At 40.9% G+C, this 126,303-nt stretch overlaps 1 protein-coding gene across 1 annotated transcript; it reads left to right on the top strand.

The window, feature by feature from the left end:
• Window positions 1-47,144: 47,144 nt before the first annotated feature.
• On the top strand, window positions 47,145-110,030 carry LOC126187724 (BRISC and BRCA1-A complex member 2-like). The gene is made up of 4 exons (XM_049928972.1): window positions 47,145-47,411; window positions 53,901-54,214; window positions 74,361-74,507; window positions 108,463-110,030. The coding sequence occupies exons 1-4, from the start codon at window positions 47,336-47,338 to the stop codon at window positions 109,075-109,077; spliced, it is 1,152 nt and encodes a 383-aa protein (XP_049784929.1). The 5' UTR covers window positions 47,145-47,335; the 3' UTR covers window positions 109,078-110,030.
• Window positions 110,031-126,303: the final 16,273 nt, after the last annotated feature.

Below are 126,303 nucleotides of genomic sequence, written 5' to 3'. Positions count from 1 at the left end.
CAATTTACATGCCTTCCTCTTTGTATTGTAATTGCACTTAACCATAGTGGTGTGTGCAATGCCAACACAACAGTTTGCTTTATCGCTGTGAAAACAGCAACACAACAACTCTGTAAGTGCACACTCTTCACCGTATGATCAGTCTACTCGGCCTTTGTCAGTTGCGGGATGCTTAGCAGCAATGATGCATTCGCTATGGCTGCCCAGATGGAACTGCCTCATCAAGGGTTCAAGGGGCCCCCAAATTTATAGAGCTGCATATAGGACATCGCTGTTCTTCACATGATGCTGATTGCGAGACTATCTCTGACTGGTACCATCATTCTCAATTAAAACTTGTCACTCATATTTGCATTGGTGTGAAGTTAACATCCATGTTTTATCTGACCTAAGAGTTTCTTCTTTTCCTTAAAAATTAATATGGCTTTGTAAATCTTTATAAATGTAACATATGATAATATGTTTCTTTGCTAAAACACTTGACTCACTGAGTTTTATTTCATTTTTTCCATCTTGGAAAACATGTTTAACTATGGCTTCTTTGTCAGTACGACAAAGACAACAGTTCCTTTTGTATTCGGTTAAGTGGGGTGTTAACAGTTAGTTTCTGGTCCATCATATGCCCACAGGCACATGCAATTTTGTATACTACAGTTGTCACTAGTGGATGCTGTAAATCTTTTGCATTTTTTTATCTTTCTGTGAATCTAAAGACCTTTTGAACCCCATACTTGACAAGGACTTTCTCGATGCAATCCATAATCTTGTTAATAAACGAAATTACCCATTTGGCAGCCATTGTTCCTCATTAGTCCTGCTTTCTGTCTTCTCGGGTGAAGTGCTTGATCCATCTCCCTGCTGGAGTAACCATTTCCCTTCAAGCCATTCATAAATGATTAAGATCATTTAGTAAAGAAACTAGCTCACAGATTTTTTAACCAGTCCACCAAAATTTTATGATACTTTCTTTTTTGGTTTGGGTGACACAAGATTCCTTATTGAGATACTGATTGGTATGTGCACCTTTCCTGTACACCTAATGGCCCAAAGTAATGGTCATTCATTTGTTCACTGATGTAGCTAGAAAATTAAGTTTCCATTGCTCTCCTTCTGCATCATAAATTGAATTTTAGGGGTGATATTATTGAGATGTGCCAAGAAGACATCCAACTACTGATCACTGTGTGTCCAAAGGTATCATCCACATAGAGTGTATGCTGCACTCCTCAACAGCTCAGGCTTACACAAGAAGACATTCAGAATGTTATAAGCTAGACCATTGTTGCCACCATTTCTTTATGGTCTCACAAAAATATATAAAGAGAAAAAATATGATGTCCAACACTGAACACAATCAATTCTTGAAAGTATAGTGTAACCAAATATTGGGTAAAGATGCTAAAACCTCTCATAGTTCATTGTCTTCTCCATGTTATAGAGTCAATACAGCTTGTGAACTTGCTCTAGGAATCACAAGAAGATTCCTCATTACTGCATAAGGTTCACTTCTATAAGGACACAATCAAACTGATTCAACATGTGCTGGTAACAAATCTCAAGTCAGCTGTAATAAGAAAAGCCAGCTTTCTGGGATGCATCATCCTTGAGAAACCTTCTGCGACAACTACCATTTGGAGATGTAAAATGTGCTCTTCAGATGATCACTTAGAAAGATAATAATAACAACAACAATAACAATAACCTGGGTGCCTGGCATTTTTATCTATGTAGAGTCACCCAGTGCTAAGACAGCTCCCTCACTGGTGAAACAGTCCTTAAGGAGAGTATTCCTCACAACACATGGTCACAGACAAGCTGGAGTATGTCAAAAATCTATTAAGATTATAGAAGAAAGGCATTTACAGTGCTGAATGAGAGTATGGCCATCAGCACATCAACCGGACGCTGAACTGAATCTCACAGTGCTGTGTGGACCACAAAGTAGCGTTCACTTTGGCCAGACAGATAAACCTGCAGGGGCAGAGGACTTGCGTGACAAGTAGCGCAGTGTTGATGAATTATTCTTCGATTATCAGTCTAGAGCCAATGCCATACTGAAGCAATGTTTCAGTGAGTGTCCCACTCATTTCCTTCAAGCAAATGTTGGGTTCCTGTAGGATGGGACCTTTTATAGCTTGAGCCAGTCTCATGTCTCCAGAAGAGAATGTCTCTGCTTGTAGTGTTGGGGCAGCATTTCTGAACTAAGTTCCACATTGGACATGGCATTAGTCCAAATGCATTAAGAATGCTCCCATCTGGGAGCAGTGTAGGCAATGGACATGCAGCCAAAGGCTGTGGCCAGGTCACAAAATATACCAACATGATAGCTTCTCCTATTTAGCTCTGCCAAGTCATCATTTGTGACATCATATATGGCTTTCCCTGTAAGGAGGAATCCCTTTATGAAACCAATTAAGGACACATTTTCAATTTTTAAAAGATAAGGATCCTGTGTTATGCCATTGGATTTTGGGACTGTCATCAAAGAAATGGTGCAAATATGAGTAAATGAGAATCTTGTCATCTGGGTCACTCCCTGAATTTAGATAATCAGATAATTGTAAAAAGTTTAGCTGAAGGTAACTTCCTAATTTTCCTCTGAATTTACAGAGGTTCTCAATTTTATATTTATACTAGATGTGAGTTTCTTGTTGATCCATCTACCAGATTCATAATTTGTACATTATACAAGGAGACAAAATCTATGTGGATATTATTTTACTGCTCTGTATTGTAGTCATCTAAATCACAGTTCAATTGCAACTGTTTTTATTAGCAACAAATGATATTAAAGAATAAATGTTCAAGGAAGTAAGAATAAAAGTTCCAAGATAATTGAAAAGACTCTTCCATGGTTCTTGGTGATCTAGTTTGTACAGTTTCCTGACTATTCAGCACTTAATAAACTCTAGCTGCGTTGTTCCAGAAGTTAATTCCATAAGACAATAAGGAGAGAAAGTATGCAAAATAAGATTACACGCTGCTGTTCAAATCAACACAATGAGAGATACTCATAAATAAAAGACATACTGAACTTAGCAGTTTGGATAGACTATCTGTGTCTTGGCTCCATTCTAGCTTTCTAACTAGCTGGATTTCCCAGATATTGTAAATGTAAAATTAGAGAGATTAGAGCGCACACGGAGGCTTTCAGACAGTCGTTCTTCCCGCAAACCATACGCGACTGGAACAGGAAAGGGAGGTAACTACAGTGGCACGTAAAGAGCCCTCCGCCACACGCCGTTGGGTGGCTTGCGGAGTATAAATGTAGATGTAGATATTTTGTAGCCAAAGTCTGGAAATAATTAATTTCATTTAGTGCAAATGAAATCTTATACTAATTTTGAATATAAGTGAACAAGCTTTATTAGTAGAATTACATGCGTTTTTGTTGTCTAGGATAATCATTCAGAATATAAAATTGTAATTATTATGTAGAAAGATTTATTTGGGGATAAGTCCTGTTTTGTGTATTTTGTTATTTGTATGAGGAATCTGCATGATCCTCCGTGCCATTACAAGAGAGTTGAAGATGTATATGGAGTCTTGATGGGTAAAGTAGTCAAAGACAGCAGGGAGTCTTCTGCGCCAGCCACGCTGTCAAGGAATACCACTGACCAGAAGTTTATATCAGTAATGTATATCCGTATGTATGGGGGGGGGGGGGGGAGGAAAACTTGCTATTCATTACACAGAAGGCGTCTCTTGTAACAAGATACTAACCATCTAATAGGTGTTGTTTTTTAAAAGTGCAATAAAACCCGTAAAAGATCAGAATCTTCAACAAGCTGGGAGTTCAGAGACTACTCTGAGCTGAAGATCATAAGGAGGTTACATAAAATATAAATGAACCCACACAGACTCCATGTAATTTTACATATTGTGTTTCATTTAGTTTATGACTATTCATGTCACTTTGATAACAGTAAGTCATTTTACTTATTTGGCAGTGCAAAGAAACAGGTTTTCATGAGATTTAAGATTTAAACTTTGAGCCAGTTTTAAGACTGTTCAAGTATCATGAAACCACTTTGCAAAAAGAAGAAGAAGCAGAAGAAATACTGATATTTACAACTACTGCCCTATCTACTCCTAACAAGTTTCTCCAAAGTACTAGAATATCTAATGTATTGACTGTCTCTTGTACAGCATTATCGGGTGATCTGTAAATGTATGTTATGAGACGAATAAAATACAAATACAAAAAATTGTACACTTCCCAACCATCCATAATATTCTTAATAATTAACAGTTTGGTTTCCAGATAGGCCTGTAAAACAGTGTTGCTATGTTCTCATTCATTAATCAAATACTGGAAGCACTAAATGCAATTGCACCATTTCCAGTATTTTGCAACCTATCTAATGACAGTGTACATTGTGCCAAGTATGATTAAATAAACAGATCAATCTGATTGTGTTGACCACTAAATTTTCCTGGGTAAAACCTTGACAGATAGAAAACAGTGCATGTGAATCAACTATGAAAATGGAATTCCAGCTTCTTCAGAATTGGCATGGCAAATTCTGGAGTACCACAAGGACTTTACTGGGTTCCTTGCTATTTCTCATATTCATAAATGATGTTCTACTCTCCACAAGTTTATTCTCTTTGCAGGTGATACATAATGATAATTAATAAACCAAAAATCTTGTGGCAACTACTATTCTTGAATGTACTTGGGCTTACTCATTAACAGCTGTCTAAACTGGTCTTGTCATACTGCTGACATGTCAAATAAACCTAGCTCCAAAACTTTTGTCTTATGGATACCAGCCTCAACTACAGATTAAGATGCAGTCAGAGCAGGATACTTGAGGTACTTGTATTTTCTGTTGTCATTTGGTATTATTTTGTGGGAATTCAGTCACTGGCTATTAAAACCTTTGTTACTCAAAAGGGAACTAACCAGATTACTGACTCGTTCCATGACCTTGGACATTTGCTCCTCAATTTGATCCTGCGGAACTAGACATGTAAATAAAATTAAAAAAAAAAAGATTATGAGGCGTATCTGGAAAGTAAGTAATGTTTCAGAAAAAAATTCATAAAAACATTTTTCTCAAACCAGAGTATATTTTTACATGAAACAGCACTTCTTAAACTGTTTTTCTACATAGTTGCTCTCTCCATAAAAAGATGCTGCCAGTGAAGACAGCCACTGCTGAACACTGTCTCTTGCGTTGTCATTGCTGTTAAAGCACCTTCCTCCAATATCATACTCAAAGTTTAAGAGTTAGTGGTAGTCACAAGGTGCGAGATTGAGGCTGTATGGTGGGTGATCAAACTGCTCCCAACCAAACTGCTGAATAAGGTTTTGAGTGACACCAACAGAATGGGGAACATGCATTGTCATGAAGCAACACAACATCCTGACAGCATTCCAACCTTTTGTTTTGAATTCCATGCTGATGTTTTCTCAGTGTTTCACAGTATTGTACTGCATTGGTGGTTTCAGCTCCGGGAAGGAACTCAAAAAAGCAGAATGCCCTGTCTGTTCCAGAACACAGGGCATGTGATTTTTGTGCTGTCGGTGTTATTTTCAGTTTGTTTTTTTAGAGGATCATCAATGCCTCAACTCCATTGATTCTTGTTTTGATTCTGGAATGATATACAAATCCAAGTTTTATCACCAGCCACAATTTCCACAATTTCATTTAAGAATACTTCGCCTTTGCCACTGTATTGGGTTAGAAATGCCAAAGCACTGCCAAGCCGCTCCATTTTGTGGATACCCATAAGCATTTTTGGAACTTAACAGGAACACAAATTGTGAAAATTTAAGTGATTTGTGATTGTCTCATGCAAAACAGTTTTTGAAAATTGTGAAACTCGCCATAAATCCTTCTTATTGTGCACTGTCTGTTTTCACTTATTTTCTCATTCACGTGCTCAACCAAACCATCACTGACAACAGAAGGTCATCCACTCCATGCTGCTTTATGAACATTGGTTCATCCATCATCTTGCTCACTTTCTCGCCATTCTATCAATCATTACATTTGCACTATAAATATCTACAAGTTGGTGCTGAATTTCAGTTGCCTTAAAATTCTTTGTTCTCAAAAACCATAATACAGAACAAGCTTCACAGTCAGTTGGCTCAGAAATTTTCTTAACCATTTTGAATAATCACTAACAAATGTAAACACTACATAGTCCTGCTGTAATGGTGTTGGTGGGAAGACAGTGAACCAGAGAGATGAATGTGAATGTGTGGAACTGTGAAATTAATGCTGCAGGGATGGTAGAATGAAACGGTACTTACTTTCTGGACATGCCTTTCAAGAAATCTCATCCTGTGGATACAGAACAGGGCAGGACAGTATATCTTCTCTGTGATGTGTTTCATTGATAAGGGCCACTCACTGGTATAGTTAGTATTTGCTGACGGTATGAGAACACTAATCAAATGTAATTGAGGGCACAGATTCATAGTTTTTTAACAATCTCTCAAAGTCAAAGGAAGTATATTTATGTAGATCAATAATGAGAAGAGACCCTGTACAAATCTGTGGGACTCTTACATTTTAAATTCCCCCCTTACATGTTTTCTTTTATTCAGGTGGTGTAAGTAGCATTGTAATTTTCTGTATTCTGTTGCAAAGATAATAATTCTTCTATGGAAAGAATGTCATTAACTTTACAATGTTTCATTTCCCCAGTTAGTATGTTAATTGTTCACAGAATCAAAGGCTATGGCAAGGTCAGAAAATATGCCAACAGGATAACTTCTGTTACTTAGTACTGCAAAGTCTTCATTTGTGACATCATATTGAGGATGTTTATAAGTTAGTTACACAAAAGTAACCTTTAAGTGTGATAAAGGTAAATAATTTACAGAAATATTTGATACAGCACTGAATGCAGTACATCTTCAGGATTTATTTACAAATGTTCATTGTGGCTACCTTTTGTAACATGACAAATAAAAAAACAGACTGTAAATCTTGTTACACGCGCAGCACAAAAAATATTTACCGCAGGTGAGTCCCATGCATGTCTGATTACATGATGTGGTTTCTGCTTATGCCATATCCAAACATTAGGCAAGTTCACTTTACCACAGGTATGGAAGGTGGCTTCATCACTGAACACAATTTTAGTAAGAAAATCATCTTCAGTCGGCATTTTGCTAAATATTTCTACTCAGAACACAGCTAATTTTTCTTTGTTTCTCTGTTTTAAAGCTTGCAATCAGTTCCAATTTGTGGAGTTTGAATGACAGGAATTTCTGTAGTACCTTCGACACTGTAACAGAAGGTATATTCAATTCTAAGGTGACTCATCTCTGTGATTTATCTGAACTACGAATGTAAGACTGCCAAACTTGTTCAATTGCTGTGTCAGAGACTGCTGGCTGGCCCTGACCTGCTGTACTATGTGACACACAGCCAGTTTCAGTAAAATGACTGTACCAATTATCAACAGTTTGTCTGAATTGTCTCTGGACTGTAGTAGCGAATTTGAACTCATAAAATCATAAACGACACTATCCATGTTCTGTACTGTTGTACAGCTCCATGATGACTATTGGAATAGCTCATTTGTGCACGCCATCTAGTGGAGTGGGAACCTTGAGAACTAACAGTGTTAGGTGGGAACAGAGTTTGAAGATATATTGCATTCAGTGCTGTAAATTGTCCCGTAAGTTCCACAATTAAAAGTTTATTTTGTATAACTAATTTATACACACCCTGTATGGCTTTCTCTGTTAGGAATCCCTTACAAGAGCCAAACTGAGAAGTGTTTAATGTGCCTTACCGGCAGCCTTGTTATAAGAACTGCAGGCATTTCCCTACTACAGATGCCTGCATCCTTGCTAGATGTGCGCACTTCATGCAATGATGGACGTGCAATCACAGATCTATTCCTTCATCTGTGTTCATGTGATATCGCATGTATATCTGTCCACTTCATCTGCATATATATGCCACAGCACATCCACCAGCAGGCAGATGGGTCCCTGCTTTGGGCCAAGAATGAGCCGCTACCTGCAATCCTTTGGTCAGAACATTCCTCTGCTCTGTGCCCTTGCCACTGCGGCATGATGTCGGGTGTCTGCCATATCCATGCTGCCACAGCATTGTGCTGGGTGCCAGCCGTCCTTGCCACAGTACTACACCAGATACCAGCTTTGTGGGTGGTGCAGCCTTAGCCTCTTACCTTGGTGATTATGTTGATGCTCCATTTCCACCTCCTGGGCTTCTCTGATCCCTTCCTCTGATGGCCATGAGCTCAATGCTACTCCCTTTGCTCTGGGCCTTCGTTGAGTCATTGCACCAATGGCCGGCCTCCATCGCGCAGGTGATGCACCACAACTGTTAGTGGCAAAGTTTTCCATTTGCATCCCAGTGTTTCATCTGGTGTCTGGACACCACTGCCAACATGTCCTGCCTGGTCACTGCCCTTGTACTCCAGTCAAAGCTATCAGTGCCTCTCATTAATATAATGCCAGCCAGCTCTTAGTCTGGCTGAGCCCGTTGGTGGTGTGGCATCTCAGACAGCAACTGTCGGTTGAGCTTGCCTTCCATTGACCACCGAAGCATCACTGATATCCCACTGAATCATTCACTCCAGCGAAACCTCTTTGGGACCCAGCAGAATACCACCAGCCCACTCACATCCAGCCGGGCCACTTCTGCACACCCTCTGACGTCCTTCCCACCACTTTCTTTACATCCAGTGACGTTCTTCCCGCCAATTCCTTCCATCCAATGAAGTCTCTCTGTGGCCTCATCGGACTCATTTTTGCTTTTCTTTTCTTGTGACCCCCATGTTGCTCCAGCCATCCAGGGCCCCATGTAGTATCTGGCCACTTGCCTGGCCACTATACGTCCCCAGCCACTTTCCTGCATTGTGGGTAGCCTAGTTATAAGTGCCACAGGTATTTTCCGACCTGTGGTGCCTGCTTCCCTACTAGATGCACCCGCACCATTAAATACTGGAACTGTGATCGTTGATCTATTCCTTTTACCTTGATCTGTCCATCTGCCTGCTGTGGCGCGCGCGCGTGTGTGTGGGTGTGTGTGTGTGTGTCGGCTCGATGGGGATGGTGGTTCAAGTCTGATGGACACAGGTCGGCGTCCGTCGATCGCGACAACTATGATCTGTAACTGTTGAAACAAACTCCTTGCTTTGTTTGGTTAGTTTCAGATACTATCTCTCTTTAACAGATATTCACGTATCGATGGAGCAGCACGCCGGAATGTATAAGCAGCCCTCGCTTATAATTGAAGCAATGGTGTTCTTAGGATGTCCGTCTTCTTTACTGCCACATACAGCGACTGCACCACTCGGTACCGCAACAGTTCCCTTTATCTGAAACAATAAACCAAATATCCTTCGTGAGTTCGCGGCGGGCGTATAAGCTTAAGGCCCGTCCACACGCAACGATCTGTCTGCGCACATCACATCTGCGCAGACAAATCGTTGCGTGTGAACAGAACATTTGCACCAACCTGAGGTGTGTGCAAACCTGGAAGTTGGAGTTGGAGGTTTCAGCAAAACCTCTCAAACCTGTGGGTTCAAACCACATCTGTGCAGACAAGTTGGAGCGTGTGGACAGGAGATCGCCGCAAATCTGGCGCGGAACAGCTGTTTGCTCAGTCTAGTGTTTATATTTGTGCGCACAGGGCATTAAAATAGCTGATACTCGTCAGTTTGTAAGTGAATTCATTGAAATATATAGAAACGACCCATGTTTGTGGAAGATTAACAGTAAAGAATATAGTGACCGAGACAAAAAGACAGCAGCATACAATGCTCTAATTGAAAAATTGCGGACAGTTGACGCCTCGGCAAACAGAGTAACAGTAATAAAAACAAATAAATTCGTTGCCAACTGTTTACCGAAAAGAGTTATCCAAAGTTCAGAAATCTAGAAAATCTGGTGTAGGAGTTTTGTATCCTGTAACAAAAGTTTGTAACAGGTTGCTTCTACATAGTAGCGAACTGAAAATGCCTACTCAGAAAAAAAAGTAAACCATAGCTCATTGGCCATGTAGGTATATAATCTCTAATAATATGGGCCTACTGTGTTTTAAACACGCCTACAACACCAAAAATATTATCTGTAACTTGACAGACTTAATGTACTTGACTTGCTTTCATGAACTCATCCTTCAGGACAGCGTAAATAGCTTCACATGTGTTGGGTATTATTTCACTCAACGCTTGTTTCGATACTGCAGTTGAAAATTCCAAATCCTTGTAGCCCCTTCCAGGAATCTTAATGTTACCCCCAGCCGTTCATGAGGAGAAATTGCCCTTCTCATACAAGTATTTTTTCTCATAATATGAGGGGTTAAAAACTTTAAGAGATAATTATAAGTTTCGACATCCATCAGCAAATAATTTCGCCAGTCGTTAGGTTCGCCCTGCAACTCTCGCAGTAAATTTACGTGAGAAAACTGCTTTCGCTTTAGCAGCCACTGTCTACACCATTTTGACCGCTTTCTGTTTCCTGCGGTTGGTCTGAATGTTTTTTGCATCACAAGCTGCGAACACAAACCACAACAGAACTTCCTCCATTTCTATATTTCAAAATAACTGAATTAAATTTTTGACGTTTACGGGGAGCGTAGTCGCTTGCCACTGCTATTCCTTTTCTACACCGACAGATGGCAGGCAAGTAGTAGATTGGGGTTTGTGTGGTGTGAACACATTACAATTGCAGCGATCTTTTGCATGTACAGACATCTGCGCCGATGTCTGCGCAGACAGATCGTTGCGTGTGGACCGGGCTTTACGCGAAACTTGATAACAGTAGTTCTTTATGCCCAGTTTGGAAATGAATGTTCAAACGTAGATAATATATCTCGAATTATATGTTCCACCATTCACGCCAATTGCGAGGATGTTGATTTGTGAAGTATTCAACAACTACGGCGTAAATCCTGAGATAAGGTATTCTCTAAACAACGTACAGAAGGTGTCGTATTTCGAAGTAAACTTACTGTTCCCTGTTAATAATGTTACTAAATCACCTGTAACTTCGGCGTTCTCTCAATAAATAATTATTTCACGGTTATGCAGTAAAGTTCCATTAAATGATGTAGCCGACACGAAGCATTAAAGTTATATCTGAGTTTATTGAACTTCTGAATTATTTAACCACTGCGCATGAAAGCACACTGATCTGTCATTCAGGGAATTGAAGCTATTTGCATCAGCAATTCGGACATTGCCTGCAGTTTCCGACAACACGGCGTACCTGTGAATTCTTCGTGTTCGCGTGTAGATGTTTCCTACTCAAGGCTACCTGTAGAGTTTATGTCGGCGGTTGGTATGTTGCTGTATACTTCAATGTTCGTGACTATCACAGATCATGACGATTAAGTCCCAGTATCGCACGACTTACTTTTCCTTCACATATAATAACTGTTCCCCTGTCTGGCTAAGTCAACACGATACTGGAAAAACTTTAAAACTCGAGATCGGTCTGATACAATCTAGTAGCGGTCAATAGGCTACTGTTATCGCAACGTGTACAAGAGAGCGAATTAACATCTCCATTGAAGATTTTCATTGTAGTCGCAGCGAACTTACAACTCGATGGGGCTACAACACTATCTCTGATCACTTTATCTTGTCTGGGTGTTAATCTTCGTAAGGTATATATATCGAATTCTTTATTTAGAGTTTCATGCTTCGTATCATGTGATAGTCATTCATTTAGTTCTTTCCTTGTAATAAACGTTGTTAGTTACATAGTATTTCTGATAGTCAAACTTTCAATAGTGTTAATATTTTGTTGCCAGTAGCTCCCATCCAGGTCAGAATAACTATTTTTTTTTCTTTTGCTACCAAAGGGGTGTCATTAGGGGCTCTAGATTTTTGGAGTGTTATATATGCCCCCTGGACGATGAAGTGCCTACATGACTTCCACTTTAATGCTCGGTTTACACTAGCAATTTATTGCAGCAATTTACTTGCGCGGAGGAACTTGCCGCGCGATTTGCGAGTGTAAACATATCGCCAAGTCGACTTGCGACCGTAACAATTTATTGCGGCAGTGACTTGCTGTACGTTTTCCGCTTCCAGTGTGCACACCACGCAAGAAGTAACTGCAAGTAACTTGCAGCTTTTAGGATTTATGTCTATTACCTGCAAGTAGGAAGCGCAAGTTATAGTAAGTATGTCGTCTGCATAACACTCATATTTAACATTTTACTTAATGTGGTGACTTAATTTTATGCAACCATCTTACGTATTATACGCAAACAAATTTCAGAAATGGAGGAGAAACAGGAATGGATGAAGCAGGATACAGAACATTTTATTGAAGCTGTGGATAGCTACTCTGAAATACGGAACGTACATAACCGAGACTTTAAGGATAGAGTGAAGAAGATGAGCGCAATAAATGAAATCTCGTCGATATTCGGCACAACTATAAAAGAAGTACATTGAAAGTAGCATAACTTGAAGACACAACCCCTTTGCCACCTGCATCCTCTCGCTTGTTGTTTTAGGAGTCTAGAAAAAGACGATGTGTAGTTATTACATGTTCTATTTACTTAGCTTGTCACTATCCATTTTATGAGCATTAGAAAAAAACATTTTTATAAGCATATCATTCTGTAAAATGTAGTTTATTTCAACAAAAATTTAATTTCGTTGTTGTGTTTTCACATACCTTCAAATAAGTTTCCCTTTTCAAGACTTTAAAAATGGCTCTTAATACATTGGGTGCGATCAGAGAAATCGTGCTGATGGGAATATGAAACAAGTACATTAGGGACTTGTATGAGTCTCCTACAAAGAAAAGATTTCAAAATTTAAACTTTTTTGGTTGTATGTTTCACATAAATAAATGAAATGCCTATTTTATTCGTAGCTCACCGGTAGCTATAAATCATAGAGTGACTAGCAAACGTTCCTTTGCTGAAATAGCAGTACTGAAGTTTGTGTCTCGTTTTGATATGACAGGCGCTATTAACATCAACAAATACTTCAGATCATTTGAGGACATTCTGCAACAGTTTTCAAAAGTATCCATGCTCTGGATACTAAATTCTTGCAAAAGGTTATTACAGGCACCATTTTGCGATCTTCTCATTATCTACTCTCTAACCCAAATACTTCTCTTTTTCTTTTTCACGTTTTGCATTACAATTGCAGCATATCTCACCCGCCTACTTGTCATTTTACACTTTGGCTGACACTCGTAGTGGTACTGAAAGCATATGTAAACAGCATCAGCAAGTTGTTGACGCAAGTTTCTTGCCAAAGAACTTGCGGAAGAATCTTGCTTAATTCTTGCGTTGCTGTGTAAAAACAGCCGCAAGCGGCTAGGAATAACTTGCAACAATAACTCCTGCAAGCGACTTTCTAGTGTAAACCCAGCTTAACGTCCCTAACCAAGTGAAGTCTCTTTTTTATTGTCTTATTCGTCCACACACATACACATGCAAAAAAATCAAATAATTACAGTGCTATTTTTACATCAGTAATGAACTTAATTTCATGTTCGTTATACACTCCTGGAAATTGAAATAAGAACACCGTGAATTCATTGTCCCAGGAAGGGGAAACTTTATTGACACATTCCTGGGGTCAGATACATCACATGATCACACTGACAGAACCACAGGCACATAGACACAGGCAACAGAGCATGCACAATGTCGGCACTAGTACAGTGTATATCCACCTTTCGCAGCAATGCAGGCTGCTATTTTCCCATGGAGACGATCGTAGAGATGCTGGATGTAGTCCTGTGGAACGGCTTGCCATGCCATTTCCACCTGGCGCCTCAGTTGGACCAGCGTTCGTGCTGGACGTGCAGACCGCGTGAGACGACGCTTCATCCAGTCCCAAACATGCTCAATGGGGGACAGATCCGGAGATCTTGCTGGCCAGGGTAGTTGACTTACACCTTCTAGAGCACGTTGGGTGGCACGGGATACATTCGGACGTGCATTGTCCTGTTGGAACAGCAAGTTCCCTTGCCGGTCTAGGAATGGTAGAACGATGGGTTCGATGACGGTTTGGATGTACCGTGCACTATTCAGTGTCCCCTCGACGATCACCAGTGGTGTACGGCCAGTGTAGGAGATCGCTCCCCACACCATGATGCCGGGTGTTGGCCCTGTGTGCCTCGGTCGTATGCAGTCCTGATTGTGGCGCTCACCTGCACGGCGCCAAACACGCATACGACCATCATTGGCACCAAGGCAGAAGCGACTCTCATCGCTGAAGACGACACGTCTCCATTCGTCCCTCCATTCACGCCTGTCGCGACACCACTGGAGGCGGGCTGCACGATGTTGGGGCGTGAGCGGAAGATGGCCTAACGGTGTGCGGGACCGTAGCCCAGCTTCATGGAGACGGTTGCGAATGGTCCTCGCCGATACCCCAGGAGCAACAGTGTCCCTAATTTGCTGGGAAGTGGCGGTGCGGTCCCCTACGGCACTGCGTAGGATCCTACGGTCTTGGCGTGCATCCGTGCGTCGCTGCGGTCCGGTCCCAGGTCGACGGCCACGTGCACCTTCCGCCGACCACTGGCTACAACATCGATGTACTGTGAAGACCTCACGCCCCACGTGTTGAGCAATTCAGCGGTACGTCCACCCGCCCTCCCGCATGCCCACTATATGCCCTCGCTCAAAGTCCGTCAACTGCACATACGGTTCACGTCCACGCTGTCGCGGCATGCTACCAGTGTTAAAGACTGCGATGGAGCTCCGTATGCCACGGCAAACTGGCTGACACTGACGGCGGCTGTGCACAAATGCTGCGCAGCTAGCGCCATTCGACGGCCAACACCGTGGTTCCAGGTGTGTCCGCTGTGCCGTGCGTGTGATCATTGCTTGTACAGCCCTCTCGCAGTGTCCGGAGCAAGTATGGTGGGTCTGACACACCGGTGTCAATGTGTTCTTTTTTCCATTTCCAGGAGTGTATATTTCATCACTTCATTTTAACGCCACACTTATATCTTCGGCGCATTGCCACACTGCCATGGCACCTGCACCAGACCATGCAAAGCTGCGAACATGGCCCGGTTGATGCCAGTGCCTTCTTATCGACCGACCAGTTCGGCACTTTAACAGTGTCGGACTGCATATGGTAGCAAGTACGATCCGATCATGCACTCTTGTCTGGTTGCTCTCATTGCTCAGTAGCTGTGCTCCCATCAGACTGTACCAACATGTCAGCACAATCTGTCCGAAGACAGTCTTCATCACCTCCATTGAGTGTGCTGAAATATCTAAATCACTTCTGTGTGACATGAAGTCAAACATTGTTAAGGTAGTTATTAATGTCTAGTTGGCTTCATTAATCTTTATTACAATTATTGTTGTGGTGATTATAATTATATCGATATTCCTTCACTATTGCATTTAACCATCGTTCACCTTATGGATTCTTTAACACGTCAAAGATCCCACTCTGCTATGCAACAGTCACAGTGATCTCTTTCTATGGAGATCACTGAACAGTCGTTATGTATTAGCTGTCGCAGTCGAACAGCTTTCCCTTCCGTACTCCATCACAGGGTTTGTTTATTTTCAAATGACCATCACTTTCATCTTTCCCCACTTAGCATGTCTTTAAACAATTATTAAAGTTTTATCATTGTGCGTAGTTCCTTAGCTTGATTAATAATGTTCATAGTAAGTATTTTATTTAATATTTTCACTGTCACACAAGTATTGTCAGTTTGTGAACATGTTCAACGTTACACCAGTACCGTTGCTTTGTTCCATTCAGTTAGCTTTCACTTTTCAAGTATTACTGATTCCGTCATTTATTTCATATTCACTTTTATTCGTCTTTTAGCATCTCATTACTCAGAACAAGTGATTTTGTTAAATACATTCCCCTATTCACGAATGACTACAGTAAGATGTTTCATAGTGCTCATGTGCGTATTCTAAACTAGTGCCTCGTTCGTTAAACAAAAACATGTAGAGGCATGTTAACATAAGAACATGAAAACATCAACTCTTTAACATGAGAATACCAATATAATGGTTTCTATTTAATTAAATATCAATGAATACAAATTAATTATCGTTATGAACTTGTTGTCATAACATTTCCTAATGAATTAACTAGATACAACAGATCTCCTGTTTCTTATTACTTTTCTTAGATTCTACTGCATACAATCGTAACGTCATTAACCCTTTTTAGCAAGAACTACTGAAAAGTAATTCACTGTCCACTAATTCTACGTATAAATAGTCAAAAAATTTCAAAAACATTGTTGTAACATATTTCTGCATCATGCCTCCACCTTTGCGTGATTAAATGCTAAATCTTCAGTTAACTAAAATGTCTTTCTAACTCAACATGGGGGTACACTCCCTTTATCCTCTTGGTTTCGTCATCCTCTAATAAGTAGCTTCCTTCATGTGGGATCTTAATCTTTTTATACGGTCCTTTCTAAAGATTGTTCCACTTTCGATTTATTTTTCTTAGCTTTGAAGACTTGGGATGATTCTTCAATAGAATACTATCACCAAACTTCAAAGTGACTCCTGACCCTAGCTTTTTGTCAAATTGATGTTTATGAATACTTGCTTTATGTTGCAATTTCAGGTATACCTTCGTTATAATTTTGTCACAATCCTTCGGGTCATTTTGCATACATGGTAAATTACTAAGCCGATTATCACTATCCCGCTTATTAAATAGAGTTTCATTGAGCGAATACCCGGTTGACATCTGTGGTAAATCTTTCTATATCTTTTCAATATCTTCAATTAATTCGATCCACTTATGGTGGTGATTCAGTACGTAAGTTCTTACAAAACTATTTACTCCTCGAAACACTCTTTCGATGGGGTTTCCTGCCAGGTTAAAGTAATGAATACATGAAGAATTCCGTGTACTTACATTGTTTATTTCCACTCTTTACTCTGGAAATATGAAATAAGCATTCCCGGTTTTCCTTCATTAACCAAATAATCATCGGTAATCTTTCTCAACGTGGACATCACATTAGTCGTTCGCAAAGTTTAAAGTTTCACATACTTTGAAAATAGGTCATACATCGCGAATATATACTTAAAATTACCTTTGGCTGTGGGAAACGGTCCACTCGCATCACACGAGACTATACTCAGTGGTTTTGTCGGTATAATGGGATGAAATACACCCTTATTACAATAATTAACAGGCTTTGCTTTTTGACAAACTGTACACCTTCTGAGTGCCTCCTGAGCTCTTCTTAATAAACCTAGATAAAAACAGTGTTGTTGTAATTTCATCACGCATTTGTGGGCTCCGAAATGTCCCCACCTAGCATGTGTGAACCATTGCAATGTCTCAACACATTGTGATGGAATGCACATCTTCCAAGCATCCTCCTCGGTCTTTCGATAAAATAGAACACCTGATTGCAATTGGTTATGGTCACTAACATTACTTTGATTTACCTTTTTTAATTTGCTTCTAATTTTTCTCCATTTAGCATCTAATTTTTTCATCTGTCCTATTCATGAATACATTTCCTTAAATTCTTTTCGATACAGAAGTGTTTCGAACATCATTATTTTGGAGTCCATTACTCTTTCTACTCCCATCTCATCCAACTTTTCAGTTGGTAGCCTTGACAAGGCGTCTGCGACGACATTATCCCTTCCCCTGACATGCCTAACTGTTATACTATACTCCTGTAGCAACAATGCCCTACGTGTTAGTGGACCATGCAGTATCCTACTGGTCATAACGTCACCGCTTTATGTTCACAGTAAACTATAATTCGTTTCCCATACACCAAATTCCGAAACTTTTTAAGCGCCCAAATAATTGCAAGTACTTCCAGCTCCATAGTGCTGTATGATCTCTCGCAACCGGATAAGGTTCTGCTAGCAAATGCGATGATTTTTTATCGTTTCCACATCGCTCTCCTCTTCCAGTTGGAACAGTGTAACACCTAATCCTGTTTCAGCTGCAACTGCGACTACATAGAAGTCTTTATCCATTTGGGGATGATGTAATAATGGAGCATTTATCAAATCATTTCGAATATTATCGAAAGCTTTACTACACGCTTTCGTCCATTGGCACGGAATCTTTTTCCATAATAAATGTAACGGACAGTCTTTATTTAATAACTGTTGTGACCGGAACTTCTTAAAGAAAGATGCAAGGCCCAAAAATGACTTTAATTGTCTTTTATTTTGTGGATACGGACAATTTTTAATGGCATCCAACTTTCGGTATAATCCCTTCTGGCGTCACGATATATCCTAAGAATTTTATCTGATTCCTACGAAATTTAGATTTTGTTAAATTGATCACACTCAAGAAACTTACTAAACACTCGATCAATTAACTCGACATGCTCGTTCCAGGTCTCAGTGGCGATCTGTAGATCGTCTACACAGTGACACAGGCTAAGAAATCGGGCCAGAGCACTGTATCCAAAGCGGTTATGAAAACATTTCCGCTATTACTGAGACCAAAAGGCGTTACCTTAAAGTGGTAACTCCGTCCCAAGAAAATAAATGCCATACATTTTCTCGATTCTTTTGAGATTTTCGTTTGCCAGGTGGAACTTCGGAAGTCTAGGGAGGTTAAAAATTTCACCCTGTGAAATTTTCGCAACTGTTCTTCCAAGTTTTCAGGGCGGGTTCTTACGGGTTTTATAATTTTGTTTATGTCGCCAGCTTCAAGAACTAGCTGAATATCGCCGTTTGATTTAGTTACTGCTAACAATGGACTTGAATATTCAGAAGTCGAAGTTTCAATTATTCCCCAATCTATCATCTTTCTTATATCTTTGGGCAAGGCTTCTCTTTTTGACCAGGGAACCGAATAAGTGATTTTACAAAACGTAGAGTGTGGATACGATTGAATACAATATTCAAAATCTTTAATAACGCCTGGTTTCTTATTAAACATGGGCATATATCGATACAAAACTTTTCCCAATTCGTCTTGTTGTTCGATAGACAGACATTCTGATTCACGTACCTTTTCCATGATGCTTGACACATTTCTCTCAGCATCGTCTCGTTCCACACAAGAAATACTTCCCAGATGTAAAGTGTTTACTGTTCGACAGTCAACAGCTACATTTTGGCAGTATTTTCCCAAAATACGTTTCCTCTTAATTAAAGTTACCCTTAATGGTTGAGTTTTAACCATGAAAGTACATACACCCTCCTTAAAATCTATTACTGCACCATAGTCACACAAAAAATACATTCCCCAAATACACGGTATTGACTCCGACATACTACTAAGAAGGTGCATTTTATGTCTACCTCTTGTATTTCTACTATCACCCGTATCTAATAATGCATTCTGCTTTTGCGCTAAACGCTCCTGACATCATCAGCCCTTTGCCGGTAAGGTGAGTATCTTTCTTTGCTTACTAACCATGTTTAGACAACTCATTGCCATTACGCTAACTGTCACTCCTGTGTCTGTCAGCACATTCATCGGTACGTCATTGATTTTTGCCTCTACAATTGCTGGTAAAATGTATCCACTCTCTTTTGTTTCCTGTCTCGGTTCTAACGTAAGATCCTCACGAATATCGCTCTCCTTATTGTAGTCCAATATATTTATTAGCTCATGATGTATGCCTCCCTTCTCAATGCCAGTCACCCAAGGAAAGCCTAAAACGACTAACATTGGTTTGACTGACTTTCCTTTAGGTTCCTTGGCTGTTCGTGCACCTCAATGATATGACTTCCGTTCCCCGGTTTCGGATACAAATTATCTATAACTATACCTCTTTCATCTGATGAAAGTATGGGTCTATTGGACCCGGAAGATGCACTTGGAGGGTTTGAATTTCTCCAACTTACATTATGCATCAGACAATTACCCCAGTTAGATTGCTTCTTTTGATTCATAGGAACATAATTGTTACTACTATTATTATCTTAGTAATGAGGGTTCAGTGGTTTCTGCCCTCATACTTTCTCTTTCTGTTAGTGATTACAACATTAAGTCGCTGGAAACTTCTCATTCCTTGATTGTTGATTCCCACAATATTCCCTTTTGAATATCGATAATTCGTGTTCCTATTCTGATTCTTATTTCGGGAGTGATCAAAATGATCATTACCATTCTTGGAATTACCATTATTACTGCTGAATTCTCCAGAACGATAATTAAATTGGTTACGACTATTCCACACATTGTTACCACAGTTGTTCTTAGCATAATAATGGTTATTATTGTTATTCTGCCACTGTTTTGCGTCATCCATTAGCATATCAAATGAATCGATCATTGAGAGGAACTGTTCGACGTCTCAATCAGGAACATGAATTAATTTCTCTCCAATATTTAATTGTAGCCTACCTTTAAGTATTCGGATAACTTCTCTATTCGAAATTGGTTCTGTTCAGTAGCGCGTTTTGTTCAAGCAGCGTTCGAAATACTGCCTGAGGGTTCCCTTTTCTTAATTATAAAATTCTGGCTCATATACCGCCTTACATATAGTTTCTCCTGTTTACTCATAGACCAATATTTAGCCAGAAACAATTTCTCGAATTCAGAGCTACAAGTCTCGCTAGCTTCAACAGCCCATAGCACAGCCTCTCACAATTTTTGACACTGTAAACTGTAACTTGTCGTATTCCATCCAGCTAACGAGGGAATATTCTTTTAAATGAATTGATGAACACCCTTGGGTGGATATTATTCTTTTCATTTGAAAACGTGGGAAACTGTCGACTTTTCAAGATATTATCTTTGACTTTCAATGATGAGATGCATCCTTCCTGAATGTAAGGATCGTCCTCCTCATCTGATTGGCTATTAGCCCCCATGATTCACCTACACATGTACTATGCTGCATTCACAGGCATTTTATCTCGCAGTTAGATTTTACGGTGTTGCCCATACGTTCGTTTTCCTCTTTGGAATCGCCCACTGATTGTTGTTCGGAAGACTGGGCGTTATTAGCTACTAATTTATAATCCTTAGTGCATTCATCAATTACCTTGACTTTAATTTCACTATCGTATCTTCAAAATTGTGGATTTGGTGTATCTTTAAAATAATGTGTGTTTTTCATTAATGTTCCCCAGTAAAGAAATTCGCTCCCTCGTTACTTATTATTATTTATCGCCTGGCCCTTAATTTGCTTTTACGCACTTGCAATGGCCGAATGTACTTGCCCATTAATTTCTGCTGTTTTTGTCTTTATCCATTTGGATAAATCTTTTGTGAGTCTGATTTAACATATACGCTTCCACTTTTTCTCCAAATCATTCATACGATCCAACAATCCCTCTACCCTTTCCGTGATACAAATATTATTATCAGACAAGGCATCTACCTTTTCAGATACACTCCCGAATTGTTCTGAAAGCGCTTTGACCTTTTCGTCGATTTTGTTGACACGATCAATAACCTTAATACCTTCCTTTTCTCTTTCTGCTAATCTTCACTCAAGATTGTCAAACTTAGAATCAACCTTCGCCTGCTGTTCAACTAGCCTGGCCTCCTAAATTTCAGCTAAACTAATCTATTGTTCAGCAAACTTAACTTCTAAAGCCCTTTTCTGATCAGCGAATTGGGCATCTATACCAGAGTATCTAATCCTCTAACGTCGCCTGCTGTTCAACGAAATTAGCTTTTACATCATCCAACATATTCAGTTTTTCCAACACAGCACTAAGGACATCTATGTCATGTAGTCATTGTCGGGTTTAGTATCAGAAGTCTTATCATTAGATATCTTTTCATTACTTTTGGGCCCAGAGTCAGATACATTAGGAACATTAGTTTTATCTGACTTGGCAAAAATTCTGCCCCAAAACTAACAATCGGTCGATTAATTTCATCATTGTCAGATGCCTCACCTATATCATCACAGGATTCCTGTACGTGTTTTTTGAAATTGCTGTGAAACCTTCTCCCTCTTCTCGGCATGATTTAAAATTCGTGATCAACTTTAAGCAGTACCCACAATAGTTTATGCCACAATCGTCACACAATCCTAATCTTACGATATGCTCAACACCAGCACAACGAAATTCTTACAATTACCAACTAGGTAAAACAACAAAATGTTACCGTACCTGGACAATCACTTATTTTGAGTAGTGATTTAATAGTTATCGGCTGCTTGCGTGCTGTTGGAGTCTCGCTCACTTCACTGTCGCCAGCCGATGTCGATGTAACGCCAACGTTCACCTCTGGTTCAGTTCTCCCTCTGCGGGTGGGCTCGTGTGTCTTATAGTCACGGAGTATCGGCCCCACACGTTGTAGGCGCCAAATAAAGTGGTGTGTGTGTGTGCGTGTCTTTGCCTTCTTTGTATATACATGAGATACTAAATTTTACAAAAGGCATCTTCTTAAAAAAGAAAACCTATTCAAACAACATAAATATGATGTCCTTGCATATGAAACTGACAGAAGCTGGCCATACACATAAACACAACAAGCACAAAATTACACAAAAGAGAAGTGTATCATACTGGACTCATACACACATTAAAAAAAGTTTTCATCACCCTGGTTCCCAGAACCCCTGATAGACGTTGACTGTGGATATTGTATCACAGACACAGTCCCTTTGAATGTTCAGAGATGTTAATAAAGAGATGTAGAGAACCACGCATGAGCAGCACCTATTAGATGGAGGGGGTCCTACAGCCGATCAGTTGCAGTCATGCCACCAGAAAGGAGGTACACAGCTCATGTTGTCTGTAGTTCAATCATGCCTAGACGGTCAATACTGCAGTTAGATTGCGTCAGCATTGTTACTTTGTGCCAGGAAGGGCTCTCAACAACGGAAGTGTCCAGGCGTCTCTGAGTGAACCAAAGTGATGTTGTTCAGACGTGGAGGAGATACAGAGAGACAGGAACTGTCGATGACATCTCTCGCTCAGGTCGCCCAAAGGCTACTACTGCAGTGGATGACTGCTACCTATGGATTATAGCTCGGAGGAACCCTGAAAGCAACGCCACCATGTTGAATAATGCCTTTTATGCAGCCCCAGCATGTCACGTTCCACTCAAACTGTGCGCAGTAGGCTGAATGATGCGCAACTTCACTCCTGACATCCATCTTTGCAACCACGACACCATGCAGCGCGGTACAGATACGTGCAACATCATGCCGAATGGACCACTCAGGATGGCGCCACATTCTCTTCACTGATGAGTGTCGCATGCACCTTCAACCAGACAATCGTCGGAGACGTGATTCGAAGCAACACGGTCAGGCTGAACGCCTCAGACACACTGTCCAGCGAGTGCAGCATGGTGGAGGTTCCCTGCTCTTTTGAGGTGGCATTATGTGGGGCGAACATACACTGCTGGTGGTCATGGAAGGTGCTGTAATGGCTGTATGATACGTGAATACCATCCTCCGACTGATAGTGCAACCATATTGGCAGCACACTGGCGATGCATTCGTCTTCATGGACGACAATTCGTGCCTCATAGTTTACATCCTGTGAATGACTTCCTTCAGAATAACGACATCACTCGAATAGAGAGGCTAGCATGTTCTCCAGACATGAACCCTATCGAACAGGCCTTGGATAGATTGAAAAGGGCTGTTTATGGACGACATGACTCACCAGCCACTCTGAGCCATTGTGGAGTAGGACAATCTGGACCCGCAGTGCCTTGATGAAATAGTGGATAGTATGCCACAACGAATACAGGCATGCGTCTATCCGTGCTACTGGCTATTAGAGGTACAAGAGTGTGCAGCAATCTGGACCACCACCTCTGAAGGTATCACTGTATGGTGGTCCAACATGCAATGTGTGGTTTTCATGACCAATAAAAAGCGTGGAAATGATGTTTATGCTGATCTCTACTCCAATTTTCTGTACATGTTCCGGAACTCTCGGAACCAAAGTGATTCAAAACTTTTTTTATGTGTGTATATCCATATGCCTTCTTACTTAAAGTATCTACCAACACTAAATATGTTTAAGGTAAAGTTGAAACTGTTCTTGCTTGACCACTGCTTCTACTCTGTCTCTGAATTTCTGGAACATCATAATATCTACTATTAAACAACAGCTTCTACAGCATTAATGAATGCCTGGAATTTTGTTCATATCTGCAGGTCAGCTTCATAACTCTCTAAACAAGAATTCATAATTATCAACCCTTCCTAGATAAAACCAAACTTCTTTCGTCCATGTATGTATCTAATTATGCACTTAGCTTTTGTGCCATATGTTACAATGCCTAGTTAACTAAAGGACTGGTATTTAATAGTTTTAGTACAATCAGCCAAGGGATTTTGCTAGCTTTTATTCTGTCTGTATTTACTTATATAATTTTACAATCAAATTAAGCAGACTAATGTTTTTGTTATAAGGACATGTTGATACCAATAATAAGATGTTGTACATGATGTAAATATGTAATATTTTACACTGTTCTGTACCTTGACAAGTCCAATGTCATGAATGTGATAATACAGGCGATAACAGATAAATAAAAAATAAATGATAAATGATGAAAATCGTGTACCAAATATTGTTCATTATGTACTATGTCATTGCACACTGTAATTTACCTTTTGTTTATCATGTAGTCTCGCTCACTAACCTCTGCTATCAAATATAAAACCAGTGTAGCATGTGATGTTATATCATTATGCACCTCGATAGTATTGATTATGCAGTGACAATTATGTATACCTTCATCCTATATCATGTGTGTAAACAATTTGCTAAAAAATGATTCTGGGACTAAATAAATAAATACAGCTAAGACAGGCCACCCAAATGGCATGTAGTTGTAACTGTTTTTGATATTCTGATATTTCCTGTGCTATTTAAATGCTCCTCCACATCCTTCCGTCATCTATTATGTTATCATTGATGCTAAAATACTTCAAGATCTTCTCTGTCTATGTCATTTCTTATTTTATCCGATAATATACGTTCGTTGCTTCATTCTGCTGCCTCTGTCTGGTGTTCGTCCCTTTTGCCATCACCAAATGTGTTGTTTCTATGAAGGAGTAAGCCACTGGTAGAGCCATAACTTTATTACATTTAAGATGTGTTTTTATTCCTGTTTTGCCCTTCATACTGCATTTAATTATTCTGTGCATAAAATTTTGCTACTTGCAGGCTTGTTATGCAAGTCTATTAGAGAGCACAACCTTGAAATAACAGAAGTTCCAGACACAAACTTCCAAACAGTATCAGTAAATTTCATTCCAGGTTTTCCTTTCACTATGAAACAAACCACTTTCTTGGCATTGTAACTAGTAATTCTTGAAACATTACTGATGATGGAATAAAAAAAGAATTAATGATATTAAATTAAATGTAAGCCTTAGTTGTTTACTATTCAAAAATACATTGCATCAGTCAGAATGCTTTTATCAACTTCACACAGCATGAGTTACTCATCATTCATATGCAGCTAGAAATTCCTCAGAAACGGTCAAGTGATTGGAAGCTGGTCTGAGTGAGCATGTTGGGCCAATTACCGGGAGTCAATCTCAAGCACATCCTCTCCTGTGGATACTGCCTTCTCTCTGTAAAGTACAGGACCTGCCTCTACTCAACAACTAAACTGAATTGCACATCACTGATAAGTTTAGTGGTCATGTATTAGGAAGGCAGAGACAAAGATTCTACAAAGAGGACTTTCTCTACACTTTGGACAACATGTGAAATATACCACAAAAAAATGTATAAAGGGATATTAGGCTTTTCAATCAAAAAAACATCTACATATTTAAAGTAACGCTGAGAAAAGAACTTTGAACAGACTTTTGTCAAGCTCAGGGAACAGAGGAAAAATAGAATGCTTTTCACGAAACCTTAACACATTATTTCAATGTAGCATTTCCAAAAACTGAAAAAGAAAGGAAAAATCCTCTAAAACAAGCGGTGGATAACATAGAAAATTATTGAACAGAAGGCTACCCTTCAGAGTGATGGAACAGGGGGAAAGTATTGAAATTTACTAACAGTGCCAAAGGAAGTACAGGTGGTTGATAAAAGGTCAAATGAATTAATGAAATTATCTCAAAATCAACAAACAAGATGAAAACAGCCTGTGAAATAGTTAACTCTTAGAGGGGTTACAAAAAAAATCACACAGATAACAAATTAAACAGAAAGTATGAAAGTGAGTAATGACGAAACAGAAATTGCGAACATCCTGAATAATTACTACACACATACAGTAGAAAGCCTAAGACGTGCATCCAATAACCAAGAAACTCATCAGACCAGTGGTGGATAAGGAAAAACTTCAAGGAGGGGGTCCTAAAGATATCTTGAGCTACCTTTACGTTTACCATAATAATAACAGTATTTTTACTGAGAAATTACAATGAATTACTATTATTAATACTTCACAATCAACTAATAACTCTCACTCTTGGCTAATCTTTACACTTGCCCTTGCTACAACTTGGACTTTCTACTTATTCATTCTTCAGCCTTAATAAAAAAAATTTCTGCTTCTGAATGCTGCGTATCAAAGGTTCTCAGTACAAGAAAACAGTAGAAAATTCACTACTTTTCTCGAACAAATACCAGACAGAATAAGGTATCGAGATCACTAGAATAGCTGCAACTTTTCTCGTAGGTATTTCGTTGCTATCTATGTGCCAGACAGAAACGTTTAAAATACGATGACGTGGACGTGTGTGCTCAGTGAGCCCTAAGAAGATAATCTGGAGGCAGCACTGTGTGTTACGAAGTCGTGACGCTCGACATCAATGGCCGCCATGTTGCTGAACATATATCTATCTCTCTCAACTGTCAGTATACAGCTTTTCGCAAGTAGACGAGTAAAATTTTATTTTGCCATTATTATGGGCACAAGACATCGCATTTTGTCTGAATTTTGTATTTTTGACATTCCTGACTGATCAGCCTGGCAATTTTTTTGAACAGGAAGCATTAAATACCAACAGAAAATAAAGAACCGTAGCCTACAGTTTAAAAATATCCTCTTCACATTATCAGCTGAAAAACTGTAAAGCAAAACTTCCTTGAAGACACAGCAATTCTGAAATTTGATTGTAGTTATTATTACATGTTTCGTTAAAAGTTTGACTACCTTCATTCGAAATAAAATGCACTATGTAGGGAGTAGGTGGGACTAGTACAGACAGTTTTTGTATTTCAAAATTTATCTTGAAACAGTTTGAGGCAGATTTTTAAGATTTAATGTATTTCGATTAACCAGTTTTCATAATAAAAGAATTATTAAAGTGATTTTATGTTTCTTCAATAGTTTGATCAGCAAATGGAAAAATCTAAATAAATGCAATCTGTCCACATTTACCCCATTGTAAAGCGTTGTCATTAACTGAAATGTCATGGGGTAAAAGTGGACACCGTTTTTATATATAAATAAGTTTTCCCAAAACAAAAAGGTTATTTAATTAAAATTATTTTGTGTCTGCTTTTACCATCCTTATTCTCCCCTACTAAGTTTCATAAAGATAAAACTTCTGATACTGTGATCTAGTTTTTGTGGAAAGGGTGAAAAATATCATAAAAGTAAATAATTTTCATTTCAACATTAATATGTATTTTTCAATTACATTACAAATTTGAAAACAAAATATTTTTTGTCAGCTTCTGTCGAACGGAACAGTTTTTTCCATTGACCCTATTTGTTACATTTTTTGCATTTGCTCTTAATCTAACTCCAATCTGTAGTGACGCAATATCTTTAATAAGTTTTGTTTCGTGCAATCCTCTAGGTCAAATGCAGCATTTACAGAATGTGAATTAGGTCCAAAAATAATAAATTACAAGCCCATATCGTTAACGTCGATAAGCAGCAGATTTTTGGATAATATATTGTGTTAAAAACCTTGTGAATTACCTTGAACAAAACTGTTTATTGACACACATTCAGAATGAGTTTAGAAAACATCGTTCCTGTGAAACACAACTAGCTCTGAATTCACATGAAGTGTTGAGTGCTATTGACAAGGGATTTCAGATCGATTCCGTATTTCTGGATTTCTGGAAGGCTTTTGACACTGTACCTCACAAGTGGTTTGTAGTGAAGTTGCGTGCTTATGGAATATCGTCTCAGTTATGTGACTGGATTTCTGATTTCCTGTCACAGAGGTCACGGTTCATAGTAATTGACAGAAAGTCATCGAGTAAAACAGAAGTGATTTCTGGCGTTCCCCAATGTAATGTTATAGCCCCTTTGGTGTTACTTAATTACATAAACAATTTGAGAAACAATCTGAGTAGCTGTCATAGGTTGTTTGCAGATGACGCTGTCGTTTATCGACCATTAAAGACGTTACAAGATGAAAAAAATTACAAAACGATTAGGAAAGATATCTGAATGTAGCGAAAATCGGCAGTTCACCCTAAATAACGAAAAATGTGAGGTCATCCACATGAGTTGCTAAAAGAAATTCGTTACCTTCAGTTAACACAATAAATCAGTCTAATCTAAAACCTGTAAATTCAACTAAATACCTAGGTATTACAATTACGAACAACTTATGCAAATTGGAAGGAACACATAGAAAATGTTGTGGGGAAGGCTAACCAAAGACTGTGTGTTATTGGCTGGACACTTAGAAAATGTAACAGATCTACTAAGGAGACTGCTTATTCTACACTAGTCCGTCCTCTTTTAGAATACTGCTGCACGGTGTGGGATCCTTACCAGATAGGACTGATGGAGTACATCGAAAAAGTTCAAAGAAAGACAGCACTTTTTGTATTATCGTGAAATATAGCAGCGAGTGTCACAGAAATGATACAGGATTTGGGCTGGACATCATTTAAAGAAATGCTTTTTTCGTTGAGATGGAATCTTCTCACGAAATTCCAATCACCAACTTTCTCCTTCAAATGCGAAAATATTTTGTTGACACCGACCTACCTAGGGAGAAACGATGACCACGACAAAATAAGGGAAATCAGAACTTGTACGGAAAGATATAGGTGTTTGTTCTTTCCATGTGCTATACGAGATTGGAATAATAGAGAATTGTGAAGCTGGTTCGATGAACCCTTAAATGTGATTTGCAGAGTATCCATGTAGATGTAGATGTAGATTAATAGGAAAATGGTGAGACACTGAATTTACGAACTGGGAATAAACCTTACTCAAATCTTCCACATTTGCAAACATACAAAACTTCTTTTCGTAATAAACACTATTTTTGTAAACTGCTTTAGAAGCAAACTTACATGCTCCCCTAGAAACTTGCTGAGTAAGAGCAGTTGGGTCAGACAAAGGCTTCTTACAATATGTGTGGTCACTTACTTTGTCATTATCAAAAACTAACAAACTAGCACACTCACAACACTTCAAACCTTTCAACATTTTTTGACTAAAAATCCTTCTATGTAATGCAAAATATTATGAACATAATTACTGAGGTTTATGTCATTCAGTCTACTACAGTAATCTAAACACTTGTCTCAGTAAAGGATCTTTTACATTTATATTTTATGTTTGAACATGACGGTACCTAAAGTGAGCAATTGAAAACACACTGTTTTATTCAAAATCAAGTACATTTGTCTTACATCCATCGCTTATGCTATTTTTTAATAATATGGCCTTGAGAGCTGGCTGGAACTGAACACTATTTGAATTATTGTTCCAGCATCCTTTATCTCTAATACATTAAAATAATAATCCCATTTGATCTTGAGACACTTTATACGTTAAAAAGTACTGAAATGGGCCTGTGTCATGGAAAAGAACTTCTGTAGCAAGCATTCCTACACTTTTAATCAACAGCAAGAAACCCAGAGCAAATGTCTTACAAGAATGCCGTAGAACGGTAGACCTTCAATGGAGATGGACTTTAGAAAATATTCCATTCCTTAATAATAATTATGGAAGAAATTCATGTTGAACATATTTAATGGTTGTTTGAAGCCCATAGCAAAAATATTTCTACTATTTAACAAATCAAAAAGTTTGTCAACTTTTCTGATAAAAGAAACAGTTGCACCTGACCGTTGAAAATCTGTATGTTGATGTGACTCAAGAAATTCAATAGCATCAGCTACACTTGAACTCATAGTTTGAGCAGAAAGAGAGACATTCATCTTATTGTGGAGCTTAACATTCTGGTTGGTGACTGAATAAGCAAACTTCAAGCCTTCACTCTCCTGTAGTTCATTTAAATTAACTATGTAGCTCCACTGTACTTCAGCATCAACTATCTGCAAAATCTGATTGTCAGCCAAAGTATTTTTTGTTAATTTAAGCATGTGGCAAGCGTCCAAAACTACATAAACAGTGTATTCAGCTGAAGGGTGCTTAAAATACGAAATAATATTATCAGGTTCACAGTTGCAGACCATGGTTTTCAAAGCTTGCAGGATTACAACTGCGTCATCACAAGTAACAGACTGTACAACTACACCAACTTCATGTAATTTTAGGAGGCATGTATGGATTAATTCAGCTAAAAGTTAAGCTTGAATACTACTTATAAAAGATATGCAACAGAACATTTAAATTTTTTTCTGTAGGAAACAATTAGGAATACCAAAGCTTCTCTAGCTAGTTCATTCCAATCTACAGGCTTAATGCCACCAAAATTTACATAACCACTGTTACCTTTTCCACTATTGTCAAAAATTAAAGCAAATTCTTTTAAGTAGGGTTTTTCTCTACATTTTCTTTTAAGAAACTGAACACTTCGCTGATGAAACCGAGCTCACAGTTGACAGATGAGATCCAAGATCTCATGCAGTTTGGATGGGACAATCTAAATAATGGTCTAACATATCTATATGCTTTAGGTGACTAAAAATGTAGTGTCAGAGCGAACTCTTTTATAATATCTGTGTGTCTTCTAGCATGTTTGACACACATAGAGTTTTTCAATTTGTTACTGATGAAGTGCAAAGGAAAACCACTAAAATTAAATTTTAATGATTCTCTACCTTACTGTTTAGGTGCCCTTTTTTTAAGTTCATTGATCAGCTGTGCCATTGTCGAAATCTTTTTGTTTCATCTGCCTACAGCCATGTGCAATCTTCCTTTCCAGTTGTACACATGCATGATTTATTTCCTGCAAGAAAGGAGGTCATTGTAATTTTGCATACATCACAACAGTTCATAATTATAAAACCATCATAAGCAAGCTTAAAACAATAATTATAAATATATGCCTATTGAAGTTTATTTTCTTTAGGCCTACAAATTATACAATTATAATTCAAAGGTTAATTATATTCCATTTACTTGAGTACTAGCAAGTTTTTTACGAACCAACTGTCGCCTTGCAGTTATCGTTTTCTGCATATGTGTAGGAAAATCAAAGACAGATGGAATGGCATCTTCTTGAACAGTCTTAATGGTGCTCCTGCCCTCACTTGATAGCAGTTTTCGGTAAAGTGTCTGCTGCATGTCGTACTGTATGCAGTAAGTGACCACTTGTCTCTATGAATTGCTTGCACCCATAATTTCAGTATTTCCAAACGAGAAAATGGAAACCTGCATAAACAAGAGGCAAATACAGAACTGAATCCTAGAAATATCGTGTGCAGTAGTGCATGACACACAGTGTGAAGAAACATACTTCTGAACAAAAGTATAAATTACCAATGAGTGTGTGATACCTAGCAGTGTACAACTACCCGATGACTCGATTCAATCGAGTCGACTGACGAAAGAAACGAACAAATAGCGTGCAGGCTGACTGACGGCGTGGGTGGCAATGCGGGCGTCCCTGCAAGAGGAGGCACACGACCTGTGCGCCCCCCATAAGTAATCACCATTGCATCAGACCACAGTGAAGCAGGAACGTAATGGAATGTCAAACTACCTAATCAAGCAGGTGGCAGCAGAAATAAATATACCACTGCTGGATATTGCCAACTGCTCATTTTCGAAAGGTATATTTCCTGATCAAATTAAATTAATTAAAGTAGTACCTATATACAAAAGTGGAAAAGTTGATGATCCTAATAATTACAGACCAGTATCTCTAGTATTAGACTCCTTCAGAACATTAGAAATGCTCATGTTCAACAACCGAACTGCTTCTCTGGTAAAGCATAATGTACTAACTGGATAGCCGAAAAGGAAATCAATGAAAACAGCAACTGAATCATTTATAGAATTTATTGTACAGGTCTTAGGCACCAGATGATAGTGTCTGGGGTTTCACTTGACTTATCCAAAGCATTTGATAGAGAATACTGGTATTCGTAGACAAGTAGCAGACTGGGTATCATCATAGCTCAGTAACAGGAGGCAATACAAAACCATTAACAACTTAAACAGATCAGAAGTTAGAAGCGTTAAGTATAGTGTACCTCAGGGATCTGTTATGGGACCTATCGTCTTAAATTTATTTTTAAATAATGTACAAACGTATGAAAATGAAAATAAGATATTGTATGCAGATGATATAACTGTGATAAATCTTTCCAACAACTCTGAAGCAGTCAATAAATTTTGTGACCACATTCTCAATATGTATAGTTTTACCCATTGAAAATGTGGTCACAAGCCCAGAAAAATTTTATTGACTGTGACAATGGCCGTGGAAACGTACTTTTATATTTAACTTCGAAGCGCTTGAGAATATCACTTTCATATTAGTCAATAATACAGCACATTGGCTTATGGACAATGAGTTAATTGTTAATCTGAAAAAAGCTATGTACATGGTTTTCAACACTAAACAAAAGGAAGAAAACAGATCAAACAATGGAAAATCCAGGATGGAATGTAACAATATTATGAAAAGGAAAGTTGATACTCATCATATAGCGGAGTTGCTCAGTTGCAAACAGGCACAACAAAAAGACTGTCACAAATAAAGTTTTCGGTCAGCAAGGCCTTTATCAAAAATAGATGTCACACACACACACACACACACACACACATACACACACACACACACACACACTCTCTCTCTCTCTCTCTCTCTCTCTCTCTCTCTCTCTCTCTCTCTCTCAGTCTCAGGCAACTGAAATCACACTGCAGTGTGGCTTTCCAGTATGCAAAGCACTCTGAATCATAAGTGACACTGGTGCTTCATCTACACCTGCTGACATTTTACATTTGAAGCTTTTAATCACCTTTACTAGTTCATGTTCACTAATTGGTACTTACCTCATGCAATATGCACACCTGCAATGTTTAAGTTATTGTGATTTCTGAAATTCAAGCTTAGTGTTTGGGGAAAAGGCAGGTATTTATATAATTTGGCAGGTATTTTTTGCAATATTGGCGTTATAAGTGTTTATAAGTGTGATTTACTGCTGTTCATGTCTCTTTCCCATTCCGCTTTTTACAATTTCCTGTATAGTTTTTGATCAAATGCCTGAAGATTTTAATAAGCTATCTTAGTTCACAGTTTTGCTTTTACTATTGCATTTTAACGTATTTTGTTATAAGTCTTCACATATTCTATTAAATGAGGATTTTTTTCATTTGAGAACTTATCCTTTTTAGGATCCTACAAGAATTCATAATGCCTGATGTAATCCAGGTACTAAAATTAGTGACCACGATGTGAATGGATTCTGCTCAGTTTCTTTGGAAAGCAAATTTCTAAAATTGTCAGGGACTCAGAAGAGAAAGAACTGTAAGCATTGTTAACACCTCATTGTGAATGCACTTCTAACTAGCCCCATTATTGAGACTATTTATAAAACTAGCACTATTTTCTGCAGAGAAATTCCTTCTTTAAGTCAGATGTACATATATTTGTTTCCGAAGTATAGCTGTAATTGTAAAGATAAGAACATGCTAATCATATATCCCTAATCCAGAATTAGTAATAATTTCTATGTCTGTGGGGACCACATTTCAAAATATGACTGTAATACTTTCCATTCTATCTGTTATTCTTGTGGTCCTACTGATAAGAGAAAATATGTTGAATCGTGCACATTAATAAATTGCTCCTTTGATGCAGATTCATTCCTAAGATTTATATATAAGTCTCTGCTGTCATTTATAGTAACTTTTCCAGAAAAACATTATGTCCAGTAGAGTCTCAGATTTGTTAGTGGATAGTTGTATATCCGTACTAGATGGTTTGTATACTTACATAATTATTACTTTACCTAGTTCTCTATGGAACTGAACAATAGCAGCTTCCAATGCTCAACGCATCTAACCTTACATTTTCTTGTATATTATACAGGGTGGAGCAGAGGAAATGCATGTTTTTCAGTATTGAATGACTGAGACACTGTATACTGAATCTTTTTGACTATGGTATATTTTATAAATGTGGATGAATATTATTGTGTGATTGTGGAAATCTATGCTTCGGCTATTGTAAATTAAGATGGATGTAACCTAAGCTCATAATATATTCATATGTTGCCAATAGCTCAGTAACTGAATGACTGTTAAGAAAAATTTCTTCAAACTTAATGCATCCCAAATAAATTTTCTGTTGCGCTATTATTGAAATACACACATGAGGTTAGTTACCTTCAGTACTTAAATATCCACACACAGCTATTAGTAAGTGGAATAATCAGACGTATCACTTCTTATCCTTAATTAAAAATAAATGAATTAGAAATTTCACACAGAAACCACCTTTTTTGACTTTATAATGAAAATAATTTTTATCAGAAAATGCACACAACATTACTGAATGCACAATATTATCACTTCACTTCTTAATTTATTTTACTCTTTTTACGTTTTTTGCTTGAAGTGAAGATCAGTAGGCAAGCAGCAGGCTGAAAAACGGTTAATTACGGTTTCTTGTAATCTCAGGGAAATTTCTGTCTTCTCACCTCGTGAGAAATTCAGAATAATTTGATTTAATCTCATGAGTATCGCTTTGGCACTGTAAGAAAAAAATGTAGTAAAGAAATATCTGTAACATTTATAAACTGGAAATTTGGGACTGCTGTTAGGAAATAAAAGCAGAAATGTTAAATTAAACAATTATTTTTAATGAAGTAAATAACAGAAATCTAACATTTTGTGAATAATTCTCACAGTTTTGAACATAACAAAAAATTGTGCCGTATTTCGCTGGCGTACTTGGAAATTACAATAATATTAGCTCAACTTTGGAGCAAAAGAATAAAGTATTCATAATAAGGTCACATTAGTACTCGCAATTGGCTATAATAATAGAATGATTGAATAAATTCCCAGCACGAATACAAGGATAGTTCATTTTAACAAAATGGAAGAAAATAGGAGCCTGATAGTGTAAGATGCTGTTGGAAAGGTGCACGATTAAAGAAGAGAAAGAAAAGATGAGAGTGCATTCTTATATAGCTCAAAATAAAGATGATAATGATACGCTGCTCTCATTATGCTGGGCATACATATTTGCTGACTTGCAGTGTAGTTCATTGACTCAGTGGTTAAATTATATCTTTAAACCTTTATATTCTGATGGAAAAAGAAATGGTATCTCATTACGTCTTGGGCAGGACACAATATTTTAACGGTTTGATAAAAATAATAAAAACAGGCATAAAGTGATGGATTTTTAAAGCAATTTTGAATGATACATACTTTTGTATGTTCGAAAAATAATGTCTTGGAGGTGTCGTTCTTCTTGCTGGATACGAATTTGGATCCTGTCCCAAAAATTGTGCATGGCTCGCTCCAAAATTTCATTTGGCACAGCTTCAGTTTCCTGACGAATTCTTCAGGTCATCGATTGTGCGAGGGTTGTTCATGTGGACTTTTGATTTTAAATATCCCCACAAAAAAAAGTCGCATATCGACAAATCAGATGAGCGAGGGGGCCAGTAAACATCACCATATCTCGTAATAACATGTCCTGGGAACATTTGTCGAACCTCTTCCATGGATGCTCTCACCGTGTGAACTGTAGCACCGTCCTGCAGAAAAGATATTTCTCTCAAGTTCACTTGACGTCTTTCAAATTTTGGACGGAGAAAGTTGTTTAACATTTTAACGTAGCACGCTAATGACACAGCAAATGCAGTTCGTTCCTCTGCAAAAAAATAGGGTCCAACGATCCCCATCTTTGAAATGCACCACCACAGTGTTACTTTTAAACTGTGGAGAGGTCTTTGCTGTAATTCATGTAGGTTCTCTGGCACCCGATACCGACAATTTTGAACATTGACGTAACTGTCTACACGAATATGTGCTTCATCACTCATGAAGACCGCAGCATCTGTCAGCTCCGTAAAAATTTCATCCATTACGCAACAAAACCAGGTGGTTTCTTTTTCATCACAGATCTAGGACTTCTAAATGCTGCAACCCATCAGAGTATAGTATTTCAATCAGCCACTGCACCTCGAAAGCTGGCTAAAGCCTGAAATAAGTTCTGCAGAAATTTTTCGAAGTCTCAGACAGTGCTCAGGAAAGATACACTCCTGGAAATGGAAAAAAGAACACATTGACACCGGTGTGTCAGGCCCACCATACTTGCTCCGGACACTGCGAGAGGGCTGTACAAGCAATGATCACACGCACGGCACAGCGGACACACCAGGAACCGCGGTGTTGTTCGTCGAATGGCGCTAGCTGCGCAGCATTTGTGCACCGACGCCGTCAGTGTCAGCCAGTTTGCCGTGGCATACGGAGCTCCATCACAGTCTTTAACACTGGTAGCATGCCGCGACAGCGTGGACGTGAACCGTATGTGCAGTTGACGGACTTTGAGCGAGGGCGTATAGTGGGCATGCGGGAGGCCGGGTGGACGTACCGCCGAATTGCTCAACACGTGGGGCGTGGGGTCTCCACAGTACATCGATGTTGTCGCCAGTGGTCGGCGGAAGGTGCATGTGCCCGTCGACCTGGGACCGGACCGCAGCGACGCACGGATGCACGCCAAGACCGTAGGATCCTACGCAGTGCCGTAGGGGACCGCACCGCCACTTCCCAGCAAATTAGGGACACTGTTGCTCCTGGGGTATCGGCGAGGACCATTCGCAACCGTCTCCATGAAGCTGGGCTATGGTCCCGCACACCGTTAGGCCGTCTTCCGCTCACGCCCCAACATCGTGCAGCCCGCCTCCAGTGGTGTCGCGACAGGCGTGAATGGAGGGACGAATGGAGACGTGCCGTCTTCAGCAATGAGAGTCGCTTCTGCCTTGGTGCCAATGATGGTCGTATGCGTGTTTGGCGCCATGCAGGTGAGCGCCACAATCAGGACTGCATACGACCGAGGCACACAGGGCCAACACCCGGCATCATGGTGTGGGGAGCGATCTCCTACACTGGCCGTACACCACTGGTGATCGTCGAGGGGACACTGAATAGTGCACGGTACATCCAAACCGTCATCGAACCCATCGTTCTACCATTCCTAGACCGGCAAGGGAACTTGCTGTTCCAACAGGACAATGCACGTCCGAAAGTATCCCGTGCCACCCAACATGCTCTAGAAGGTGTAAGTCAACTACCCTGGCCAGCAAGATCTCCGGATCTGTCCCCCATTGAGCATGTTTGGGACTGGATGAAGCGTCGTCTCACGCGGTCTGCACGTCCAGCACGAACGCTGGTCCAACTGAGGCGCCAGGTGGAAATGGCATGGCAAGCCGTTCCACAGGACTACATCCAGCATCTCTACGATCGTCTCCATGGGAGAATAGCAGCCTGCATTGCTGCGAAAGGTGGATATACATTGTACTAGTGCCGACATTGTGCATGCTCTGTTGCCTGTGTCTATGTGCCTGTGGTTCTGTCAGTGTGATCATGTGATGTATCTGACCCCAGGAATGTGTCAATAAAGTTTCCCCTTCCTGGGACAATGAATTCACGGTGTTCTTATTTCAATTTCCAGGAGTGTAGATTAGGCAGAATTGGTGGTGGAGTGTTTGTGTCTGTCAATAGTGGTTGATCTTGTAGTGAAATGGAAGTAGGTACTCCGTGCGAATTGGTATGGGTGGAGGTTATACTTAACAGCCGAACTAAGTTAATAGTTGGCTCCTTCTACCGACCCCCAGACTCCGATGATATAGTTGCTGAACAGTTCAGAGAAAATTTGAGTCTCGTAACAAATAAATACCCCACTCATACGATTATAGTTGGTGGGGACTTCAACCTTCCCTCGATATGTTGGCAAAAATACTTGTTCAAAACCGGTGGTAGGCAGGAAACATCTTCCGAGATTGTTCTAAATGCTTTCTCCGAAAATTATTTTGAAAAGTTTGTCCACGAACCCATGCGAATTGTAAATGTTTGCGAAAACACACTGACCTCTTAGCCACAAACAATCCAGAGCTAATAGAGAACATCATGACTGATACAGGGATTAGTGATCACTAGGTCGTTGTAGCTAGGCTCAATACCGTTTCTTCCAAATCCATCAGAAACAAACGTAAAATAATTTTATTTAAAAAAGCGGATAAAGTGTCACTAGAAGCCTTACTAAGAGACAATCACCATTCCTTCTGAACTGACTATGCAAATGTAGACGAGACGTGGCTCAAATTCAGAGATGTAGTAGCAACAGCAATTGAGAGATTCATACCTCATAAACTGGTAAGAGATGGAACTGATCCCGCCATGGTACACAAAACAGGTCCGAACGTTGTTGCAGAGGCAACGGAAAAAGCATGCAAAGTTCAGAAGAACGAGAAATCCCGAAGATTGGCTAAAATTTACAGACGCGCGAAATTTGGCACGGACTTCAATGCGAGATGTCTTTAATAGGTTCCACAACGAAACATTGTCTCGAAATTTGGTAGAAAATCCGAAGAAATTCTGGTCATATGTAAAGTACACAATCGGCAAGACGCAGTTAATACCTTCGCTGCGCAGTGCCGATGGTACTGTTACCGACGACTGTGCCGCTAAAGTGGAGTTATTGAATGCAGTTTTCCGAAATTCCTTCACCAGGGAAGACAAATGGAATATTCCAGAATTTGAAACACGAACAGCTGCTAGCATGTTTCTTAGAAGTAGATACCTTAGGGGTTGCGAGGCAACTCAAATCACTTGATACGGGCAAGTCTCCAGGTCCAGATTGTATACCGATTAGGTTCCTTTCAGATTACGCTGATACAATAGCTCCCTACTTAGAAATCATATACAACCGCTCGCTCACCAATAGATCTGTACCTACAGATTGGAAAATTGCGCAGGTCGCACCAGTGTTTAAGAAGGGTAGTAGGAGTAATCCATCGAACTACAGACGTATATCATTGACGTCGGTTTGCAGAAGGGTTTTGGGGCATATACTGTATTCAAACATTATGAATCACCTCGAAGGGAACGATCTATTGATACGTAATCAGCATGGTTTCAGAAAACATCGTTCTTGTGCAACACAGCTAGCTCTTTATTCGCACGAAGTAATGGCCGCTATTGACAGGGGATCTCAAGTTGATTCCATATTTCTAGATTTCCGGAAAGCTTTTGACACCGCTCCTCACTAGCGACTTCTAATCAAGCTGCGGGCCTATGGGGTATCGTCTCAGTTGTGCGACTTGATTCGTGATTTCCTGCCAGGAAGGTCGCAGTTCATAGTAATAGAAGGCAAATCATCGTGTAAAACTGAAGTGATATCAGGTGTTCCCCAGGGAAGCGTCCTGGGACCTCTGCTGTTCCTGATCTATATAAATGACCTGGGTGACAATCCGAGCAGTTCTCTTAGGTTGTTCCCAGATGATGCTGTAATTTACCATCTAGTAAGGTCAACCGAAGACCAGTATCAGCTGCAAAGCGATTTAGAAAAGATTGCTGTATGGTGTGGCAGGTGGCAGTTGACGCTAAATAACGAAAAGTGTGAGGTGATCCACATGAGTTCCAAAAGCAATCCGTTGGAATTCGATTACTCGATAAATAGTACAATTCTCAAGGCTGTCAATTCAACTAAGTACCTGGGTGTTAAAATTACGAACAACTTCAGTTGGAAAGACCACACAGATAATATTGTGGGGAAGGCGGGCCAAAGGTTGCGTTTCATTGGCAGGACACTTAGAAGATGCAACAAGTCCACTAAAGAGACAGCTTACACTACACTCGTTCGTCCACTGTTAGAATATTGCTGCGCGGTGTGGGATCCTTAAGAGGTGGGATTGACGGAGGACATCGAAAGTCTGCAAAAAAGGGCAGCTCGTTTTGTATTATCACGTAATAGGGGAGAGAGTGTGGCAGATATGATACACGAGTTGGGATGGAAGTCATTAAAGCAAAGACGATTTTCGTCGTGGCGAGATCTATTTACGAAATTTCGGTCACAAACTTTCTCTTCCGAATGCAAAAATATTTTGTTGAGTCCAACCTACATAGGTAGGAATGATCATCAAAATAACATAAGAGAAACCAGAGCTTGAACAGAAAGGTGTAGGTGTTCGTTTTTCCCGTGCGCTGTTCGGGAGTGGAATGGTAGAGAGATAGTATGATTGTGGTTCGATGAACCCTCTGCCAAGCACTTAAATGTGAATTGCAGAGTGATCATGTAGATGTAGATGTCCAACTCTAAAATTTTGATTGTAAAGACTACGGAATCATTGTTTCTAAAATATTGCTCGACAATAAACACATGATGTTCTACGCTCCAACACTCCATAGTGACTGAAACTGCATTGTATGAGCAGCCTGCTAACATTCAACAAGGTCACCACCCCCTCTCGTGGCTGAATACTAGCAGTTCAAAAAACATGCATTTCCTCTGCTCCACCCTGTACTTTGGATTTAATAAAAATAATAACTCTCCCACTTTTGGCATGTTTCCTATAGAACTGACTTGCCAAATTGCGATGATGATTCATGTTAACAGTATCTAATCATCACGTATTAAGAGCAAGGTGTCTGAGCAAACTTCAAACCTGATCATGCAATTGAAGATGATGTCAGGTGCATTGCTGAGAAGGTACCTGAGACTAGTGCAAAAATCGTGTCCTCTTTTGAATAGCAGGATGAACCTTGGTTGAAGCATACTGTTAAATGTGTCAATATAGAGCTTCATGAATAATTCTTAAGAGAGCTGCATTCACAGTGGATGTGACTTACACATTATCCTTCACTCTGTCATTTCATATGTTGCATAGTTTGCATCTAAGTGTTTCAGGTAAGGAGATATTTGCATGACCAATTACCAGAAGCAGTCAGTGTGACCAAGGCAATAACTTTCATGCCCCACTGATTTCCGGAGTGTCCTCTAGCCATTTTCAGCATAAATTCTCTCTCTAAAGACAGCAGTATTGAATAAATATAGTTACAGTTGAAACAGCTACTAGAACAATAAAATACTGCAGCTTGTACAAAGATATAGATCTTAAAGCATACTTAACTAGTATCTTCCTTCATGAAGTATGATAAATATAGAGGGTGAAATTAAATACTTGTAAATAAAAATGAAAAGGCAAGAGGAATGTTGACATATGTTTTGTACTTAGAGGTGCAGAACTTGGAAATAATTGAAATCCAATAAATACATATTGATGAATCCAGGATCATACCATACATAACACAAAGTCAAAAATCTGCTCTAGAGCTATAGGAAAGTAAGAATAGATACATCTACAAAAAAACTGTGTTAAGCACCAAGCCCTTAACTTACTTACTTACTCCTTGGCACTACAGCCCGTCTTGGGCCTTGGCCTCCTGGACAATCTCCACCCACTCTTCTCCGCTGCCTGCCTTGGCTCTCAATCTTCTAACTCCTATTCTTCACGAGTCCTCCTCCACGTTGTCTAGCCATCTGGTCCTTGGTCTGCCTCTTATTCGGCATCCATCTGGATTTCCTTTTATATAAAACACATTCTACTAAATTGTGCTGTACAGATATCTGTACACTGCAAGAACTACATACTGCTAGATCCTCTTGTCGGAGGAGGAATCCATGCAACAGAGCATAGTGCCCTATTTGGAGGCACATTAAGAGTACTTGCTCCCGCTATTGCTATCAGAAGGTGGAATACCATGGCCACATTGTTTGTTACACCAAACACAGCTTCTTGTTCCTCATCCCTAACCACTCCTCTTCCCACAAATGCATGATCCTGTGTCTCATCAGCAAGTTAACTGCATGTACAGAGGCGCACATAGGGAAAGTGTATGTTCCAAGCAGGCATTCTTAGCTGCTCATCTGCTGCTTCATTACCATTCATTCCCACATGCCCTGATACCCTGCACAAGACACCTCCTTGCCCCCACCCCTATAATTGGGAAATGATGATGCTGATTATTTTTCTTTTGGGTAAACGTTATGGATAGCCTCAATGGCACTTAGGAAGTTGGTGCAGCTGAAGAATTCGGTAGCATGATTGCATTGAATCTGTTCCAGTATCCTCAAGAATTCAGACGATTCAGCATCATACACTGTGAATGTAGTATTAGGTAAACAAATGTTGAGAGAAAATTCTGGAAATAACACAGCACAGCTAATGGAATTCCACTGGTTACACCCTTCAATGGAAACTACAACATGGGCACAGTGCTCAGTGAAAATTCTGTAAAACACCAATTCAAGAAGATGGTCTGAGGTATAATTCATTTTGTACATTGATAAGTCTAAGATAATTCTTGGTCTCCATATTAACCAAAGCAGTGAACAACTGCAGTCTCAAGGAAGAATGGAAATATGGTCTGCCACTAGGTCCCACTTCACAAAAATCCTGAATGGGCTTATTGCTCGCAGACTATTTCTAAATAGTCACATAACTGGAGGATGAGCAGTGGTGTGGAATGCTGGTGACTGTGGGGTCAAGAGTGAGCTGCATACATTCTGGCTCATTAGAGTCTGCTGCTGGATGGCACTTGGTAGCGTACCATTCTCAACACAGAGGCTGGGAATTGGATGGGTCTGATATGCTCCTCTTGCCAACTGAATCCCTTCCTGCTGAACATCATCAATGGTAAGATGGCCTAGCTGACCTCTAAACTGTGCATCACGCAAACACTAGGTAAAACTAGAGCACACATGTTTGGTCTGCTCCTCATGAGCTGTGGCTGAGGTATTTTTAAATGTTCAATGCCTTTAGGCCTTTGGCCTTCACAGTTTTCAGGTGTGGTAACCATGTTAGCTTCTAATGAAATGTGAATAATACCATTAATCGCAATAGAAAACCGAGTAATGCTTAAAACATGCTGTATTCTGAGGGACACCATTTTCTAGACATATTGAAATCGAAAGAGCTTCGCAAACCCATTATCTACGAAATAGTCTGCAAAGGAGATACCATACGAATATGGATCTGCATCTTCAGAAGCTCCATTTGTGGGACTGTCGTAGGCTGTTAAGCTTGCAAGTAGTGTTGATGGCTTCTCGGTATCGAAGAAGATATCTAGGAGATGCTGTCCCCTTAGGAGAAAGACTGTTGGATTTCCATCTCCACCAGGGTGAAGTTGTCGAGGGTTGAACAGTATCTCCAAGTAGTTCCTACAATTCTAAGACTCAAGTCAAACGCCGGTTGACCAAGCATTCTAGTGTCCTTCCTACATAGCTAATGAGGGCCATGCAGTCCTTCTCTGGTCTCAGAAGGTGTACTAAAATGACCTCCCTCCATGAGTCACGTAAGTCGACAGTCAATTAAATTTTATTAAAAATTGATAGGAGGATTTTCTTTGCCTCCTATTTGATGCAGTGTAGCATGCTGCACTGGATTTGATCCTTACTTGGTGCAGCCTCCTTGATCTGAAATAATTTGCAATCAAGCTCAGTGTTGCTAGAATGGAAATTCCAAACCTCTCTCTGCACTAATGCCCAATGGCAGTGGAAAGTTGGGTCCTTGCTTTCAGTGGCAGTGATTAACTTGCAGCACTCTGCAATTGCTAGTACAATAACTCCAGGTGTAGACTGGAGAGAGCTCTGCTTCAGCAAAATAAGTTACAGGTCCTCTGACACATTTACTAGATATGGCTTCATATACCTTGTACGAGCTATTGGAATTGATTTGGTGAGTCCAGGAACACTTATCATAATGTCTGCTCACTCTCTTTGATTGTCCTTCATACCTTTGTTTTTGTGGTCTGAAAGACTGCAAGGTATGTAACAGATGATTAGCGCTTTGACTCTTGCAAGGCCATGTGTCTAACCCCAATGGGCAGAGTGGCACTCCTCATTCCATCCTGGGATATGTCATCTTTGAGGCTGGTCTGAGAACTTTAGGATAGAGGCGTCAGCAGCATGGTGAATGTTGCAATAATATGATATACCCAGTTCTGGAAGCTATCTTGGCATTTGAAAACAGTCAGTTGGCTGTACAGTGCCCAGTTTGCCAAACATCTGCCATGGCAGTTTCCTTTCAGGGACTGATCTATCTGAGAGGCAGATCCGGATAGTGAAGTGTCACTTGAATACAAATCATCGGCCACTTATCATCGAGCAGCATCTGTAAGGGGAGAACAGAAAGCAAGGTCTTTGGTGCAGAATGACGCTACTCTAGTGCTCAAGTGTTTGCTCCTGCCAGAATTAAGAATGCCTCATTCTTATGACACAATGAGGCTTTTCGCACATTACAAAGTGTAACATGGAATGAAATGTGCACAGTGACAGCAACTGAGAAATGGAAGTAGAGTGGTAAGCACCATTTAAAATACGTTTCCTACAGAAACATGCACAAGTGTCTTTCCTGTGCCAATAATTTCAAATCCCACACATGTCTTCTGAACCCATTCATGCTCCATTGTAGCACAGGAGCAATTTACCATTGAGGTTCATGCCTTCTCCTTTCTTTTCCAGTTGTAGGAGAACCTGCTTCAGAAGGGGAATAACTGAAAGGACTTGAGGGTTCATTTAAACATCCCTCGATGTGTATGATCGAGTCATCGTCAAGTGAGTGTTTGTGTATCTTATGGTCACCTTGCTTTGATTGTGTCTTCTTGACTTTATGGCTTGACTTGATGATACCAATTTAGGCTGAGGCAGACTGTTGTTCTATCATTTCGCTTGCAATGCAGTAAGTATTTACATCAGCTGCTGAGGTGTAGCTTATCGTTGGACTTGGTATCATACAGCAGCAGTTTGTTCCAAAATTTTACTTCTGCAGGTGCATTTGCAAGAGCGTTTTTATGTGTCAGAATCCATTGATGACATCTGTGTGGAAGCACTTACTTTTTCATTTTTCGTCATGCGTGCTGCAGCAAATGATGTTGTGAAGGTTGGGGAATGAAGAGATTTGTATATCTTCTCACTTCAGCTTTTGACATGTGCTTAATCACCTTCAGTTTCCAGATTTTCTTTTCTTCCTTGAAAGCTATACACTCTCTGCTCCATGCTGGATGTCGACCCAAGCAAAGAAATCATGGGAGGTATATGTAGTTCCTTCAGCATGGGTGGTCATAGTACACTTAACCAAACATAGCCTCTGGCATGTGAAACATCTCATGGAGTTAGGGATGTATGGTCTGACTTATCACAGTCTTATAATCACAGCTTCAACGTAATCTGACAAAACTGGAAAATGAACTAATAATGCAGGCCTAAACGATTCTCCATCTTCCAATGCTCCGTATACTTAACATATTACATTCCGCACTTCAGTGATCCTTTCGTCAGACCACTCCTCCTACCTCCACAGCGTCCATAAGCATTAAGTCACTGCATGTTACTAGCCCTTCACTATAGTTAAGGGTACAGTACAGTTCAATTACAATGGGATACTCACCCAACAGTTCTTACTTCAGGATGTTGGTAGCTTTCTGTGATGTTGCTCCTTCTATTAGTAACATTCCATTAGATAGCCGCTTAATAGATTTCAGGGTTCCAGCCCTCCTGAGCTCTCTTTGTACAATGGGTGTTTTAAGGACCCAATGGATGACTTGAACCATTGGGATTGCTTGTTTGAGTAGTTGTGGATGGAATAGTGTTCCCCTGAGCAGCTAACCCCATTTTCCTGATCAGGCCTATACAACTGAGGTGTGACAGGATCCCCAGATGTTGTTCACTAGTGACTGTTCCACCTCAGCAGCCATCCACCCATCAGCATGTGCCACAAAAAATGTTCAAATGTGTGTGAAATCTTATGGGACTTAACTGCTAAGGTCATCAGTCCCTAAGCTTACACACTACTTAACCTAAATTATCCAAAGGACAAACACACACACCAATGCCCGAGGGAGGACTCGAACCTCCGCTGGGACCAGCCACACAGAGCATGTGCCACACTTTGAGGTTTTTTTTTGCTGTAAAGGTTTGTACCATCATTGCGATCTATTCCCTGACAACCAACGTTCCACCACTTTGCCATGCAGTAGTCACTGAAGTGTGTCTAGAGCTTATGGTGACTGAGGACTGATGGCACTTACTACTCCCCAGCTCAGGAAATGCAGGTTACCAAGCCCGTACTGTACCCAGCATACAAACGATGAGCTCCGTGAGGTGCTCACCATTTAGAAGAGCCCAGGGACATGTGTGGCTTTATCGAAATGTCAAGGACAGAGCGAATGATATCCATCCACAGTTTACAGACCACCTGTAAAAAATTTCTCGCCACCTATGGAGAGTTTTTAATAAGTTATTTTTCAAATGTGACCGGAGAATTATATGTGCACTGTGAGATGAATAAGCCACAGTCTAAGAAGGATGTGAATCATATAGGTAATCACAATTTTCTCTGTGGTACTGATCCACTGACTGAAATGTATGTCTGATAATCGTTTCTTATAAATTCACTGAAGCGCCATTTTGGTTTCGGATGGAGAGAAGTTTCTGGCCTGACTGATTTAAGATTGATTGGGGTTGTGTCATAGTTATTTGTATCCAGTTCACATCAAAATGGTTCAGACTTTTCTTGACATAATAGATGGTTGACTAACAATTCGCTCTCGCAAATTTCATTGTTCAACTTAGCATCATTGTTGGAGACCCCGTAAAATAGCTTGGGAATTCCTGCTATTCCTGGACTGCTCTCTATCCCGGCGCGCGTAGTTTCACCCCCTCTAACGCTAGTTAGCTGTCGTGCTAGACCAGTACCGTTCGTGGAGGATCGTCGTTTAATACCCGATTTGATTAATTCTTTGTTAATGAATAAAAACCTACTTCTGATTATTTCCACGAGTACCTACAATATACCAGACCACAACACAGAAACTAAGATTGCGGCAATCTTAGGCCAAGTTTTTCAGCGGTACCCTAATACGAATTATTTACAAACTTGTAGGTGGTCTTGATATTTCGTAACCCATTTCCTACAGGATAATTAGCAATAAATGTACAGCTAAAATGCTACGGCTATCGAACGCCAAAGAGGTTTCATAAGTCCGTTACACTAAAAAAAATTGTAGTTGTCTCCTTGCTGTCGAACGTATTTCAAAAACAACTTTGACGTTAACCAGTAATGTTCAGTTTAGTTTTGTAATGTTGGCGATGCTTGTATCGGCTACATGAGGTAGTAAACAATGAGAGTGTTGTTGATTTGTTTAAAATGTGAAGTGGGGAACTATTATTGCGTGTGTAGATAAAGTGGACACAGTGAGAAAATGTATAGAGATAAGTAACTTCGAAAACTTCGTTTCCAGCACTATGTTGGTGTACTTTCACAACTGTGTTGGTGTACTGTGTTGACAATTGTATTAGTAAATTAAAATGGGTGAAAATATTCTGCAGCATTTCCACCCTGATATTCAGCCATTAATCAAAGTCGTACTCAGTGAAAAAGTTGGTAAGAGTTCTACAGAATTCCGAATGGATTTTAGTCCTCCGGGAGAAAATTACTATGTCGTTAACATTTGTGAAGTGTCCTTTCTTTGTCTTTTGTGTCACAATTTTTTCGCTCTGCACTCGTGCACAAAAGGTGAACGTCGTGTCTGGTTGCATTCTGCGTTAAGGCCGTAACAGCTGCAATGCGCCGCCGGTAAAATCCCATAATCGTTTGATTGTACGCTACATGACACTGCTTAAATTGACGTGAGTTGTGCCTTGCAAAACAGGAAATTTAGTTTGCTGCTGAGATTGTACGCCGATAGTAAATTTTACGAGGAAGGCACATTCTGAAGTGTAGGATAGATCCACACGATCGTTTAAAAGAGTGGTTTCAAATGTTTGCAACGAACGCAGACACACATTAAAACAAATAGCTACTTCTCATTACTTTTAAGCGCGAATGGTGGTGGTTGTTAGAATGTGTTAGAAAAAATGATTAATTACTAGGAAATTGCTTCCTGGGCTGTGTGTGTGTAAGCTTACTAATTTGTCATCCTACACTTACCATTAAATGTTCTTATACGAGAATGAAGATAATCCGCCCTGCCACGAAGATAGTCCGCTTCGTATTGATTGCCGCTTCGTATTGATTGTTAACTTCCGGTTGTATATACTTTTTTTTATACATGTTTTGGGGACGTAGGAATAATCTCCAACAATAAAATGAAATTGTCACCTTCCTCAGTTTCATTGCAGTATTATTTATCCGAAATGAGCATCCATGTAGTAACATCATTGCTGTGCTAGTCTTCAGTCTATTGAATTAAGTGACATGTTGCAGTTGACGTACTGTGGTATTGTAGAATTTAGTTAGAAATTAAATAATAGTTAATTTTATATTTATACACAGGAATTATTAACATGCTGCGTTTATATTGTAGCTCTCCAGAAGCCTGCAAAATTTTTCCCATTGTTACATTGCACTTGCATTCAGGAGAATGACGGTTAAAATCCCTATCGAGCCATCCATATTTAGATTTTCCACGGTTTCCATAAATCTTCCCAGTAAATGCCGTGTCGGTTTGTTTGAAAAGGGCACGGCCAATTTCCTTCCCCATCCATTTGTAATCAAATCTTGTGTTCAGTCTCTAATGACCAAAATGTTGATAGCATGTTAAGCTCGAATCTCCCTTCCTAACATAAAGAAAGGTTGATCTGTGTGGAGTGTTATAATTGTCTTAGGAAGTTTTTCTAAATTAGAGTGAGCTTTCATGTTATACCGATTCTCTTAAATTTGTTGTTGTTCTTGAATTTTGGAGTAATATATTTTAAGGCATTTGAATTTCACCACATTTGCTATAGTTTAATATAGGCTAGTTAAAGGAGATAATACTTGCAGATTCCATGTCCATGGCAGTGGTGCACGATAGACCCGAACTGTGAAGGTGCCATTCACAAAGCATGTCATTGTCCTCTTAGTCTTTCATTTTTATATACCAGCCATAGAGTAAATTTCGAAAAGTTCGCTATCTACAGTATGCCAATTATAAATTTTCTTGAAATACTGAAACACTTGATACCAGGACATCAGTCATATTGTGTGTATCTAATGCTTCTAAATTCAAGATGGTGACAATGTCACAATCATAATGATTAATCAGTTTGTTAGCATCCAGATGTGTCGTCGTATGCAGTGATTTAGGATTTTAGAAATATGTGCCAGTTAACAGTGTTGTTATATTTTTGCGAGTACAATTTTTTTAACGTAATCTCTTCACTATACTGTAATTAAGGAAGCAAACTAATCTGCTTCTGTTGCTGATTCTTGTATTCTGTAAGGGTCAAGAGGAATGTTTGATGTGAGTCTTTGGCTTTCACTGGTGGTGTAATGTGCTGTCATTTTATCTTTTCATGCCTGTATTCACAATTTTGTTGTTAGTTGAAGACACCACTACTATGGGGGGCGGGAGACCTAATTTCGGTGAAAGACAGATCTGTAGCTTAGCCTATTTGAAAAGATTGCCAATAACGAATTGCTTTAGTCGCCATGTTGTTTACGGTGTTTTCTACATGCCCTCTGTCACTAGTCAAAGCTGATGACGCGTAGCAAACATTCCCTTACATCCTCCGTTAATGTTGAAAAAGCTGTTTCTAATTTACATTTTTGTTTTTCCTTTTGAATTTTTTATAAATCCAACATTATTTTTATTTTCTTACGTAATGCACTACAATGAGCAGAATTTTCTGCATGTACCTATCCCTTTATGGGGATTCTCCTTCTTGTTCCATGTTTATGAACTCCACTGTGTAACACTGAGAAATCCTGGTGTGCTTTCAGAAAACACATAATTTCATAACTGCAGCTATATGTCTGGATTATTATTATAAATTCCTTGAAAATGTACTGATCTGGAACACTGTGTGACACTATTTGATTGTTCTCATCTGGAGTAGTAGTTCTTACCCTAACTGCTATCCCCCAAAACACTTTGCCTTATTGCAGTATGCCATGCATAAGTGCAAAAACACTGTTCAGTTATACAGGAATTTTTAGGCATTCGTAGAACATAATAGCATTGACATTATATGTCCTATAGCTGACTGATGATGTGCATAGCTTGCTCTTTCACTAGTAGAAGCACACACATAAACACCAAAGCCACTAAGTCTCAATAGTGCTCAGAGTCACCAAAGCCACGAGCATGTACATTTGGGTGTCTGTGGTGAATATTTGTACTGCTACTAGAGAAAGAGCTAGAGCTCAAAAGCTAATATAAATAGTTTTCTGCTGCATATTTCTATGTGTCATACATCAATCAGCCATAGTGGTTGCTTTTCCTTTATTTTAAGTATTATTCTAATCACAAATTTCCATTGTTATACGTTGCTGACATTATTATGAGGGTAACTCAATTATTATCCGCAAAGTAGTTATAAAATTTAATTGTAATCAAATAGGGAACTTAATAGAACATAATTTTTTGACATAGTCTCCTTGCCTTTCAATGCACTTGGTCCATCGTTGTACAAGCTTCCTGATGCCCTCATAAAAGAAGGTTCTCGGTTGAGCTGTGAGCCAGAAATGCATCGCTTCGTCCAAATCAACAGCAGTCATCGCAAATCAGCAGCCCCTTAATGTCTGTTTGAGTGGACCAAACAAGTGATAGAAGGGGCAAGATCGGGACTATATGGAGGATGAGCCAGTACTTCAAATTTGAGTTTCTGGAGTGTTTCAGCAGTGTGAGCAACAGTATGCGGACGAACATTGTCGTGTAACAACACAACACCTTTTGACTGCAATCCTCGGTGTTCGCTTCGAATTGCAGACTTTAGCCTGGCAGTAAGCATCTCACTGTAACGTACACTGTTTACTTTTGTGTCCCTTAATGTTCCAATACTGGATCTTGTGTGTCCCAAAAAAACCGTTAAGCATCAGTTTTCCTGCGGGCGGTTGGGTCTTGAACTTTTTCTTGTACGGCGAATTTGGGTGTTTCCATTCCATACTCTGCCATTTACTCTCCAGCCCGTAATGATGGAGCCATATTTCGTCACCAGTAATGGCCCTGTCTCAGAAGTTGTCCCCTTCCTTACCATAGCGATCCAGATGTTTTTTGGAGATGTCCAAGCATGTTTATGTATGCAACTGTATCAGTTGTCTTGCACAAACTTTGTGAAACCAAAGTCTGTTGTGGATGATTTCATAGGCAGGACCATAACTAATTTGCAGACCATCTGCCACTTCATCAATGGTTAATCGTCTGTCTAAGAGAATCATTTCATGTGAACACTCAATGGTTTCTTCATTTGTGGTAGTAAATGCTCGTCAGGCTCCTTCGTTGTGCGTAACACTTGTGCGACAATTTCGGAATTTTTCAGTCCATTCGTAGACACTCCGTTGTGGCAAAACACTTTTCCCATACTGTACCGAAAGTCATCGTTGAATTTCGGCCTCTGATACACCTTCCAACCACAAAAAACAGATCACTGAACGTTGCTGTTCTTTGGTGCAAATAGACAGCGGAGCAGCCATGATTAACAGCCCGACAGCGATAACGAAACTAACCAAGCAGCTTGAAAATTGCAAAGATATAACAACAAATAAACAAAAGATGCGTAATCAATGTAAAACGACAGTAGGCCTACTACCAAAATAAAAAAAAATTTGACTAAATTGCGGGTAATAATTGACTTACCGCTGTAGTTTAACAGTTCTGTATTTTTCCCCATCTTAAATGTACATCCAGATTCATCCTCCCCTGCCCCCTCCTTCCTCCACACAAAATCAGTTATCCCTAAACCTCCAGCTTGTTTTCCTCATTTCTACAGTGACTCTTTCTGATAAGCCAGCTTCATTCATAATACACATTCAACAACTAGGCTACCATAATTTTCTGCAAAAAAAAAAAGAAAAAAGAAAAAGAAATAAATAAGCCACAATAAGAAATTCCTTTCTGTCTTCACTGTATTCATATGAGTAAACTAAATATCTTGCTTCCTACCAATCACGAAGCTACAATATTTGCAGTTAAACAAAATATTATACCAGTTTCTAAGTAAAACTGGTATTGATACCTCCACTTACTGTATAAAGCTAAACTGAGCTCTGTGATACACTCAAAACAGATAATTGGGTGCTTTCTACATTCAGAAACTTAATAAAGCATTTGTACATACAAAAAGCACACAGTTAAAAAGTTAAGACCTGCAGAACCTAAAAATCTTTCAATATCAATACCAAATAACACAAAAATAAACACAGCCAAATAACACACTTATCCACCTGCACTTCCCCAACCAACTGGTACTAATTGTCCTCACCTGAAACAAAAAAAAAAAAAAATCCCTCCTCATACATTACCTATTTTCCTGCAGCAAACAGGCAAACAAACTTGAATAAATTAAGACAGACAAATAATACTGTTTGGAATAGCTCGAAACAGTTACATCCCAGTCTCCCCTGAACACTCCAACCAAAACACTCTGCCCACCACCACACCCAGTCACCACAAAAAGAATGTATGCCACCATCTTCAGTGCGGAAGTCCAAAATGAAAAATTAAAAACTTACATAAAAGAACTCTAACCATCTCACATAAGTCAAAGACAGCCTTTGATGTACAAATCTTTACCACTCGATCTAAAACATGGAAAATGACTATCATTCTGAAACTCTTTCCTTAACAGTGATAATCTAAATAAGACTGAATGGCAGAATAATGCCTTTTCTCCCTCCCCAAAGCAGATTTAACAGCTCCCCTTCCAGTAGCCTGTAGTAATCTTCAGTTAAAACCTCTTCTTGGCAAGCGTAACCTCTCAGACTGCAGTAAATTATGGTTGTGAAAGCTTACATTGCATGAACACATACTAGTGTAGTGCAAGACCCTGTGTCTAATAATTTCTAAAATCTGCTCTTTAACAAATTATTGAATTATCAAAACCCCATTTTCCCCATTCCCTGTATGACACAAATAAATCGGAAGCTATGGTAGAACGCCCACACCACTACTAATCCAGCAAGGACTCAGATAGTTCTAGTAGTCAAAAGTGTAAAACCTATAACAGAAGAAATAGTTCCTCACTCCCAAGTACCTATTGCTTTCTTTTCAGTATTGTACTTAACCTTTTGATACGTAGAGTTATCTGTTTTCACAGCCACCATACGTTCACCTATCTGCCCCTATACTTAATAAAGTCAAAGCAAATCTTCTGGCAAAAAAGAAAAAAATTAACAGATACTCACTGACACCTGTCTCTTGAGCAAAAAACCATATAGCAGATTGATAACAACTCTAACAATAACATGGATAGTAAACTTTACATTTTCAAACTCTGTACTCTATCTGCTTAATCTTCACAAATTGTGTTCCCTGCACCATTACATGAAGTCTGTATTGGTGCTGACAGAATTGGCATAAGCCAGCCATGTATTCTTGTCACACCTATCGAATTTCACAGCCTGCAAGAATGCCAAACTTTTGTAGGAAAGAAATCAAAGATCACATTTCTTCATACAACGTTGTGCTGTTCAATTTATCTGAAGGATATATACACCCGCTCTCAACACCTTACTTGGGCATTTGCCACACGAGCACCACATCCAACAACACTTTTTCTGCATAATACCTTCTGCACCTGACACCTTGCAGATACACTGCATACACCACAGCGTTGTCAAAGTTGGCACCTGGTACCAAACACTACAGTTGAAATACAGTACATAAGTATAGTTTGTTTCACTAGGAATATTGCTGTTACTAGAAGTGAATTAAATTTATTTAGTGTAAATATTCATTCATTGTCAGGTATATGCACAAGTGTCCTTTCTTGATTGTTAGACACTGGTCATGTATCATCTAACTCCTATGAAATGGATTATGCTTAAATCCTCTTGTTTTTATGTAGGTCTTTGGGTGTTTATGTGCACTTCCATTTTCTTCATGTCAATTTTGGATGACACTATCAGTGTATGAGCAATTACAGTATGAGAATAATTTAATTCTTTTAACAGGTATTGGCTCAGGCAATATCAAAATTAGTGGCATATCATCTGGAAGACCAACAGACAGTGCTGAAGGTAATGCTGACCGCTTCAAGCTTGTTATACCTTATGCAGGGCAAAAAATTACATGGAATGTGGTATTCAATAGCCAGAAACCTCATTTTGCACCAGATTTTTGTTTTGATGAAGACTCCTTCTTGGCTGACCCTGACATTGAGTTTCTGGAAGAATCATTACCAAGTCTCGCAGCTTGGAATGTGCGTGATCCCAGAGCATTACTTAATGTCATCTCAGAACTCCTAGAAGTTTACAGGAAACATCAGGTATAACATCACTAACAAGTGTGTAATATATGTCTCTAGAAAGTAAGTATTGTTAATCTGTTACGAAATAAAGGAATTAACAGCAGTGGAAATTCCTGGATGGAATTATTTGTAAAATAAAGGAATACATATGTTTATGTTTCATTAGGTTGCAATTTTATGTATCTGCAATTGTTACCTGTGCAGTGCTCATCTTAAATACTACTTGTTTATTGGTAATTGTTTATTCTGTTCTTTGCAAGTTTCCAATGTAAACAGGCTTCCTACATGTGGCTGTCTCGTTCTATCAGTGTCCGCATTTCACTTTAGGCTAAGAGACTGAATTTGCTCTTTGAAATCGTCTTGCTGCAGATGATTGTATGGTTCAGTTTTTCCACTGGGTTGCTGGTGTATTCCCTCTTTTTATATCGTGCGCTTACGTTTCTTCTACACACTGATGAGTCAAAACTCTGTGAACACTGCCCACCCCTAGACTGTATGCAGCCTGAGAATTTTTGTGGGCATGCAACATGGTAAGGAAAATGTATAAGTGGAGAAGAGAGAAATGGAGAATCAATCTAGCCATGATATGGGCTCCAAATTGGGAAATATATTGCCATAAGTGACTAACAAAGGGCAGATTGTGTGGCAAAGCTCTTCAGTTATTCACATGCTACTGTTGTGAGCATCTATGTAAAGTGGTGACGGATGAGGAAACAGCAAGCAGGTGGCAAGGTGTTGGATGTCTGTGCATCACCACAGAATGTGAAGGTTGGAGGCTTGCCAGCTCTGTAAAGCAGGATAGTGATGTGTGGCCGATTTGCCAACAGATTCGATGCTGGTACAGGCGTAAGTGTTTGAGCACACTGCTCCACACATGCTGAATGTGGTGTACTGCAACAGATGACTCTTACATCTCCCCATGTTGATGTAACATTAGTTAAGATTACAGTGGGTATGGGATGGTTGAGAGTGAACTGTGGATCAATGGAAATGTGTTTGGTCAAATAAATCACATTTTTGGTTAGACCATACTGATTGTTGTGTCTGAATATGCTGTTGTCCAGCTGAACAGCTGTTTCGAAAGAAGCACTGTGCTGAGGAAGCAAGCCAGAGTGGGAAGTATTATGCTATGAGGGACATTTGCCCAAGCATCCATGGTACCTGTGGTATTTATCAAAGGCACGATGACAGCTGTGGGCTAAGTGAACATGGTTGTGGACTACCTGCATCCCACTTCATGCTTGATGTGTTCCCTGATGGTAATGGCTTCTTACAGCAGGAACTCTGTGTTAAGAGGTTAGAATCATGCTACAGTGGTTTGAGTAGCACAATAGTGCACTGTTGTAGATATCTTGGCCACTAAATTCACCTGATGTGTCACATCATGGACGCTATCAGATGTCAGCTCTTTGCCCACATATCACTGGCCCATAATTTGCTGGATCTGCATGTAAACATCTGGTAACATGTATCTTTTCAAATCTGCCAAGGACTTGCCAAATTTAGTCACTGCTGTATTGTGTTTCAGAGTTGGCCAACATGCTGTTTGCCCCATCCAGTCCAATTTTTCTTCTCCACCACGTTCTGCCCAACTCTTACTTATTTTACAATAAAGAAAACATGTCTGACATTGGAGCTGTAGTGTAAAATTGTAATGTCAGATGTAGTCCGACAGTGGATACAAAAGGGTTAAACAGATGGCTGTTATTTTTTGGCAGATCAGTGTGTAACAAGTGCAACTAATATCCCCTATAATCTGTATTGTGTGTTCTAGTCTTCCTCTGCCCTCCCTTCCCCCTGTCGAACAGTTCCTTGATGCAAAGGCAGGTGTCACACAGGCCATCCCTCCTTGTGATGAGTGCCTTTTTTTTTTTTTTAGCATCTCTTCATGTCTTAGGATTATCAGCATGGGACTTGGAGTGGGTAGAATTAATAGAGAATATCCTAATGAGAGTGCTACATTTCTTCCCTTTTTTTGTTTTTTAATGAAGGAGCATCATGTAGAAGCATATCAGACTGCAGTGGCAGACGATGCAAAAGACATTTTCTTTCACAGAGAGGTTAATTACTAACATAATGAGAGTTTATGTTCCAAGAAGAGTCACATAACTTCCTCTCTCATATATGATATGACAACAAATGTAAAATTAGAGCTCTTACCTAATGGAATTTTAGCAAACTAGTTCCTCCTTCACAAATGGAATGGGAAATGAGGGGAGTGATGGTAGCCAGAGTATCCTCTGTCACACATTGTAATGTGGCTTTTGGAGTATAGATTTAGGTGTAGTGACTTATTGCTCGATCCTGCATTATACTCATGAACTTCTAAGTAGTTTGTATTTGAGTTCATTCCCTAGGTCCGTCTACAAACATTTTCGTACTGCAGATGTGTTCAGTGCCCTCTTCTGTCTCCCCTGAAGGTTCGGGGGTAAGAATAGGCTCGAGGTATTCCTGCCTGTCGTAAGAGGCGACTAAAAGGAGTCTCTCACATTTTGGCTTTTATGTTATGGTCCCATTTAGGGTTTGACCTCCATTCTTCAAAATTTTTCTGAAGAGTGACCCAATTGGGGAAGGGCGCCTTACATGGTGCATCATGTCCATCGTGCCTTGAGATCTGCAGCCCACTTACTCGTCGTCGCATTGCAGTCCCGCTCATTCTCCATCTCTTGGGCGAGGACACCTTCCTGGGTGTTTTTTCCACTATGCACTATGCAGTGTCACTTTCTGCGCCGACAGTGACCATGGACTTGTTTGCACCTGATATCCGGCATGTTAGCCAATCCGTTATGGTGTGGCCGCCATGTACACTGTTGATTGTAGCCCCCTGACAACACAGAGATCACTCTGCTGATGCCTGTGCCGTTAACTCCCCATGTATGCCAAGGAGTAGATGCCCGTCATTCTGGGGCATTGGGACTCCCAGCAATGGCCATCCTACGAGGTGGCCTTTGCTGTGGCTGGGTGGCGCCCATGGGGAGGGCCCCTGGTTGGGGTGGGTGGCATCAGGGCGGATGACACGCGATGAAGTTAACCACGTCATCACTTGCTAGCAATCAAACACCAGCAGTCTCGAAGTGTTCTCTAAGTCGCAGTACAGTGCAAGGAAGTTCGATCATAAATCATTCTTCTTCCCTGGCCACACCATGGGAGGAATGCCAGGCTAAGCATGGCAGCGAACCTTACTCACCCTGGTACCTCGTATGTATGAGAACTGATGGGGACTCCTTTGTTTCAATGAAGTCACAGTTTTTTGTAGAGCATTTAGAGGACAAGTTTGGTGAGGTGGAGGACTTGTCCAAACTGCAGTCAGGGGTCAGTCTTGATAAAAACAGCATCCTCTGCCGAGTCACAGGCATTACTCGCTTGTGGCAAGTTGGGGGATGTTTTCGTTACCATCACGCCCCATGAGAGCTTAAATATGGTCCAGGGTATTATATTCCACAGTGACCTTCTTTTGCAGTCTGACAATGAGCTGCACACCAACTTAGAGCGACGAGGCGTTCATTTTGTCCAGCGCGTCCTTCGGGATCTGAGGGATAATCAGGTTGCCACTGGTGCCTTCATCTTTGCCTTCGAGGGTGACACATTTCCCGAGAAGGTCAAGGTGATGGTCTACCGCTGTGATGTGAACCCATATATACCTCTCCCTATGCGGTGATTTAAATGCTGGAAGTTCGGCCATATGTCTTCCCACTGTACTTCCTGCGTCACATGCCAAGATTGCGGACGCCCGTCACATCCCAATACTCCATATGCCCCACCTCCCATCTGTGTCAGCTGCGGAGAGCATCATTCTCCTTGCTTGCCAGACTGCAGGATTTTACAGCATAAAAGGAAAACCACGGAATACAAGACCCTGGACTGACTGACCTACACTGAGTCTAAGAGGAAATTTGAGTGTTCACATCCTGTGGCTATGACCTCCTCTTATGCTGCCGCTACGAGAACAGTTGTAGCCTCATACGTTCTGCAAATTCCAGTCGGCTCTCCTGCCCCCTTGATGGCGGGGGGGAGGGGGGGGGCACTTCCCTCACTGTTGCTACCACACCAACTACCTCAGGAGCAGTGACCCCCCAACCATTGGAGACCCCAGTCCCCACTTGCCAGGTTTCTGCTAGTGGGAAAGATAACTCCCGCCAGTGGCTGAAGTGTCCAAAAGTAGCTGATTGCAGGGCTTCATGATCATCCTCAGTCCCAGAGACTGAATCAGTCCAAGCCCTCCCAGCCAGAGAAACCCAAGGAGCAGCGAGAGAAATCCAAAAAGAAGACCCCCAAGACCAAGGGACTTGTGGGGGAACCCACACCACCGCTACCTACAAGCTTTGCTTCTGAGGATGAGATTCTGGTGTCCACTGAGGACCTAGATCTTGCTGGACCCTCAAACACCGTGGATACAGGCGGCTCAGGAACTAAATCAGTAGCAGCAGGTGACCCTGAGGCGTAAACTGCCTCATTGAATGTTCCATGCCTTCCCAGTCTCACGATCACATCATCCTCCAGTGGAATTGAGCGGTTTTTTCCACCGCTTGGCTGAGTTATGGCAACAGTTAAGCTTTAAAACTGCTATCTGTATTGCCCTCCAGGAAACCTGGTTCCCAGCAATGCGGACCCCTGCCCTCCGTGGCTATAAGGGGTATTACAGGAACCATAGCGACTATAATCGAGTGTCAAATGGAGTTTGCGTCTATGTCCTGAACTCAGTATGCAGTGAACCTGTGCCCCTTCAAACTCCTCTTGAAGCTGTTTCTGTCAGGATAAGGAAAATGCAGGAAATAACTGTCTGCAATGTATATCTTCCTCTAGATAGTGCAGTACCACTGAATGCATTGGCTGCACTGATTGATAAACTCCCTAAATCTTTCCTACTTTTGGGAGATTTTATCGCTCTTAACCCCTTGGGGGGTGTGCTTACTGGTCGAGGCAGAGATGTCACTGCTCGACCTCTGCTTCTTAAATACAGGCGCCTCCACACATTTCAGCATGGCACATATTCAGCCATTGATCTCTTGGTTTGCAGTCCTGGCCTTCTCCCATTTATCCACTGGAGAGCATATAGCACATGGCTACCTGTGTGGTAGTGATCACTTCCCCATCTTCCTGTCACTGCCCCAGTGTCTGGCCCACGGGTGCCTGCCCAGATGAGCTTTAAGCAAGGCCAACTGGGAAACTTTCACCTCTGCTGTCACCATTGAGTCTCCACCACACAGTAACATTGATGTGATGGTTGAGCAGATGACAACTATAGTTTCTGCGCCAGAAAACACGATCCCTAGCTCTTTAGGGTGCCCGCGGTGAAAGGCAGTCCCTTGGTGGTCGCTGGAAGCAATTAAGGAGCATAGGTGAGCTCTACAGTGGCATAAGCGGCACCCGTCCCTGGATCACCTCATAGCCTTTAAACAGCTCCGTGCCCATGTTCACCATCTTATTAAATAATGGAGGCAGGAGTGTTGGGAAAGATGTGTCTCGACCATTGGGTGCCATACGTCAGCTTCCAAAGTCTGAGCAAAGATCTAACGTGTTTTTGGGTACCACTCCAACAGGTGTTCCCGGTGTTAACATAAATGGTGTGTTATCTACTGACATAAAAGCGATTGCCGAGCACTATGCACAAGCCTCTGCATCAGAGAATTACCCCTCCACCCTTTTGCACTCTCAGATGACGGCTGGAAGAAAAGTGATTTTGTTCACTACACACCACAGGGAATCCTATAACACCCCATTTACAGAGTGGGAGCTCCTCAGTGCCCTGACACATTGCCCCGACACAGCTCATGGGTCAGATTGGATCCACAGTCAGATGATTAAACATCTCTCATCTGACTACAAGCGAAATCTCCTCGTCATCTTCAACCGGATCTGGTGCGACGGCGTCTTTCCATCCCAGTAGCGGGAGAGCACCATCATTCTGGTGCTCAAACCCAGTAAAAACCAGCTTATGAAAAGCGTATGACACGACCTGGCGACATCATAGCCTTGCACATTATACGAGTGGGCCCGCTCCCGATTTTTATCCATAATTTCCTGTTATTTCGTATTTTCTGTGTCCAAGGTGGTGCCTCCCGTAGTTCCATCCATATCCAGGAGAATGGAATCCCGCAGGGCTCCGTATTGAGTGTGTCTCTATTTTTAGTGGCCATTAATGGCCTAGCAGCAGCTATAGGGCCATCCGTCTCGCCTTCTCTGTATGCGGATGACTTCTGTATTTCTGACTGCTCCTCCAGTACTGGTGTTGCTGAGCGGCGCCTACAGGGAGCCTTTCACAAGGCGGAGTCATGGTCTCTACCCCACGGCTTCCAGTTTTCAACCGCGAAGTCGTGTCATGCACTTCTGTCAGCGTTGTACCTTTCGTCCGGAACCAGGACTTTATCTTACTGGCGATCCACTCACTGGAGGTATATTGATTCTTAGGACTTGTTTTCAGTACCTGATTGACTTGGCTACCTCACCTTCGTCAACTTAAGCGGAAATGCTGGCAGCACCTCAGTGGCTTCCGCTGCCTGAGCAACACCAACTGGGGTGCATATTGCTCTACACTGCTGCAGCTCTACAGAGCCCTTGTTCAATCCTGCCTTGACTGTGGGAGTGTGGTTTATGGTTCGGTGGCGCCCTCAGCGTTTCGTTTACTCGACCCAATGAATCACTGTGGCATTCGCTTAGCGACAGGTTCTTTCAGAATGAGTCCGGAGACCAGTGTCCTGGTGGAGGCCAGAGTCACTCCATTGAAGGTTAGACTTGCACAACTGCACGCCAGCTATGTTGCACATGTTCATAGTTCTCCTACGCATCCAAATTACCGCCTCCTTTTCCCACCTGTGACTGCCCGTTTCCTGCATTGGCGGCCCAGGTCAGGGCTAATGATTGCGGTTCGCGTGCAATCCCTTCTGTCTGAACTGGAGTCCTTCCCTTTACCACCTATACTTAAGGTCCATTCACATACACCTCCATGTTGTACACCTAGGTCGCAGCTTTGCCTGGACCTTTTACATGGCCCTAAGGAATCGGTTAACCTTGCGACTCTCCGCTGTCACTTCCTCTTGATTTTCCACTTGTACTGGGGCCATGAAGGGGTTTACACTGATAGCTCGATGGCCAATGGTCACGTTGGCTTAGCCTATGTTCATGGAGGACATATACAGGGTGCACGAAATTTGTTACCATTTTGTTTTTGATTATAAACTTTATTGTCAATACAAATCTGAAAGGAATGTATACTACAATGGAGAGGAGATGGAGCTATGTTCTAACTCAGCACATGCTCAATATGTCCGCCATTTCATTTCCTAACTTCCTTCAAACTAACACTGAAGTTAATGATTACCCTACGCCACACATCTTCCGTAATTTCATTGCAAGCTTGAAGAATAAGTCTTGTGAGCTCCATTAAATCACGTGGACGTTTCGGGAAAATTTTTTCCTTTAGGTAACCCCAAAGAAAAAAGTCACATGGGTTGAGGTATGGACTTTTGGGGGGCCAATTTTGTCAGTCATTGAAGCGACCCGGAAACCTGAGTGAAATGATCTGCATGTTGAAATGCTCCTGTAAAAACTCCAACACATTGTTTGCAGTGTGTAGCCTTGCTTCATCTTGCATGAACCACTTTGTGTTGAAGGGCAAGGCAGTAGCAAGAAGCTGTGGAATTTAATGGAGCTCAGAAGACTTATTCTTCAAGCTTCCAGTGAAATTACGGAAGACATGTGCCATAGGGTAATCACTAACTTCAGTGTTCGTTTGAAGGAAATTAGGAAACGAAATGGTGGACATGTTGAGCATGGGCTGAGTTAGAACAAATCTCCATGGACGACTCTTCTTTGTAGTATATGTTCCTTTCTGATCGTATTGACAATAAAGTTTATATTCAAAAACAAAGTGGTAACACATTTCGTGCCCCACCCTGTGGAACAGAACTCCTTGCCTGATGGCTGCAGTGTTTTCACTGCAGAGCTCTTACGTGCTCTTGAGCACATGCCCAGACGAGTCATTTCTCCCGCCTACAATCTGCCCTCGTCATGCCTTGGTAGCGACCATCCAGGAGTCCATCTATGTCCTGGAATGGTCCAGTTCAGTGGTGTTTATCTGGACCCCAGGTCATGTCTGAATCCCAGGCAATGAACTTGACGACAGGTTGGCCAAACTGGCTATGCGGAAACCGCTTCTGGAGTTTAGCATCTCGGAACCTGTCCTGCGTTCAGACTTACGCCACAGGGTTTATCGGCTTTGGGAGATGGAATGGCATAACTGTATGCACAAAAAACTGCTTGTCATTAAGCAGACTATGAATGTGTGGAAGTCTTCCATGCGGGCCTCTCACAGGAAATCAGTTGTCCTCTGCCGGCTCCGCATTGGCCACACTTGGGTGACCCATGGTTACCTCCTGTGCCGTGAAGACCCGCCTCAGTGTCGGTGCGGCGTCCCGTTGACAGTGGCCCATCTTCTAGTGCACTGTCCCACTTTGACTGCCCAGCAATGGAATCTTGGGTTACCAGACTCGTTGCCGCTAATTTTATCTGACAATGCCTCATTGGCTGATTTAGTTTTAAGTTCTATTTGTGAGGGTGGGTTTTATCTTTTTATCTAAGTTTTAGCACATGTCCTTGGTCTCTCTGTTGGGGTGTAAACAACCCGGGAGATCTGGGAAAAACCGGGGAATTGTTTAGAATTCCGAGAATTTTTCATTGTTTTAGATTTCAGTTAAATTTTTGTTATTTTGGCTGGTAGAACCGATTCTCAAACAAAGGATATTACTGTATCCCGCTACTGCAGAATAATACTGCTGCAACAAAACATGTATAAGAGAAAAAAAGAAAACGAAAATAAAACTTAAGTTGTAAAGGAAATGCACTATATACAACAACAGAACACAGTTCTCATACAAGCGTCTGCCAACAGCTAAGTGTGTCAAAGGCTTTGGAAAGACTATGCAATGCTTTATAACAATAAATTGCCTCCGATGAACGTGATGTGACAGCTGTTTAAGTTAGATTCATTTGAGCAGTTGCAGGTGGGCTCTTGGGCATGTGTAGTTGATTCTGCTTACAGAAGTGTGGCTGGGTGCCACTATCTAGTATTTCCCCGTTTCAGAAATATTGTAGATCCGGGGCTGATGCTCAGAGCAGTCTGAGTTGTGATGGGGAGGTGGATCGTCTCCACGTGACCTGTGTTCACATTCAGTGATTTTGCTGTTTCCTCTTTATTTATTGCTCTCACGTTAAATGAAAAACAAAATGGATTTTTGTGGCCGGGAGCTATCAAATGAATAAAATATGTTTACATAATTATGGAAGGCTGAAATATGTTGTTAGTTTCAGATTTTATTTCCACCTTTCTGACTGTCGAGCATTAATCACCTTGCAGAACAATGAAGTTATTTTTGTCAGTTTGCTAAAGAGATTTGGCTTTTATTAATATTTTCTGCTGAGGTAGTCAATTTACTTGAAATAAAGTGTTTAATTTCACACTATTGGCTAGTTTCAACTGTTGGCTGCATTTCAAGTGCACGTATGGCATTATGCCGTAATAACGGAACATGAGATAATCAGTACTGGTACTCCATGAAAATTTACATCCTAATTTGGACATACGAATGTGCACTTTAAGCCTAATTATGCATTTTAGTTTGGTTCACGAAATTCTGATGCTCTTGAAGTATCCTCTGATGTCTTGTTTCTTTTATGATGTAAGATCTTTTAATGTTTTACACGTAAGAACATCGGGCTTCCTGCGTCATTGTAGCTGCGCAAGCGCGGTGACGCATGTTATCTCGCACTCTCTGGCAACTGCTGAAATGAACCTTTTCTATCAGGTTGCGGAAAAATGTTGCGAATGGTGGTTTGAAAAGCGTTGCATTCAAAGTAAATTTCCTTTTATGCAAGATGAACTATGTGCGAGTATGTATGATGAATTTCTTAAATCGCAAAGATTTTGACTCTCGTTTACAAATCAACTCTTTGAGGAGACCATTTAGAAGAATTTAGAGCCCAGATCAGACATTTACATTGTTGTTAACAAATTACTGGCAGATTTGTGTGATTTATCTTAAAGTGTAACGCGTGCAAAAATGATCAACATTATATGTGGAAGCTTAGCTTTTCTTCCAGCTTATTAATCTTAGAGACCAATAGTATATGTGAAAGCTATGTATATTAATTTAAACCATTAAGTTTTCTTAATTGAGTGTTCGCGCTACTTAAGAGTGATTATGCTGTTGACTGACTGCATCACGAGTCTTATGCTGTTATCAGCTGATGAGATCACGTGACGTGATCTATGACTGGCGTACAAAATCGCATCGCAATCTTGGATTTAAGTGCTTTGGAAAGTAACATTTGTTGTTTAGTGGAATCGAATTTATACCTTTGTAATACGAAAATATGCAGCGTACATGCACGGCGAAAGTGTATTTTTAACCGGGAAATGTGGGAATTTTTTTTTCCTTATCCGCGTATACACCCTGTCTGTGTCCTCCACCCTAGTGCTTTTAGGGTGGAGGTTTTAATGTGTTACAGAGTGGCTGGCTTCTATTTATTCTCGTGGTCAGCCAGCCATGGTCATCTGCTTTGTTGTTTTACTCTCTTCATCCCGTTTCTTGTGTTTCTGTGGTTTCCTTGTTCCCCGTTTGTCCATTTACACTTTTGGTGCCCTTCATCGTTCTTATGATTTTTCCTTTCATTCCGTTTTTTGTTGTCAGTCTCATTTGTTTTATTCTCGCACTTGTGGCATTGTTTTATTCGGAACAAGGGAATGATGACATCGTAGTTTGGTCCCTTCTCCCCTCTTTTAATCCAACCAACCAACCAACCATCCTCTGCTGTAGAGTGAGGGTTCATACGTGACCATGGGTATCTACCTGTATTTGTAAGGTTTCTGAAATTTCTTCACATCATCTGTTTCTTTCAACTATTTCTCTTAACTTTCCACGTGAATGCTTTATTTCCCAGTGATGATTATGTGTGTAGGTGTGTTTTAATGAAATATTTGGAGGAAAAACTTGGTGAATGTAATCTCATGAGAAGAACAGAAACACCTTCCTTTTTAATGGTTTCCACTCCTACTCGCTTAGTGTATCTGTGACACTCTTCCTCCTATTTCATGCTATTACAAAATGGGCTACCCATCTTAGAACTTTTCGATGCCTCCACCCTCAGTCCTATCTCGTAGGATCCCATTCTGCACAACAATGCTAAAAATGATGACAGACAAGTTTTATACATGTAGTCTCTACTAGATTTGTTGCATTTACTAAGTGTTCTGCCAATAAAACACACTCATTGGTTCCTCTTTCCTGTGACATTTTCTATGCAGTGGTTCCAATTTAAGTTGTGTATATTTATAATCTGCAAGTATTTAGTTCAATCAATAGTCTTTAAATGTAACCGGGGGAAATTGAGGATGGAGTAGCAACAATATTATGAATAGGATAGATTGCTACTCACCATTTACAGCAGATGTTGGGTCGCCGATAAGCACAACAAATGACTGCTATACATTTGAGCTTTCAGCACATTCACACAAGCACAATTAACACACACGTTCTAATATTCTGACAACTTAAAGTGTTAGTGTGGATCTGGGTTATATTCGACTTACTTTCCCAAACCACCTACTACTTCTTTACGAGATGACTTATTTGGAATTTGCAGCCACTCTCTTTACTGAATAGCTGGGTGCTGGAAGCCCTCTTGACTTTTTCTCCGTCAAATACGCTAGGTACAGGAATTTTTAGACTCTTTCTACTTATGAAATTAGTAGACATACAAACTTTAGTTTTCGTCAACTAATGATGTATTTGATTTCCATACACAATAAAAATCTCATTTTCCACATGAATATGTAACTTCCTGCAACTCTCGTACAGTCAGACATGAGAAAGAAATTGAGTTACAGTTAAAAGAAAGTTGGCTTGGACACCATGACCTTTCTGAACATCAATCATAAAATGAGTCTTGCCTCTAACAAGGTTGTGTCAAGAGTCTACAAGAGTACATTTTCAACTGTTCTTGTTTTAATAACAGTATTCAATGACACAATAAGTACAGAGCTGCATATAAACTCCAGGGTTCTTCCTTACACACTCACTAAAACATCTATGGATTGCCCGATAGGTACTTGTTGGTGCCGTCCGACTGCCTTGTCTACTTTCTTCCCGCGACTTGATTTTATACCTGCACACACAAACCTGTGACACGCAGTTGGTAGGTTCTACCATCCCACACTCATATCCAGAATATCGTGTGTTCGAGACAGTAGAAGGCTGAGTGGTTCTAGAATTTACAGAGAAATTCTCGAATCGCTACAACATGGTTACTATGTCTGGCCATTGAGGCTGCACTTTGTACACCTGCTGCACTTGATAGTGAAAAGCAATCTGCGAGCAGTGGGGGTAAGGAGGGGCTGGGGCAGGCAGGCGGAGGGTAGCAGGTTAGGGGTGGGGTAAGGTGCAGTGCTGCTTGTGAGAGCATGTAGGGACATGGTGGGGTTGATAGGTTCAGTCAGGAGGTTTGAGGGGGAGGCCTGGAGAAGGAGATTGGAAAAGGGAAGAGGTAGAAGAGGGGAGAAAGACTAGATGGTGGAATAGAGGCTGTGTAGTGCTGGAATGGGAACAGGGAAGTGGGTAGGTGGGTGAAGGACAGGGACTAGTGATGGTTGAGTGCAGGGGGTTTTGGGAACATAGTATATGTTGCAAGTAGTTCACACTTCTGCAATTCAGAAAAGCTGGTGTTGGTAGGAAGGATTCAGAAGGCGTAGGCTGTGAAGAAGTCATTGAAGTGGAGCAAGTTGTGGTACGCTGCATGTTCAGAAGCCAGCTTATCCAGCTCTCTTGGCCTCTGACAAACTGTGGCCAGGGGACATCTGGACCCTACAATTTCTAGATGTTCTAAATGTGATATTTCACATCCAGTTCACTCTCAAATACCTCTTACATTAATGCAACAACTGCAGTTGTGAGATTTTTGCCATTGACAATTCTCACATACAGTATCAGAGAAAGAGAATATCTCGGGAATGAAGTGAAGTGTTATTCACAAAATCTCATTACATGGAAGTCTAGCAGTGGCAGATTCTTATTCAAATGCCATGGCAATTAAAATTGGCAACATTACTTTTACCCACTCTGAAAATCACAACCAGCTTCCAAATACCAGGTGACACATTACATGCATGGTATCAGCAGTTTACAACAATGCCACCATGAATGAAATGTTCTCTCTGCAACAGTGTGTGCAACTGACATGAAACTTCCTGGAAGATTAAAACTGTGTGCCGGATCCAGACTCGAACTCTACAGAGTGAAAATTTCATTCTGGAAACGTACCCCAGGCTGTGGCTAAGCAATGTCTCTGCAGTATACTTTCTTCCAGTAGTAAAGCTGTGGGTATGGCTTGTGAGTTGTACTTTGGTAGTTCAGTCAGTAGAGCACGTGTCCCAAAAGGCAGAGGTCTTGATTTTGAGTCACAGTCTGGCATGCACTTTTAATCTGTCAGGAAGTTTCACACCACCATGGTTGGCATTTGCCTGTAATTCGAAAAGTTGACAGGGGGATGCTCTTTCAGAGGGATCTCGAGCCAAGTGCTATGAATAGAATCAACATGGTGCCAGAAAACAAGTACATAATAGCTACCAACGCTATTGCCAATACTTATTATCACAATTTACATTGTCTGCAGTTGCCCAAAACCGACAAGATCTGCCAGTTCTACAGGAAATGGCAAACACTGCGACAACTCATTAGCTAAGTTTTGGAGCCCATTATGAATGTGCTGTGGCTGAGAATAATATTATAGACCGGTTTCGTGACATTTGCAAGCTTGTTTTATCTTTAATACATCAGGCTGATAAGGACAACTTTGTATAGATAGTACACCATTCATTCAAGATGGAATTATCCACTTCTTCAATTGCGTGAGTGACATTTAAAATCATCCAGCGGAACAGATGATTTGAGAGATTTGACTGAAAAAGCCTGTCGCATGTGATGCTTAACAATTACCCATCAATCTTGATCGTTAAGATGAGTGGTTCAAAGTTGACTCTGAGATTAGATTGGCCAGATAAAACATAATTCGAGAGGACCAGATTATGATAAGAGTAACACTGCAGTGTTCATCCACGAAACCAGTTCCAGCAGTTGAGGGTAATGTTCCAGCAGTTGAGGGGACTGCCTACAGTATGACCTCTACTCCATCACATGGCAACAAGCATAAAACTATTAGGTTGTTCACGTCACTTTGCTCCTCACCAAGGTCATCACCTAAAATGTTGTATGTCAGGAAATTTTTCACAGATCCAAACATCTTAGTGCTGATACTACAGCATGGGGCTGTCAATCCACAAACAGAAATAGTGCCACAATTCTTTCACTAATAGAAGAAACAACCTTTCACCTACAATTATACCTTCACCTTATTGTACAAACACAGCTGTTTATATTTCTGTTTGCACTCAATCTCTTTTTGTCTGGTTTGTGACTGGTAAGTCTCAAAAGACACTATGGGGATGGAGCAGTATGTCATTATTTTGAAAACACACAGGCAATGTTCTGTGAGAGACCTGACTACGAAGGTTATACAACCAAGCCACAAGTGGAAACAAACAACTTCCCTCTCCATGCTGTTGTATGTAAGACAGCTTGAGGGATGCAATGGAAACAGCTTCTATGACCTTGCCAAGTAAAACTATCAAGAGCCCCTGCAGCATTCTGTGTTATGACATTCTGAAACTTCCAGTGCTCTTGGGCTATTGCTTTAAGATGATCTATGTTAAGAAAATCTAGATGGCAGCCCACACATGAAATTTAAAAAGATCAGAAAATTTTTGAAACAGTAAAAAAAAAAAAAAATTTGTGACTGGAAGTTGTTAATGTTTTGCTCTCCACTCCCGTTTTAACATGACATTTACAGTGCATTTAAAATTAGCTGCGACTTTTGACGTTTGGCTGACCAGATGATGACGTGACGCCATTGCTCAGGTAACACCAGTGGCAAGCCAGCTTTTCCTACCATGCTGCCTCTGGTTCGGCTAATAGAAAGTGCCCCTGTTGCCACACCATGAACAAACTATACCATGTGGTGTCACACATTAGATGCATCAACATTTGTCAGCTCTCATTGTAAACTCGTATATTTTCTGGCGTTGAAGAAGTGTTTCGTAGCCATAGGGTATTGTGAACAACTGTTTTGTGTTGGTGTTGCATTAATAACAACAGTACAGTACATATGAATACAAGATCTGCAATAAAAGTGTCATTCAAGAACACATTCACTGGCTGTGAAGATAACATTCTGCTCGGATAACATTCTGCTGCAAAACATTCCTATGAATTCGACAGTGGACAAAACACCACACCACTCTGTTGCGATGCATAAAGCTCCAACAAAGCAGTGGAGGAAAATGGATATTTTGCTCTGGTTATGAAGAAATCTTCCGTGAGATAAAGTTGAACCTAGAATGTAATTAATGGAACTTGTAGTGTTGTACAAGCCAAAACTTCATGCTGCTAGGTCGACAAACTGGCTAACTGTTAAGGGATAGTTTGATGAGGCTTCCTTCATATAATGTTCACTTAAATCTGACAGAATATATGACCCTAGTCAAAAAGTAATGTGGCAAAAAACAAAAAGAAGTTTATACTCACTGAGGTTGAAATGCTGTCAAAAGAAACCATTGCAAATGTTACACGATAGGACTAGTCTTGAGTTGCCGGCTATACCAAGAAGGTTGTTGAGGAGACATTGATTCATGAAGGACTGTGACGAGTTTTGAGTAATACTAAATTCTCTTTTTGCCATGTTAAAATCTGTTTCTTTTGTCAAAACACAGCAGAGCTTAGAAATATTCGTCTCACTAACATCCTAATGCAGTTGAAATTGCTACATAGTCCTTAAATAGTGTATTATGAAACTAACAACTTAGTTCAAGTCAGGTCAATTATTTTTGAAACAGCCTATTCTCAGTATAAAAATAAACTTATAACTTAATTCATGTTGTTACAAAACTCACAGTAATTCTCATTTCACGAGCTGCCGATGGCCCTCAATAATTAAATTATTTCATTGAAAAAATCTGTAGTCATTTGAATATCATGGTAGATATGGAAGTTTCTCAAATTAATCAAATGGCAAAACACTTGTCTTGTGTGCTATCATTTGCCAAGATATTGGTTCGGTATCTCAAACTATTTATAAGATATGAGGATTTATGAATATTTCATTCTTGTTTTTTCACTGGGAAAAAGTTCATGACGGAGTGCTTGACGTACACTCCATTTTCTCAAGACTAGAAACAGACACCAATATCCTTCCAAGTTTAAAAAGTAATTAATTTTATCATCTACTCTCAAAAGGTAGCAACATGTAACCTAACACGCACCAAACACAAGTTCATATTGATCCTTTTTTTTCCCACTGCAAACTTAAGAACTTCCTGCAGTAGTTTACCTATGAAAAACCACAATAACTATGGTGATTAACAAAATGATAGGCTGTTATAAGATGTGCCAGAATGAGTTTATTTTCCGAGTAGTTTCTTTAAAATCATTTGAGAAAGATGGCAGATTATCTGGCTTGTGCGGCTTGCTGTTCACGCAGTCAAGCGTCCATGGCAGATTCCACGCCGGGTAGTCCTGGCATTATACTGTGGTCACCTGCTGACACCCAGCACACGCTGGCAACTATGCTTCCCTGCACTCACTGCATATTGAACTGTCAAAAGTCATAATGTATTTAAAATGCATTGTAGAAACAATATATGTTCATATTGGAGGTATAGTTACAAATAAAACAGAAGAAATTGTGGACATTTTTGCCCCGCCATCTGTTAACCCTCAATCAGTTTCATTGTATTTCAGTTGAACTGAGAGAGGTGAGCCATCAAGATTCAGGTTTGCCATGATTTTTGTGAACTACACAAGCCGTTGTTTGGATGTTTTCTCAAAATGAGCATGTCCATTTTCCTTCCCCAATCCAAGCTTGCATTGTGATGTTTAAAGCTTTCCCGGCGTACTGATTGTTCCATAAAAACACGGGAGAACTGCCGGATATCAGTAACTTCCTGCCACGATATTTCGGCGCAGAGTCTTCTGGCCATCTTCAGGTGAATGCCACTGTAGTAGTACTGGCGAGTACGCGCTGAGCTCCGCTATTTAAAGCCTTCTGAGGTGACATTGCGCATGCGCTGCTCAGTGTGCGAGTTCATAAAGGCTCCGTGCGCTGCGCCTCGCGCCCTCCACTGCGAAAGCCTGGCGTATCGGTGTCAGGTCGATTTCCATCTTTATGCAGATAACTACATCGACTACAAAGTTTCTCTATAACAGGATTCCAAGCAGAGTTCAGCTGATAACCGCTATCTCGATTGATGAGAGTCTCGTTGTCAGACAATCTTATTTCCACAGATTCATTGATAATCGAGCTCCAAAAGTTGATGTATGGGCCAAAATTTTTGTGTCGTCGTAATTCATGGAATGGTCTGTGGAAATACAATGTTCGGCGATTGCGGACTTGGTGGGTTGGAGAAGGCGAGTATGCCGTTGGTGTTCCACAATGCGTTCCTGCACAGTTCGTGTTGTTTGCCCTATATATGATTTGCCGCATTCACACGGAATTTTGTAAACACCTGGTTTACGCAGGCCCAGGTCGTCTTTGATGGATCCCACCAGTGATGAAATTTTGGAAGGAGGGCGAAAGATGACTCTCACTTGATACTTTCTCAATATTCTGCCTATCTGTGAAGAAATATTCCCAATAAATGGTAGATAAACAGTCGACCTGAAGGCCTCTTCCACTTCCTTGTTCCGTCGTTTGTAGGTCTTCATCACACTGTTCACTTGCCTAGGTGAAAAGCCATTCTTCAAAAATACTTTTTACAGGTGTTCCAGTTCCGCTTGAAGACTGTCGGCGTCAGAGATAGTATGGGCACGGTGGACCAAGGTTTTGAGAACGCCCATTGTTTGTGCTGGATGGTGGCAACTAGTAGCTTGTAGATACAGGTCTGTATGAGTGGGCTTTCTCATACAGACCTGTATCTACAAGCTACTAGTTGCCACCATCCAGCACAAACAATGGGCATTCTCAAAACCTTGGTCCACCGTGCCCATACTATCTCTGACGCCGACAGTCTTCAAGCGGAACTGGAACACCTGTAAAAAGTATTTTTGAAGAATGGCTTTTCACCTAGGCAAGTGAACAGTGTGATGAAGACCTACAAACGACGGAACAAGGAAGAGGAAGAGGCCTTCAGGTCGACTGTTTATCTACCATTTATTGGGAATATTTCTTCACAGATAGGCAGAATATTGAGAAAGTATCAAGTGAGAGTCATCTTTCGCCCTCCTTCCAAAATTTCATCACTGGTGGGATCCGTTAAAGACGACCTGGGCCTGCGTAAACCAGGTGTTTACAAAATTCCGTGTGAATGCGGCAAATCATATATAGGGCAAACAACACGAACTGTGCAGGAACGCATTGTGGAACACCAACGGCATACTCGCCTTCTCCAACCCACCAAGTCCGCAATCGCCGAACATTGTATTTCCACAGACCATTCCATGAATTACGACGACACAAAAATTTTGGCCCATACATCAACTTTTGGAGCTCGATTATCAATGAATCTGTGGAAATAAGATTGTCTGACAACGAGACTCTCATCAATCGAGATAGCGGTTATCAGCTGAACTCTGCTTGGAATCCTGTTATAGAGAAACTTCATAGTCGACGTAGTTATCTGCATAAAGATGGAAATCGACCTGACACCGATACGCCAGGTTTTCGCAGTGGAGGGCGCGAGGCGCAGCGCACGGAGCCGTTATGAACTCGCACACTGAGCAGCGCATGCGCAATGTCAACTCAGAAGGCTTTAAATAGCGGAGCTCAGCGCGTACTCGCCAGTACTACTACAGTGTCATTCACTTGAAGATGGCCAGAAGACTCTGTGCCGAAATATCGTGGCAGGAAGTTACTGATATCCGGCAGTTCTCCCGTGTTTTTATGGAACAAGCTTGCATTACCTCTCATAGGATCTTATCGACGTTAAATCCTAATCGTCTTTCCTTCTCACAGTCGAAGATCACTTTTGATGCTCTCCCATTAATATCAACAAACTTCAACTGGCAGTCAGGCAAACGAAAATCACCACCTCCAGGATTGACAATTGTTACTTGAGGGGGACCATATTTTGCATCTGCAGCATTCCACCTGCTGTGCATTCTCCATTATTTACACCCAAAATGTCAAAATATCACTGTCTAAAAATGTTGGTTTATTGTACTGTTTACAATAGCCATACTGAAACTTTGAGAAATTACAATATGATTGATTGCTAAAATGTACATAATTTGTTAGCATCAAAATGTAATGAAATAGTAATGGATTGTATCAGTGTTTTAAAAGTGTACAGATAATTTTATAAGACAGTCTGTGTGTGTTATTCATTAAATATTTTGCGAAGCCTCATGGATTTTATGGAAATACAGACAAATAAATAAATAACCACATTTCAGAGTTCTGATCGAGCAGATAGTTATGAACAGATAGTGTTGTAATTATCTTTTGAATATAGACCTACACACACAACTTTTCACATTCCGTAATCTAATAAATTAATGTCAGTATTTGCTTTTACAGCAGAGCAAAACCATAAGTGAATGTATTTATGCATTTTACACTTACTGCAACACAACAGTACATAACTAGTGATACTTCGTTGAAATTAGTTGCTATTTGACATCAGTCACATGCCACTAGGGAGTTGCCACAGTTGTATTCAGCTGCCACAAACAGGGAGCTTGCTGTAAATTTAGAACAGGACATGCTGTTGCAAAATGCTATTTGCACTATTGAAACACTTAGTGATGCTTATTTTGTCAGCTCCTGTACTATAGACATGATCAGTAATTATGATTTACAATGAAGTGAACTGATTCTTTGCTGCTACGTTGGCGATAATGGACAGTTTGCATGTGATTTTGAAAACTGTGATTAGACGAACCCACTTCCAAGGTGTGATGTGTCAACTAACAAGTGAGTTTTAGTTGTACCGTATCTGCATCTTGTCTGACAGATTCTTTTTTCTTATGGAAGACAGTCAATGATAAATGTAAAAGAAATTAATTTTTTGGCTTCCTTATCTCCGTGCACTTTGAACCATTACTAATTACGTGTCTATTACCAACAGGTTGAACTCTTGGAGCATGCAGACAGATCTCGACTGCACTTTGAGTATTCATCTTTGATTTGCCAGGCAGAAGTTGCTGAGGGAGATGTAGAGGTGCTGGTTGGAAGTGGTAGACAGCGAGCTTCAAGTTTCCTGATACGCCTCCAGGTCAGTTCATTTCCACTTAAAAACTTAGGCTTTATGCAGTACATGTTATTGCTGTCCCTTGTTTTAAAACACCCCTGTGATTCATTAGTAGTACATATCAGCGGCTGAGAACCAGAGTGGCCTAAGTAAAGGTGAGGTGGTATAACAGCTCCCACTTTAGAGCACCAAACACATTCTTCCTCTCACACCAGGGTGAAGTGTGTTCACGGGAATAATGGTATTCTTTCTTTATATTTGTAATATCCAGATGTTATTAAAGCAGAAATTGTTTTTAAGGGAAATTTGCTCTCCATGTTGAAGTGTAGGTTAAAGGCTACATGAATCAAGCATTGACGTCTCACGTAATAAATAATTAAATACATAAATCATACAGTGTGCTTTGTTTGATCTATTCGCAAAAAGATTGGAACAGAATATTCGCATGCCAGACAAGCAATTTTAATTAATAGTGTTTAAGTTTATGAGGTCGGATTTATTTATTTATGTTTTTCATTATTATTCTGTGTCCACTGAAGTTCTCCACACACTACCCGTGCTTAAAATTTATGGCCCAGGTTGAGTTAAGTTGTGAAAGTAAACCATAATTGTGAGACAGGAGAACACAGTTCACAGTAGGTTAAGCAGGATGAAATCACAATAGATAGAAGTGTGTTAGGCCAAAACATATATGAATCTAGAAGTGTACACACAGCCTTTATTTGCTGGACTGAACAGGGACGATCCAGATTATGAATTTTTCAGTGGTAGTGGAGGTCCCAACAATGAAGATTCTGATGATGACACTGTGGACTATTTAGAACAGTGTTTGTTGTCTGATCTAGCAACTGCAAAGTACTACAGAAGTGAATTATAAATACTACGGCTAAATCTTTGGAGACTGATACCAGTCCTGAGCATCCTCCATTTCAGGAATCAGTATTAACACAGGTCACTATGCTAGAAAATCGAAGTCAGCTTCATGAAGGGGCCACAGGACTATCCTCACCAACCACTGAATTAGGAAATCAAAGTAAAGTTCCTCAAATTTCAACATTTCCCAACACAACACAAGATCCAGCACCTAGAAACAAAACCCACAGTCTTTGGAATCAGGAGGGGGGGAACCATCAACCTCAAAATCACCAGAAACGGCCAGCAACGAGAAAGAGAAACCTAGGAGAATATTCTGTATCAACCAAAGGGAAACATGTTGAAAAACAGAAATTTAGTGGAAAATACTGTGATTGTTGTGTGTGATACTTTTAAGTACTGGAGAGAGGTTTGCTTTGTTTAAAGCTTTTTGGTGTTTGGGAAACCTGAGGAAACAGAACACTTACCTCTGCAGACTAGTGAAATATGTTCATGTTCAACAGTGGTGACGAAGTGGTGATGAAGGTGAGCACAAGGAACTAAAATCAGCTACATACAAATTTTTGTGACTGTAAAAATAGAAAGCATCCTTGTTTGCAAACAGTTTTCTTGGATACCTTTTGCACTTCCAATGGTCAATTAACTCAAGCAGTAAAGAAAGAAGAACTGGAACGAATGCCTGGAGAGGATTTGAGAGGGAAGAATATTGCAAAAAACAAAATTTCCAAGAATGTTGTCAACATGGGAGTAGACCACATTAAATGGTTCCCACCTTACAACAGTGACTACACTATGGCATGCAGTCCGAATAGGAAATATTTCAGCCCTGATCTCAATATCATGTATGATCTTTACAAAGAAAACTGCATTGATAAACAAGTTCCAGAAAGGAAGGAGAGTTTGTACAGATGTATTTACAGTGAGAGATTAAACTTGTTGTTCCATCCCCAGTGAAAGATTCCTGTGCTGCATGTGACTTCTTAAAGTTGAGAATTTTGACTGCAGATGAACCACTTATATCGGCATTAGTGCAAAAATAAAACGAACATTGGAGAACAGCAGAAATAGCACTGCAGTGTATGGCTGAGGACAGCAAGCTCAGTCGAGGGAAGGTGAATATCGAAACCATATCTTTTTATCTTCAGAAAGCGCTGTCTTTCCCTAAGTTTTCAACATCAAAAGATTATTATTATTATTATTATTATTATTATTATTATTATTATTATTATTATTATTATTATTAGAGGAACTTGTATGTATACAAGTGTGGCATTCATGATCAGAAAAGGTACAGTGGCTTTATATACATTTGGGATGAGACTTTGGCATCAAAAGGCTCCCAAGAAGTAGGTTCCTGCCTTCTAAAGCATGTAGAACTCTATGGCATGATGCGCATCATGTAATAGCACTCAGTGACACACCAGTTGGTCAGAATTGGAATTCGAAACTTGTGCCAATTTGGATAGAAATTGTAAAGGCTCAAGAAAGGAGATCCATACAGTTGACCATAAGTTTATGTTATCGGGACACTTCTTTCTGCCAAACGATCGGGATTTTAGAGTTATCGAGACAAAATCAAGAACCGCTCAAATTTGATTTAATGTCATTCAAAAGGCAAGGAGAAAACAACCCGTTGTCGTTTGTAGAATGACCCTTAATGGTTTTGTCTGAACAAAGGGAAAAGTGTGGCATTTAAAAAGAATAACACCCAAAATTAAAAGTTCAATTTGCTTTACATTTGTTGGCTTCGTTTCCAGAAAGACTGCCTTCATCTCATTTTATGCAAAGAATCTCTTGATGCAGGAATCTCTTTCAAAACTTTGAATATTACAATTTCACATCATGCCCATGGCCTGCACTTGTCTAGTGTTCAATTCATCCCTCTGAACAACGCTGTACCACCTGTCAATGAGACAAAAAGGAGAGATGATGAAACTTCTCCCCTACATCTCTCTGGTGCACCATGCTTTCTACAATCAACTGACAACTGCTAGTTGGCTCAGGAGTCTGGAGCTGGACATGTGTACCTTTAGCAGAGCAAGATGATGTGGACAGTGAAATCGAGTTAACAGAGATGCTCCATTTTATAGCCTCTTGAAATATCGATGTGACAAGTATTACACTGTAGATGAACACACTGTTGAACTATTAGATGGACTCGATAGAGTGCATTCTAGTAATTAACAACAGTAATGAAGTTATGTTAACTCAATTTGTGAGAGAAAAGTGTATAATTAGAGAAATAACTGCAGACCCACAGTTACTGTATCACATTACGCTTACCTTTTATAAATAAACTGCAGTTATGGAGATTAAAAGGCAGTAAATTCCTTCTCGGGTATGCAACTTTACCAAAACATTTACAAGAGGAGGGGTACAACTCTTCATTTACACCACTTTATTTTTCACCATGTGTAAATTGCTGAGAGGACAAGTGGTTCTCCAACTTTTAGGGACTATAAAAAGGAATTTAAGGTACAAATACAGGGTGTACACACCCTGGGACAACCAGGAAATCTGGGAAAAAACTGGGAATTTTTTTCATCCAGGGGAAAACGAAAAAAAAAAACAGGAATTTTTCAGAATTCCAGGGATTTTTCGTGGGTTTAGTTTTCAGTTTTAAATTTTTGTAATTTTGACTGGTAAGAAGTGACACTCTAACAAAGAATTTTACTTTAGCCCACTACTGCAAAATAGTACTGCAGCAGTAAAACATAAATGAGGGAAAGAAAACCAAAACAAACTTAAATTGGAAAGGAAATGTGCCATTTCCAACAACAAAACACAGTGCACACACAAGTGTCTGCCAACACCAAAATATGCCAAATACTGTAGGACGAAGACTATGCAATACTTCATAACAACAAACTGCTTCTGATGACTATGAAGTCACAACGGTTTACATTAGGTTCATTTGAGCAGTGGGCTCGTGCGCATGCACAGTTAAGTCACATACGAGCAGTAACTACTCCCACTTAGGGCTACTTGAAGTACAGCTGTTAGCTGTATCAGCAGTAGCAACAAGCAGAGAGACACTTGCCGGAAAAATTCTTCTGCTGCACCCAAGCTGCCAGATTCGCACATGCCTCGAGCAGTTTAAGTTGCAGTGGAGAAATCGGTAGTCTCCACGTGATAGTTCCCATTTGACCCATGTTTAGGTATAGTGATTTTGCTGTTTCTTCTTCGAGTAAAACTCTCACGTCAAATGAAAACAAAATGGATTTCTTTGGCCGAGAGCTAGCAAATGAATTAAAATACATCCATACACTTGTGGAAGGCTAAAATATGTTATTAAAGAATGGAAAATCCAGGACGGAATGTAACAATATTAGAGAGGAAAGTTGCTACTCGCCATATAACGGGAGATGCTGAGTTGCGATAGGCACAACAAAAAGTTCACACAGTTACAGCCTTTGGCCATTAAGTTATCGAGGGGATAGCTGGAGTTAACAACAATGTCACATCTGAAGGTAATTGATACTTTCAAGCAACTTCAAGGTAATTGATACTTTCAAGCAACTTCGATGATAACTGCTCTGAAGGTAGCAAAGGAACTGAAACTGCTGAAGGTGGAACTTCATCCCATAGTCATGAACCTCGGCCTGCATTCTCTGGTGGGAGCTTATCAGAAGATGCACCCAGCAAAAGAGGGAGAGAACATGTGGTTTTACTGAAGAACCAAGAGTTACTAAAAAAAAAGCAGATGAGCTTCATTCCTTAAAATGCATTTAATACGAGAGGAATACAATGCAAAAATGTTATCAATAGAAAGACAAAGAGAAATCAAGGAAGAACAGCATAATCTTAAAATGGAAATTACGAATAAGTTCAAGAATGTAATGGAGCAAACTTCAGGTTCCAGTTTTTCAGCCAATGTGTTCGAGAAATTTAGGTTTTTGAGAATGAATAAAAAAATATTCATATGTATAAAACACCTTTTATTTCCTTGATATTTTTTTCAAATGGTTAATATTTTCTTGTTTCTTGTATGGCTTAATATTTGTGTTTATCATTTCAGCATCGGTACTAAGTTTTGTTAATGCTGCATACTAATACTTATCTGAATTTGCTATATCATAAAATAAGTCCTTTTCTATTATTTTAGAAATAATCGAAACATTGTATGGTTTTGTACAGTCAGTTAAGAAATAAAGTGAGAATGTTAATCCCCTAGCAAAAAATAACATAACTATAAAATTGCACATAACTCAAATGAGTCAGTTTTCACTACAGTAGTGACAGTCCAGTGCTTATTTATTAATTTAAGAAGGAAAAATCTTTATACTAACTTCTAATTTTACTAGCAAACTAGGTACAATTTTAATTAAAGTAAGTAAGTATAATAGACCTTCTGACACCTTGGCCTGCAGCATCTGATTCTGGCTGAGTTGCATATTGTTCGATGTAATTCACCTCCATAGCAACAGGATGAAACACATCTCTTAACTTCTATTCCAAAGTTGTTTAAAACTTCAGCAGCCACAATAACATTCCCACACTTGTTTGGTTTAAATTGGATTGTGTTAGTGAGATTTTGGAAGCGTCTCTTCCAAACACTGAACGCTTGCTCTATTACACATCTGATAGCAATATGGGCTTTATTGTGGTACCATTCGGCTCCTGTGTGGGCTCGAAACACAGATGTTGTGAGACGTTTTGAGAGGGCATATCCACTATCTCCAACAAGCAACCCATCGTATTGTCCATTTTCAAATTCTGCAGCAACTCTACTATTGTTCCAAATGCGTGCATCATGCGTGGAACCTGGCCAATGGCTTACCACATTAAAATCTTCATATTGGTGTCACAGATGATTTGTGTATTAATAGAAAAGAAAGTCTTGCATTTTCTGTGTAGTTCTGCTTGTGCTCCAGAAGGACGAAAGTATGGGTATATGTACACAATTTATGACCCCTATGACATTTGGGACTCCACCAGTTCAATAAAATTCCCTTTTGTTCTTTGATATATTTTCTTGGCTCTGTAACATGGACATATACAGAGGCTTTAAGGCAATTAAACTGTTTAATCACACTGTTAAAAAGCTTTTCTAGCAGTAGTTTGATGGATATTAACACTCTGCTGTCCGGTGACACCACAGTGGTGTTGTGCATGAAATTGTGGTCAGTGGCCAGCGACACCACCGTGATGTCATGTGCATAGTATCGTTCAGTGGCCGGCGACACCACAGTAGTGTCGTGGACATAGTATCGCGCAGTGGCCGTTGACAGCACTTGAATATCTTTTGCATTCTGTTGGTATTTTGTTTAGGTAACAGTAAGTTACACACATCAAAAAGCTTTTTGTTTTTATAAAAATTTGTGCCCTTTCATCATGACGGATGAAAGAGATGGTACGATTATTTATGACGAATGTGCAGAGTAAAACTTGGAGGATGCCACTACATCGCGTATGCCTCATCATTATCCGGTTGACAGACTTTCCGGTCACGTAAAGTAATACCAACTAATAGGCTTACATATTTCCGAAATAAATAAATGAAAATGAAGAAACTGCCATGTATGTTCCAAAACAAAAAAAGAACAACAAACTTAATGTGCAAGTCTTCTGGAGTTGCATTACATCTTGGAGACTGTTTTGCTGCATATCATATGAAATAGAATTACTAAGTACCAAAGACACCGCAAATAAACAAATATATAAAACAAACAAAATTTGTATTTATTTAAATACATATATCTTCAAAATTTCATGAAAGTAGGGGAACAAGGTTGGGAACTTAGGAGAACTAACGATGATATTAGTCAAACGGAACAAGTTATAATTTCCCAATAAAGTCAAGAATGGCTGGCAACAAGCCAAATAATCCGAATTAACGTTACCAGTGCCAAGCAAATAAATTTGTACGAGACGTGCGGACAGCAAAGTGTTGATGAGATCCCCTGCTACAATTTGATAAGTACCTGTGCGAAAGATTCACAGTCTGCAATGGAAGTACCTTAGATCTTGTACCTGCAAATAGCCTGGGCCTTATTGACAATGTCAGTATAAAAACAGGGATTACCAATCATGATGTCATCATAGCAACTATGATTATCATTCAAGGAAATTAGGAGTGTGTTTCTGCTAGATAGAGCAGATAAGCAGTTATTCACATCCCATTAGACAGTGAATCAGCATCACTTAGTTCCAGTAAGCTGGCTGCAGAGGAATTATGGGCAAAATTTAAGCAGATTGTATATGTAGGTCTGTAGAGTTACGTGCCTAGTAAGCGGATAAAGGATGGGAAAGACCCACCATTGTTTAATAACAAAATTTGATGGATGCTGAGAAAGCAGAGGCTGTTGCACTCTCGGTTCAAAAGGGAATGCATAAATGACGACAAGCGAAGGTTGGTAGAGATTTGTGCATATGTGAAAGATCAATGCGCAAAGCATACAACAACTATCATCATCACACCTTAACAAAATATCTGATAGAGAATCAGAGAAAATTCTAGTCTTATGTAAAATTCCTAAGTGGGTCTAAGGCTTCCATCCAGTCCCTTGTTGACAAGTCGGTGTGGCAGTTGAAGATGGCAAAATGAAAGCTGAAGTATGAAAGCTGAAGTTTTAAAATTTTGCATTCAAGAAATCATTCACATAGAAGAATTGTAGATGTCGTGATAAGCATACCTGTTGTAGAGAAACAAGTGGAAGACTTGAAAGCATATATATATATATATATATATATATATATATATATATATATATATATATATATATATATATATATGGTTATAATAGAAGGAAACATTCCACGAAGGAAAAATATACCTAAAAACAAAGATGATGTGACTTACCAAATGAAAGTGCTGGCAGGTCGACAGACACACAAACGAACACAAACATACACACAAAATTCAAGCTTTCGCAACAAACTGTTGCCTCATCAGGAAAGAGGGAAGGAGAGGGAAAGACGAAAGGATGTGGGTTTTAAGGGAGAGGGTAAGGAGTCATTCCAGTCCCGGGAGCGGAAAGACTTACCTTAGGGGGAAAAAAGGACGGGTATACACTCGCACACACACACATATCCATCCACACATATACAGACACAAGCAGACATATTTAAAGACAAAGAGTCTGTGTATATGCGGATGGATATGTGTGTGTGTGCGAGTGTATACCTGTCCTTTTTTCCCCCTAAGGTAAGTCTTTCCGCTCCCGGGATTGGAATGACTCCTTACCCTCTCCCTTAAAACCCATATCCTTTTGTCTTTCCTTCTCCTTCCCTCTTTCCTGACGAGGCAACCGTTGGTTGCAAAAGCTAGATTTTTGTGTGTATGTTTGTGTTTGTTTGTGTGTCTATCGACCTGCCAGCGCTTTTGTTTGGTAAGTCTCATCATCTTTCCAGTATCTCTAACTTCTGCAGAATCCTTGAACATATTCTCAGTTTAAATATAATAAATTCTCTTGAGACTGAGAAGCTCATGTGCACGAATCAGCATGGTTTTAGCCCCCCAGGGGGTCCACAACTCTTGTGGATACGTGCGTGGCGAGCACGGGGCCCCGAGCTATTGCAGCCTTCTTTCTCTCCAGGGTTGCATATCCTTCCCCTTCCCCTCCTTTCCCCTCCTTGCTCCTTTCCCGTCGCCCTCTCCTCTCCCTCTCTTGGTGTCCTTGCTTATGTTGGCCCCCGCTATCCTCCTGGTTCTGTTGGTTTTACACTCCGGCTTTGTTGCGTAATCATCTCCTCCTTTTGGCATTCCTTGGTCCCCCTCTGGGGTTTGACCTCCATTACAAAATTTCTCCTCCGTAGTGTGAGCCATTTGGGGAAGAGCACCTTACCTAGTGTCTCCGACGTGCGCCCTCCTAGTACATTCCACCTTTTCTTTCATGTCGTCTGATGCTAGGGTGCATAGCCAGCACGGTAGCCAGCCCATGTGGTGGGGTCGCTATGTACCCTTTTGGTTGAGCCCCCTGAACACACAGGGATCACACTTCTGCACTTCTGATACCTGAGCTGTGACCTCCTCATGCATGCCTTGGAGTGGTTGCTCGTCATCCTGGAGCATCGGAACTCCCGGCAATGGCCGCCGTGCCAGACGGCCCTTGCTGTGGCTGGGTGGCGCCCGTGAGGAGAGCCCCTGGTCGGAGTGGGTGGTATCAGGGCGAACGTTATGCAAATGAAACGCATATGGGTCCAGAACTCTGGCCATTCTTCTGCGGCCGTCTCTCTGCGTGGAACCGATTCTTCAAGTGCTTCTTCTCTTGCCCCTTCGGCCTTCCCTTCCATGGCTACCCCCTGGGAGGAGGGTCAGGCCCGTCGGCTAGGGGCGAAACCTTTCCCCGGTTATCTAGTTTGCACCAGGACTGATGGAGATACTTTCACCAATACCAAACCTTGATTCTTTGTGGAACACATTGAAGACAAGTTTGGCGAAGTGGACTCCCTGAGCAAGATGCGATCGGGTTCGTTGCTGATCAAAACTGCTTCAGCTGCCCAACCTGTGGCCCTTCGTGCCTGTACCCATCTTGGCACAATTTCTGTGTTCATCACCCCCCCCCCCCCCCCCCCACCAGTCTCTAAATATGGTACAAGGTGTGATTTTTCACAGGGACCTCATCCTTCAAACTGATGAGGAACTTCGGGACAATCTCGGACGGCAGGGTGTTCGCTTTGTTCGGCGTGTCCAGAAGGGTTCTAAAGACAATCACATTGATACTGGTGCCTTTATACTGGCCTTTGAAGGGGATACCCTCCCTGAGAAAGTTAAGATTATGGTTTATCGATGTGATGTGAAGCCGTACATCCCACCTCCTATGAGGTGTTTTAAGTGCTTGCGTTTTGGATACGTCTTCCCACTGTTCACAGGCCCCTCTCTGTGGTGACTGTGGACGTCCACTCCATGAGGGGAGTCCCTGTGTTCCCCTCCTGTGTGTGTAAATTGTCATGGTAGTCATTCTCCACGTTCACCAGATTGCCCAGTATATAAGAAGGAAAAGAAGATACAGGAGTATAAGTCCCTCGATCGTTTAACCTACACAGAGGCCCGTAAGAAATATACATGTTTTCACCCTGTGTCCATGACATCTAGTTACGCCTTGGTTACATCTTCACCCCTTCCTCCCCCTTCCTTACCCCCATCCCGGACCCCTCTCCTCCCCCCCTCCCCTGCGGCTCCCACACCTTCTCCTCTGGGCGCTGCTCCCTCTCCCCAGCCGGAGAAGTGTCCCACTCCTTCGGCGTCTGCCGGTCAAGGGCGCCTCTCCCAGGATGCCCCTTCCCGGCACCTTCCAGCCCAAAGGTCTGCTGCCGCACGACGACCGTGAGAGCCGCGATCTGTCGGCCCCCAGGTCGCCCGGTCTCTTTCTGTTCCTGATCTTGTTGCAGCTGGCTCCTTTATGCCACACAGCCCTCCTCGATCTCAGCCTGAAAAGAAGAAGAAACATAAGTCCCGGGACAAAGAGCCTCTGGTGTCACCAGAGGTCCCTTCCCCGACTTCACAACCGGATTCTGACCTGTCGTTCATGGATGTCGCCCCCTCCTTGTCGGTGACGGGTGGGGATCCGGCGGTATGACTGACTTTAGCATGTGCAGCCCCCATTTAAGTCATCGTTCTGTGGTTCTGCAATGGAATTGTAATGGATACTATCGTCACCTTCCGGAATTGAAATCCTTTCTTTCGTCTTACTCTGCAGCTTGTGTGGTTCTCCAGGAATCTCATTTTACTGATTCTCACTCACCGACCCTCCGTGGGTTCCGTGTTTTCTGTCGAAATCAGGTCGGACCACTGCGGGCTTCTGGTGGTGTCTGTACGTTGGTCCGTACAGACATTGCTAGCACGTGGATTCCTCTTCAAACTACATTGGAAGCGGTTGCTGTTAGGGTCCACCTAGACTCTGCGGTCACGGTTTGCAATCTTTATCTCCCTCCTGACAGGACTCTTACACCTGCTGCCTTAACTGCCCTTCTTCAGCAACTTCCTCCTCCCTTCCTCCTCCTTGGGAATTTTAATGCTCATCATCCCTTGTGGGGCAGTGCCTTTCCATCTAGACGAGGTCTTCTTATAGACCAGTTTATTGCAGACCACGACTTGTGCCTTCTTAATGATGGCTCCCCTACTCATTTCAGTGCCGGTCATTGGTACCTTTTCTACCATTGATCTTTCTCTTTCTTCTCCCTCTCTCCTCCCTTCATTACACTGGTCGTCACACGACGACCTTTGTGATAGTGACCATTTCCTGTTGATTATCTCACTCCCTTCCCGCTCCCCGATGGACAGGTTACCTCGTTGGTCTTTCCAACGCGCCGATTGGCCTCTATACACTGCACGGGTCGTGTTTTCTCCCTCTTTGTCGGGTTGTATTGATGACGTCCTACGTGACATGTCTGACGCGATTGTTCGCGCTGCTAACCTTGCTGTCCCGCGCTCATCTGGACCATTTCGTCACCGGCAAGTCCCATGGTGGAGTACGGCCATTGCCATTGCCATCCGTGATCGCCGTCGAGCTTTGCAACACTTTAAGAGGCACCCATCCATAGCCCGCCTTACTACCTTTAAACGCCTCCGCGCTAAAGCCCGTTATTTAATCGAACAGAGCAAGCGGATATGTTGGAACGATTTGTTTCTTCCCTTGGTTCTACTGTCCCTCTGTCACGGGTATGGGCTACACTTCGCTCTCTCCAAGGTTGCCATCGGCCGTCCACCCTCCCAGGCCTTCACCTCCCAGATGGCCTTTGTACGGGCCCATTAGTTCTTGCAGAACATCTTGCGACCCATTTTGCAGTGGCCTCAGCATCAGCCTCCTATCCAGCTGCTTTCCTTCACCTGAAACAGCGGGCTGAAGCTTCCACCTTATGTTTTACCCCTTGTGAGTCAGAATCTACAACGAACCTTTTACTGAATGGGAATTTCTTTCTGCACTTTCTTCTTCTCGTGATACAGCCCCCGGCCCAGATTCCATTCATAACCAACTGCTTCAACATCTCAGTGCTCCACAAAGGCAACATCTTCTTCGGGTGTTTAACCGTATCTGGCTCCAGGGTGACTTCCCTTCTCAGTGGAGGGATAGCATCGTGGTTCCTGTCCTTAAGCCTGGTAAGAACCCCCTATCTGTTGACAGCTATCGGCCAGTTAGTTTGACCAATGTTGTTTGTAAGTTACTTGAATGGATGGTAGCCCGTCGGCTCAATTGGGTCCTCGAATCTCGGGATCTATTGTCCCCTTACAAGTGTGGCTTTCGAGAGGGACGGTCTCCAATCAATCATTTACTTCGCTTGGAATCCGCAGTTCGGCAGGCTTTTTCCCAGCGCCGCCATTTGGTTGCAGTGTTTTTTGACCTTCGCAAAGCCTATGAAACGGCCTGGTGCCATCACATCTTACTTACCCTTCATCAGTGGGGTCTTCGGGGCCCACTCCCAATTTTTATCCGCCAGTTCCTGTTCCATCGGTCATTCAGAGTTCGAGTTGGTACTGTTTTTAGTTCTCCACGGACCCAGGAGACGGGCATCCCACAGGGTTCTGTCTTGAGTGTCCGTCTTTTCCTCATTGCTATCGATGGACTTGTGGCCTCTGTCGGTCCTTTGGTCGCCCCTGCCCTGTAATGTGGATGATTTCTGCATTTGGGTTAGTTCCTCTTCGATGGCATCTGCAGAGCGGCAGATCCAGGGAGCTATACGGCGTGCCTCTGCATGGACCCTCTCACATGGGTTCCAGTTCTCTCCTCTAAAATCGCGGGTGGTCCACTTCTGTCGCCATACTACGATCGATTCACCCTGATCCAGAGCTCTATTGCGATGCCCACCGATTGCCTGTGGTCCCACAGTTTCGTTTCCTGGGTCTTCTTTTTCACAACAAGCTCACTTGGCTGCCCCATATCAGACATCTGAAGGTAGGATGTTTCCGTAAACTCAATGTCCTTCGCTACCTTGCCCACTCCTCTTGGGGTGCGGACCGTTCCCTCCTCCTCCGTCTTTATCGTGCTTTAGTTCTGTCTCGCTTGGACTATGGTTGTCAAGTTTATGGTTCAGCTGCTCCTTCCACACTGCACGTGCTGGATCCAGTCCACCATCGTGGTATCCATTTGGCCACCGGTGCCTTCCCTACTAGCCCTGTTGATAGTCTCCTGGTTGAAGCTGGGATCTCCCCCCTTTCTGTTTGGCGGTCCCAGCTTCTGGTGTCTTATGCACTCGCTATCCGTTCCTCTCCCACTCATCCTTCCTATTCTATCCTGTTCCCAGACCATGGACGTCGCCCACTCGACTCCCGCCCTCGAGCGGGTTTACTGGTTGGGCTCCACCTTGCATCTCTTTGCCATGATTTTCAGCGTCCTTCTTTGTCCTGCCCCCCACCCCCCTCTGGTTAGTTCCTTGGCCTCGAATTCGAATAGATCTCCGCCGAGGTCCAAAAGATTCCATCCCCCCGGTGGTGTTCCGTTCCTTTTTCCTCCAAATTTTATGGGAGTTTTGGGATGCTGTTGTTTTTTACACTGATGGCTCTAAATCTGCTGATCATGTGGGGTATGCCTTCACGTCCTCTGTCGGAACGGAAAATCATCTGCTGCCACCTACATGTGGGTTGTTTACTGCGGAATTGATGGCAATTTCCCAGGCCCGTACCTTTATTAAACAGTCCCAACACAACTGCGTTTTGTTATGTACGGACTCGATGAGTGGCCTTATTGCTATTGACCGGTGTTTATCGTGCCATCCCTTGGTCTCTGCCACCCATGACCATCTCGCTGATATTCACCATGCTGCTTGTTCCATTGACTTCCTTTGGGTCCCTGGCCATGTGGGTATCCCGGGTAATGAGCTCGCTGGTCGTTAGGCTGGGGGAGCAGTCACTTACCCCCCGTTTTCTGTAACCCCTCCTGCAGCGGATTTACGGCTTCACATCAAATCCCACTTCGCACAGTCATGGGCCAATTCTTGAGAGGCTACTCCCCTGTCTAATAAACTTCGTGCGATTAAGGTGACACCAGGCCCGTGGCGTTCTTCCTTTCGCCTCTCCCGAAAGGACTCGACCACACTGTGTCGTCTCCGCATTGGCCATACCAGGCTGACCCATGGTTTTCTTTTGCGTGATGAGCCACCCCCACTTTGTGGATGTGGAGCCTTCCAGTCGGTAACCCACATTTTGGTTGAATGACCCCTTCTTTTGGCTCTGTGCGCTAAGTACAGACTCCCCCACACTTTACCTTTGATGTTGGCTGATGATTCCCGGATGGTCTCTCTGGTTCTTGGTTTCCTCCGGGAAAGTGGTTTTTATTCTCAGTTTTAAGGTTTTTAATCTCTCTCTGGTATTGGGGCAGGGCGGTGAGTGTTTGGGTGTCTCCCACTGTAAGCAGTAAGATTCATCTCCCTGACCGAAATCCTCTTTTCTTCCCCTTCTACTCTGGTTTTTTTTAAGGCTTGGTTAGTCTCCTTTTCCCACACGTACTTTCTACATTCTAGCGGTTGTACCTTTTACGTCACAGGTGGTCTTGCATATGCTGCTTCAGCATAGCGTTGGGTTCGTTTTCTTGCTGAATTCCCTCGTTTTGTTTTTACCATTGACAACATGACTGCCCCTTTACGTTTTTAGCCTTTTCTCTTTTATTGTTCTGACTTTCCTGAGATGTCACATTAGCGGAATGGACCACATGTGAAACAAGGGACTGATGACCTTGCTGTTTGGTCCCTTAAACCTCAACCAACCAACCAGCATGGTTTTAGAAAGCGTCACTCTTGCAAAACTCAGCTTGCCCTTTTCTCATATGGAAAAAGAGGAAAAGGCAAATTCCATATCTTTAGATTTCCGGAAATTGACACGGAGCCCCATTGCAGGCTGTTAACAAAGAAGTGAACATATGGGAAAGGACCATAGATATGTGAGTAATGTTGTCCTCGATGGCAAATATTCATCAGCCTCGATGGCAAGTATTCATCAGAGGCAAGCTTATCATCAGGAGTGAGTCAGGGAAATGAGATAGAACTGCTTCTGTTCTCTGTATACATAAATGATTTGGCTGACAGGTGGGCAGCAATCTGCAGTTGTTTGCTGATGTTGTGGTGTACAGTAAGGTGTTGAACCTGAGTGACTGTAGGAAGATACAAACAACTTAACAAAATTTTCACTTGGTGTGATAAATAGCAGCTAGCCTTAAATGTGTAAAAATGTAAGTTAATGTGGTCGAGCAGGAAAGTCGAACCTGTAATGTTCGGATACAGTATTACTAGTGTCCTGCTTGACACAGTCAAGTCATTTAAATATCTTGGCATAACGTTGCAAAGCAATATGAAGTGGAACGAGCATGTGAAAACTGTGGTAGGAAAGGCAAATGGTAGACTTCAGTTCATTGGGAGAATGTTAGGAAAGAGTGGTTCACCTGTAAAGAAGACCACATACAGGGCACTGGTGGGACCTATCTCGAGTACTGCTTGAGTGTTTGGGATCTGTACCAGGTCAGATTGAAGGAGACATTGAAGCAGTTCAGAGGTGGGCTACTAGTTTCATTACCTGTAGGTTCAAACACAACGTAAGTGTTATGGAACTCAAATGGGAGTCTCTGGAGGGATGGTGATGTTCTTTTCAAAAAATACTGTTGAGAAAATTTAGTGAACCGGAATTTGAAGCTGGCTGCCGACGATTCTACTACCACCAACATACATTGTACGTAAGGACAATGAAGATAAGATACAAGAAATTATGGATCATCCGGAGGCATGTTGACAGTTGTTTTTCCCTTGCTGTATGTGTGAGTGGAACAGGAAAGGAAATAACAAGAAGTGGTACAGGGTACCCTCTGTCACGCACTGTACAGTGGCTTGTGGAGTGTCTGTGTAGATGTAGGTGTAGAAATTTCCCAGGTTATTTTAAATATTGTTGGAGCAGGATAGTAAAGCTATGAAGATTTGATGTAAAATTATGAACTTAATTTCTGTTGTAGGTCAATTCATTGGCCTGCTCACTCTAAGGTAATATTTTGTCAGTTCTTTGTCCACATCTACATCTGTCGCTTGTAGATTTTGTTGCTGATATAATGAAGAAAAGAAAACTTAAAAATTTGGTGAAACAGAGGAACTAATTTTCAGAAATGATTACACTTAATGTTGCTCATCATTAAGTAGTTATGGTAATCTGTATGTCTCTGGCCCCAGATAGCTTCGTGACAATTTTTTTTTTTCCCCATACTCTGTACCTTTACATGTGGTACAATGAGATGTACATTCTGCCATGCATTTCACAGTAGTTTGCAGAGTGTGAATGGAGATGTATGAGCAGAAGCACACTGTGTGATAAACTGTGCAACAAGGTACAGCCAAATACGGCACTGCTAAGTTGACCTTGAAGCAGCCAGTCATGGCTTAAGTTTCAGGATGTGCGGCGATGGTTGAGGTGGGATACACAAACTGGCTGCATATCATAACATGCCGAAGGTCGTAGCGAGCAGCAGGGCAAGCAGATATGGTGCAAGTTAAATGAGCTAGTAAGACTATGGGCTTGTTTCAGTATCGCCCGGCTGAGCAGCAATGTGGCAGCATAAACGCATCCTTTGTTATATAAGGCATTCACAGATAAATGGGATTCTTTCAGAATTTACCTTTATTTACCAGCTGCTCATGAAACATCAGTGGCTCCTCATCAGTTCCAGACACTACCAGTTGTTCCAGTGGTTCATTGGGCAGTACTATCACGCAAAAAATATGGTAACCCACATTACAAGTCTGTCGGTAACAGACCCCATCCTTTGGTAAACAGTGTGTTCACTGTGAGGAATTGTGGCCAAGGTAGGAAATATAAAGCTATACAACAACTTGGGAAGTCACATCCATCAAGATACTTTTAATGGCACGCTCCTAATCAAGACATGAAAACTATCCAAGTAACCAGAGCAACTAGCACACCATACTGAATTACAGTGAAAGGGTTGCCAGCTGCAGTGATAACGTAAGCATTGATACCAAAGAATTGCAATGGAAATTGCAAGACAATGGTATCATCAGGGTGAAAAATATGATGATGAATTGAGTGAGTATGTTCTGAAAAACTTGTGATCTTTATTCTTATCTCCTATATCCCTAAGTTACTCATGTACTTAGAGGTGGACTGCATCTGTCTAAACGTTAGATCTTTTGTACCTAACTGCCCTAAGACGTTGCGCTTCAAAGCAGAATCTCAGGCTTTTTAGACCTCATGAAAAATATTTATTAGGTTAAGTCTGCATGGAAAGGCCCTGTTTGCACAAGGAAAGGGGCGGGGAGTGCTGCTTAAAGTGACAATGTTTTTGGTCACACCATCATGGTTTACAAAGGTCACTCTTATGCAGGTAATGTTGTTTAACAGTTCACGAAACAAATGTCTTCCATTACAAATGTGCCTCAGTCCCACCCAGAAACACCCAGTTTGGAACTACGAATGATGGGTTCATAGAAGGAAAAAAGATCCAGGAAATGATGGTTGTACAAATGGTCTTGCGCTCAGAGGTGAGGAAAGCATTTGTCTATGCAGCTGTCTACTTTTGTCAGAGCATTTTACTCCATCAACTCATAGCAATAGGTACTGTCAGTCTCAGAAAGGCACAAAATCTGCACTTGTATCTATAGTTTGCATATCTACGCTATCAAATAAACCAGTGACTATGTCCAGAAGAGAGCGAAGGATGACAGTAAAAAGTAATGTTTACAAGACTAGTACATTCTCCTAGAAGTTAGGCAAAGAGAAAAACACCAGTAGTTAACACAACCTTATCACTGTCTCCAACAGCAAAGCATGTCCATTGCAATATTAGACCACACAGTCTTAGTCTTGTTTGATAGATGATATGAATGCCATTCAGTTCATAAGCTGGACTTGATACCTGCCTTAGGGAAACAGCAAGTCTATTATGTAACGCCCCTTAATCAATCACTTCCCACCTTGCCAGAAGGACAAGGGAAGGAAGAGAGAAACTTCATCCCTAAAATGGCTTCCTCGCCTCAGTATAAAATAATTGGGATCAGATCCTACACAGATGAAGTGGAGTATATATTGCAGGGAGGACTCTTTATGTTCCAGTTAGAGGCGAACACTCTTGTGATAAAGTCACAGCAGGGAAGAGGACATCAAATTGAGTAGAACATTTTACATGACCATAGGTTAAAAATGCACCTTTGTGGAGCGACTATACGAGGGGGGACCCAAAAGTAATGGGAATTGGAATGCGGTGGAGAGGGAGAGTGGGGGGAACCCATTGTTTTACCAGGTCACACCACCTGAGTTGTGTGCAAACTTGTGTCGCTGTGAGTGCATCAGTTTGCTCGTGAGAGTTATTTTAGTAAAACAACTTCTTCCATTTCAGTGAAAACAAGATGGCAGATTGTCGAGAGCAATGGGCAGCTGTGAAGTTTTGTTTCCTGTTGGGGAAATCGGCCGCAGAAATTATTGAAATTCTTAAGACTGCTTATGGAGATGCTGTCCTAAGGAAAACCAGAGTCTATGAGTGGTTTTCACATTAAAAAATGGAGAAATGTCAATTGAAGACCAGCCCCATTCAGGATGCCCCTCAGCATCAAGAAGTAAAGAAAACGTCGACAAAATCAATGCCCTCATTCGTGAAGACTGTCACTGAACCATTGATAAACTCTGCGAGATGTCAGGAATATCTTGGAGTTCAATTCAGATAATTGTATCCGAAGATTTGCACATGAGAAGAGTTGCAGCCAAATTTGTCCCTCGCCTTCTCACAGATGAGCAAGGGGAGAATTGACTTCAGGCATGTTTTGAACTTCAAAATCAGCTCAATGAGGGCCCTGACTTTTTTTCGAAGATGATTACTGGTGATGAATGTTATGGATACGACCTCGGAATAAATCAGAAATCAAGCCCTTGAAAGGCAAGTGGCCCTCCTCGTCCCAAAAAAACTCGCCAAGTGAAGTAAAAAATCAAGGCAATGGTCATTTGTTTCTTTGATTGCAGAGGAGTTGTGCATGCGGAATTCGTTCCCCCGGGTCAATCTGTCAACATGAAGTTCTACTTCGAGGTTTTGAAAAGAGGGAGAGTATCTGGAAGAAAAGGTTAAATCTTTGGCTCACAGGCGACTGGTTCTTCCATCATGACAATGTGCTGGCCCACACTACCCTCTCCGTAAAGCAGTTTTTGACCAAAAACAGCATAACCACTGTGAAGGAGGTAAAAAAAATGCTGAAAGGCATAAAGAGTATCCTGATAAGTGAATGTAAAAACTGTTTTGAACAATGGAAGGATTGTTTAAAGAAGTACTTTGTGGTAAATGGAGAATTGGAGAATTCTTTGGAGGAGGTCAAAATTTGGTGTAAAAATATTAAGAAATAAAGGCGTTAAGGCGAATTGCCCCCCCACCCCTTTCTTTGTGCAAACAGGCCTTTCCATGCAGACTTAACCTAATAAACATTTTTCATGAGGTCTAAAAAGCCTGAGATTCTGCTTTGAAGCGCAATGTCTTAGGGCAGTTATGTGAACGGGGGTTCTGACGATGTCTTCTCATCTTTATGCATCCTTCCTGTCCCCATATTATTTTAATTACAGACTTGTTAATGTTTTGTCTGATTATTTAGTTCAAAAGATTGGTTTCTATCAAGATTTTGTTTCAAATTTGATTCCCTTTACTATCACTGCTAACAGACTAATGTCCTGTATTCTGTTCTTCTTTGAGCCTTGCAACAGCAAACTGTCAATACAGTCTGAGGAGTTAAATTTTCTGTGGATTACTTTATTTATGTAAAGTTACCACATACATTTTATTTTGCCATTACTGACTTTTAAAATTATTGATTTTGCTTAATATTCCATTTTGTTGCAAATATTGAGTAGTCTCTATGAAGAAATGAACATATTTACAGAATTTACTATATTTGTTATATATAGGAGAAACATTTGGAAAAATACTTGCACTTTATGGTGAGAATAAATTCTTGAAACACACTTGGTAAGCATGAAGAAATACATACTGAGTCCATTTCAAAGGGCTCGGACAGACACCAAAGACAAAGCATGGTCCAGCCATCCAGTTGAGGTCACCAGAAAGGAAACTATTGATAAAATTCATGATATGCTAAAACAAGACTGCCAAATAAAAATTCATAAGATTGCTGAGATTGTAGGCATCTCAGATGAGGAGAATTGGCCATGAAGAAACTGTGTGTGAGGTGGGTGCTACAATTGCTCACAGTCAACCAAAAGCACAGCAGGCACATTGAGTCAACACAATGTCTGGCAGCGTATGCTAGTTAAAACAATGGACAAAGTCTTCTGAAAGTTCATCGAAGAAAGCAAAGATCATTTTGTCTGTTGCTAAGATGATCACCACTGTTTTTTGGGATTTCCACGGAATAATCCTTATAGTTTACCTGGAAAAACTGAACCAGTACAGTATCCTGTTATGGTTCATTGTTGGGTGGTTTGAAACTTGCAGTGGCTGGAAAAAGACCAAGAATTGTATTCAAAAAAGTTGGTCTTGCACTAGAATAATGTGCCATACCACACATCAACAATAACTATAGTGATGGTGCACGAATTGGGCTTTGAATTGGTTCCTCATCCACCGTACCAGTTATAGCCCCAAGTGACTTCTTCCTGTTCCCTAACTTGAAACTTTGTTGTGCTGGGAAGACATTTTCATCAAATGAGGAAGTTAGTCAACGAGTATTTTGCAGAGTTTGACAGAAGCTATTTTTCCAATGGGATGGAAAAGCTGGAGGGTCACAGTACCAAGTGTATATCCATCGAAGGAACTTTTTTTACTGGACTTATCAAACTTTGTTTTTGCAATGGTTTAACAACTGAAAATGCTGTAGTCTCCTTTTCTGTGTGAGGCATTGCATGGATTGAACAAAAAGTTGCGAACACTTGAGGTCTTCTTTGAACCAACTAAGATTTTTGACTGAGTTCATCACAAAATATCACTGCAGATTATGACCACTATGGTAGAAGAGAGGTGGCTCACAAATGGTTCCTCTCATACTTTTAAGAACAAAAAGCAATAGGACCTTCTCCACAATAATGTGAACAGCTGTGAGGTGGTGTCTGAACGAGGCACAATTAAGTGAAAGGCATCCAATGGTTCGGTGGTGGAACTGCTTCTGTTTCTGATATGTGTAGTTTGTAATGTGACACATTAATCTGAAATATTTGTTTGCTAATGACACTACCTTAGTAGTGGAAGACATTGAGTGCAACATAGGAAATGTATCAAATAATGGAGTTTGGCATAAGTTCATGATCTGAAGAAAATAAATTGATGCTAAATCACTGTTTCTACTGTTTATCTATGTGTAACTGGTGTGAAAAAAAGTGGTTTCTACTGTTAACTTAATTTCTGACACAATTTAATTAAAATTGCCAAATTGATTACACAGAATGGTCATATGAGTAGTGAGCCTAAACAGTTCAAATTTCTAGGTGTTCAGGTAGGTGGTAAGCTGTCATGGAAAGCCCATATGGAGGATCTTGTTCAAAAGGTGAATTCTGCCATATTTGCTATCAGAACATTGTCTGCAATAAGTGATAGTCCAATATGAAAATTAGTTTACCTTTCGTATTTTCATTCACTTATGTCATACAGCTTTATGTTCTAGGGTAGTTCATCCCATTCACAAAGGCATTTTTGGTGCAGAAACAGGCAACTAAAGCAATGCATGGTGTAAGTTGGCATACCTCTTGTCAGCTGCTGTTCAGGGGATTGGGAATTCTGACATTGAACCCTCAATATATATTTTCTTTAATGTCATTTGTTGTTGACATTAGGAGCTTATTTGTAAGAATTATTAGTTTTTTCTCAGTTAATGCTAGGGAGAAATCTAATCTCCATTCGGATTGATCCTCCTTGACTCTTGTGCATTATTCTGTTGCATCCAGTCTCAATAAGCACATCCAAGTCCAAACTGAATAATTTCCTCATGGAATACACCTTCTATTCTGCCGGTGAGTTTCTGGAAGAAAATTAAGCTAATTCCAGTGTCATATTGTTGATTATGCTAATATATACTCAGCAGTATCTGCATAGGAGTGCTGTAAATTTTATTATTAACTTTTCTGATATTAATTTAATGTACTGACCCATTATATGACCATGGAGATTTGTTCCTCAATATCAATGTATTTAGAAGAGTGTACTGCAGAAGGTAGGTAATGGTAAAAGTAATGAAAGAACTATTAAAATGAAGTGCAAGCATCATAACAGTTATTGGTGAAGTAAGGGAGAAACTAGTCTTTTTGAAAATCTCCCCCAACGTAAGGGCCTACCAGTTGGTCTTCAGTCCTGAGACTGGTTTGATGCAGCTCTCCATGCTACTCTATCCTGTGCAAGCTTCATCATCTCCCAGTACCTACTGCAACCTACATCCTTCTGAATCTGCTTAGTGTATTCATCCCTTGGTCTCCCTCTACGATTTTTACCCTCCAAGCTGCCCTCCAATACTAAATTGGTGATCCCTTGATGCCTCAGAACATGTCCTACCAACCGATCCCTTCTTTTGGTCAAGTTGTGCCACAAACTTCTCTTCTCCCCAATCCTATTCAATACTTCCTCATTAGTTATGTGATCTACCCATCTAATCTTCAGCATTCTTCTGTAGCACCACATTTCGAAAGCTTCTATTCTCTTCTTGTCCAAACTACTTATCGTCCATGTTTCACTTCCATACATGGCTACACTCCATACAAATACTTTCAGAAATGACTTCTTGACACTTAAATCTATACTCGATGTTAACAAATTTCTCTTCTTCAGAAACGCTTTCCTCGCCATTGCCAGTCTACATTTTATATCCTCTCTACTTCGACCATCATCAGTTATTTTGCTCCCCAAATAGCAAAACTCCTTTACTACTTTAAGTGTCTCATTTCCTAATCTAATACCCTCAACATCACCCGACTTAATTCGACTACATTCCATTATCCTAGTTTTGCTTTTGTTGATGTTCATCTTATATCCTCCTTTCAAGATGCTATCCATTCCGTTCAACTGCTCTTCCAAGTCCTTTGCTGTCTCTGACAGAATTACAATGTCATCGGCGAACCTCCAAGTTTTTATTTCTTCTCCATGGATCTTAATACCTACTCCGAATTTTTCTTTTGTTTCCTTTACTGCTTGCTCAATATACAGATTGAATAACATCGGGGAGAGGCTACAACCCTGTCTTACTCCCTTCCCAACAACTGCTTCCCTTTCATGTCCCTCGACTCTTATAACTGCCATCTGGTTTCTGTACAAATTGTAAATAGCCTTTCGCTCCCTGTATTTTACCCCTGCAACCTTCAGAATTTGAAAGAGAGTATTCCAGTCAACATTGTCAAAAGCTTTCTCTAAGTCTACAAATGCTAGAAATGCAGGTTTGCCTTTCCTTAATCTTTCTTCTAAGATAAGTCGTAAGGTCAGTATTGCCTCACGTGTTCCAGTGTTTCTACGGAATCCAAACTGATCTTCCCCGAGGTCGGCTTCTACTAGCTTTTCCATTCGTCTGTAAAGAATTCGCATTAGTATTTTGCAGCTGTGGCTTATTAAACTGATAGTTCGGTAATTTTCACATCTGTCAACACCTGCTTTCTTTGGGATTGGAATTATTATATTCTTCTTGAAGTTTGAGGATATTTCGCCTGTTTCATACATCTTGCTCACCAGATGACAAAGCTACCCATTCTTCTTCTACTGTATTTCTTTCCCCCATTCCTGTCAATTGTTCCCTTATGCTCTCCCTGAAACTCTGTACAACCTCTGGTTCTTTCAGTTTATCCAGGTCCCATCTCCTTAAGTTCCCACCTTTTTGCAGTTTCTTCAGTTTTAATCTACAGGTCATAACCAATAGATTGTGATCAGAGTCCACATCTGCCCCTGGAAATGTCTTACAATTTAAAACCTCATTCCTAAATCTCTGTCTTACCATTATATAATCTATCTGATACCTTTTAGTATCTCCAGGGTTCTTCCATGTATACAACCTTCTTTCATGATTCTTAAACCAAGTGTTAGCTATGATTAAGTTATGCTCTGTGCAAAATTCTACCAGACAGCTTCCTCTTTCATTTCTCTCCCCCAATCCATATTCACCCACTACGTTTCCTTCTCTCACTTTTCCTACTCTCGAATTCCAGTCACCCATGACTATTAAATTTTCATCACCCTTCACTATCTGAATAATTTCTTTTATTTCATCATACATTTCTTCAATTTCTTCGTCATCTGCAGAGCTAGTTGGCATATAAACTTGTACTACTGTAGTAGGTGTGGGCTTCGTATCTATCTTGGCCACAATAATGCGTTGACTATGCTGTTTGTAGTAGCTTACCCCCATTCTTATTTTTCTATTCATTATTAAACCTACTCCTGCATTACCCCTATTTGATTTCGTGTTTATAACCATGTAGTCACCTGACCAGAAGTCTTGTTCCTCCTGCCACCGAACTTCACTAATTCCCACTATATCTAACTTTAACCTATCCGTTTCCCTTTTTACATTTTCTAACCTACCTGCCCGATTAAGTAATCTGACATTCCACGCTCCGATCCGTAGAACGCCAGTTTTCTTTCTCCTGATAACGACGTCCACTTGAGTAGTCCCCGCCCGGAGATCCGAATGGGGGACTATTTTACCTCCGGAATATTTTACCCAAGAGGACGCCATCATCATTTAATCATACAGTAAAGCTGCATGCCCTCGGGAAAAATTACGGCCGTAGTTTCCCCTTGCTTTCAGCCATTTGCAGTACCAGCACAGCAAGGCTGTTTTGGTTATTGTTACAAGGCCAGATCAGTCAATCATCCAGACTGTTGCCCTTGCAACTACTGAAAAGGCTGCTGCCCCTCTTCAGGAACCACACGTTTGTCTGGCCTCTCAACAGATACCCCTCCGTTGTGGTTGCACCTACGATACGGCTATCTGTATCGCTGAGGCACGCAAGCCTCCCCACCAACGCCAAGGTCCATGGTTCATGGGGGGAAAAGGTACCAAATACATAAAATCTAATTTAACAGGAGAGACAAAAAATATTTTACAACCACAGGAACATGAGAATATGTTTTGTAACTTTCTTTTTATATTCATACAGATGTTGAGACGCATTACACCAAGTATCTCTGCAAATGTTTATTTATTTAATTGTTATTGGATAGTTAAAATAGATTCGTTACCTTTTGGCAAAAAATTGTAAGTGTGGTAATTGTTGTTCTAGAGTTTGTTGGTGATCCACAGTATTCATCTGATAAATCATACTTAATACTTTTATGTTCACAGTGAACATAAAAAATGCCACACACATCTTTACAATAGACAATGTTGTGTAAACAAATGTAGGCCATGTTGAGTGTGACATCGTTACCAAGAAGAGGAATGACTGGTTGCCAAGATTTGGTACTTCTTAGAAACAAAATAAGAGTGTATTTGGTACTCTTCACCATGAACAGCAAGTCTTAAGGGGAATTGCATGACTGATTTTGGCATACATAACAGTTGCTACTGCATAGGTAATGGTTCTAAGTATTGCCACTTATGATACTGGAAAATTCTGCATAGAGCAATGGAATGGTAAACGATAACCAATCAGTGATTAGTAGACTCATAAATAAGAGCTGGAATTTAGTAATTCAGATTAAAAACATGACTGCTTCTTCAGAGTCTCCGTGATCCATGCATACTACTGCCTCCACTCTCAAATGCCGCTCACACAGACATATAGAAACTGGTGATCATTGAAATTTTGACACCATGAAGACGATATAAACAATCACCAAATTTGGTGTAAATGTGTGCTCCGTGCTTGGAAATGCAAATGTTTTGCATTTCTGTACAGCCATTTTCAGTACTTGCCATTACCATTCTGCATATAACAAAAGATTATGAAATGAATTCTCATTTGCATGTTACTTATTTGTGAGAAGGTCATGTTATGCCTCATGCAAGGAAGAGCAACATCTACCAGCATGTGTAAGAATTCGACAGTAGCAATGCTATGCCCTGTAAAGACTGTAGTTGAACTTTGTCCCACAATATTGCTGTTCATGTTGGTCGGGACCTCACAACTGATGCGTGAACGAGACAATTGCCACTCACACAACAGGTAATTCGGATTGTGGGCATTACATTTGATGTGTTTAGACCAATGGCTGGCCAGATCTTCGAAGTCACAGCATGTTATCTTTCAACATTGCCCAGGTTGCGTGGCTATCCTGACATACTTTGATACAGAATCTGTGTGATTGGTGCCCTCGTCAGTACATTCTCCAGGTCTCGCTCATATTGGAAACATCAGGGCACAGGTTGCTGAGAGACTTGCACAGCACCACTCGCCAAAAACTATGAACAGTGAACTGTGGCATAGAGTTAAGAAGCATGGAATTTCATGTCCATGTCTGTTGTCCAAGTTTAGTTTTCTTGGTACCCCATGGCATAGTGCTGTTGTTACTGCAAGTGTTGGCAGTTTTGTGTACTAAATTTCGCACCCTGTATGTGCCAAAATCACCTATAAAATTAATCATCTATTCTCTATAATAAAAATTTCATTATTGCTATCCTTCCTGGTGTTCCAGCTTTAATTGCTGGAGTGTACACCAGGTGTCTCTCCTAAGACTCGTCAGGCACATTTCCTCTGGTGTTTCAGCTGGCTTTTTCAGTTTCATTCTTGCACGGTGTACCTGGAGTTATCCCAAGCAACACTGCTCGTCGTGTATTTCATGCAAACCCAGTGTCAGTGGATGTTGACCATGTCTCCATTCCCCAACTTATCTAGTCTCATCACTCCTTGGCCTTCAGGCAAGGTGGTTAGAATACAAAAAGATGCTCTTATGCTGAAAAAGTGTAGCCTACCTTCGCTGTATGGCGAGTCTTGGTGATGTGTTTTTATTGTAGTGCTGCTCTTCAACCTCAGTTAAAGCAAGAATAATATGTCCTGCTGTTTTGCTGCGATGTATACAATGCTCGATGAGTGACAATTGGCATTCAGAAATTAAGTGGTCAACTGTCTGATGATGAGTACTCATCCAGAACAGTACATACTCAGAACTGATAGTAAATTCAACACATTAACTGTAAGAAAATAGGTTTAATGAAAGGTTTTGGTGGACAATCAGTCTTCTAAGATTCCCCAAGAAGGCAGACAGGATTCAACTAAGATCTGTCTCTCCCCTTTCTTGTAACCTCCTCCTTGCCACACACACACACACACACACACACACACACACACACACACACACACAACACCACTAAGTCAGTCAGTAGCTACCATTTGACAAATATAAGAGTGACCTTGGCTGAAAGCTCATGGAGTTCTGAACCACTAGAAATATTTTGAATTATGATAATAAGTTTTGCAGTGTCCAGAAATAAATTTCACTTTCTAAATACAAAATACACATTTGCCTCAACACAGTTGAGATGTGAAAAGTCAACAGAATGCAATGAGAAATCAGTTACTCACAGATCACAACATTGCCTATAAGTGCTTAATGAAGGTTTACATTAAATTCTTGAGAATTGTTGACTATTGCACACTGCACTTGGGCATTCAAAAAGTAATGCAACACATTTTTTTCTGAAAGTAGGTTGGTTTTATTCAGAGTTGCAAAACACCATATTATTCTCCACTCTTTTGGCTAAAAAAAACCCTATTTTTCAACTTACTCTCATTTCAATGCAACAGCCTTATGCCAACTTACTGAGAGGTCCCGTACGTCTGCAGAGTCTGGTTGCCATCAGAGCCAATGTCTTGCTGCATCAATTGCCTCACCATCGTCCATGTACTGCTTCTCACGGAGTGCATCCTTCATTTGGGCCAAACAGGTGGAAGTTGGAAGGTGCAAGATCCGGCCTTTAGGGTATATGAGGAAGAAAAGTTCATTGAAGTCTTCTGAACTCCTCTTCAATGCGCAGACTTGGGTGTCAGCTCTACCAACAGAGATATCCACTTTAGCACCAAGGTGTTTTATTGTGATCCGTCGACCGCAGCTGTGTGTGGCTAGCTGACATGTGAGAGATCGGGTAGATGCATGACCTTTATGCTGCTGTTTACTGTCACTTCTCTGTAGACGTTCTGCAAGTGCATATGAATGTTTGCGATGCTCTGGTTTTCTGCCAAAAGAAACTCAATGACAGCTCTCTCCTTGGAATGCTCCTCTGCTACAGACACCATTTTGAAGGCTACGTATAGTGGTGCCCCCTATCTGAACTTCATGAAATTATAGGAACTGCAGTGGGAATATTCCACAAAGTCCAACAACAAATTCTGCATTTGTTTCAGCTTAAATTAACCGAGGAAAAAAAAAAAGTGTTGCATTACTTATTGACGACCCTCAGAAACCTCTAGCGTTCGTCACCATTGTAATTTTTACAGTATGTTATGTTGAGCAGCCCAGAAGAATTTTATGACAGCAGTAGTGTACTCCTGTGTACATACTACACGAATGTTATTTGCTTCTGTCCCTTGGTGTCTCACAAAGGGATAGGCAAAAAATTGAAACTTCCTGGCAGATTAAAACTGTGTGCCCGACCGAGACTCGAACTCCCGAGTTCGAGTCTCGGTCGGGCACACAGGTTTAATCTGCCAGGAAGTTTCATATCAGTGCACACTCCGCTGCAGAGTGAAAATCTCATTCAGGCAAAAAATTGTTTGATTTTATTATAATTGTTTTTATAGGGTGAGCTTTTAACATGATGCTACAGTTGTATGGTCCACATAATAGACTTAATTATACAACTGTATTTGTTTTGGAATTACAGACTCATTGAATTTTTTAAATGATATGTTCATCATCGACTGTACCATTTATTTCATTGTTTATAGTTGCAATTTCGATCTTAAGTGTTTTCACCATATTAACCTCTTGAAATTGTGGTTGTGGAAATTTATTTATTTACTTACTTACTTACTTGCTTAATCCTCCAGGATTAGGTTGTTAGTTTTTTCCTACCCCAGTTTTTCTGTCATCTTCTCTGCCAGTAGGTTGCAAGTTTTGGAATTCTAAAAATGTGTTTTTGCAGTTTCTCTTGTTTAGGGAAATCCTGTCATTGAGAAGATATTTAATTGGTGCCTTATCTCTTCATTCATTTGTTGTCTTTTAGGAAGTGCCCTTTCGTTGATCAGGGGAATCACATTTTATATGATTGTATTTTGTTTCCATAATTCATTTTATGCACCCACTTCTTGCTTCCATACATCAGTGTAGGCACAGCCAAAATTTGGATCTCTTGGATCTCTTCCCTCACTTTAACCTTCCATTTTTGCTGAGTTGGTCCACACACAGTATTGAAATAAGTGAAGCTTTTCTCCACTTTATCATCATTGTTAAAAGATAAATCACAACCAGAAAGAGAGAAGCTTCAAACTTGGTCTATTGGTTGATCTTCGATTATTATCTTGGCTCTAATTGGGTATTTTCTTTGCCATGTCTTGATTATTTAGCATATGTAATGATTTCTGAAGCTTTTCATAATCATCCTGTTGGATAAATTGATCATCTAGAAAAGCATTTTCTCTCTCTCTCTCTCTCTCTCTCTCTCTCTCTCTGTGTGTGTGTGTGTGTGTGTGTGTGTGTGTGTGTGTGTGTGTGTGTGTGTGTGTGTGGGCGCGCACTCGCATGCGCCCGTGTGTGTGAAGTTAATGGCATCATCAGGATTAATCCGCTGGAAATAACATCTGGAAGGATTGGTGACATGCTGATCCCATTTCCCACGAACATAGAGTGCTTCTCTTGCTGCCTTGTTAAGTGGGTAGTCGGCCAGTCAGAACAGGCCCAAGGCTTATGTCATGAGTAGTGTTTATTATACTGTCTGAATCCACATTGTTCTTTCAATAAAAGTGTATTGTTTATTATTTTACAATCATCCACCATTTACCAGACTTGTTGTATGATAGTTATTACAAGAACTTACATTGTCTTTCTTGAAAAATAATATTACTGTAACGTTTCTACATTCGTCTGGTATAATTTTCCTTTCTTAGAAAAGGGTTAGCAACTTACTTATGTGAATGTAAATATCATCCCACTATATTGGAACACCTCTAAATTCATTTTATGTATTCCTGGAGCTTCCCTATTTTCAAAGGATTGCAATACTACACTGTTCCATCAATTCCCACAGCTCTGTTATCTGTTCTTTGATCTTCTTCACACTATCTTTGACCATACCACAATTATTTATAATGCTAGATCCAAGATTCTCCTTAAACTACATTTATATTGACAGTTTCTTTCATCATTATTAAGATGTTACAATATTTATTTATAAGCTGTCTTGCCTCCCATGGACATCATCTATTGAATTTATTGATCTGTCTCAAGATTCTTGCCTTAGTTGCCTTGTTACTGACTTAACAATATTTGTACATGTTTTACAGTATTCCTCATTTTTTTCAGTACCATATCATTTTTAGATAAGCTACTTGTGTTTGCTTGACAGGTTCTGGAATTTCTCCATTCCCTAGTTTTAACCCATGCTTTCTTCTTAATTTCCTTGCCCTCCCAATAGCTTCACCTACTGCTTCCTTTATTGCTAAAGTTATAGTTTCCCATTGTTTGTTAATAGGAGTACTTGTTGGAATCTCAACTAAATATATTTTAAGCAACTGCGATAGAGGTACTTTCTATCCTTCATCTTGCAACAAATATACTCACATCAAAAAAAAGTTTTGCATCACCTTGGTTCCGAGAGTTCCAGAACCTGTACAGAAAATTGAATAGAGATACCATAAACATTATTTGTGCCCTTTTTATTGCTCATGAGAATCACATATTGCATGTTAAATATACTCACATCAAAAAAAAGTTTTTGCATCACCTTGGTTCCGAGAGTTCCAGAACCTGTACAGAAAAATTGAATAGAGATACCATAAACATTATTTGTGCCCTTTTTATTGCTCATGAGAATCACATATTGCATGTTGTATCACCATACAGCAAGACCTTCAGAGGTAGTGGTCCAGATTGCTGTACACACTGGTACCTCTAATACTCAGCAGCACGTCCTCTTGCATTGATGGATGCCTGTATTCGATGTGGCATACTATCCACAAGTTCATCAAGGCACTGTTGGTCCAGATTGTCCCACTCCTCTATGGTGATTTGGTGATTGGTGGGTCACATTGTCCATAAACAACCCTTTTCAATCTATCCCATGCATGTTGGATAGGATTCAAGTCTGGAGAACATGTCATTATCGTGAAGGACATCATTCACAAGATGTGCACGATGGGGGCGTGGATTGTCATCCATAAAGACGAGTGCCTTGCCAATATGGTTGCGTTATCGGTCGGATGATGGCATTTACATATTGTACAGCTGTTATGGTGCCTTCCATGACAATCAGCAGCATATGTCGGCCCCACATAAAGCCACCCCAAAAAATTGGAGAACCACCACCTTGCTGCACTTGCTGGACAGTGTGTCTAAGGCATTCAGCGTATCCAGGTTGCCTTCAAACATGTCTCCGACAAATGTCTGGTTGAGGGCATACACGACACTCATCGGTGAAGAGAACGTGATGCCAATCCTGAGCAGTCCATTCGCCATGTTGTTGGGCCCATCTGCACCACGCTCCATGGTGTTGTGGTTGCAAAGATGGATCTTCCCAGGGACGTCGGGAGTGAAGTTAAGCATCATGCACCCCATTGCGCGCAGTTTGAATTGTAACACAAGTCCTGTGACTGCACGAAAAGCATTATTGAACATGGTGGCGTTGCTGTCAGGGTTCCTCCGAGCCAGAATCCGTATGTAGTGGACATCCGCTGCAGTAGTAGCCCTTGGAGGGCCTGAGCTAGGCCTGTCATTGACAGTTCCTGTCTCCCTGTATCTCCTCCATATCTGAACAACATCGCTTTGGTTCACTCCGAGACACCTGGACACTTCCCTTGTTGAGAGCCCTTCCTGGCACAAAGTAACAATGCGCACGCGATCAAACTGCGGTATTGACCGTCTAGGCATGGTTGAACTACAGACAAAATGAGCTGTGTACCTCCGTCCTGGTGGACTGACTGGAACAGGTTGGCTGTCGGACCGGACCACCTCTATCTAATAGGTGCTGCTCCTGCATGGTTTTTTATATCTTTGTGCGGGTTTAGTGACATTTCTGAACAGTCAAAGGGACTGTGTCTGTGATACAATATCCACAGTCAACATGTATCTTCAGTAGTTCTGGGAAGAGGGGTGATGCAAAACTTTTTTTGATGTGTGTATTTTATACACTTCAACCCTCTGTACTCGCACATTCCATTCTTTTCTCCATTTAGCAAGGATTCTATTTTTTGTAATAACCAGATAATGAATGGTCTGTGTATAAGTCACTTCCTCTAAGTATTCAGGTATGTGCTACATAGTGAATGACCTGTGTATAAGTCACTTCCTCTATGCATTCTGGTACCTGCTGCATCTGATCCTAGTCTTTTATTAACCATTATGTTGTGAACAATTGATCAGCTACTGTCCTCTTGCAGTCTTTGAATATTTATGGATGTCCTTAAATAGCTGTTGATGACTTTTAATTGGTTGTAAGTAGCAAATTCCTTCACCATTTTCATTCAGTAAGGGTTCACCTTAATTTCCCATTTCTTCTCTGATTGGTTTGTTCTGTACATGAGCATTCAGATCACCTGTCACATTAATAAAATCGATTTTGCAGATCTTTTGTAATGAGATAAGAGAGTGTTGTATTTTTTTCCCCTCTGGAACTTACGTGACTACTGAAGTTTCTCTCTCTACTTCTGCCTGCCTAAGCACCAAAATTCTTTCATTTATAATATGTAGCTTTATTATCCTTTTTTTTATCAGTTAATATAGGCACTTCTGCTGCAGTTAATTTCTCCCTTAGAACTTCATTATAAATAATTATGTATCTATCAATTTCTTTTGTCCCTTGTGAAAATTGTAATAAATACGAGGATGGTTTGAAAAAGTTCTCAGGATCACCACAAGAGGTCAGCGCTAGTGCAACGAGTTGTTCAGGTGGTATTCATTGGACTGTTGATTGTAAACATGTGCCACATCAGCGCTCTTGGCAGAGAGCTGTTGCGGCAACATGGTTCTGTTGTTGTTCCTGCATAGTGATTTGTGAAGATGGAAAAAATAGAGATTCGAGCAGTGATTAAGTACTTCATGAAGAAAAGTATGAATGCAGAGTATATTCATGCTGATTTCCAGAGTAAACTGGGGGACTCTGCTCCATCATATGCTACTGTTGCCAAGTGAACAAATGAATGTAAATTTGGTCGGGAGAGCTTAGATGACGATCCGCGCAGTGGTTGGCCAAGATTTGTAACTACTCCAGAAATCTTTGCAAAAGTGCACAAAATGGTCACAGAGGATCGCCAATTGAAAATGTGTGAAATTGCTCACATTTGCCAGATGTCATCTGAAAGGATATGTCACGTTTTAACTGAAGAATTAGAAAAGAAAAAATTACCTGCCAGATGGGTGCCGCGACTCTTGACGCTGGATCAAATATGCATGAGAATGATCATATCAGAACAATGTTATGCCCGTTTTAGGAGAAGTGAACAACATATTTTGTGCTGGTTTGTTGAGATGTGAAGGGGATTCTGTTTGTAGATTATCTCCCCACTGGGCAAACAATTACTGGAGAATACTGTACTAACCTCATGGACAAATTGCAACAAAATGTGTGGGACAAAGGCCAAGGAAGAAAGTCATCTTCCATCTAGACAATGTGTGCCCGCACACATGTGCCGTCTCATCGCCGTGGCAAAATTCCATGAACTAAGATATGAATTTTTGCCACACCTGCTTTACTCACCAGATATGGCTCCATCAGCCTTCCATCTCCTCCCAAAACTGAAAATTTTTCTTGGTGGCCAAAGATTCACTTCAAATGAAGAATTGATAGTCGGAGTTGACAACTATTTTGCAGGTCTGGAGGAAACTCATTTTTGAGATAGGATCAAGGCACTGGAATTTCGTTGGACTAAATGCATTAATCTTCAAGGAGACTACATGGAAAAATAAAAAAGTTTCAGTGATGTAAGTACTTTTTCTATTCCGATCCAAGAACTTTCCAACCACCCTCATATTACAGTTGATGGCAAACTTGTTGGATTTTATGGTGGATCTCTCTCTCTCTATCTCTCTCTCTCTCTCTCTCTCTCTCTCTCTCTCTCTGGGGTTTAATTATAATCGCTATCATGGAAGGAAAATTCAGTTTGCTAATTGTATGTGTTTTTGTTGCGCAGGTGGATTTCTCAGCAATTCCACAGCCCCTTGGGAATACTGGTGAGCCCACTGCTACTTTGACCGTGACATTCCACTCTCCTACTGAAGGAGGTCGCATCACTCCGCAGCTGCTGCTGTCACTACAGGCTGAGGCAGCACTTGAGGGTGTTGGAGGTAGTGGAATGTCATTACCCCCATTTCCACCTGGTGGTAGTTGCTTGATGGACTATGTTCCTGTGGTAACGGCACGCTTACAGGACCGAATTGATGCTGCCGCTGCCGCCCATGACAGAAGGAGAGAACTTATTACTGCTCTTTTTCATCATTTTGGTAATGGTGTCTTGGAATATGATGGCATTGGCTTTACCAGAGCTTCCTTTTTACTTGAATGGAGAGATTTTTATTTCATTTTGCACTTCACATTGCCTCCTGGATTTCCCCGTGAAAAACCTGTTGTTATGTTCCAGTCAGTATATCACGCAGCAGATGGGAAGCCTTATCGATATAGATTTGAAGACTTCCCCTACAATCCCCGCACTGAGGTAAAAAAAATGGCTGAAAAACTTATTGCCACTGTTATAGAATATGTGGAAGTCTTTCAGAAAAATTCAATTCAGAGCTCTCTAAATTTGTGATTTATTTATCTGGAATTGAGCTTTTTGTAGTATGCTATTTTAGCTGTTGTGTAATTTAGAACAAAATAAGATATATTTGTAACTGTCTATGAAGTTGAATATTTTTTTACATGTATTCAGAATATATGCTGATCAGAACATTTGTCAACATGCAGGGTGTTCAGAAGTGATGGTTAATATTCAGGGATGTGACAGGAACAATCATTCGAAACAAAAAAAGTCAAGTATATGAATAATAATAATAATAATAATAATAATAATAATAATAATAATAATTTGAAACAAGTAAATACGGGATCTGAAATGCATGCCTTAAGAGCTACGAGCAATTCTTGGTTTTTGATACTGTGAAACTGACCTCTCCTACTGCAAGCTCTTTCCTTTCCTTTCCATGTTTTGGGGCATGGTGGTATGGACCCAAACAAGAAGGAAAAAAAAGTGTAGTAAACATGTACTCTAAAATGCATACCTTAAAAGTTACGAACACTTGTTCATTAGAAGAGTTGTTTCAAAGTAGCGAAGATGAACAAGTGATCATAGCTCTAAAGGTGTGCATTTTTGAGAACACTTTTATTAGACTTTTTGTCTTGTTTTTGCCCGTACTACCATTTCCCAAAAAAATGGAAAGTAAAGAGCTTGCAATAGAAGAGATATGTTTCACAGTATCAAAGATCAAGATGCTCTTAAGGCATGCATTTCAGATCCCGTATTTACTTGTTTCAAATTATTATTATTATTATTATTATTATTATTATTATTATTATTCATATCCCTAAATGTTGACCACTTCTGAAACACTCTGTACACATATTTTCACTTACTAGATCGTTGAGGCACTGATATCTTTTTTATTTTCATTAGTATCAAGATAATTCTCATTTGTTGGAACTGTTCATGTGCATACAGATTATAATTGTCAAAAAATACAGAATTTTGATTAAAAATTTACCACTGTGTTCTTTGTTTCATCTCTCTATTTCCTTACATTCTGTACAATGAGATGGTACCAAATTCTGCTTCATTGAAATACACCACCACATATGAAATACAGTTATTTTGTAACATTTATTTGTTCACCAGTCAATTACATGTCTTTATTTTTCAGCCTGTATAATTCCTAAATTGGTTCTGTTTTTACTTTAAATGGCTTCAGTAGTATCATTACAGAAGCCATGAAATAACATTTATTGTCAATGTAATTATTTTGATACATTTACTACCACTTACTTCAACTACTACCACTTACTTCAACCATTATTTTTTACACAACTTTATTTTGTGAAAGCAGCAAACGAAAAGTAAAGAAAATGATAATATGTAGCAGAACTAAGTGAGATGTTAAATGTGAGTGATGAGAGAAGAAAATATAGATGCTTAAAAATGAAATTAGCAAAGTGCAGTGTGGCAAAGCAGGTGTATTAGAAGAGAAATACAAAGCACTAGAAGCATCGATGAATATGGGAAAGGTTGATGTCACTGGGAAGCTTTGCTTACTGTCATTCCACAATGTAATACACCCACATCTTATTTTTGGAGTAACTCATGAAAGCAAGCTAAAGTTTCTGGTGCCGAAAATTGTGCAGTATGAATTCTTTATCATATGAATTTGAAACTGTCTTGCAAAAGCCTGTTTATGGAAGTTGGTGAGCCAGCCTCTTCTTCTCAGCATATATATATTTTAATGAATTGCATCATATGCAAAATATCCTTTTCAAACAAAAAATTCAGTTCACTGAATCAATATCAGGAAAAACAACAATCTCCATAGAAACTTATTTGTTTTTACCCAAAAAGTTATCAATTATTCTAGAACACAGAGTTTCAGTAGCTTTTCAGGAAATGTAAAAAGTCTGGCTACAAATGAAATGAACTTGAAGAGTAACCTATGAGTTCAGCTCCTTGTACTCCATTGAAGAATTTTTTTTTTTTACTCAGCCATTTGATGTATCTATTTTTAACTAGATCAAAAAATGCAAAAGCAGAGGGATACCTGACATCAACAAGCTTTCTGTGTTGTAATGAAATCTTTGTGAGCAGCTTCGCAAATGAGTGTTTCCTCATCCATGAAGACCAGTTCACTTAGTTTCTAAGGGAGGAATATCAGCAAATCAGTTCTTTTATGAATAAATTTTGTAATTTTTTGACATTGTGCAGCCTTGAGGACCTTCACACAGTGGGCCTCTGGGCTGAATGGTCTATTTACAGAATGACAATCATTGAACTAGGAAAAAAAAAATTAGTTACTTACCAACTAGGGCGTGCACACTTTATTCAACATGTAAACGTCACTACAGGTATTCGGATTTAGGTTATGACAAGTTCGTTACACTTGTGAATGGCTGTTTTCAGCTCAGCAATGGTTTTCGGGTTATTACTGTAGATTTTGTCTTTAATATTTCCCCACAAAAATGAGTTGCATATGTTCAGATCCAGAGAATATGGTGACCAATCGAGGCCCACGCAAGAGGCCTGTGGGCATCTCAGAGCCAGAATACAGTCCCCAAAGTGCTCCTCCAGGACATCAGACACACTGCTGCTTCAATGAGGTCGTGAATCACGTCTTGTCAAAATCAGGGTGACTGTGGATAATGGGGATGAAATCATCTTCCAAAACCTTCAAATGCCATTCGGTAGTAACCATGTCATCAAGGAATATCACACTGATTATTCTGTTACTGAACATAGCACACCACACGTTTCACCACTTTACCAGATGTTTTAGCTGATGACGCTCGAGCAGCTGCTCGTATTCTGCGTTTTATAACTTTAACTGGCTTGTCCAAGGACATTTAATCTTTTTACTTATTTTGTCTGCATCTTTGTCGGGTCCTTCTGGTGTCCCCTCCATCCCCTTGAGTTTTACCAGATTCCATGTGCTCAAACAACAGTGATTGGGCGCTAATGACCTCAGCAGTTGAGCGCCCTTAAACCCAACCAAAAAAAAAAAAAACACGTTTCACCCACTGAGGGTGAAGAGATGTCTCAACCGTGAAATGCAGATTGTCAGTCCCCCAAATGTGCCAGTTTGCTTGTTGACAAACCTGTTCAAATGAAAGTGGGCTTTGTTGCTAAACCAAACATGCATATTAATTCCCATCATGTCCCGCAGCCGACTGTGCAGTTTGAATGACTAACGCAAACCATTCAGAAGTTGCGAAAATTTTATTTCATATAGTTCAATAATTGTCACCAAGTATAATCCAGATGGGAAATTTTTTTAAAAAAATTTAGAGAAAAGAGAAACAGTTGTATAAACAGAGACAGCTTAGATGTCAGGCCACTACTAATCAAGCAAGAGGAGGCTGAAAGATGGAAGAGGTACATAGGACTATATAAAGGAAAGAAACTTGAAAACAGTATTTTGTAAATGGAAGAGAAAGTAGATGACGATCAGATTAGTGATTAAGGAATTTGAGAACTTGACAGTGTAGAGCAACTTACATCATGCTGTGTAAATTTAATGTTCTGTAACTCGTTACGTGGACAAACGACTGCAGAGTAGTACATGAAGTAAGACTGGCCACCACACATAATGCTCAGTGACAGTCAAAATCGAAAAGAGAAAAAAAACTCGTAACTATAATAGTAATAGATGTTCCTTTTTTTTTTTTTTTGCTTCAGTGAGGCCATGTAATTATCCACTGGCTCTCCTTCCTTTCTTTAAATACCTGGTTTGCAGTCCCAATAATGTTCTAAGACCAGAAGCTTTTACCTCAGCTCCAGGCCAGATTATTTTATATGTCATAGTCAATTAACATAAAATAAATCTATTTCTATAGATATTCATGTACATCTTTGATCAGAAAGACAAAAATGATATTCTTTTTAAAAATCTGTCTTGTATCTTTTTTATTTTCCAGTGAATAACTGTCTTTATTTGGTTATATTTATTTTCATGACTGGGACCTAATTGATATTATTAATATTATTATTGAATCATGAAGTTAGGCCTGCAAGAAAATTATAAAACCCCTGAAGCACATTCTGCTTTGAGTGGACTGAAAAATGATTAGTTTCACTTTGCCATATATTGCTACACAACTGTACTGTACCGTATCACTCAATTCTGACATTCGCTCCACGTTTAACTTTATGTATCAATCAAAGATGGCATTTGGTGACCTAATTCATTCTCCCTCACATAAAAAGAATTACAGTCTTTTGCTAAACAATTAATGGAGGTATTCAAAATGTTACCTGTATACTTAATTTGTTGTATCAAATAAACAACCCATGTGGGGGGGGGGGGGGGGGGGAGATATTCTCACTCTTAATTATACAATTACAGTGGACAAAGCTACTTTTTTTTTATAATTGTTCACTTTATTGACCTTTGCTCGTATATGCCCAGTAAACTGAGATGTTTAGGACAGGTGGTAGGGACAGAGCATCGAGTGACATTATACTGAGTGCACTATCCGAAAATTACCTCGAGCAATTAAACAGAGAACCAACTCGTGAAGATAACATCTTGGACCTACTGATAACAAACAGACCCGAACTTTTCGACTCTGTAAGCGCAAAACAGGGAATCAGTGATCATAAGGCTGTTGCAATATCCCTGAATATGGAAGTAAATAGGAATATAAAAAAAGGGAGGGAGGTTTATCTGTTTAGCAAGAGTAATAGAAGGCAGATTTCAGACTACCTAACAGATCGAAACGAAAATTTCTGTTCCGACACTGACAATGTTGAGTGTTTATGGAAAAAGTTCAAGGCAATCGTAAAATGCGTTTTAGACAGGTATGTGCCGAGTAAAACTGTGAGGGACGGAAAAAACCCACTGTGGTTCAACAACAAAGTTAGGAAACTACTGCAAAAGCAAAGAGAGCTTCACTCAAAGTTTAAACGCAGCCAAAACCTCTCAGACAAACAGAAGCTAAACGATGTCAAAGTTAGCGTAAGGAGGGCTATGCGTGAAGCGTTCAGTGAATTCGAAAGTAAAATTCTATGTACCGACTTGACAGAAAATCCTAGGAAGAGAAAATCCTAGGAAGTTCTGGTCTTATGTTAAATCAGTAAGTGGATCGAAACAGCATATCCAGACACTCCGGGATGATGAAGGCATTGAAACAGAGGATGACACGTGTAAAGCTGAAATACTAAACACCTTTTTCCAAAGCTGTTACACAGAGGAAGACCGCACTGCAGTTCCTTCTCTAAACCCTCGCACAAACGAAAAAATGGTTGACATCGAAATAAGTGTCCAAAGAATAGAAAAGCAACTGGAATCACTCAACAGAGGAAAGTCCACTGGACCTGACGGGATACCAATTCGATTCTACACAGAGTACGCGAAAGAACTTGCCCCCCTTCTAACAGCCGTGTACCGCAAGTCTCTAGAGGAACGGAAGGTTCCAAATGATTGGAAAAGAGCACAGGTAGTCCCAGTCTCTAGAAGGGTCGTCGAACAGATGCGCAAAACTATAGACCTATATCTCTGACGTCGATCTGTTGTAGAATTTTAGAACATGTTTTTTGCTCGAGTATCATGTCGTTTTTGGAAACCCAGAATCTACTACGTAGGAATCAACATGGATTCCGGAAACAGCGATCGTGTGAGACCCAACTCACTTTATTTGTTCATGAGACCCAGAAAATATTAGATACAGGCTCCCAGGTAGATGCTATTTTCCTTGACTTCCGGAAGGCGTTCGATACAGTTCCGCACTGTCGCCTGATAAACAAAGTAAGAGCCTACGGAATATCAGACCAGCGTGTGGCTGGATTGAAGAGTTTTTAGCAAACAGAACACAGCATGTTGTTATCAATGGAGAGACGTCTAGACGTTAAAGTAACCTCTGGCGTGCCACAGGGGAGTGTTATGGGACCATTGCTTTTCACAATATTTATAAATGACCTAGTAGATAGTGTCGGAAGTTCCATGCGGCTTTTCGCGGATGATGCTGTAATATACAGAGAAGTTGCGGCATTAGAAAATCGTAGCAAAATGCAGGAAGATCTGCAGCGGATAGGCACTTGGTGCAGGGAGTGGCAACTGACCCTTAACATAGACAAATGTAATGTATTGCGAATACATAGAAAGAAGGATCCTTTGTTGTATGATTATGTGATAGCAGAACAAACACTGGTAGCAGTTACTTCTGTAAAATATCTGGGAGTATGTGTGCGGAGCGATTTGAAGTGGAATGATCATATAAAATTAATTGTTGGTATGGCGGGTACCAGGTTGAGATTCATTGGGAGAGTCCTTAGAAAATGTAGTCCATCAACAAAGGAGGTGGCTTACAAAACACTCGTTCGACCTATACTTGAGTATTGCGCATCAGTGTGGGATCCGTACCAGATCGGGTTGACGGAGGACATAGAGAAGATCCAAAGAAGAGCGGCGCGTTTCGTCACAGGGTTATTTGGTAACCGTGATAGCGTTACGGAGAGGTTTAACAAACTCAAGTGGCAGACTCTGCAAGAGAGGCGCTCTGCATCGTGTTGTAGCTTGCTCGCCAGGTTTCAAAAGGGTGTGTTTCTGGATATATTGCTTCCCCCTACTTATACCTCCCGAGGAGATCACGAATGTAGATTAGAGCACACACGGAGGCTTTCAGACAGTCGTTCTTCCCGCGAACCATACGCGACGAACAGGAAAGGGAGGTAATGACAGTGGCACGTAAAGTGCCCTCCACCACGCACCGTTGGGTGGGTTGCGGAGTATATATGTAGATGTAGAAAAATATTATTCTTTGTTTATCAGTTTATTTTAATGATTTGCATTTAGATATCACACTGTGTCAGTCCCTGATAGTAATCTATCCCTCTGCTTCCATTGGAAATTCCCATTTTGACACAGAGGAGGCCATAAGAGTCTTCAGAATTATACAGCTGGTTGTTTGGCTAGTACTTGTGGCTGGTGATGAAAATAAGTTAACCACATATCAGAATCTAATCTCATCAGATATTTTACACACAGAAGTAAATCAAATTGTTTTAAACCTATTGTGTTGGGCCCATAGGTAGTTAGCACAGACAGTTAAGACCAGGGTGTATACGACCCGGGAGATCCGGGAATTTTTCGTTGTGTTAGTTTTCAGTTAAATTTTTGTAATTTTGACCGGTAAGAATCGATACTCTAACAAAGGATATTACTATATCGCGCTTTTGCAGAATAATACTGCAACAATAAAACGTGAACGAGAAAAAAAAGAAAATAAAACATTAATTGCAAAGGAAATGTGCAATATACAACAAAACAGTGCTCATACGAGCGTTTGCCAACAGCAAATTGTGTCAAAGGCTTTAGGGAGACTAAGCAATGCTTCATAACAACAAATGTCCTCCGATGAGCGTGACGTCACCACTGTGTACATTAGATTCGTTTTAGCAGTTACGAGCGGGCTTATGCGCATGCGCAGTTGAGTGGCGTATGAGTGTCGCAGCAAGCTGCTAGATGCAACCGGGAAAAATTTTACTGCTGCACCCAAGCTGCCAGATTCACGCATGCGCAGCAGGCCCGTATCTATGAGGGAGGGAGAGGGGTCCCAAATTCATATTCTTGAGGAGGAAAAACCTTGTTTCACAAAACGCCTAGCATCCAGCGCACGTTGGTCTCTCGATTACTCATATGATTTTGAAACACATCCCTGTTAGTTTTTGAACACACACTGTAAGTTGATTTCAGAATAAATCGTAATTTGATTTTTGAATGCATGCATAGTGTACGTGACGTCTGTCGGGGGAAACCTCGTCGCATCTAGAAATAAACTTTCCTGCAGGCAAAAGGAGACCGGGCTATACGAGCTGAGCGGAGTAAAGCCGAACGAGCGAACGCCAATCGCTGTCTGTTATGTTCTTGATTGGGTTTGCGAATGATCAGCGTTGTTATACTTACTAGGGAAATCAATAGATTCAGACGTCCAGAGTGGAAATAAACGGCTAACAGGTAAGAAAGATTACGTGTTATCTTCTCGGTGTATTCAGGAAAATGAAATTGTGTCAGAAAATTTTTGGCCAGATCGCTACACTATAGTTCATTCTTTTATCTTGGCGGTTCGCGCATGCCCGCCCAGACGCGGGAGATTGCTGCGTTGCCAGTTGTATGCGCCAAGAGAAGCAGCGCCATAGTATAGTTCGCTAACTTACTTTGGGGGGGGGGGGGGGGCGCAGTTTATGAAGTATAGCCACCATGGCCGCATTAACCCTTTCGCTGCTACAGAGACGTGCTCCCCGCATTACGCGATGTGCGCGATTTTGTCATCACTGCACTGCTCGCTTGTGTAGACACATGGTGTTTCGACTGCTTTGACACACTTTATCATTCGATTTCACAAAGCCTATTTGGCCCAAAAATTTGATTTTTACACATCTTCTTGACTGATAACTTCCCCTCCATAAATGACTTAATTTTGTTTCGATGTTCAACGCAGTTATTGTGCAGCATTAGATGCAGTAAACCATTGCACGAAATTTTGAAGAGTTTGGAGAGGTAAAAGTCCATAGCGTATACTTTCCGTATGGTCGATTTTAGTTGCCACTAGAAATTTCAAAAAATTACATTCAAACGAATAAAATCCATGAAGTAAGACACTTCGATATTGTTTTTAAATAAAGAAAATATTAAGCACCGAACAAGATTTGAACCTTTCACTTAACAGCTATACACTCTAACCATTACGCTAACGCAGCTCGTCATTCGAATAGATCTCCTGGAGGACTTTAAAATATCATGCAAAATAACGACAAACACTGTTGGTATGACTATGAATTACTCACATTTCGTCGAAGTACAATAGGAAATAAACAAACTTCCTGCCGGACTGAGACTCGAACTCGGGACCTTTGCCTTTCGCGGTCAAGTGCTCTACCAACTTTTTTGTTCGTTGTGTTTGGTCGTTGCGGACGTCGCAAGACATCCTGTTCAAGTTCGGTGGTTGATCCTTGCACTCAGTTTTTTTTATTACAGAGGCCAACCGGCTCTCTGACCGAACACGCTGAGCTACCGTGCCGGCAACAAATGAAAATGTGTACCCGACCGGTATTATAACCTGGAATTACGTGCTTAGCAGTCAGGTGGGTTAACCACTGCGCCATCCGGGACACGCAACTGAGCTACCTAAGCATGACTCAGGCCCCGTCCTCACAGCTTTACTTCTGCCAGTATCTCGTCTCCTACCTTCCAAACTTTACAGAAGCTCTCCTGCGAACCAGATGTACGTCTAGCGATTGGCGGCTGACGCTACAGATAAGACTGTATTAACAATTATAGTACAGGGTTACATCACCAGTTACAGTTACATTCTCAGCAAGTACACCAAGTCCTTTCATCCATACATGCATTTTTTCTTCATTACTAACTTTACGACAGGAGCGGGTATACAATGTAAAAGGCATATTACTATATACATAACTAGGTCTAGATTGGGTCTTGGCATCTATTCCACAATGCCAGGTCTTATAAGCCTCGCAGCGGCTAAGTCCGTTATCAGGGCTCTGTAATCAAGGACATGCGCTCAGTATAAAAGCGGCCAACGCAGACCAGCAGAATCATTCCGCTGTGAGCTATATCTGCAACAGCATTGAAGCACTATGCCTCGTCGACGTGTGTATCGTCAACGTCGCCATCGCATGCCAGTCTACAAACACATAATAAGCCTGGAGAATAAACTTGGCACAAATGGAACTGCACGAAGTGTCATACTGAATGGACCGATTTTTTTCCGTGGATGTCGAGTTAATTTCAGCCTTGACATTGCCACTGGGAGTACTGGAAGTGGATGGTTTACTCTCGCTATCGTCCGATGTGAGAATGCCTCTCTATCTGGATTGGAATCATTTGCCGACCGAGATGTCATCGCTTATAAGACCTGGCATTGTGGAATAGATGCCAAGACCCAATCTAGACCTAGTTATGTATATAGTAATATGCCTTTTACATTGTAAACCTGCTCCTGTCGTGAAGTTAGTCATGATGAAAAAATACATGTATAGATGAAAGGACTTGGTGTACTTGCTGGGAATGTAACTGTAACTGGTGATGTAACACTGTACTATAATTATTAATAAAGTCTTATCTGTAGCGTTAGCCACCAATCGCTAGACGTACATCTGGTTAACGAGGGCTCAAGGATGCAACAATTTGAAAAAAATCGAAAACATAGTGCCGCTGAGCGCCTGCGAGGCTGCATGATGCAACCCGCCTGGGCCGGCTGCAGAGTGAAAATCTCATTCAGGAAATTAACAATTACCGCTGTTCTTTATTGCGAAAAAAGCGGTTAGTGAGAATGATACAAACACCTTTCCTTGCTGTCGCCTGAATTAGGAGGCTTATTGCTTGTTTGGTTTAATTAATTAATAGAATATGAAGCAATTGGTATAAAGAATGCTTTTTCCAAACTTTCTATAAAAGAAAGTCTGCTATCAAGACATTGCTTTTGTTCAATTATTTGATTTATGACTGAACGTTTCTAAAACTGAAGACACTCGTCTGTGCCTTGCACTGCAGTCGAGCTCTGGCAACGTCGTTCTCTGTTCATTGGCTGCCTGAGTATTGTGACGTCAGATGCGCAGAACGAACCTAAACTCTGCCACCGTCGTAAATGACGCGCACTTTAGTAAGGGCCAGTTTTACAGTCCCTGTCTAGCAGCCGCTTAAGTTCTATACTGGAAGTAGCGCGGAAAATGGTTTGTACGAACATAACAACACCTAACCGGAGAATAATCAGAGATAACTGAACCGGTGATTCTGGCAGGGTTAGTGAAGTTACCCGGCGAATAAGTTTTGACAAAGGCTGAAATAGTTCCAGAACTAGTCATGACAAGATTGATTGTTAGAACGAGGAAGGAGAAGAGACTGGGACATCACACAAATTAGGGAAGAATATGACGATTCCAAATTTATATAAAAATCTCATGCTACTACTTTTTGATCTCATGCTCGAGAAACAGGAGCGTATGAATGAAATGTGAAACTATTTTCTAACATGAAGCTTTTTGCTTATCACAGACCTAGTAGGCACTTCATGTTGGTCTTCGTGAATTATATTCTGTCGTGTTATAAAAATGACCATTTGTACCAAAACAGTCTCGTTTATTTGGTATGTGTTTCAACTTCTGCAGTGTTAGAAAGGCCTGTTTTGTTTTATCTAGCAGACAGTGACAAAATAGACGTAATCAGATCGAGAAACCACACCAGCCTTGGGTACTATTTGTATTAATAACTTACGCATTATTAGACAACAATATTTTGATTTTTCATGTAGCAAAACGTTTGACGAACTTTGACGAGGTAATAGATTCTTTCGCAGAAAGGAAAGCGCGCCATGTAAAACTGTAAGATTAGAGAAAAAATAATGCTAGGCGCTAAGGATTGAAGAAATGTGTACTGTCTTGTTTGTCTCTTGCCTTTACTGGTTTTATGCAACCTATATTTAATTTTGTCACCCAAAACAGAAAGTTATTAGCTAACAGGCAATAAAGAGCAAATTTTCTGAAGAGTTCTTGTTCTCCCGATTACAAAACCTGATTATAGTTTGATGGCATCCAGTACAAAATATACACTTTACAATTCCACAGAACGAAATACAGTGACGTGCGATAGAAGAATGCTGTGTGAAGAGGGATGGCACTGCACTCGGGCACACTTAAGACCAAATAACATTTCTTAAATTTCCTCGAACATATATGTTTTATGTATCAGACTCTTCAGAAAGATGTGCGTATAAAATGAACATATTTTTGAAAATGAATTTTTTTTTAATTTTTGACTTCGTATTACAAACGCTCGAGGGAGGGGGCTGGGGTGGGTTGGGAGGCGGGGGGGGGGGGGGGGGGCATTATCGCAGTATTGCCCCGGTTCGGAATTATCGTAGATCCAGGGCTGATGCGCAGAGCAGAGTTGTAGTGGGTAAGTGTATAGTCTCCACGTGACCCGTGTTTACACTTTAGTAAGTTTGCTGTTTCCTCTTCGTTTACTGCTCTCGCGTCAAATGAAAACAAAACTGATTTCTGTGGCCGGGAGCTATCAAGTGAATTAAAAGACAATCACGGAAGGCTAATATACATTATTAGTTTCAGATTTTGTTTTATTTCCACTTTTCTGACAGTCATGCATTAATCGCCTTGTAGAACAATTAAGTTATTTTTGTCGGTCTGCTAAAGAAATTTGGTTTTTTACGCTGAGGCAGTCAATGTATTTGAAACAAAGTATTTAGGTCCTCACTCTTGGCTAATTTCAACAGCTCGTTGCATTTCAAGTGTACGTTTTCATCTTCTAGCACGTATGGCATTATGCCATAATATAGAATCAAAAATGAGTTAATACAGTACTGGTACTCTAAGGAAATTAACATCCCGGAACCCACACTAAAAAGCTTAGCATCAGATCGAGGCCTACTTCGTTGGGAATCTGGACCTAATGTGCTCTTTAAGTATGCACTTTAAATGTGCCATTTTAGTATGATTCACGAAATTCCAATGCTCTTTGAGTATCCTCGTACGTCTTTTTTTCTTTTGTGACATAATGTAACATCCTTCAATGTTTTACGCATGCGAACATACGGGCTACCTGCGCCACATTAGCTGCCAAAGCGCGGCGGCGCCTGTCATCTGGCGCTCTCTGACAACTACTGAAACGAACCTATTTCTAACAGGTCGCGGGAAAATATTGCGAATGATGGTTTGAAAAGCGTTACTTTCAAAGTAAATTTCCTTTTACGCTAGTTGAACTATATGCGACAATGTACGATGAACTTAAATCGCAGAGCGTTTGATGACGAGCCAAAAAATGGTTCACATGGCTCTGAGAACTATGGGACTTAACATCTATGGTCATCAGTCCCTAGAACGTAGAACTACTTAAACCTAACTAACCTAAGGACATCACACAACACCCAGTCATCACGAGGCAGAGAAAATCCCTGACCCCGCCGGGAATCGAACCCGGGCGCGGGAAGCGAGAACGCTACCGCAGATGACGAGCCATTTAGAAATATTTTTTGCCCAGACATTCATGTCGTTATCATGAGCAAATTGATGTAGTGCTACGGGAAGCTCTCACTCTTCTGCGGTAGCTAATTTATTTGTGGAAAACTTTGAGGACAAGTCACTGGACTCGGCTAAAAATTTTACTGGCACATTTGTGCGATATATCTTAAAGTTTAACACGCGCAAAAAAGATCAATATTATTTGTGAAAGCTTTGCTTTTCTTGTAGCTACACAACGTATATTAATTAAAAACATTACCTTTCCAGTTTGTGTATCCGCGCTACTTAACACTGATGTTACTATTATCTGACGACATCACGTGTACTGTGGTCTGAATACCCGTTGAGCTGTGACTGGCTTACGAAAGCTCATCGCAATTTCGATTACAATGGTTCGGAAAGTAACATGCAGTGTTTTGTGGAATTCGAGTTTATACTTTCATAATACAAAAATATGCAGCGTACAAGTTGCTGCATATCAAAAATCTTTCCAAAAGGGGTTTTCTTCCCTGAGTTTCGTTTTCTTATTCTAAGCCCATGTATAAAAACAACCATTCAAAGGAATGATAAATCTTACAATTACGATGGAAAATATACTGTTACTTAATAACACGGAAAAAGTGTGTTTTCATCCGAGAGAAAGTGTATTTTTAACCGGGAATTTTTTTCGATGTCCTCGTTTACACCCTGTAGGACACAATAACGAAAAATAAAGAAAAAAAGAATAGGTGAACGATACTGGTCCATCAAAATACAGCCCTGAATTACGTAAGTTGAAAAAAAGGTGTCTGGAGTAGACTTTTCTCAGAATTATTAAGACCCTTGGGTGGACCTAGTGTGACAAAACTGTTTTCCTTGGTTTGCAGGTAATGTGAGCTCAACAATATACCCTCAGACTTGAAGACCAAATAAGGCTGGTAGTGACAGATGTGAATATTACAAACCATCAATTATAAGTCACGTATGGAAAATACTAACTCTGAAGCTGTCTGGTATGAGAAATAGGGAGTGAAATGTCATCTTCTGCTTGCACAGAAACAAGGTTGCAGTTCTGCGTCAAGACTTTTTTTTTTGTTTCGGTTTTAGGGCGCAAAACTGCTATGGTCATTAGTGCCCAGTCTGTGACTTAGGAAACAGTAAAAAACCGAAAACGGAAACTGGCAGCAATGGGAACGAAAGTCATAAAATTGGAGAAACTAAAAGCAGAAGGAAAGCTTAAAAATCCACTACAGAAAGGGGTTGGTTGTCCCAAAAAAAAGCTTCAAATGACTGACGTCATTTCACTGGCACTAATGAACTCTAGAACGCGTTCGGCCGAGCGCGTGTCATCTGCTAAAATTGATGATATATCAGGCGACAGCTGTAGACGGGCGCGTAACGGATTAAAATTGGGGCACTCAATTAAAAGGTGTCTACCGTCCACAGCTGAGAGCAGTGGGGACAGAGTGGGGGAGGATCGCTGCTTAAAAGATGTCGATGGCTAAAAAGACAGTGCCCTATCCGGAGTCTAGTTAAAATTACCTCCTCCCGACGACGCGTTCGGGAGGAAGAGGTCCAAGCACAAGGAAGAGTTTTCACGTCCCACAATTTATTTTGGGGAAGTGTCGACCAATGCGCGTGCCATAAATGAACAACACGACGACATAAAACGCTCCGTAGATCAGCGAAGGGAATCGATTGAATAGCTGGCCGAAGAAGAGAGACTGCAGCCTTGGCTGCAATATCGGCCGCCTCATTTCCACAGATACCAACATGTCCCGGGAGCCAGAGGAACACCACTGAGACGCCCCCCCAGGTGGAGCAAGCGCAGACAGTCCTGAATCCGGTGGACCAGAGGGTGCACAGGGTAAAGAGCTTGGAGACTGAGGAGAGAGCTGAGAGAATCTGAGCAGATAACGTACTGTATCCGCCAATGGCGGCGGATGTAGTGGACAGCCTGAAGAACAGCGTAAAGCTCCGCAGTATAAACCGCACACTGGTCGGGAAGCCGAAAGTGATTTGGGGTGTCGCCAACAATATAGGCACTCCCTACACCTAACGATGTTTTCGAGTCGTCGGTGTAAATAAATGTGGCGTCCGTCATTTGTGCACATAGAGCAGCAAATGCCCGACGATAAACAAGTGAAGGGGTACCATCCTTGGGAAATCGACAAAGGTCTCGGAGCAGGCAGATCCGGGGACAGAGCCAAGGCGGTGCTGTAGCCCAAGTTGTCAAGAAGATTATAGGAAAGCGGAAGGAAAGAGAATGGAGCAGTTGACGAAAGCGGACTCCCGGTGGTAGTAGGGAGGAGGGGAGGCCTGCATACCTTACATCAAAGGAGGCATCGAAAAAAATGTCATGGGCTGGATTAGCAGGCATGAAAGACAGATGACTTGCATAACGACTCAGAAGGACTGCTCGCCGATTGGACAGCGGAGGTTCAGCAGTCTCAGCATAAAGGCTTTCCACAGGGCTGGTGTAAAAAGCTCCAGACACTAAACGTAATCCACGGTGGTGGATAGAGTCGAGACGCCGAAGAATAGACGGCCGAGCAGAGGAGTAGACTATGCTTCCATAGTCCAATTTCGAGCGCACTAAGGAGCGATAGAGGCGGAGAAGGACCACTTGGTCCACTCCCCAGGAGGTACCATTCAGGACACGGAGGGTGTTGAGGGATCGCAGACAGTGAGCCGAAAGATAGGAAACGTGGGAGGACCAGCACAGTTTTCTGTCAAACATAAGACCCAAGAATTTAGCGACGTCTGAAAACGGAAGGTTGACAGGACGTAGATGTAAGGAGGGCGGAAGAAACTCCTTACGTCGCCAAAAATTAACACAAACGGTCTTACTGGGAGAAAAATGGAAGCCGGTGTTGATGATTCAAGAGTGGAGGCTATCGAGACATCCTTGAAGACGTCGTTCAAGAAGGCTGGTCCGTTGAGAGCTGTAGTAGATCGCAAAATCGTCCACAAAGAGGGAGCCCGAGACATCAGGAATAGAGACAATCCATAATGGGATTGATGGCAATGGCAAACAGTACAACACTCAGCACGGAGCCCTGGTGTACCCCGTTTTCTTGGGAGAAAGTACGGGAGAGAGTAGTGTTCACCCACACCCTAAATGTGCGCTCTGCCATAAATTCACGAAGAAAAAGGGGCAGCCGACCTCGAAAGCCCCAAGAGAACAGTGTGCGGAGGATACCTGTCCTCCAACAGGTATCGTATGCTCTCTCCAGATCAAAAAATATTGCTACTGTTTGGCGTTTCCGGAGAAAATTATTCATGATATAAGTGGAGAGAGCAACAAGATGGTCAACTGCAGAATGATGCCTTCGGAATCCGCATTGGGCAGGTGTTTAAAGACTGCGGGATTCCAGCCACAAAGCTAAACGGTAATTCACCATACGCTCCAAAACCTTACAGACACTACACGTGAGAGAAATGGGGCAATAGCTAGAGGGGAGATGTTTGTCCTTTCCAGGTTTCGGAACAGGAACGACGATAGCTTCCTGCCATCGTCTGGGAAAAGTACTGTCGCTCCAAATTCGATTATAAAGGTGAAGGAGGTAACGCAGACTATGGGTTGATAATTGCAGCAAAATTTGGACGTGGATACCATCCGGTCCTGGGGCGGAGGAGCGAGAAGAAGAGAGTGCATGTTGGAGTTACCGCATGGAGAAAACAGTATTGTAGCTTTGGCGATTTTGAGAGGAGAAAGCAAGAGGTCGCACTTCCGCTGCACGTTTCTTCGGGAGAAACACTGGCGGGTAATTTGAAGAGCTCGAAATCTCAGCAAAGTGCTGACCCAAGGCGTTAGAAATTGCGATGGGGTCCACTAATGTATCGTGCGCGGCAGTGAGCTCAGAGACCGGGGAGAAACTGGGCGCGCCTGAGAACCGTCGAAGCCGACTCCAAACTTCCGAGGAGGGAGTGAAGGTGTTAAATGAGCTAACAAAGAATTTCCAGCTTGCCTTCTTGCTATCGCGGATGACACGACGGCATCGCGCTCGGAACTGCTTATAGCGGATACAGTTGGCCAAAGTAGGATGGTGGCGGAAAACGCGGAGAGCACGTCGCTGCTCACGTATTGCGTCACGGTATGCCTCGTTCCACCAAGGAATTGGGGGGCGCCTGGGCAATTCGGAGGTGCGTGGTATTGAACGTTCCGCAGCTGTAAGAATAACGTCGATAATGTGTGTGACCTCATCGTCGACGCTGGGAAAGTGACGGTCATCGAATGTCGCTAGAGACGAAAAAATTGTCCAGTCGGCCTGGGCAAACTTCCAGAGTCTCGGGCGCATATATGGCAGT

The sequence above is a fragment of the Schistocerca cancellata genome, chromosome 1, assembly GCF_023864275.1.
Source record: "Schistocerca cancellata isolate TAMUIC-IGC-003103 chromosome 1, iqSchCanc2.1, whole genome shotgun sequence".
Taxonomy (NCBI): domain Eukaryota; kingdom Metazoa; phylum Arthropoda; class Insecta; order Orthoptera; family Acrididae; genus Schistocerca; species Schistocerca cancellata.
This window is presented reverse-complemented; position numbering and strand designations above follow the sequence as displayed.

Coding starts and splice junctions, on each gene's coding strand:
- LOC126187724 (XM_049928972.1), top strand. CDS start 47,336: ATGGGTGAAAATATTCTGCAGCATTTCCACCCTGATATTCAGCCATTA. Junction 47,412..53,900: donor CGTACTCAGTGAAAAAGTTG/GTAAGAGTTCTA, acceptor TTCTTTTAACAG/GTATTGGCTCAGGCAATATC. Junction 54,215..74,360: donor AAGTTTACAGGAAACATCAG/GTATAACATCAC, acceptor TATTACCAACAG/GTTGAACTCTTGGAGCATGC.